The sequence below is a fragment of the Pseudoliparis swirei genome, chromosome 3 (assembly GCF_029220125.1).
Source record: "Pseudoliparis swirei isolate HS2019 ecotype Mariana Trench chromosome 3, NWPU_hadal_v1, whole genome shotgun sequence".
In the NCBI taxonomy this organism is placed as follows: Eukaryota; Metazoa; Chordata; class Actinopteri; order Perciformes; family Liparidae; genus Pseudoliparis; species Pseudoliparis swirei.
Genome location: NC_079390.1, coordinates 15,895,602 through 16,035,460, shown reverse-complemented (window position 1 = coordinate 16,035,460; position 139,859 = coordinate 15,895,602). Strand labels below are relative to the sequence as shown.

General features: G+C 44.3%; 11 protein-coding genes across 29 annotated transcripts in view; 4 read left to right on the top strand and 7 right to left on the bottom strand.

Moving 5' to 3' along the window:
- The window catches only part of LOC130211680 (inactive serine/threonine-protein kinase TEX14-like), a 5,461-nt gene extending 2,530 nt beyond the window's left edge, over window positions 1-2,931 (top strand). For 6 of the 8 annotated variants that reach the window (XM_056442630.1, XM_056442664.1, XM_056442646.1 and 3 more), the window contains 3 exons: window positions 31-164; window positions 923-1,017; window positions 1,272-2,931. In XM_056442630.1, the coding sequence (XP_056298605.1) occupies window positions 31-164; window positions 923-1,017; window positions 1,272-1,757 (715 nt within the window). In that variant the 3' untranslated portion in view covers window positions 1,758-2,931. The remainder of the gene's footprint in view (window positions 1-30; window positions 165-922; window positions 1,018-1,271) is intronic. The other 2 variants (XR_008835144.1, XR_008835143.1) reach the window with 2 other exon arrangements.
- Window positions 2,867-9,515, bottom strand: ska2 (spindle and kinetochore associated complex subunit 2). The gene is made up of 7 exons (XM_056442724.1): window positions 9,473-9,515; window positions 7,741-7,827; window positions 5,218-5,394; window positions 4,918-4,992; window positions 4,128-4,170; window positions 3,588-3,714; window positions 2,867-3,474 (listed from the first exon to the last, which is right to left on the bottom strand). The coding sequence occupies exons 1-6, from the start codon at window positions 9,503-9,505 to the stop codon at window positions 3,605-3,607; spliced, it is 525 nt and encodes a 174-aa protein (XP_056298699.1). The 5' UTR covers window positions 9,506-9,515; the 3' UTR covers window positions 2,867-3,474; window positions 3,588-3,604.
- Window positions 9,516-10,287: 772 nt separating this feature from the next.
- tiprl (TIP41, TOR signaling pathway regulator-like (S. cerevisiae)) lies at window positions 10,288-14,180 on the bottom strand. Its single transcript, XM_056442712.1, has 8 exons — window positions 14,085-14,180; window positions 13,306-13,433; window positions 12,797-12,976; window positions 12,176-12,275; window positions 11,970-12,101; window positions 11,709-11,804; window positions 11,528-11,590; window positions 10,288-10,996 (listed from the first exon to the last, which is right to left on the bottom strand). Exons 2-8 carry the CDS (start codon window positions 13,428-13,430, stop codon window positions 10,865-10,867), a joined length of 828 nt encoding a protein of 275 aa, XP_056298687.1. The 5' UTR covers window positions 13,431-13,433; window positions 14,085-14,180; the 3' UTR covers window positions 10,288-10,864.
- A 12,173-nt stretch (window positions 14,181-26,353) lies between these two features.
- sptbn4a (spectrin, beta, non-erythrocytic 4a) lies at window positions 26,354-54,135 on the top strand. The gene is made up of 19 exons (XM_056442739.1): window positions 26,354-26,641; window positions 35,484-35,747; window positions 36,412-36,660; window positions 36,867-36,956; window positions 37,041-37,319; window positions 37,411-37,541; window positions 37,700-37,904; window positions 41,694-41,939; window positions 42,074-42,208; window positions 42,505-42,746; window positions 44,400-44,538; window positions 44,673-44,757; window positions 45,035-45,246; window positions 45,616-47,039; window positions 47,190-47,250; window positions 47,343-47,611; window positions 48,486-48,656; window positions 48,890-48,932; window positions 50,374-54,135. The coding sequence occupies exons 1-19, from the start codon at window positions 26,519-26,521 to the stop codon at window positions 50,671-50,673; spliced, it is 4,668 nt and encodes a 1,555-aa protein (XP_056298714.1). The 5' UTR covers window positions 26,354-26,518; the 3' UTR covers window positions 50,674-54,135.
- Window positions 54,136-56,346: 2,211 nt separating this feature from the next.
- On the top strand, window positions 56,347-66,689 carry micu2 (mitochondrial calcium uptake 2). The gene is made up of 12 exons (XM_056411880.1): window positions 56,347-56,575; window positions 56,835-56,973; window positions 57,197-57,228; window positions 57,333-57,408; window positions 57,527-57,574; window positions 57,913-57,995; window positions 58,687-58,740; window positions 58,869-58,966; window positions 63,950-64,121; window positions 64,195-64,303; window positions 65,640-65,797; window positions 66,185-66,689. The coding sequence occupies exons 1-12, from the start codon at window positions 56,378-56,380 to the stop codon at window positions 66,287-66,289; spliced, it is 1,272 nt and encodes a 423-aa protein (XP_056267855.1). The 5' UTR covers window positions 56,347-56,377; the 3' UTR covers window positions 66,290-66,689.
- Window positions 66,687-73,475, bottom strand: LOC130192037 (interferon regulatory factor 2-binding protein 1-like). The gene is made up of 2 exons (XM_056411874.1): window positions 70,325-73,475; window positions 66,687-67,517 (listed from the first exon to the last, which is right to left on the bottom strand). The coding sequence occupies exon 1, from the start codon at window positions 72,120-72,122 to the stop codon at window positions 70,350-70,352; it is 1,773 nt and encodes a 590-aa protein (XP_056267849.1). The 5' UTR covers window positions 72,123-73,475; the 3' UTR covers window positions 66,687-67,517; window positions 70,325-70,349.
- A 98-nt stretch (window positions 73,476-73,573) lies between these two features.
- Window positions 73,574-84,022, bottom strand: hnrnpl (heterogeneous nuclear ribonucleoprotein L). Of its 4 annotated transcripts, none has more exons than XM_056411876.1 (14): window positions 83,916-84,022; window positions 83,353-83,471; window positions 82,469-82,706; window positions 82,189-82,274; window positions 81,965-82,061; window positions 81,793-81,865; window positions 75,817-75,852; window positions 75,490-75,558; window positions 75,138-75,388; window positions 74,699-74,820; window positions 74,402-74,603; window positions 74,252-74,309; window positions 73,960-74,055; window positions 73,574-73,833 (listed from the first exon to the last, which is right to left on the bottom strand). In XM_056411876.1, exons 1-14 carry the CDS (start codon window positions 83,997-83,999, stop codon window positions 73,775-73,777), a joined length of 1,590 nt encoding a protein of 529 aa, XP_056267851.1. In that variant the 5' UTR covers window positions 84,000-84,022; the 3' UTR covers window positions 73,574-73,774. The 4 variants fall into 4 exon arrangements, with proteins under 4 accessions (XP_056267851.1, XP_056267850.1, XP_056267853.1 ...); XM_056411875.1 differs by having other exon boundaries at window positions 75,138-75,396; window positions 75,492-75,558; XM_056411878.1 differs by lacking the exon at window positions 75,817-75,852.
- A 1,203-nt stretch (window positions 84,023-85,225) lies between these two features.
- slc8a2a (solute carrier family 8 member 2a) lies at window positions 85,226-96,306 on the bottom strand. 7 transcript variants are annotated; one of them, XM_056411873.1, is made up of 12 exons: window positions 95,959-96,003; window positions 95,587-95,724; window positions 94,937-95,164; window positions 94,577-94,849; window positions 93,445-93,879; window positions 92,157-92,518; window positions 91,020-91,123; window positions 90,515-90,532; window positions 89,037-89,149; window positions 88,044-88,143; window positions 87,275-87,541; window positions 85,226-87,179 (listed from the first exon to the last, which is right to left on the bottom strand). In XM_056411873.1, the coding sequence occupies exons 1-12, from the start codon at window positions 95,986-95,988 to the stop codon at window positions 86,803-86,805; spliced, it is 2,445 nt and encodes an 814-aa protein (XP_056267848.1). In that variant the 5' UTR covers window positions 95,989-96,003; the 3' UTR covers window positions 85,226-86,802. The 7 variants fall into 7 exon arrangements, with proteins under 7 accessions (XP_056267848.1, XP_056267841.1, XP_056267845.1 ...); XM_056411866.1 differs by lacking the exon at window positions 90,515-90,532 and having other exon boundaries at window positions 95,959-96,306; XM_056411870.1 differs by lacking the exon at window positions 90,515-90,532 and having other exon boundaries at window positions 90,978-91,123; window positions 94,565-94,849.
- Window positions 96,307-111,494: 15,188 nt separating this feature from the next.
- nccrp1 (P1, F-box associated domain containing) lies at window positions 111,495-116,286 on the bottom strand. Its single transcript, XM_056408402.1, has 6 exons — window positions 116,053-116,286; window positions 115,045-115,125; window positions 114,837-114,933; window positions 114,564-114,659; window positions 111,832-111,970; window positions 111,495-111,750 (listed from the first exon to the last, which is right to left on the bottom strand). The coding sequence occupies exons 1-6, from the start codon at window positions 116,270-116,272 to the stop codon at window positions 111,604-111,606; spliced, it is 780 nt and encodes a 259-aa protein (XP_056264377.1). The 5' UTR covers window positions 116,273-116,286; the 3' UTR covers window positions 111,495-111,603.
- An 8,189-nt stretch (window positions 116,287-124,475) lies between these two features.
- ckma (creatine kinase, muscle a) lies at window positions 124,476-128,277 on the top strand. The gene is made up of 8 exons (XM_056443813.1): window positions 124,476-124,581; window positions 125,862-126,069; window positions 126,226-126,380; window positions 126,585-126,717; window positions 126,991-127,162; window positions 127,282-127,405; window positions 127,495-127,684; window positions 127,798-128,277. The coding sequence occupies exons 2-8, from the start codon at window positions 125,877-125,879 to the stop codon at window positions 127,974-127,976; spliced, it is 1,146 nt and encodes a 381-aa protein (XP_056299788.1). The 5' UTR covers window positions 124,476-124,581; window positions 125,862-125,876; the 3' UTR covers window positions 127,977-128,277.
- Window positions 128,278-128,455: 178 nt separating this feature from the next.
- The window catches only part of mark4a (MAP/microtubule affinity-regulating kinase 4a), a 36,145-nt gene continuing 24,741 nt past the window's right edge, over window positions 128,456-139,859 (bottom strand). Inside the window, exons 9-18 of one of the 3 annotated variants that reach the window (XM_056443802.1) lie at window positions 139,830-139,859; window positions 139,643-139,742; window positions 138,819-138,928; window positions 138,185-138,371; window positions 137,517-137,728; window positions 136,916-137,019; window positions 136,074-136,358; window positions 133,893-133,975; window positions 132,440-132,484; window positions 132,170-132,316 (exon numbers count right to left, since the gene is read on the bottom strand). The exon at window positions 139,830-139,859 is cut by the window's right edge and continues 90 nt beyond it. In XM_056443802.1, the coding sequence (XP_056299777.1) occupies window positions 132,252-132,316; window positions 132,440-132,484; window positions 133,893-133,975; window positions 136,074-136,358; window positions 136,916-137,019; window positions 137,517-137,728; window positions 138,185-138,371; window positions 138,819-138,928; window positions 139,643-139,742; window positions 139,830-139,859 (1,221 nt within the window). In that variant the 3' untranslated portion in view covers window positions 132,170-132,251. Of the gene's footprint in view, window positions 132,317-132,439; window positions 132,485-133,892; window positions 133,976-136,073; window positions 136,359-136,915; window positions 137,020-137,516; window positions 137,729-138,184; window positions 138,372-138,818; window positions 138,929-139,642 lie in introns of all 3 variants that reach the window. The other 2 variants (XM_056443794.1, XM_056443786.1) reach the window with 2 other exon arrangements.

Sequence of the window (139,859 nt, the reverse complement as noted above, 5' to 3'; positions counted from 1 at the left end):
CTGTGCGTTTGTGTTTGTGTGTGTGTTCAGGGAACAGTTAGACTCGGCTCTGCTGGCAGAGCTCTCCAGCATCACAGACTCTCCAGCTCAGCCTGAGAAGAATCTCCACGGTATCCGTGGTAACGGGAGAGCCCCGTCCTGTTACAGTACCCCACGCAGCCCGGGTAAGGCAGCACACAATGAGAACTTCAATTTAAGATGTTTCACTGTTTCTCACAACATTTCAATTACAGTAAATTCTAAATGTTTCGACCTACCGATAGCAGGCGGTGACGGATCAGATCTCTCGAAGGTTTTAATAAGCATAAGGCGTGCAGGGCCTGGTCCTCACATTGCACTATGCTGTAGGGTAGTTATACACGCTTTTTGTTCACATGACATTTAGCCCACATCACTGGGGACATGGTGAACTTTTTATTTTTGTAAATTTGATTTTACATTTTGGCATGGGTGTGAGTTTGTGATAAACTGTGTAGCCAAAATACAGTCAGTCTATAAATGTCCCCAATCCATCATGTCGGGTCTTCCATCCTGAGCCCTGGCTTCTAAATTGTGTTTTTTAGTATTTTCAGACGACGGGGCAAAAACATGAGATCAACCCGGTTGTGTGACCCTGCTGTGTGTTTGATGCAATGCATCAAAATATGTGTCATTGGTAATTGTTGAAATATCCGGGACTATGAAAAATACAAATATAAAGCACCATTAGCATTTAGAAACAAATTCAATCCTTGAACAAAATTTGGAAAATAAATGAATCCTTGAATAAACTCAACAAAATCAATACATCCTTTTTTATGGAACTTTAAAGAAGAGGACATGTGTGTCTATGCAGAGGGGTGAAGAGGTCGGCTTCCAGGAGAAAGGTTTACACGGATGTACGAAGACAAAGGACATCAGTGTGACTGTGTTGTTTTGACAGGCGTACGCCGGCATGTGATGCCGGCCATGAGAGAGGCCGGTCTCCCAGACTTCCCCGTCTGCATGGCTGAGAGTTTCACCACACCACCAGGAAAGGTGACTCATCTCATTCACTCTTCCTCAGAGGACTCTGGCTTGACAAAGATCACAACTGGCCATACCACGTACACACATAACAAGTTAATACACTAAAATGTTCTTGCTTATATCGTATGAATCTAATTCCCTGATCATATACATTTTGTATTATTATTTTTATTTGAAAGATTGTTTTTTTGTATTTGCTGTAAAACTGCTGATATGTTGAAGAAGATTGATAACTGACCCATACGGGCTGTTCATTCTTCCAGCCCCCCCCTTTCAAGGCAGAATCGGCCAGCAGTCCAGAGGGCTTCATCACGGCCAGCCAGGAGGAAGAGCTGGTAGACCCCATCTTTCCCAGCTTCACGGCCCACAGAGGCTGCAGCACTGAGGAAGAGGAAGGACCCGAGCAGAGTGAAGAGAGGCAGAATGGAGGCAGTCAAAGCCCAGCGAGGGTGTACGACGAGGAGGAGGAGGAGGGTGCTCAAGAGAAGCTCATGGAAATGCAGAGAGAATCACAGCTGCAGGGCAAGACTGGAGGAGAAAACATGGTGATGGAGGAGGAGAAAGGAGGCGAGCATGTTGAGGAAGAGGAGCAGCATGGCTCCGAGTGTAGTGGTGAGAACCAACAGACCATCAAAAACATGAATATCTCTAAGTATATTTATGGATTCCTTATCAACAATATTATGTTGTTGGTTTTCTTTTTTTTTTTAAATAGCCGACATTGTAAGTGGATTATTTTTAATTTCTAAAACATATTCTATACATTTAACAGCAAACAATATAAAACATACTTGAACTAAACTCTCAAATATAAAAATAAAAACAATACACCCCCGCCACCACCCTCAGTTAGGATCGGTAATAAAAAGATACGATAAGACCAGCCGTCCTCGACTCGGCCTCTAGTTTGATCGGGAACAGTATCGCAGTACGAAAGCTCACTATCATTCCAAAATACTTCATTACTTGGATCGGTTTGTCCACTCAGGGGAGCTCGTTGCCGACACAGTGGCGGCAGATCAGAAGGAGGAGCTCGGGGCGTCTCCCGGGTCACAGAAAAGTCCCAGTTTATTGGAGGACACCAACAGGTGGGGAACAGGGGCTGTGTCCGTCTCAATGCTACACACACACATTTACAGTTACAAACATGCCGGCTGCGTCTACCGCCTGCGTGTTCTCTTTTTTCAGAGCTCACTCGACACTAGACGACGTGCTGCTGGGCTTTGGCATGGAGGGCACCGGAAGGAGCACCCCAACGAGTAAAGTGGTCCACGAGCTGTGAGTATCCAGTGCAGCTAAATAATAAGTGACAGCAAAGAGAATCATGCAGTTAATCGGTTTCTCTGGCAGGAAAACATAAGAAACTAAATATAGTGATGGAGTGCCTCCCGTGTCTAGGTGTCAGCTGTTTGAAGGGCAGAGTGGAGGCGATGAAGGACACCCGACGGGAGACTACGCACACGTCGGCAGCTCCAGTGATGACTCGGCCTCCACTGGCAGACGCACGTGCTCTCGAAACACCCCGGCTCTGCACATGTGACGCGGTCACGGCTGTGGTGACGCGCTCAAAGTCAAACACGGGCGTTCATGACCCGAGCGTTTCCACAGCAGGCCCGGCTCCTCGGGAGCCAGAAATGTTCTTTCATATTGTTACGGTTCCTGTTGTGGACTTCACAGGGAGGTTTGGTTCGTAGCGCACCGTTGCTGGTTTGCTGCGGGGTTTAGGGTTTGTTATTCTGGAATGTTTTCAGCTGCTGACGCTCTGAATGAACCGACTATCAGTCAGAGCCGTCATCATTTGTATCGTTTAAAGATTTGTTAAAAAATCCTTTTTGACGCTGGCAGAGAAGAAGTCCCCTTCAAGTTTTAGACATTATTTATTTTACATTTTGTCGTTTTGGGAAATAAAAATCATAAACAAGACACCATCTGGTTTAAAAGCAATCCACTTATAGAACCTCCGACAGCCCAAAGGGCCTCCTCCCTTCTCTGTCCTCTCGTCAAGAAAGAAGATGTTCGATCTTCAAAGTTTTTCTCGACACATGGAAATATATCCTTTGGGTTCCGTCTTCGTCACAGACAGCTGGACTGATTGATATCGTCATGCTGCAGTACAGGAACATCAATATCCCTCATATGCCGACGCTTGAACTAGACGTAACAAGAACTGACACCACTAGACGTCCATGCATTTATCACAACTCAAGTTCTCTGACTTCAATGTGAGTGTTATTTGTGTGAGCTGAGAGACCACGTCACCCAATACAATCCTCTTCGGAGAGCTCCCCCTCCACACTCCCGGTGGGACGGGTGGAGTCACTCCGGTGGTGGATTCCCCGTCACACGGCGAGACGAACGTGGCCCTTCCGGTCCAACTCCACCAACGAGAGGTGATGCAGGACCTTCAGCGTGGCATCGCTCACCTTCATCTTCAACTGCTTCATCTTCTGCACGCTGAGGGAGCCACTGCAGAGGACGAGAAGACACCCGTCGGTCGAGTGACGCAGCGGTCACTTATATGCGATCGGGCGGAAACATCAACATGTCATCGTGCATAGAAATAAAGTATTCAGTCCTACCCGTCGTCGCCGAGGTGCTACTGCAGGTGCTGGTAGAACATATTGAGGTCAGCCAGCTTGACGCTGGAGCGCACGTCCAGAGGAACTTCCTCCAGCATGGCGTCGCTCACCTCCTCGTACCCGCAGTCTGTGGACGGACGGACAGTTGCGTCAGTCTCAAAGACGACCGCCGTCACCTGATGGAGGAGTGTCGAAACTGCAGAGGGACATTCCAACTGGTCTGAACTGACATTAAAAAGGGTTGTTCACCTGGACTCTGGATTTATTTGTCAAACATTTTGAGTCGAAGTGATTTTAAGTCTCTAATGTCCATCAGGGTGCGACTCCTCTGGTTGTATAGAAGTCTATGAGAAAATGACTACTTCTCTCTTGATTTATTCCCTCAGTCAACATGAGCTTATGTTCTCAATCTCTAGTTTGAAATCTTCACTACAGCATGATGTTAATTTAGTAAATGATGGTCCCCATATCGAGTCCAATACAGTCTGGACTACGCTAGTGTTCAGAGCAGGGTACGAGACCTGGAAGTGCCAGACTCACTCGGTGGCTGCTGGTGTCCAGAAGCTGCTCCAAGAGTAGGAACCTGAAAGAAAACCAACAGCAGCAGAAATCATCAAGTGACCTGGACGTGATATTCACTCTTGTCCGGATTGTAGCTCGAGGCGGCCGATTGACCCACATGACACGCATGGTTAGCACATGTGCTGACACCTTATAATACTGACTTCATGAGTCAAATCCAACATGACAAAAGATATGATTTACATTTACAACGGGTATAGAATAAAAGCTGGTATTCAAACCCATGGCGGAGTCATATTAAATATTAATAATAATAATAGTAGTGAGGGGCACGGCTATGTTTGGTGTTCCAGGACAGAGGTTTCAAAATAAAAGTCTACGAGAAAAAAGGGAAAATGAAGGCCTTTGAACAACAGAAGACTTTACAATAGTCTACAAGTTGGCTCATTAAATTGTCACGAAATCATAGAGGGCTTCAAGAAAGACGTATTCGTAATCCTCCAGCCCATAAAGGGGAAACTTCCTGACTACCTGAGAAAAGCAGCAGGATGCTTCTCAAGGCTGCGAGAGTCAGGGGATAAAAAGGAGTTTAAAAACAAGGTAAACAAAGTCCACTGCAATACCTACTTTGTTATACACGTCTCCGCTTAAGATGAACAAATCATCCCGAGTGAAGCATAAAAACAGTTCAGCTTTACTGAATATGAGCATATTGGAAGCCCTACATCGAGGATCTACACGGTGCAGTTTACTGGTGTGCGTTAGTGACACAGGTTAGCAACAAACAGACTTCTGGGAGCTGACTCACCTCTGTTGTGGTCTCACTGACCGCTAAACCCAGGAGCTCTGCTGACTCCCGCTCGGACTCCGTCAGTGACTGAACCTGCAGCGAGTTGACGAGGACACAGTTTATACATAGAGAAGCAACATATTTTACATGTATAATACAATATAAGCATGTTTTTTTCTGCTTTTTTTCCTGCCAAGTCAAACTTATTGTATTTTACGATCGTTATGTAATGTTCTTCTGAGACAGAATTTGGACCGTGGCTTCAAGAGCAGATACTTTCCACAGTCTGTAGAACATGAAGCGTTTCATAGCGGGTACCTGCAGGTCAGTGTTCTGCTGGAAGCGCTGCACGAGCTCCATGGCGCCGCCCAGGTTGTGCCGGATGGAGTCCATGGATTCCTTCTGCGCCGCCGCGATCTCCTTCACCTGCGAGCACAGCGCCACGTGCTTGGCCTTGATGGCCCTCAGGTTCTCCAGCATCACCGCCGGGTTCTCCTGCGGGCACAGTGTCGGTCAGTTCGGACTCAAGTGTGAAGGAATATTCCTCACTCAATGTGGGAGTCTTGCTATTTGACTGAATATTGGAGAGCGACTGTAAAACAGAGCCAGGATCTCCCCAGTTGTGTCTCATTAGGAGCTTCAATAATTGTCCTCCGGACAAAGCTCAAATGAACGACTTTTGGAATCTCTGATCTCAGGAACTTATTATGACCAAGGAGGATTTATGCAGTTTGGTCCGATACCTTTTTAACGGATACAAAAATACACGCATAACCGGAACAAAATATTCCTACCGGTTCTATTATGAAAATGTGCTGTGCCATATACATGTTGTATATCTATTTGAATGTTGTGCTCTTCTCCATTTATTGCTCTACACATATTATTTGACTGATATTAGCTTCTCTCTGCCCTGGTTTGTTTGGTTCCGTTACCCGTTCTCCATTAATTGACTATCATGTTTTTTCTTCTTCTTGTGTTGCATTATGTCTCCTGAAGCATAAAAAACATGTACAATTACATTTGTTATATATATATATATATATCTATACAGTGCATCCGGAAAGTATTCACAGCGCTTCACTTTTTCCACATTTTGTTATGTTACAGCCTTATTCCAAAATGGATTAAATTCATTATTTTCCTCAACATTCTACACACAACAACCCATAATGACAAAGTGAAAACTGTTTTCTGCAAATCTGTTAAAAATAAAGAACGAAAACATAACATGTACATAAGTATTCACAGCCTTTGCCATGACACTCAACATTTAGCTCAGGTGCATCCTGTTTCCACTGATCATCCTTGAGATGTTTGATTGGAGTCCACCTGTGCTAAATTCAGTTGATTGGACATGATTGAGAAAGGCACACACCTGTCTATAGAAGGTATCACAGTTGACAGTGCATATCAGAGCATAAACCAAGCCATGAAGTTCAAGGAATTATCTATAGACCTCCGAGACAGAATTGTATCGAGGCACAGATCTGGTGAAGGGTACAGAAAGATTTCTGCAGCATTGAAAGTCCCAATGAGCACAGTGGCCTCCATCATCCGGAAATGGAAGAAGTTTGGAACCACCAGGACTCTTCCTAGAGTCGCCCAGCCAGACTGAGCGATCGGGGGAGAAGGGCCTTAGTCAGGGAGGTGACCAGGAACCCGATGGTCACTCTGACAGAGCTCCAGCGTTGTTCTATGAAGAGAGGAGAACCTTCCAGAAGGAAAACCATCTCTGCAGCACTCCACAAATCAGGCCTGTTTGGTAGAGTGGCCAGACGGAAGCCACTCCTCAGTAAAAAGCACATGACAGCCCGCCTAGAGTTTGCAAAAAAGCACCTGAAGGACTCTCAGACCATGAGAAACAAAATTCTCTGGTCTGATGAAACAAAGATTGAACTCTTTGGCCTGAATGCCAAGCGTCATGTCTGGAGGAAACCAGGCACTGCTCATCACCTGGCCAATCCCATCCCTACAGTGAAGCATGGTGGTGGCAGCATCATGCTGTGGGGATGTTTTTCAGCGGGAGGAACTGGGAGACTAGTCAGGATTGAGGGAAAGATGAATGCACCAATGTACAGAGACATCCTCGATGAAAACATGCTCCAAAGCGCTCTGGACCTCAGACTGGGTCGACGGTTCATCTTCCAACAGGACAACGACCCGAAGCACACAGCCAAGATAACAAAGGAGTGGCTTCGGGACGACTCTGTGAAGGTCCTGGAGTGGCCCAGCCAGAGCCCTGACTTGAACCCGATTGAACATCTCTGGAGAGATCTGAAAATGGCTGTGCACCGACGCTCCCCATCCAACCTGATGGAACTTGAGAGGTTCTGCAAAGAAGAATGGGATAAACTGCCCAGAAATAGGTGTGCCACGCTTGTGGAATCATACCCAAGAAGACTTGAGGCTGTAATTGCTGCCAAAGGTGCTTCAACAAAGTATTGAGCAAAGGCTGTGAATACTTATGTACATGTTATGTTTTCGTTCTTTATTATTAATAAATGTGCAAAAATTTGCAAAAAACAGTTTTCACTTTGTCATTATGGGTTTTTGTGTGTAGAATGTTGAGGAAAATAATGAATTTAATCCATTTTGGAATAAGGCTGTAACATAACAAAATGTGGAAAAAATGAAGCACTGTGAATACTTTCCGGATGCACTGTATATTATTAGGAGAAAACATGATGGAGAATAACTTGGTGAACTGTGTTTATAGTGGACGTCAAAATACTGCCACCAATAATATATATATATATATATTGCATTTAAAGTATGGCAGCTTTGCCTCAAGTTGTATGAATTTGTAGGTAGAACAACAGCCTTCATCTCAGTCATCACCTCGGCGGGACATCCCGTCTCGCTTTTGATGAAGCCCAGCGTCAGCCGCCTCTCGATGTATTCCAGGTCCGCCTCAGACTTCAGGAACTGCAAAGACAGTCTGCGTTAGTACACAGCTGGACACAAACTGACCCGGCCTCCATCGGCTCATAGGTAGGGCTGGGTTTCTGTTCAGAGTATTCAAAATTAAATAGACAACTTCTAAATGGAACAACAACAACCAGTGTGGATTAAAAAGAGTTTGGAAGCAGGACATGGGATCGGGGTCCAAATACAGCAATCGTGGTCACACGACTGGTGTCATTGGTTTAATTCTTAATGACGGGGTTTTTCATTAGGTGAGATCAGCTGTGAGGGAGGCTTACTACACAAGGCTTATTTTCTGAAAAGATCTATCAATATTGTGACATAAGGCTCAATATTGCCTAATAATTGGTAATATGGCATTCTCCTGGTCTTACAGGCTGCATTACAGTAAAATGATGTCATGTTCTGAATTACCAGACTGGTCTAGCTGTTCATTAAATCCACATTTCCGATCATTATTTCTCAAATATATGTCACTTGATACACTGGAGACATGTGAAGGTGGTCGGTGCAGTTTTCAGATGCTTTGACAATACTATTGCACTGCTAGCTGTCTTGATACAGTAGTGCAATGAAGTCAGAGCACCCGCCAACAGCCTCGGAGGGTGGGAAGCGCTTCCCGCCGCCACATTTCCCCCTGCAGGGCCCAGAGAAGTACAACATAAAAGGGCCCACTGGGCAGACAGTGGACGGCTTGGCCAAAGTCTGGACGGGTGAGTGTGTCCCGTAAAACGTGAGGTGGTATCTCACAGTGTCAAGCGGAACACGTGAGGCACGGGCCTTCGTTGTCGCCAAGGGATGACCCCTGTGTGCCCCCTGACCTCCTGACCGGCATGGATCAAATCCACGGTCTCTGTGCTTTTGAGTGAAACCAACTACTAATACACTTAGTTTTGGAACTTTCCTAAATGAGCTCATACTGAAAAACCTTCTCAGAACCCTTGAGCTGATTTATTTGGTCAAAACATTGCACAGCTGTTTCATAGTGGCTCAAATGTGCCACTTTGAATGCTCAATGTGAGCTGCTCACTGCTTCCCAATATATACATAGAGAAGTAGCCTACGGCCATTATTGTAGACTTGTAAAATAAGAAACGTAAATCTGGAATAAACTAATTGACTTTTGAGGCAAACACAAGACGTAAACATGTTGGGGCTGTCGTGAAACATGCCTATTGTCCCCCGGACGTTCCTCTGATGCTGTGTGCGTCCCTGCCGAGCTGCGGCCCGGCTAACGTGGCGGGGAGCGACCGCCAGCTCGTGAGGACGTTACAGCTCCACGAAGCGGCTCTGCACGGGTCCTTACCGGGGCCATGTTACGACATCGGGAAGGAAGCAGGAAGCGGAACGCAACGTCTGAACAAGCCGTACGTAGTGGTCGCTGTTTTAGGAGGAATAGTTAGCTCGAGGGTTACAGCGGGTCCTGATATGTACGCTAACGTTGGCGCAAAGGAGTTTGAATTGTTTTATCAGCGCAAAGAGGAAACCATGACCCGGGGGCTCTTCCTGTGAGAGGATGAACAACGCGTCCATAATTAATGAGCTGCTAATGTCTGTAGAATCCTTCAATGAAGATCTAAAAAAATTACAAACGCATTCTCAGAGGATAAATATGGCAGATAATATTGTTTTACACTGGGCTTACCATTGCCTCGAGCTTCTCAACTGTTGTCTCCATGTTGAATAGTTTTCAGCCCGACGCGGGCGCTGTGATTGGCCAGCTGTCAATAGAGGACAACACTGATTGGACCGCCGTGAGAGGCTATATACCGTGTGCGTGCGCATGTGCATGCGCATGTGCGCCATGTTGGATTGCTGCGTCTCTTTTTCTGGAATGGCTGCATTTTTGTTCTCTTCAGAAATACTTTACGTGTCTTCCTTCACTACAGCAATTTACAGTCTATGTGTGTAATGTCTTCCATTACATTCTCTAATAGCGTCAACTAACTAACGAAATCATAATTCTGACATGTTTTACGCTCATCTCGAAAACATTTTGTTTGGACTATGATATAGCCCAACTGACATGACTGTTTTAAATCACCATTCTCTACTTTATGTATTATGCTGTGGTTCCAGCCTTCCTCTTCCATGGTCTATCCATTCCTGTGTGCAGTTTGTTACTGCACTCCCTTTCTCATGGATAAACAAAGTAAAGGGGAATACTTTGTTGTGCACACATACTTGGCCAATAAAGCTGATTATTTCTTGTGTGTGAGGGAGAGAGTGAATGATGCAACATGTCATCTAGCAACAGTATGACTGGTATTGTTTATCAATAAGTCCCAATTCCTATTTCAACATCAGATTAACTTGGTCACTGCAGAAGTTGTGAAACTATAGTTAACAACTCAACATTTATCTGGGATGACATTTGATTGCCGTTGACTGTTGGAATCATTTGAAGGATTATTATCAATAATGACAAGTATGCTGTCACAAACAGCAGCACCAGTGTGCTACATTTGCACAAACAGAATTTATTTGGCCATATTGAAGACATAATCACACAGATTCTGGAGGAGTTCTTTTACCTTCCATAAGTCACCGTAGAAAATAAACCAGACATATTTACAGACATGTTTTGATGACGTTTGACTTCAGAAAATACAGTGCTGTTCAGTGTAATTTTTTTTTTTTTTTTTTTTTTTTTTACAAACACATTATCGATACACTAATATTACAAGCATGGACCGAGCTACCCTACGGAGCCTTTCACGTTGAAAAAAATAAGAAAGCCTCATAAAACAAAATCAGTTCAAATATGAACGGAGCCAGAAGCTATTCCGAAGTATTTAACTGGGGCTACGTCTCTCTGATGGTACGCCGCGTCGAACTGCACCGGGAACACATGGACACTGTCGAGGAAGTTTTAAGAACACATCATTTTAGTGGTCACATATAAAAACTAATCCTGTACAGATATTTTGAAGGGGGCAAATCAATGTTTGTTATGTTGTTGTGATTTAATGTGGTTTAATAGTATGGTTCCCTTTTTTTCCCCCCATCATGAAACACGTGGATGTGAGCGCGGCGGTCACTGGTGGATGTCGTTGACAGTCGTCTGAGGCTGCATGGCAGGAAGCTCCAGCCTCTCGCTCTCGGTCAGTTTCAGGGTTAAGTGCTGGGCGATCTCATTAGGATCCGTGTACAGTGCGGCGGGAACATTCTGAGGAGAAATACATTCAATACATCACGGGAGTTTTAATGTACGTTCTATTAACGAAGGCTTCATTATCGTCGTTAAACAAAAATAATACATGGCGATATAAAAATGAGTGTGTGCGATGTAGAGCTTCTATTCTTAGATACATTTTCACTGGATTTGTGTAAATAAATGTTAAAGTTTGGATTGTTTCTTAAAAGTAAAACATTGGGAATGCACAAATGTTTTTAACAAATATTGGTGATGGGGAGTCGACCACTAAAAATGCATTCATTAAAAACTTATTTTTCCAGGAGACAACAAAACAAATTTTATGTGAGAGAAACAGACTAAATCCACCGGGTGTGTCAGAGTGTCCACTTTATTAGGTACACCTGTAAGCTTGAATGTAATAAATACCATCTTTCTAAAGATTGATATGCAGAACCACAGGTAAGAGGGAAAATAAATATCTTTTAATTTGGGGTGTACTGTCCTTTAAAAAAAGATCAAGACTGTATTTGTAGCTGGAAAACATTGTTGTTGGCCGCTCACCTTCAGCTCTGCTACTTTGCTTTCCCTGGTGCTGAACTCTCGCAGCATGAAGTCCTTTCCGGCCTGGAATCACAAACAGCATCGTCAGTCAGCGGAGACAGCTTCTGCCATTTTCACATCATATGACTTGCCCATTGTAAAAACCACACTATTTGGTCCTGCCTGGAGGCAACCAATTTACCTCGTGATACAGTCGTGTGTCGTTTATTCGAATCAGCACTCCGTCCACTCGGAGGAAGAAGCGCAGCAACAAGAAGAAACTGGTGGGCATCACCCTCTGCAGCAGACACACAGCGACATGTTACTTATACCTCGTTGCATGCGCTGCGGGCAGCTGATGCCTCGGCCGATCGGGCTCCGTTTACACAGACTGTCCTCTCAAATGGGAATGAACCTGCTGCTGGATTTGATCGTTAGTATCGGCCCTCTTGGCCGCACTCACAATTTTGGCGCTGATCATCGAGACGCCGTGGTCATGCAGCTCGTCCTCGAACAGCAGCACCTCGTCGAAGAACATGATCTGTTCCCGGGCCTTCAGCTTCTCCATGTCGATCCGTTCCTCCGTCTTGGTCGCCTTCGCATGAACGACAAGTAGAGGGGATAAACAGGAAATGTGGAACAAGGAGGTGTGGATGAAAAAAGACCCACCTTCATCTGCAGGCTTTCTCCTATGAGGGTGCCTCTGTAGTCGGTGGTGTATGTCCAGTCATACGGTCTCACCACCTCTTTGGAGTGTTCGGAATCAGCTCTGGAAGGAGACCACAGAGGTTCTTGTTCAGGTGGCATTCTTTGCATTTTTGGTAATGAGCGCCTTTTTTATATTATATATAATGACTTTTCAACGCAACACAAAAAAAAAAAAGAGTTTTCCTCCTTGAAGCTGTTCTGACAGCATCCCTGCATCTGATATGAGATGTGCTGTTGTCTCAGATTCTTTACCTCCACACATACATGGCTACTTTGCACTCATCCTGTTGTCTTTCATTATTTCCTTTTGAAGCAACGTGGTTTTGAACATCACACATGTAAATCACTGCTACAGGGGGAGAGCCAACCTCTTTTATTAACTAGAAAGGTGCAGTCAGTAGAGTGCAGCTCTCCGACAGGACCTCTGCTGTATTGTGTGTTACAAGCCACAACTGTGAACAGACAGTAATTTATTCTACCTGAGGATAACTTCGGTTTTGAACAAACAACAACATCTTATTTTATTTGTTGTAATGACGCGTTGCACGTTAACCAAACAATCCCCTTGGGGCATTCTCTTGCCTGCTCTCCTGCCACTCCTGCGCACAGGCCACCTTGACAGCATCCTCCATGTTGTTGACTCTCCTCAGGGCATCGATGGCGTTGAACTCGATGCCGTAGCCGTCCGTGTGCTGGATGCGCAGCACGTTGTCCCCAAACAGCATCTCCGGAAGAGAGGGCATGTTAATCTCCTCTGCTAACCTGGAGAGGCAAAGAGCAATTGTTGACACAGCCTATTCATTCAATTAGTTGACATAACTGTAAGTAATGATGCTTAGTGAGTTTGAAGGAGGAGGAAACTACACCAGTACTGAGCTCTGCAGGTACACAGGGAGGCTTATAGTGCCATGTTCTTCTGGCTGCACCACTGTACATCAGTGCATAATTGTATGCACACACACTTCAACAATAATAATACAAAGATGAACTGCTGTGTCGAACCCCCCCCCCCCCCCCCACAGAGATTGTTAGAGCGAAAGCGCAAAAGACGAACCCATCTCTGCTTCCTACTGTGCAGGGAGCAATCTCACCGTTCAATGTCTTTGGATTTCATGATGTGGTTTCTGGCAGCAGTCACCCTCCACGGTCCGAAGTTAAAGTCCTGCTTGCTGCTCTTGAAGCCATGGGACATAATCGTGGACAGTGAGGTCAACATCAACTATGGAAAAAGAAAAAAAGACATTGGCTCTTTGTCAACACTGATGGCTGCTTCCCAACACAACTCAACCGGTGCAGACTCCTTTTGGAACTCAACACGCTGACTGAACGAGTCTGGTGCTGGTGAATGTACAGGTGGTGACTTCAATTCAGTTTATTTTATATAGCCCAATATCACAAATGTGCCTCAAAGGGCTTTACAGTCTGTACACAAATGACATCCCTGTCCCAGGACCTCACATCAAACTTCCTCTCCTCTGATGAATTTGTGTCTTTCTTTACCTACCTACCTCCCTCCCGCCACCCCTACACCCACACCCACACACACACACACACACACACACACACACACACACACTTATTCATTACGTTAGTTCCGTTAAACCAGGCATGCATTACTGAAAACACTAATCAAACTTTTGAAAGATTTGGCTGCTAGTGTTCTGCTCATGGTGCAAATTGTTCAAATAAGATAATAATATTGTCTGACTGGAGCCTCTGCTTCGCTGCTCGGAGAACGTCTCGCTACTTCCGGCAGACACAACTCCCAAAAGCCGGCCGGACATGGACACCAGCCGTCATGAACCAGAAGCACTCCAAGCAGCCTCGACTGTGTGTGAGCACGCGCGTTAACAGAGAAAAATCTGTTTACCTTGGTGTTGTAGTCGACTGTTAGCTGTCATGGAGGCTGCTCGAGTGCGCCGCTATAAACTGTCCGGTTGGTTTTGCTCGGCTTAGACTGAGCGTTCCGTTATTTTTGCGTGGTGTCCGTTTCCGGGTGTTACCGTCCGTCCGTCCGATGATTCTGCATTCTGGGTAGATCCATGGCGGGCTTGATGTTTTTTGTATTGCAACATTATACATTTGTAACATTATACATTCAGTCATTTATAATTTCACCAAGCGGTAACGTATTTGTATTTACTCTTAGCAGAAGAGGTGGCCCTGGTCACGTGTACGCGCATATTAATTGGCGTGGGAAAAATTGTAGAGCATGATCAGATAGATATGAGACATTCGTGTTGTGTTCCTATTCTGATAGGCCTACCCTAGTTTGCCTTAAATGGCTTAAACCCAACATGGGTCTTAGTGTGGAGTCAGTCTCAACTGAGACATAAATAAAGAACTGGAAGCAAGATTGGTGTTTGTCTTTTATTCATTCATCCATCTATTTTCATCTGCTTCATCCGGGGTCGGGTCGCATGGGCAGCAGACCAAGCAGGCTGACCCAGACTTCCCTCTCACCCGCAACACTTTTCAGCTCACTATGGGGGATCCCGAGGCTTTCCCAGGCCAGCTGGGAGATAAAATCCCTCCAGCGTGTCCGGGGTCTCCTCCCAGTTGGATGTGCCTCCCCCTGATGTCCAAGCTCCTTACCCTATCTCTAAGGCTGAGCCCGGCCACCCTACGGAGGAAACTCATTTTGGCCGCTTGTATCCTTAACCTCGTTCTTTCGGTCACGACCCAGAGTTCGTGACCAGAGGTGAGGGTTGGAACGTAGACCGACCAGTAAATTGAGAGCTTTGCCTTCCGGCTCAGCTCCCTCTTCACCAAGACGGTCCGGTACAGCGCCTGTTTTACTGCTGCAGCTGCACCGATCCGCCTGTCGATCTCCCGCTCCATCTTACCCTCACTCGTGAATAAGATCCCGAGATACTTGAACTCCTCCGCTTGGGGCAGGAACTCGGTCCCCACCTGGAGGGAGCAATCCACCGGTTTCCGGCCTAGATATCCTGTCAATGAAAACCACAAAAAGGGCAGCCCTGGCGGAGGCCACCACCCACCGGGAACGTGTCTGACTTAATGCCGAGAATGCTAACACAGCTCTTATTGCAAGCGTACAGAGACCAGATAGCCCGTTGCAACGAGTCCGGAACCCCATACTCCCGCAGCACCCCCCACAAAAACCCCAGAAGGACCCGGTTAAAAGCCTTCTCCAAGTCCACAAACCACATGTCGACTAGTTGGGCAAACTCTCTGGTTGGACCCCTCCAGTAATCTTTCGAGGTTAAAGAGCTGGTGCACAGTTCCACGACCGGGAGGGAATCCGCACTGCTGGTCTTGAGTCTGAGGTTCGACCAACCTCCCGGGGAAGCTGAGTAGTGTGATACCACGATAGTTCGAGCACGCTCTCCGGTCCCCCTTTTGAAAATGGAAACCATTTCTCTCTTATTCAATTGTTATTTTTGTTATAGTTTTCAATTTATGAATTGTATCAAAGTGCATGGGGAATGAATTGAGAGTATGGAAATGAGAATAGCTGAAATAAACTAAAAAGGATATAAAACACCGGCTTGATGGAAGCACTGGGGGGAAGAGCGTGGAGACACCAAAAGCACTTGGTGTCTTTCATTAAGCATGAAAATGCACTTTCTCTGTGTCTTTTGTATCTGAGATGATCCTTTTTACATACAATAACTATTTACCGGACATCATTGATAGTGTTTCTGAAGAGAAAACTAATTTGCCTTGGGTTGTTTGAGAGGCATGAGACAGGAACATAAGCTGGGTGAGATATATTTTCAATAGAAAATGAAAATACAATGCAACTAACTGGTGGCTTATGAGGAAGTAAAACGGGTTGACAGGCCAGTAAGGTGGAACTATCCCTGTGGTGTGTGTGGCCCACATGGTGCTGAGAAAGTGCTTCCTCTCCCCTGTAGGTGGTGTGCGTAAGCTGCATTCACTTTCTTATTCCAAAGATATGAGAGACTATTCTAGGAAATCGTCACCTGCAGGTGAGATAAGAAATGGCCCATGAAGCACTTCAGTCATGTCCACCTGTAATGTTTGCAGCAGCAAATCTGTGGCGGAGGAGCATAGCAACTAGTCCTATCAACAGCCATATCTCTCTCTCTTGCATTTTTATGGATTCATTCTCTGATACTTTATTATTTAATTTAAGAGATTCAGACACATTTTGGTCTCTGCTGAACTCTACGCAGCAGCTCGCCTGAGAGGAAGAAGATGAAGATGAGGCTCCAGTCCAATAATATTAGAGATGCACAGATACAGGTCATGGTATTGGTCCAATACAGACTCAAATAGCTGGATCGGGTATCTGTGGCAATAGGCCAATCTGGTATCAGATGCCATTGTTTTATTAAACAGCAATTCAGTGTATTTACATTCATGTATGTATTTCTTACATTTTGGGGGGGGGGGGGGGGTGGGAATAAGTTAGGAATGCAATGTTTAAATCTTAAATCAAGCTTGATATCACATTACACATAAAAGAATGAAGCCAGTCACTTATTCATCAAACAATGGTATCTGATCGGTACTCTGTATTGACCAATACAGGACTGAACAAGTGGTTTTGATGCATCCCGTGTTAAAATTCAGGAGATTCAAACACATTTCACACCCTAAGCAGCAGCTCCCCAGAGAGGAAGAAGATGAAGAAGAGCATGCTTCAATGGTCCAATTGAATCTCCGTCTAGTGAGGTTCAGACGCATTTCATCCACGCAGAAAGAAGATGAAGATGAGCCTGGATAAGTTGGAGACACACACACAAGTGAGCTAAGCTTTGACTCCTATCCAACGGGTCTCAGTACAACCATGTACCGTCTACAAAGTCTTGGTGACACTTTTAAACTTCTTTCCCCACAGAGAACCCTCAGCAGGCTCCATCCAGCGAGGCCAAGAGTCCAGGTAGGTGTTATGTAACTTCTCTGTTTTGATGACATTGTGCCGTTCCTGTGGGAACAGCATTTGTTCTGTGCAGAAAACCCAAACTGTGAGGAGAGGAAGACCAGAACGAAACATTCTAATGAGGCTTCAGTGACAGTGACCCGAACCGAATCTCAGAAGAAAAGAAAAGTGTCTAATTAGGTAGCTGTTGCATCACTTTGCTTTTGACGATATGTCCCATTGGACTTTAATATTCAAGAGATTTAAGTTTTGATGTGTGCAGAAATCCAGACAGCACCTTCTTCACAGAGCAAGAGGATGAAGAGGAGCCTGGATGAGGGTGGACAAGCATGTACAGGTACAGATAGGCTCATCTATGGCAAGTCATAGGGTCAGCTCGGTTACTTCAAGTGTCTTCAACGTTTGATATGGATCAAAGTAGTAGGGCGGAACAGAGAGTGACATAGAACGGCAGAGGCGACAGTGACTTAGGGCGACTTAGCCAGAGTGACCTCAGATGACCGAATCAGAAGTGACATAAAACAACTCAGCCAGAGTGAGACTAGACGATAGAACTGAGTGACATAGGTGGACAGAGGCCGAGTGACATGGAACAAAATAAATAAATGTTTTAATTTGATGTAATAATGGATGTATTATTATTGTGATACTGATTGTGGCATATTGCAGGACATACGGTTGTTTAAAACTTGTAACAATTCTTCCTCCTAATCAAAAGGGGAAAGTATACGCTATTTTAAGGGAATGGGTGGATCTGATATTGAGTGTTGAGTCCCTGCTTAATATGATTGAAAACCACCAAGAATGGCAAATATGAAACAGTCATAACAGAAACAGTCATAACAGAAACCAAATGTTATTATTAAAGCAAATGCAATGCGACATACGCTGCAACACATAAAACCAACATGCATAACAAACAATGAACTCCTCCCAAAGTATAATTCCTTCCCCGGATCCCGACAGTACCAAAGTCTCTTAATGTCCCCCCAATAAAAGTAAATGACAGAACAACCCCCAAAAGCCGACAAACAGAGTTCAAGACAGGCGGAAACGGGGCGAGGCGCTGCGTTTCCTTCAGGCCACCGATAATCTTTCCGGTACGCAAAGACATATAAACAAACAGGTTTACCCTTTACTGGTGCCATACACAGAGACCGACATATACGATCATTACAAACTCAGTGGCACTTATAACTCCCTAAAGTCTGGCTTTAAGAAACAAATACCGGATTCAATTTACCACTAACTAATATTACCAGGTTCAAAGTTTGGGTACCTGTTTGCCTCTTTGGAGCATTGGTGTTAAATTCAGACCTGAAGAAACCTGCTCTCATTATGACAGAACTAATCACAGGCTCCTCCTTTGCCTGATGACACAGTGTTTATTTGGGTCTTATTTTGAGTTGAAGACGCCATCAAATGATGTCTGGATGGTCGTCAGCGAAGGAGAGAAGCCCGTGTGGCCTTTTTGAAGAAGTTGTCAAAAACGGTTTCTTCTGTGACTCAACAATTTATTCAGCACACTTTAAATCTGCAGTAGTCATTAACTTTAATTGTATTTAATTTAATTTAATCTGTAAATCTCTAATATTATTCGACTGGAGCCTCTTTAGGGTCATGAAGCCGGCTCATCTTCATCTTCTTCCTCTCAGGCGAGCTGCTGCGTGGAGTTCTGCGGAGACCGAATGTGTCTGAATCTCTTAAGTTAAATAATAAAGTATCAGTACAGACAAGCTAAATAACATCTACAAAAGTGGCCCACATCCTTTTCCTCCGAGGCTTTGCTGGATGAAGCTCCAGCCTCGCAGCTTTGTGTTTGAGGCAACTCTGATTATGATTGTTAAATGCTCGCAAAGTTAAGAAAAGCAATGGTTCATGTTCACTGAGAAGAATACTGATATAATTTCCCCTTAGTAGATAATAGATTCTCTCTCGCTTTCCCAGCGTGATCAATTCTTGTTTACTCCTTTATTTCAGATCAGATTTAAATCCATTGAAGTGATTTCAAAATGAACTTGCAGGCTGTTGCACCAGCTGTGTGTAAGTTCAAATGTATTCATGACCTTATTGGTACTAGTATTGTGCTGCTATGATTGAGCCTACCTGCGCCGTGCATCTGGATGAAATCTATCTGTTCACGAGGTCTTCCCTTGCAATTGGGTCGCCATCTCCAGTTTGAGAGGATGCTCTTGGCGACTGTGCCAAGCGGGAGCGACCTTGCCGGAGGTGTTGTGCTGGTTCAGGCTGGCGGTGCTGCTGGAAGCCTGAGGGTTCAACCAAGGCTGCTGGTCCCTTAAGTCGGACTCTGATCTCGACTCACTTCTATCATCTCACAGACTGATATCAAGCTGGAAGAAAATCGATCAATTAAAACGTGGCATTCCTCAATCAGCCAGCACCAGCTGAGATTCTACAACGGATTCTAAGGTGGACTCACTGGACGCTGTTGGTGAGGTCACTCGTGGTGATGAATGGACGGATCCTTATGAAGCTGACTGGGCGTTATCTCAACGTCCAGATGAAGCATTGTCTTAAGCAAATCCACAAAGTGTCCTCATCTGACAGGTGGAAGACTGGTCTCATCAGAGTGAATAGTTAGTGTTTAGCCGAGAAGTTTGTAGTAGTAGATTTCTGGAACATTTTATCACGTTAAAGAACTAGAAATGTGATTTTCCAAATAAGACTTCCGACCTTCTTCAAATCATCAATTGAAATAGCTCCAAGCAATTTGTCCACATTCAATAAGTGTCATTGGCTGGAAAGACACACGTAAAGCAAGGCATTCTGGGTGAAAGCCACTGAGTGTTGGTACTTTTACTCTCCAGGATATTCTCTCTTTGGAAAAACCACTGGGTTTGGATGCTAGTTTTTTAGAAGTTGGTGCGGCATCAAATGTTGTAGCTGTTGGTACAACACAAAGTCACAAATTCAGTTTCACTCGGCACATTACAATATCAAGACTTATTTAAAATATGTTATGCTGTTACTAAACAAATGGTTTGACATTTTGGGAAATGCAGTTATTGGCTTTCTTACCAATAATCATATTTAAAGATGTGTGATGCTGTTGCTTTAGCTCTGGAGTCAGGAGGAGATCATTATAGATTTGCATAAAGAGTGAATGCATGAGTATATAGCAAGCAACATTTCTATTTGAGACACTTGTCAAGCATTAAGTACGCAAAACAAAAAGAGAGAGAGCCAGGCTAGCTGTTTCTCACTGCTTTCCATGTTTATGATAAACTAAGCTAATCGCCAATCTCAGAGATCCCTGTTAACGACTCCGTTCAGATCACCCCAATCGCCGCCATCCTCCGGGAAGGCTCCCCGCAAACGGGTCCGATCGCGCACCAAATCCACACCGCCAACAGCGGAACTGCGTAACATTGCGTAATATTGGCGGATACGGGCGGCGGGAGGCGGATCCCGCCGCCAATATAGATATCTCATAAAATATTGACCCTTCCTAAAAAGCGCTCATTTGGCCCAGATCAATGCAACAACAACAAAAAATAAAAACAAATAATGTTTTTTAGTTTTTATTTGAAAGGATTAACACAACACAAAAAAATATATTTTTTATATGTTCAGTGTGGGGGGGGCGTCTACAGTCGCCTCCTGGCCTCCTCCCGGTCTGCTGCCTGTTGAGTTGAACCACGGCGTGCGGCGAACCTTGAGGTCGTCAGTGGGCGCATGTGTGAGTGATTCTTTTAGTGTATATGCTGCTAAATATAGTCAGTCTTTTATTTTATTGTCAGAGAAGAAGAAACTCTTCTCCAGTCTAAGACCCGAGACGGATAGTGCCGTACTTCCCAGAAGGCAGCGGGTGAACAGGATTTTTCCATGAATCCTTTCCAATTTATGGACTTGCCAACATCATCAGTGAACATGAGGATGTGATGGTTACGTTGTTTTTACATCATGTCCTCCGAGCTTTTTGAGACCCTTAAATTTTGTTTTTGTTAGGTCATTTTGACCAAATCAATACACCCTCCCCCGCCTTAGGATTAATTAATGACCTAAAAGCAACACAGGGTTAAAAACAATTCATTATAGTTGATCTTTTGAGCTGTGCTGCTGAAAAAGGGAAAAAAGGTAACGATTAAGAGATTTTTACATCATGGAAACATCATCATGTATACAACTCCATTAAACAGTGTGTATTGCATGTCGTATCCAATTTACCATCGCTAACATTGTAAAAGTCAATTTATCCCCCATAGCGTTTGTTGTTGTGCACCACAGCAGGCAATGGTGTGAACCACACCACACACCCCCCCCGCCGCAGGGGTTGGTGTACCCTGCATGGCTTGTTCGCTGTCTGAGGAGATGACAATAGTTGGAGGAGGGCAACTGTCCCGCTAGTAGATGGTTCAACGGAACGGTCTCTCCACCACTTCTTACCTAATTTGATGACCCTGCTGCTGCTGTGCGTCCAGCATGGCCATCATTTGAACTTGAGCAGCTAAAAAAAACAACAGTTGCATGTCTCTCGATATCAATTTTACCATCATACATTGTAAAAAGTGAACCTCACCACGCCCCTCGCCAGGTTGGTGTGTACCCTGCATGGCTTGTTCGCTGTCCTGCTGGTGATGAAGTATTGTCAACGGTCAAACGGTCTCACTCCACCTCTTGACCAGACATTGTGTCACGCTGGGCGAACAAAGCTGTCAATTTTGAAGTTAATTGATGGACCTGTTGTGTTAATTGATGGACCTGCTGTGTAAAGCGCCTCCAGCATGGCCATCATTTGTCTCGTATCAATTACCATCGTTAACATTGTAAAAGTGCAGGCAATAGTCTGATCCCACCTCGCCTCCGCCAGGTTGGTGTGTACCCTGCATGGCTTGTTCGCTGTCCGGGCATAGGTGAGGAGGGGCAATAGTTGAGGAGAGGCAACTGTCCTGTTTTTTTGGATTATCAGTCGCTGTCTGCATCCATCCCAGTCCCAAAAATGGCTAGAAAAAATGAGTTAAAAAAATGTATTATTCTTTCTTTTTAGGAATTGCCTCCTCTTCTTCTTCACACTTTCGGACCTGTCCTCACACATCATCCTCGGGTAATAAATCCAAAAACGCAGCCACCACCTGTACCAGCTTGTGGTACGACTGCTACTGTTTGAAAACTCCTCAAAAAGATCTTTATTGCTGCTCCTCGTTAGCTTATTAGCTAGCTCGCCCCTCCTCTTTACTCTCGTTATTGCGCTCCTCGTTATTTTGCCCCAGCTTCTCACGGCCTTTTCGTTTGGGCTTAAGTATGCTAGTATACTAAGTATGTAAGCCAACCACTGAAAATTCAGCGCTAGCATGCCACTTCTCATCCCGTAAACAATGTGGCCATCTGAAAATCATTAATGAATCATTCAAGATCCCCGTAGTCCAGATCAGATCAGGTGATGTTTTCTTTGCTTTGTTTTCAGGGCAAATTACTTATTTACAGAACTAGAAACTCACTAATGTAGTGGAATACAGTCCAGCGCAATAGCAGGGCTCTCAAGTCTCACGCATTGAGCGTGAGACTCACGCATTTCGGTCTTATCTCACGCACTCCCGCCACACATCGAATTCCTCATGCTGAAAAAACCTCTCGGCTATTTAATGCTTGAATGCAGGGGTGCTCAATACGCCGATCGATTGTTCCGCTGCAGAGCTCCGACGCCGGTCTGCGCGCATTGGGATGGAGCAGAAAAATAGTCACTAGCACCCCCCCCCCCCCCCCGTCAGCTGTATCGGGTGCTGATGGAAATCTCACGCTTGCCTGTCTTCAAAACTTGAGAGCCCTGCAATAGTGAGTCTTTAAGTCCACCTAGCAGACTAAATTACGGAAGCATTTTTTGTTGTTGATGCTATTAACTTGAGATATGACTATTTCATTTTGTTGTTATCTCGAGACAATAAACTTTCGTCACGAGAAAACAAAACATTGTTCCCTCTTTCGATCAGGACTCCAATGCCAAGTCTGCACACATGACTGCGGGTAAGCCGTCAAGCAGCTGTGACTGGAGTTGGAGATGGAGCTTGAGTTGAGGACATCTCTCACTCTCACCATACATGCATTTTATATCCTTTGTGAAAACCTGATTTTGAAAACCAGACATAGTCACGTGTGTCTCTTTCAGCTAACTTGGTCAAGTTCTTTGCTAGCCTTCAGCTCCATAGTCAGATATTCACAATCCCTCCTTGGCATCGTGAAGGTTGCTTCAGGGCTTTTTGCCGGTAACAGCTTTGGGTTACACTCGTTTACTTTTTTATTCCTCACAGTTTGTACGCCCTCTTGTTCGTGCTACGCCAATGATGTTGCCGCCAAGTGCATATTTCAGACACATTTCATAGGGTTTAGGGTTTAATTCCAATCAGCTGTAAATATGAAACAAGTTGGCTTGAAACTTATGTAAGCTTGGTTAAGAGCTGGTAGCATACTCGTCGTTCCAGCCAACAATATCAATGTTCACCTGATATCAAAGATATTAAGAATTTAAAGTAATTTTGTCACTGCAAAGGACACAAGACTAGAACAAGTTATTGGAACGTCCACGTTTTTCCTTTTACATAAAAACCTACCTGGTGCAGGGTTGGGCGGATGTCTTTCACAGAGAGGGACGGTTTCCTCTCTACATAAACAAACAGACTGATGTCAAGCATTTTGAACCCAAGACAAGTTTGTCGATACAAGCGGGATTGAATCTGACAAAGTTGAATCCATTTGTGTCGAAGGCTCTGCAGTAGCTGAAGGATCTCCACCGGAAGAACGTCCAGGATGAGAAGAGAGATTCAAGGCGAAGGGTTCATGTACATTTGAAGCGTCGTACAAATGAAGCTTCTTGACCCTTTGGTTCTACCTCGTTCTGTGCCTCTTCATTATCTCCACAGCCACCGACCTTTCCCAAGACGCCTATACGAGACAAAAACAAGTACTCAGAGGAACAACGTCGTAAAATTGGTCTTCATGGCGTTCTGCTACAAACCATGATATTTTAGGCGTGTTGTCTAAAGTTGAGGAGATTTCTTGTAGAAAGGCAAACTTCTCCCATGCAAACAGCCCTGTGCCCCTCCCAATACCACCAGCTGTCAGACATGTTTTGTTGGGTTGATCTGATGTTATGAGCTGTAGGGAACCTCCTGCCATGGCTCAGCTAAGCGTCCATTGAGATCAGTTTGTGTACTCGATTGTCTTCATGCCCGTCGACCACCTGGCATTTGAACGTCTCTCTAAGTTGGGATGCCGAGCAGTGGGATCCTTTGCATTAGAAGATGTGGTTTTCATCGTGCCCTCTACGGCTCTATGTTGTGAAAGGTCACGATACCCTTTCTCGCTCTCTCGCTCACACGTGTGTTGCCGATGAACGGTGTAATCTAATATAGAATGGTTTACCTTTTAAAAAACCTGCATTTACTTTCAAAAGGATTGACAGGCCTTGCATTCACTCGTCATGTGAATAATTCATGTTTTATAATGCTGTAAATGTTAACATCAGTAATGTTTGTAAACATGGAAGGCTTTTATAATTATGACAAGAGAATATTTTATGTGGCAAATAATTAATATTATTATTTGTAATATGTGTAATGTATTGGGCCTGGTGAGGTCTGACCCTGCTATAAACCAAAGATGTGGTTCAATAAAAGAAATACACACTACCAGCCTGAACAAAACTTGGTGGTTCTGGGTAGTGCTCCACTTCACTCTCATGAAACTTGAATCATCTGGATGCCGTGACGATTCAATCTTGATATAAACATGTATTTTTAAAGGACAGTATGAAAATGAAAAATAAAGGTAATTTTTTATTTATTTATGCTGCAGCACGGGCGTGGACTAAAGATGAGAAGTGAACAGAACACGCTTCTGTTGTCTGATAACGTAAAAATCGCCTCTCTTATCTATAATTCAGATCAGGGGGAGCGGCGGTAAAGCGTGTGCACCCTCTGCACCCGAAGGACACGGGATTTGCGGCACGAGGAATGGATGGCATGCGGTGCCCTCGAACAGTGATCCGAATCAGTTGGCTGCAGCGTGGACCATGTGTGCATGCATCCTCCCATCTCTCCAATTCAGCTGTTTTGAAAACGCCCCCCGCCCCCCTCCCCCGCATCCCCCTCCCCCTTCCCAAATCCTGCTCCCGCTCTGAGTGCAGTCATTTCTAGTGCAGAGAAATTTCCCTGGTGACACTGAGGGATGACGCAGGCTCTCTCTTCCTTTCTCTGTTCCACTGCCCCCACCCCCCTTCCCACTAACACCATCTTTTCCCTCTTTTCACTTGCTCTCCCCTTCTTCTTCTTTTTTTGTGTGTGCTCTGGCCCTTTCTCCATTTCCTCTCCCTCCCCCCCGCTCCTCCTGCTGTCTCTCCCCTCCTCCTCCTCCTTCTCCTCTCTCCCTTCCTTCCTTCTCGCTCGCTCGCTCTCTCTCTCTACTCCGGCACTGCAGTGCTGATTGTGATTGCACACACACATACACTTGCGCAAGCACACACGCACACACACACACACATATATACACACACACACACACACACACACACACACACGCGAGCGTAGCTGAGAGGCAAGGACTGCAGCAGCATGCACCAACCGCGGCTGAGCTGTTCGGGGACACGAGGAAGGGGGAACTGAGGAGAGGAAATAGTGTGCTATCTCGCAGCAGCCTACGTGGGCATCTTTGCAGCGGGCCGGGAGCGATGCATTTCAAGAGCGGATAGCTTATGTTATCCGGCCTTCCTCCCTGCACTGCCTCTGCATCCCGTTCACCCTGCTCCTCCCACTCCAAGTCTTCCTCCTCCTCCTCCTGTCTACAGCATCATTACACCGGACTATAGTTTGACCGGGACTGGTCGAGCGGCGGATGGTCAGGTTTGCCCCGGCTGGAAGACACCTCTGTGGCTAAGCTACATCTACACATCCGCTGACGGCTGGATTGTAATCGACATCCGGAGCTGGAAGACGACCCGACAAGCCCAAAGGAGACTCGGATGTGTTGTGTCATTTCTTTTACCAGCGTTGTCGTTTGGTGCATTTGCTCTATTTCGCTGCTTGTTTTTTTGTGCCTTCTCTGAGACTGGCTAGCAGGCACTGCAGCATCAGGACCGCAAAACCCACGAAGCCGTAGGGCATGAGGACCCAGGGGCGACCCAAAGGAAGGGATTGAGTGCTTCCATTGCTACCACTGCTGCTGAGGTCCTTATCTTGAATTTATTTTAAATTTTTTTCCTCCAGAAAAGGGGTGTCTGGTGGGGGTTGGGGTGAGTGGTGACAGCACAGGTACCCAGGCCCCTGCAGAGCAGAGCGGGCGGCTGTTTTGTAGAGGAGGCAGGCAGGACGTCCTGTGGGAAAGAGGGGGGAGAAGAAGGGCCGGCTCGAGTGTTGGGCTCCTGATGGTGGCTATTTTTGTCTCCCCTAGCTGAGTGATTGGGACAGGGGGTGGAAGAGAAGATGCTTATGGCCCGAGACACGGCGCGGGACGAGGCTCAAAAGCTACACAGGAAGTGGCTGAAGCACCAGGCCTTTATGGCGGAACTGGCCCGCAATAAGGAATGGCTTGCCAAGATCGAGCAGGTGAGTGGAGGTGACATGGGCATGATGATGGAAGGATGGAGGGGAGGCGTGGATGGGGGGTGGTCGGACGGGCCGGAGCAGGTGAGAGCATGGCGTGAATGACAGTGGGTGTGGTGGCAGTGAAATGGTGGTAAGGTGAGAGACAGTGTGGGACATGTCATCACTCAGCTTTTCATTTCATCACTTTGCTCGGGGACATCCTGAATTACGTTCTCAAGGTTACGTCGCCATGGTGGCGGTGTTGTTCCGGTTCACAGGTGGTACAATCACCCCCCCTCCACCACACCCCCACACCCACACCGCCTGTGGTTCTCTGGTGTCTCTGCCCAGAGGTGAGACCACCTGGATTTCACGGCTCCGTTATGGAGGTTATAGTGAATCACACAGAGGACACTTAAACCTCCACAGCAGTGGAGGCCAAACACACAGAGGATGCCGGTTCCTTTCCTGCCCATGCATATACAAATGGTGTCTGTTCGGAAGAAATATACATAGTCAGCTGACATCATAAACACCGTTTTTTCTTCTTCTTTTTTTTTGGCCCCACATTCCCATCATGCTTTGCTACCCCGACAGAGCAACCGTCCCATCCACACAGAATGTTCTCCATGCCATCTGCCTCGGTGAAGCTCAGGTGGGCTCTTTATTAGGCGATGAGACCGCCTCCATCTCTGCTGATGTCAGCCAGTCAAACATGTCACTGCTGTCGTTCAAAAGGCTGTGACGATCGGCTCGGTCACACATGAAGCTGCTGCTGATGAGGCGGACATGTGGAGAACACGAGAGCCAAGAGGGCTTAGCTCTTAGTAGAAAGGTTTGCAGAAGCCATACTATCATATCATGTAGAAATGTGCATCCTGCATCATGGTGTAACCCCCTTTGATGCTTTGCAACAATATAAACAGAATCGCTGACGACAGGGATGTCTTATAATTGATTCAGATTGATGAGATCTTTGGGATTTGGTTAAACCAGGAAGTGCTTCAGCCCTCGAGCACCATGCGAAAGATGAGAAGCCAGACAGAAAGCCCCTTGGCAACTGGAATCCTATAATTCACCCATAACTCATTATTTTCTCTTTTTTGCAGGTTAACGAGCACATTATTTATGTCCTTTCATGCATTTCAGTGGATCAAAAAGCTGCACCAGGGCAAAATCAATCTGTGCTCTATGATTTATTGTGTAAAGTGTGTTAGTTTTTTGTAATATTAGATCATCGATTTGCTAATCTAGAAGCAAACAAGCTGCACCAGTGGCACGGTGGGACTGAGAGACATGGCAAGTGGCTCCCGGACACATGTTTAAGAGAAAAATGCTGAATAATGTGATGGCAGTGCTGGTGAGGTTTATCAGACTGTGACCTTGCTAAAAATGTATTTACATCTCTGATAACATCCTGAGAGGCTTTGTTGACATTTCCAACCGTTTTCATTATTAATTATTTATTGAATACATTAAAAAAATCATTAGACTGTATAGATTTTTACACATTCATGTTTTCGTAGTATATACGGTCTTATTAAATATTCATAGGGTAGCGGCGTAACTAATTCTAACCATGACCCCATGAAGACGGAGCCCACCGCGGCATATGACCGAATGAGGAAGCCCTCATTAGCTGTCACTGGGTTCATCACAGTCCAGGTCCTCTCAGTGAGCCGGCAGACACCTCCTCTTCCTTCAGTCACGATGCGCAAGAGAGAAAAGACGACTTGTGCCGATAGCTCAATGTGTGCAGAGGCTTTGTGCTGCGAGGCGGCGAGTCTTTTCTTCATGTTGTCTTGGCTCCAGCCTGTTCCCAGCTCCAGAGTCCCTGCAGCCACATCTAGACGTGTTCTCAACAGTGTTGCGTCCTGTGGCTTCGGAGTTCAGGGTATTCCCGTTGTGACATGACGACATTACAGTTCGTTCTATTCACTGTATTGGTTTGTTTTTTTACAATGTCAAAAGTGGAAAGTGAATCATCAAATGTGGCATTATTGCTCAAATGAAACTCTAAAAGATGTAATGTGGTCAAACAAATCCATGTTTGGAGCCCACCTCGAGTGCAACTATTTTCATGTCATAATAACGTAAATTTGAGCATTCTCTGGAAATAAAGAAATACAGGCTGTGGATGAAACTTGTTACCTGAGCCGAACATGGTTTGCCAGATTTATTTTTACACTTACATTTTTTGTTTTAATTTTTTTAAATAATGTGGAGCTGAAACGATTATTTAATTTAAGGATTAGTCAATTGATAGAAAATGAAGCTGCAACTGTTTTGATCAACAATTGATTGCGTTTTCTGCACAATACTCCGACCATTCTCTGGATCCAGCGGCTTTCCAAATGCAGGGATTTGATGCTTCTCTCCATTGTATAGCATTGTAAAGTGGACAGCTTCGGGTTTGAGGGGGAACAAGTCATTTGAAGATGTAGGATTCGGGCTTTAAGGAATGATGATAGCTTTTTAGTCTTGATTTCTGAAATAGACCTAGCAATTTATCAAAAGTATAATCAAGAGAAATAACCAGCAGATGAATCAATAATGCACTGTGTTCGTTGCAGCCCCGATGGAACAATGACATTTTCATATGTATACATATATAAATATATCGAAAGCCGACCTGGTGGGACCGCTGTCAACATCCTCATCATATGTTCCAGAAGATCTTCATCACTGCTGAAATAGAATGAAACACATGTGACATGTGATTTTATTATCACAGATATCTGAAATATAGACTATATAGTAGATGTGAGTGGGTTTGAAACATTAAAGACAAATAACATGGCCTGTTGAATAGTGCAGTTTATCTGCAGCAGGAAGACTCCTATGGTTGTATAGAAGTCTATAGAAAATGACGCTACTTCTCACTTGATTCATTCCCTCATTAAACATTGTAAACATGTTTCAAGTAGTTTTAATTCTTCTTCGATACAGCATGATGTTAATTTCGTAAATTGTGGTTCATTTAGAGACGAATACACCATAAAGCAGAGGATGCTTTAGGGCGGGGCTACAAGGTGATTGACAGGTTGCTGCCCTACCAGAGCCGCTTAGGCTTACTGGTTGCAAAAAGTCAAGATGGCAGTGACCATAATCCAAGATGGTGACGGCCAAACTTCAGGCTTCAAAAGGGCAGTACACAAACCAATGGGTGACTCCACGACCACTACAGTCTATCGCCATATGCTATGCATCTTAAACCACTAAGACACCTTCGAACCTAAAAACAGTTGCCTTTACTATAAGTGCACAATATGTTTATATTTTTCCATAATAATACAAGGTTAGCACGCGACTCTGATCAGAGAGACACAGAGAGCTCCTCTAACTAGAACTACATCTCAGCTTGAAGTGAGAATAGACTGAACAGGATACTGCTTTACTTGTGAATCATCAGCATGTTTGAATAACCTTTTCTTGCCAAATACCTGATCCAACCAACTAGAAGGATTGACAGAAAGATGGCCGCTCTATAGAGATTGGCTGTGTCTACCACCGGACACTTTACGAAGTACACTGCAATACAGTGCACTGCAATACAGTATCAAATGGAACACTTACGTTAACCACTTGGCGGAAGTGACGGACGCAAATCTGTTCACGGCGCCGGGAGTGATGTACGCATCTGCTTGCGATACCCGCGAAACTTAAACTGACAAAATGAATGCACTTCTTGCCCTCTTTGTGTCCCTTGTTTACCCCTTTCTCCACCCCATGTGGAAACTGCGATACCTCCACAATCGCGGCAGGAGCCTCCGTGGTCTACCGCTTGTGCTACCGTAGCCATCTCGTCCGCCATTGTTTTAGAAATAAAATGAAAAGCTGGCGAAAGGGCTCCTCCTCTTCCGCTACGTAGCCAAGACGGCGCCCGTTTAGGGCCAGTAGTGTCCATCGTTTTACACTGCATTTTTTGCCCGTTTGCAGTGCGCCATCCGGGTACTTTCAGTGCACTGAATTCTGCTGCTTTTGTCAGTGTGGCGCCCTAAGCACTGAAAGTCAGTGCTCAAGTGTCCGGTAGTAGACACAGCCATTGTCTCTCCCATGCTGACCGACACAATTTCCTATGTACGTGGCCACGTACAGACGGTACCATGCACACTCATGTCTCCACGGGCCTGCTAGCATCCCGTAATCCACCCCATGTCTCTCTGTCCGTCGTTACCTGAGAGACGGGGACAAAAGATGATGCCGCGTGCTGCCGCGATTGGAGAACTCTGCATCCTTTTTTTGGAAGGGTTCCCACCTCCGCCCCTCACCTCTGTTCTCTCACTTACTCAGCACATGAAGCCCGCACGCACATCTCCGGGGCTCGTGTGTGTGTGTGTGTGTGATCTGTGGGTGCTTCTCTGTTACAGTGAGAGGACTCATGGCCGACCTTGTGCCGATCCTCAGCGTGGGCTCAGGGGTCAACGCACAGAAAAACCATGGGCCTGTCCGCCTGGAGCCCATGGATCAGTGACTCACTGATAGACACTGCACCTCTTACATATTCACACATGCCGAATATATTAGGGACGTCTTCATATTTAGTTGTGGCCCTTTTGAAAAAATAATTAAAATCTCTTTTTTACTCTTGATCATCACCTTCCTTCATATGTGACTGGACACAAAGGAGGGATGATGGCTTCACCTTAAGATGTGCATTTTTGCATATATTTCATTGTATGATTGAATTATTCTATATTCTTATTTCTATTATCAAATAATGAATCCCAGAAAGCCCAAACTAAGAATGCACCTCTCAGCAGCTCTGTCACTGCAGACATTTGCAACCCAGCCGCCAGAATCAAACGAGGGCTTTGTACGTTTCTGCAAACCAAGGATAGGTTGAAGTTCATATCGACATGTCCACATATGTATTCATCAACAGAGTGTCTTGACCTCTGATAGCTCTTTTCAAGCTGCAGTCTTAAGTACGTTCAGGTTTAGGGAACACGGCTACTTGGTTAGGGTTTGCAAAAGAACATGTTTTAGGTTCAATTAAGTATGTTGCTTTAGTTTTTACACGGGCCCTGAATACCAGTCTTCTGGGGGAGAGGGCCGTGTCTCACCCAGACTTTAATTTAGATTCAAGATTCAAGACACACAGGGTGTGCACACACACAAGGTGTGCAGCAAGTGAAAAGTGGAATGTAGCAGGCAAACAAGCACAACAAGGGCAACAAGTATACACAACAAAAACAAACAACAATATATACAGTGTGTGTGTGTGTGTGTGTGTGTGTGTGTGAGGGAGGGGCAGTAGTGTGGGGGGGGGGGGGGTCCTGAGGTCGGTTCAATTCACAATCCTGAGGAAGAAGAAACTCCGTCTCTCTCTCTCTGTTCTGCTGCACGACTACGAGGCGCCTGCCTGACAGCGCTGAGCACAGTTGTTGTTGGGGTTGTGATGGTCAGGATCCTCACGCCTCTGGTTCTTCTTCTCCCCTGGTGTGTAAGTGTGGGGGCAGGGTGGGAGTGGTTGCGTAGTCTCCAACGCACGCACTACTCTCCTGTCTGAGCCTTCCCCCTGCCAAACCAGTTGTTGCCACCAGGCTGTGCTGCTGTCGTCACGCAGCTCTCAGGCAGCAGCACTGAAGGATCCTCTGGGAAGGATCCTCTGAAATTTTAAATTTCAGCTGCCTGAGGGTGGCGCTCTCACCAGAGTGTCTACCCTGTGTGTTTGTTTTGTTGACCATGTCAGATCCTGTGTGATGGACTCCCAGGTATTTATACCCGCTCACCTCTCCACACAGTAGTCGTTAATCCCCAGTGGTGAGTACGTCCTCTGTTCACTACCCTCCTAAAGTCAATCAGCTGGTTAGTTTGGTGATTGGGCCCAATGGGTGTTGTGCACCAGCCAGATCAGACAGATCTTCCCTCTCCTCCAGCCTTCGTGCCGTGATCAGGCCCACCCCCACCACCACTGTGCAAACTTGATGATGGATGATGTGTTGAGCTGACCTGGCCACAGTCATGTGTGTGTGTACAGTAGGGGGGGCTGAGGACGCAGGGGGGGGGATGTGTTCAGGGGGTGAGGATTGGAGGTGTCTGCCCACCCTGACCATCAGCGTATCCTCAGACAACAGATCCTGTGATATCTGACGAAATGGTACTCATTTTATATGTGTTCTCCTAAGAAAGACAGCAACACGGGGGCTTTTATGCTCGTTACATTCCTTCTCTTCAAAATAAACTTCCGTCTGCACAGGACACAACTCAGTTATAGTTAGGCAACAAACCTACTTTGTTAGATTTAGGTAAAGATTAATATCGAAGTGCCGTTACTTACCTACGCAAGTTACGTGACAATTAAATCCACTCATAGATGGATCTGTACCTGTACAGCGCTTTTCTAGTCTTCCGACCACTCAAAGCTCTTTAACACTACATGACATCATTTACCCATTCACACACTGATGGGAGGAGCTAAGGTGCACCGGCCCATCATTAACATTCATACACATTCACATTTTGGGTTACGTGTCTTGTCCAAGACACATCAACATGGACTTGGGGAGCCGGGGATCAAACCGCCGATCCTCTGATTGAAGACAACCCTGCTCATCTCTGAGTCACAGTCGCACAAACTCTCTTCATTAATTAATCCAACATCCAACTTTCAGACATTTAAACGTAGTACATTTTCTTTATTTGTCATGACTTTAATGCAGTATAGACGTAATCAACCTGCTGTTTTCTGTTGCTCTACAGATGTTGCTGTTCTTCATATCATATAATAAATGTGAATACATTATTTTAGCTTATTGTGCCGCGTTCATTATCTGAATAATTTTTTTCAGATGTTGTATTATTACTCATAACCTGCACATCTGTATTGATGACAGCATGTTCAAACAACTGCTTTATTGGACAACATGTTTCCGTCTTGATGGCAATGGTACTTTCATAAAGAGGATGCCACTGACATTACACGCCACTCATACATTCACCCTCTTTAGCATAGCCATTTTAAAAATAGTGCAATTTACTTAATCGAAGACGCTTCATCAAGTGGAAATAATCCAGGATTGTAAATAGCAGCACATCCACTCAAACTTTGCTGGTTTGATGTCGCTGTAGTAATACATACGTGCACAGTGTTGCATTGTGGGTTGGGCAGAAGGGGAGACATGACATCAAAAGAGGAAGCTGCCGTCTACATGAAGTGATATTTACAGATCTAACTCTTTTCAGTGTTTTGCAGGTAACGCCATACGTTGCCTAGTGTTGCTGTAATGCATCCAGTGGGTGTGAACACATTGTCGTTTTTGCCAGTAGTATAAAACAAGCCCCACAATCCCGCCCACTACTTCACTATGCTGCATCAGCATCACAAGAAAAGCCTGCAGAATTCGGCAAAACAACTCCGCTGCCATAATTGCACGATTCCTACGTGGTAGCCATTCGAATCTCGCACTGTGTCAGCCTCGAACATTGGCTTTTGTAGATGCCCTCTGGAACCGACTGCAGCACACACCCGCAGCCCAATTCCTACCCCACAAACCTTTGATTCCCTCTCCTTTTGCCTCCATTCTTCCTTTTTACTCTGCTTTTCTTCCTTTCTGCACTCCACCCTCCTCTCTGATTTCTTCTCCCTCTGCCTCACTGTGTCTGTCAGTAAAGCCAAGGGAGGGGAGAAAGAGAGAGAGAGAGAGAGAGAGACCTGCTTTCTGCTGGCTCTGCATTATGAGGAGAGCGAGGCTGGGGGAAGATAGAAGCGAGAGGGAGAGAAAGAGGGAGAGAGAGATGGGTGGTGAGCAAATGAGAGCTAGCAGCAGTTAAGTAGAGAGCCGGTGCCAAGAGGAGGAATGCAACACTGCATTATGAATTATGAAAGCCATAGGATATAGGTCCAGCTCCCCCCCCCAAAAAAAGATAAAGGAGGGGAAGCAGAATTTAGAAGATTGAATGCATCATTTGCACGGTTGTTATTACAACACGGGCTGGGTAAATGATGATCGTATGCAACAGAGAAATGTGGAGCAGAAATATGAATCAAATCTGCAGAGATTCTAAGTCACGATGGCGTAAAAATGAAAGAAAACATCCCAAAATCTTGTCGAAGCGCCTCCAACACCTTAAAGGAGATACTCGGTTTCAGAGGAGAGCTTCATGGACACAAAGGGGAATGTGCCACAAGCTTTGATCTCCCCGCATCTCCTCATCCACATCCAAGATTTAGGGGAGGGGAAAAGAGCAGAGGAGCATGGAGGACAGAGATGGTGTTTATTAGACTTACCACACATTATCTTTTAGGTCAGCCCGAGGCCAAACGTTGCCCCACACACCTGCCTCTCTGCCTGCAGGGTGGCTGTGTGGGTCTCCATACTTGGCATGGAGCTGTGTGGTGCCGAGCTATATTTGGGGACAAAACTGAATTTAGCCACTCTCTTTCAGCGCCATGAGATATTACTCTCATAGAGCCCTTCTGCAATAATGTAATCTATTAAAACAAGATCCACAGGTCCATGGCTTAGAATAGCATGTTGTACTGTGTGTAGATTTGTTGAGGGCTGCTGATATAGTCATTTTTCCTTTGAAGGCCAATTCCTGGTTGTAGAGATGATCCATCGAAGGATATCAATTAAAGTCGTTGGTCGTGTGAAAAAAAGATTTAGAATGAACAATTTCCGGAATATATTTTCTTTGAACTTGAAATCTAAAATGGTGGACAGATTTGTGGTAGCACGTGAAGCAACAATCATCCCCGGAAGCGAATGCTGACATTAAAGCAGCGTACGAGTCCCTCGACAGACACGACACAATGTCATCTGTTTTTATTCAGATATGTTTAACACCTGGGAAAACAAATAGTGACTGATGGTTTTGTGCCAGTGTTTAACAATTAGTCATCACTTCCTGTGTCCAGGAGGGTCTGGAGCTGATCCAGGAGAAGCCAGAGCTGCGTCCAGTGGTTCAGCAGAAGCTGGAGGAGATCAGAGAGTGCTGGTCCGACCTGGAGAGCACCACCAAGGCCAAGGCCCGCCAGCTCTTCGAGAACAACAAGCCCGAGCCGGCGGTGAAGAGCTTCTCCGACCTGGACAATCAGCTCTCCCACCTGGAGCAGCAGCCCCCCCAGTTGGAGCAGGCGCACCATCTGCCCACCTTCAACGAGCAGCTCCAGAAATTCCAGGCAAGTGTCAAGAGCTTCCAAATGAAACCCAAATGATTCTTTCACGTGTAAACCGGAGCGGCTCTTCAGCCACGTAGGGTTTATGTTGGCAGTTACCAACATCAGTTGGTCATCCTCAGCTTATGTACTTTCCATAGTTGCACTCAAATGTCGACAAATCTATTTCATGTGTGTGAATGTGACCTTTATATGTGGGATCTTAAAACTCAGTGGAAGCGGTTTGGTACTCAAGTACCTCATCAAACTTAGGTACGGTGGTTGAGTAAAAGTACTTACATTCTACTTCTGGGCTTGACTTTAAATAAAAAAAATTTTTTAAAGGGCTCTGTCTTACATGTCATGTGACTTACCTCCACAGCACCTTTGGTCATGAGAAACTAATCAGCTTGATTTGACGAATACATTTGACAGACTGCGTACTTTAGCTCGTTGTTGTTTATGTAATTTCCCCGTCTGCGACATGTGTCCGCCCATGCCGCTGTTTTGTGTTCTTTAACACATGAACAATTTCACCACAGGCTTCTCCCCCGCCCCCCTCCTTAAAGTGAGGCAGTCCGTTACAGAACCCTGAAATGTTCCAATAGGAAAACAGCTGATGTGCGGTGTTTGTCCGTCCCTCATGTGGCTGTAACATGACCCCCCCCCCCCTTCTCCTCCCATGCAGGCTATGGAGTCTCAGATTGGGGACTTTTACAAGGATGTGGGAGAGCTGGGTAGCTTGCAGGGGGTCTGCCTTCCCCAGCGAGGGGTGATGGCAGGTGACAGGGAAGGCGGTGACAGGGAAGGCGGCGAGCAGTCGGGCGTGGCGGAGACCCGAATCGTCCGCCTCATTGAGCCGCTGAAGGAGAGACGCCGCATCCTGCTGGCTTCCAAAGAGATGCATCAGGTCGCCCAGGACCTGGAGGACGAGATAGTGAGTCTATACGTCTTTACCCTGTTCCCCACACGCATACTTCCTCTTCCGTATACACTGTCTTTAATTCCCTTTGGAACATCCGTCAGTGTGTGGTATTATGGTGCATGTTATGGAATCAGACAGTGATGTGGCAATGCATCAGTGCCGTGGCTTCCATGTTTGATTCTGAGAAATCTAATGACCTGCCTGTGGTGACCTGATAGCTGTGGATTCAGGAGAGGCTTCCCTTGGCCTCCTGTAAGGATTATGGAACTAACCTCCAGAGTGTACAGCAGCATGTGAAAAAGAACCAAGTAAGTGTCAGAGACATCATTGGTGGGCTGAGATGTGACCCAAGCACGCTCAGTTTGGGAACTCACCTCCGATCGGTCCTTCAGACACTCCAGAGGGAGCTGACCGGGCGGCGGGCTCGCGTCGAGGAGGTTCTGGACCGCGCGGGGATCATCGCTTCGCTGAGGACTCCCGAGGTGGAGTTTGTGCGCGAAGGGGCCGGGCACGTGCGCCAGCTGTGGGAGGTTTTGCAGCTGGAGACGGAGCGGCGCTGCGTGATGCTGGACGCCACGCTGCAGGCTCAGCAGTACTACAGCGAGGCGGCTAAAGTGGAGTCCTGGCTGTCCGGTCAGAAGCTCCATCTGGTCAACGAAGAGAGAGGCACGGTACGGGCAGCGCTGTCGCTCGCGCCGGTCTTCTCTTTCTTGCCGCGATTGCGAGAGTGAAACCTGATGACGTTCTGATCATCGTTTTCAGGACGAGGCGAGTACCCTGCAGCTGCTGAAGGCCCACCTGGCTCTGGAGCAAACGGTGGAGACATACGCAGAGACAGTGGGCATGCTATCCCAGCAGTGCCAGCGTCTGATGGAACTCGGACACCCAGAAAGGTGTGGTGCACGTGCACTCACAAAGCAGCACATATAGCCCAAGGCCTTAGTGAATAACCGTTGCATGTTCCATGTGCCGCGTACAATAACACAGGGGCGACGTTGTCGATGCTCGGCTTGCCGGCAGCTGTAACGTTTAGTTTTTTTCTTTCCAACAGCGTGCAGCTCACCAAGCAGCAGTCGCACATAGACCGGCTGTATGTGTCTCTGAAGGACATGGTGGAGCACAGGAAGACCAAGCTGGAGCAGCAGTACTGGCTCTATCAGCTCAACAAGGATGTGGAGGAGTTAGAGAAGTGGATCACTGACAGGGAGACGGTGGCCAGTTCCACTGAGCTGGGCCACGACCTCGAGGACGTGACGGTCAGTTCCTCAGCGCGGTTTGGGTTGCTACTACATGACATCTTTTACATTAAAACAATTAAATGCCATTGTTTTTTTTATATTTAATAAGTGAACCAATTTTAAATAAAGTTTAATATTTATTTTCACAAAACATCATCTTACTTTTACACTCAATTTGAGCCAACGTGTGAAGGCAAACACAGTGAAAATAGTCTTTTCACGTCTGGAGTTCTTATTGAAAGACCGTGATTTAGCACTTGTATTTATTGTGATACAAAAAGGCGAGAGACTGTAATAAAAATCGACAATTTAGCTTAAATCTCCCAATAAATCAGTTTTAAATATACTAGACTATATTTTGTGTTTCCTCTATTTAAAGATAAACTAAAAGATAAGAAAGCAACTTTAAATATTACATTAAGTTTAAAGCCCTGTTATCTTCTTTTTTGAATTCATTTGGAAATCAGAATTTGATTGTAATGAAACCAAACATTATGTTTCCATGAGCCAAGCAAACATGCAATGGGATAAAGTAAATACTTAATAACTTTTGGGCAGCACGGTAGCTCAGTGGTTAGCATTGTCGCCGCACAGCAAGAAAGCCTGGGTTCGAAGCCCGGTCGTCCCGGTCGTCCCGGTCGTTCCAGGTCCTTTCTGTGTGGAGTTTGCATGTTCTCCTCGTGTCTGCGTGGGTTTACTCCGGGTACTCCGGTTTCCCCCACCATCATAAAGACATGCACCGCAGCCTCACCCCGGTTCGTATGGATGTGAATGAATGTTGGTGGTGGTCGGAGGGGCCGTAGGCGCTGATTGGCAGCCACGCTTCCGTCAGTCTGCCCCAGGGCAGCTGTGGCTACAGATGTAGCTTACCACCACCGGTATGACTGTGTGTGTGTATGACTACTGGACTCTGGACTGTAAAGCAACTTCGGGTGTCTTGAGAAGCGCTATATAAAATAAATGATTATTATTATTATTAATATTTCCATTATGACTAACATTTCTCATCTTAAGGTCGTGAATCATTTCATGATCTTCGCATTTATTTTATGGGCCGTTTAATTAATCAGCAACATTGGCTGCCATTGGCCCCTGTACATAACGCATTTGACTTTTGTTTGCTTTATTTTATACTTGGCTTGAGTTAAGCATGACACAAAGACTTTATAGTGTAAAGTAAATAAGATACTTTTTCGAAGGGAAATGAAGCACCTTTTACGTCGATATCTAATCAGGCTGATGGTCTATGTAGTCGACTGTGGAAATAAAGGCCCCAGTGTGCTCCATCGAATGAGAAAGCTTATCTCTTCCGTGGCGGACTTGTGCTGGTTGGCCTCCGTGTACAAGCACGCTAACAACATGTCAATAAAGTAAATATTCTTACAGCGAAACAGAATCATCAAAATACAACCTTACAGCTTCTGAATTCATGTTTCTCTTTCAGACTGAACTAAGAATTTGAATGGCCTCGTTAACTCATTGTCAAACATGCTTCATTCAAACTGGACAGACACAAAATCAAACTAACCAAACAATGTTTCCACAATCAACAACTCTGGTTTGGTTGAACTTAATCCTGAATTCACAGAGTAAGATGTGACAACATGCCGTCTCTCCACCCTGTTTAATCCCATCTTTCTGCCATGGCGGCTGCCTGTGGAGCAGCAGGCTCTCACCCTCCTACCAAAGCTAAAGAAGAAAGAACTGCAACCGTTTAAAAAACATTTTTTCTTGAAAAGGATCACATACTGTATGCTTGTGTTTCATAGAATAAGCCCAACATGAAACACAAGCCTTGTATCGTTCTTCCTGTCAGAGGCAAGCCTTGGACCGGATTATCACAACACTAACGCACATAAACTACAGACACGACCATGACGAGAGAGTTGGATGTACAGCTATCTCCCATTGGGGATTCTCCTAGACTGAGGAAGGAAGTTAACGGCAGATACTCACAACGCTTCTTAACTGTCCTAATGTGGGGAAATGACATAATGATAGTAAGTTATAATAACAGTTTAAAACACCGGATTTGCTACTCCAATTAAACCAGCCATAGATCTGTTGTGTACGTCACAGAATGTGACTGATCGAAATAAAAAATTAAAAAATAAATGTTTTGTAAACTAAAAAAAGAGAACAGACATTAGAAAGCAGCTATAAATACTCAAAATATAATATAACATTTCTTTGTTCGAGGCTGAAGGCGTAGGTTGATATTATAAAACTAAGTGATGACTGCGACTGTATAGCTGTATATCTTTAAACCATGATGAATGTTTCATGAAAACTAAGAAACAAGGAAGAAATCATTGCAAATCCTGAGAGGTCCATGAGCATACAGGCATAAGTGAACAGCAGAAATATTAGGCTGAAGGGTCCAGCAGGATGGGAGATTAGCCGTGGACAGACAGACAGATACACACTAACGCACGCACACAAACAAGCCAATACCTTTTTTCCTGGTGCAGATTACATTACATTACATGTCATTTAGCAGACGCTTTTATCCAAAGCGACTTACAATAAGTGCATTTCAACCTAGAGTACAAACTAAGAACAACAAGAATACAGGAAACATTTTCAACATAGTCGAACTACAAAAGTACCATAAGTAAGTGCTATCTAAGTGCCACTGAAGTGCTAATCTGTGTTTTAATCCAGATATAGTCGGAAAAGGTGTGTTTTCAGTCTCCGACGGAAGATGTAGAGACTTTCTGCTGTCCTGATGTCAGTGGTCCACCACTGAGGAGCCAGGACAGCAAACAGTCTGGATTTCGAGTGATTAGCTCGAGGTGCAGGAGGCACAAGTCGATTGGCTGTTGCCGTGTGACCATATCCCGGATGTAGACGGGCCCGATCCGCCAGGACCAGTGTTTTGAAGCGGATGCGAGCAGCCACCGTAACCAGTGGAGCGGAGGAGCGGAGTGGTGGGTGAACGGGAGGCTGAAGACCAGTCGAGCTGCTGCATTCTGGATGAGCTGCAGGGTCGGATGGCCTTAGCAGGTAGACCAGCCAGGAGGAGTTGCAGGTGAAATGACCAGAGCCTGGATCAGAACCGAGTAAGAAGAGGACGATTCTCCTGATGTTGTGCAGCATGTACCTACAGGAGCTGCCGTCGCAGCGATGTTGGAGAGTTGACTGTCGAGTGTCACCAGGTTCCTGGCAGTCCGGTGGCCAACACAGAGCTGTTGAAGGTGATAGTCAGGTCGTGGGTGGGGAGCCTTTCCCTGGAAGGAATAGTAGCTCAGTCTTGTCAGGGTTGATCTTCAGGTGGTGAGCAGACATCCACTGAGAGATGTCAGTCAGACAGGCAGAGATTCGTGCCGCCACCCGTGTTTGGACGGTGGAAACGAGAAGATCAGTTGGGTGTCATCAGCATAGCTATGGTAGGAGAAGCCATGCGAACGAATGACAGAGCCGAGAGAATTTGTGTACAGAGAGAAGAGGAGGAACCCCAGTAGTGAGAGGACAAGGATCAGACACAGATCCTCTCCAAGTTACGGTGCGGTCTTTAAGGTAGGAAGAGAGATCCCCAGGTCCTGAAGAGAAGAGATCAGGATCTGGTGGTTCACGGTGTCAAATGCTGCAGAAAGGTCGAGAAGGATAAGGACAGAGGAGAGAGAGGCTGCTCTAGCAGTGTGAAGCTGCTCAGAGACAGCAAGGAGGGCCGTCTCTGTCGAGTGGCCGGCCTTGAATCCAGACTGGTGAGGGTCAAGAAGGTCATAATAATAATAATATTATGAGTCTTAGCTCATGTCACTGTGTGCAGTCTCTGCAGTGTCGTGTGCTTCACCTGTGTTCCAGGTGCTTCAGGAGAGGTTCACCAAGTTCGCCTCAGAAACCAACAGCGTTGGCCAGCAGCGTATGGAGCAGGTGAACAAAATGGTGAACGAGATGATCGACTGCGGCCACTCGGACGCCGCCACCATTGCCGAGTGGAAGGACGGGCTGAACGAGTCGTGGGCCGACCTCCTGGAGCTGATGGAGACCCGCAGGCAGATGCTGGTGGCGTCGCACCAGCTGCACAAGTTCTTCACTGACTGCAAAGAGGTACAGCCCAAACAAACATCCGCCTGTGATCTAGGTGTACCGGGCATCTATTTGGAAAGGTAGACAGTCTGGCAGTGACACGCGGCTTCTATTTTTAAAGCTGCTCGTGACAACGACGCTGTCCTGTGTTGTAGGTCTTGGCTCAGATCGCGGGGAAGATGAAGCAGCTGCCAGAGGTGAGGGCGTGCCAAGCCAACATCACCAATCCGGCCACCCTGCAGAGACTCATGCACTCCTTCGAGCATGCCCTTCAATTGCTCGTCGCGCAGGCAAGTGATGTCACGTCTTTCTGAACCCATCAGGCACACAGCGTAGGCCGACTTCCTGCTCACCGGCACAGGGTGAGGTCATATAGATTTCACCAAACTTATTATTGAGACACAACTCCACATCCAAGGACTAACCCCGCCCTTAGACTGGAGAAGCACGTCCAAATATGTGCTTGACAGTCACAAACCCAATATGAACCAGGTCAATGTATTTCCTACGAACACAACCATTCGTCGAGCTGACTGTATTCTACTGGGATGAAGCCGCTAACTGCCTCCATGCTGTCTTGGTGCAGGTGAGGCAGCTGCAGGAGAACGCGGCCCAGTTGAGAACCATCTATGCTGGTGAGAAGGCCGAGGCCATCATGCTCAAAGAGATGGAGGTGATGGAGGCCTGGAAGGAGCTGCTGGGCTCTTGCGAGGCCAGTCGCGTCCACGTCACCTCGGTGACGGACAAGGTGCAGTTCTTCTCAGTGGTGCGTGAAAACCTGATGTGGATGGAAGGCATCATGGGGCAGATCGGATGGGATGAGCCCAGGTAAGACTTCTGCTGTTGTTTATTAACCATTGTACACCAGACTATGGTCCAGGTTTTGCAACAGTGTGCAATCCCTGTAGACACAATTTCATTACAGTGTAGTGTCGCATTAGGCTGCTGTTCCACCTTGACCTAATTCCACATGACATCTGTTATTCAATTTTCCATACCATGAACTGCAGGCTACACATTTTACACCGTGATCACTGCCAGTATTTGTCATTCTACCTAATCAGTGCCGCAGTGGAAGACGCTCAGCACACGTCCGCTTGGCTTTGAAATCGTTCAGCAGCTGACGATGTATCATCATATGTGCACCGTGGGCCTAATGAAGATGGGAAAACATATTTCCATGTTCTCTATAATGCTGAAACTAAGTCGATTCATTGATTAGTTGGTAAACAGTAATAGTTAATATTTTGATAAATTAATTTTCAAGCAAAAACACCATTCTCTTGCTCCAGTTTTTCTCAGTTTATTTATTTTGTCTCGTTATTATAAACTGAATATCTTAGTTGATTTGTATCTTTGTTTGTTCTAAACAAGACAATTAAAGACGTCACCTTGGGCTTCAGGAAAATGTGATACACATTTACTTTAGTTGTGCCATATTCAAAAGGAATCATTGATTCAACAGATTAATAAATAACTTGAGTAATATCATCTAATTCCGTTACTGGTTGGTCTTTGGTTTAGTTTTAAATCCATTGATTTTTCTATCTTATACAATTTAAGAAAAAGCGAAAAATACCCAGCAAGGTGGCGCCTTCCAACTGCTTGTTTTGTCCAATTAACAGTCCAAACCACAAAAAATATCAATTTATAATACTAAATAGAGAAAAGCAAATAGGAAAGGTCTGAGGTATACAAGGTGTTGTATGCTGTGGAGATTGTACAACCCTTGATGCAAAATTCAGATTCTAGGCTATATAAATTAAACTGACATGACTTATTACTTATTGCAAATGTTTATCATTTTTGCTTAGTAAATGGCTCAATGATTAATTGAATATCAAAATGATTGTAGGCCAGCACAGTGCCGCATATACGATGCATACCATATCAGCATAATGTTACTGGTTCTAATCCTGCCTTTATAGCATGACATCTTTAAAAAAGCAGGACAAAAAGAATATAGTCAAATGAGCAGCTCTGTGAGGCTGTTAAGACATGTTGATTGATCCTAAATATAATAATTTGCCATGGGGTCAGCAACACCTTTGGCATACTATCTAGTTGTTTGTCATTTGGAATTGTTATGACCCTGTCCATTATAATTCAAATGTTGTCATACTCTTCATCATCTGTCATTCGATTTGTATTTTCTTAATTATAATAGGACATCCTTAATGACATTGCATTTTTGTTTTTAGGTAATTTGTCCACAAACTAAGCTTAAAGATTATGCATTTATAAGGGGACAGGGAGTAAAAATGAACGAACACAGCAGAGGCCACAATAGAAACAAAGGCCATCGTGCCTAATCAGACAAAATGTAATTGTACAAAATTACAATTATTAATTTACTGATCCTTCACTGGAAGAAGACTCCATGCATATACTGCTGACATATTACACTCTGCAGGTATAAGCATTCCCTAATAGTATTTGTTGCTTCATTAAATCGGAATAATCTGATCTATCCCTCCTCAGGGATTTGACGGCTCTCGGTGTGATGATGAAACAACATCAGGATCTGAAAGCCAAAGTAGACGGCCGCAGCAAGACCATACAGCAGTGTGCCGATCTGGGCAAGATCCTCATTGCTGCCGGCAACCTTGCATCAGAGGAGGTCGGGCTCACTAAACAGTGCAACACATTTGAATGACTGTCACACATGCCACACAAGAATACCCACACAATTACTTGATTAGGATTTAGCAATTTGTTGTTGTGGTCATGACTGCAATGTGTCTGTCACCACAGATACAAGAGAAGCTGGACAGTCTGCTGGCTAAGCAGAGGGACCTTGTTGAGAAATGGGACAAACACCAGGAGAAGTTACAGCGCAGTGAGTAACTCACCAGACGACCACAGCTATTAACACATCGCTATGTTAAACGTCAAAGGGGCTCAAACTACACATGTTTTTTCTCCCCACTTTTTTCCTTTCATCATGAATCATGTATGAATCTTATAGTTCTTCTTGTGTGCGCTAACGTTACACATTCACTGCGATAGAAAGCATAAATATCATCATCATGTAAACAAGAATGTTAACAACATATTTCTATTGGGCGAGAGTTGGTGTGATGGTAACAATGCTGTTGGTCTGCTGTCACCACTAGAGCAGGAAAAGTTCCAGTTTGTCCAGGAGACGGTAAGGGCGGAAGCCTGGCTGAAGGCCAAGGAGCCGCTGATCACCTCCAGAGAGCCAGAGGGAGGAGGGGCCCGGGCCCAAACAGATGAGGTTGAGCAACTCATCCTTCGCCACGAGGCCTTCCGCAAGGCTGCTGTAACCTGGAAAGAACGCTTCAGCTCTCTCCGCCAGCTTTCCGCAGTAAGCTTGACTGTAGATAAATGTTTAATCAGTTTTTGGTGGAGTCACAATTTAATGCTGCTACAGGAAGTAAAGAAAAGTGACCTTGGGATGTGTGTTTGCTTAGCAGGCATGGCACCATGAGTTTGCATCGTTAATAGTCCTGAATCTGTCTCATGATGTTTACTGCATGTGGTGTACCCTCATTCACTGCACCCCATCTGCCTTTCATGCAACATTGCTTCGTAGCCAATAAAACAGACTGTTTTGAAATAAGCATATCACTCCTGATAACTTGTTGTACCCCCATTTTATTGGACCATTCTTTATTTTCTGGTTTTAATTAAGTTTATGTAGTACTATTAGTTATTTAGTTAACTCTCTCTTTAGGCTGAGAAGAACAAAGAGGAGGAGAAAAAGACAACCCCACTCTCCAGCCGAAGGATGTTCCCATTATCATGTCTGACTCCCAGCGTTCCCTCAACCAGTGCTACCTCGTCTTTCTTGAGGCAGACTGTACATGCGCATGTAGAACACAAACTCTTACAGACCAATCTGGATTTTGGTGCAACCCCCGCAAGCCAGAGATTGTCCTCAACCCTAGCCAGTTACAAGCCAGTTATAAATGGATCAGGCTACATTGGAATGGAACAGCAGAGCAGCGGGAAGTTGGTGAGCTCCCCGTACCTTGGAATGAACCAACAGACGGTTGGGGGTGGAAGTGACTCCGGTTTTTCGGCGCTGACCTCCCAGAGTGGTGGAGCAGACACTTCTACTTACCTTGGGAAAAACCATAGAACTGCTGGCAGTGCAGAGAGCTCTGGGTACTTTGGACTGACAACTGGGGGGGTGGGTAGTACGCAAAACCATCAAGGCAGTGGCAGGTTAGGAAGTTCAGGTAATCTAGCTCAGCAGCCAAGCAGTGGAGGTATGGGAAGCCCTGGATTTCTGCCTCAACAGAATATGGGCAGTACTGGGTATTTGGCTCAACATCAAAATATGGGCAGTTCTGGATACTTGGGACACCAGCCTAATTTAGGGAGTACAGGATATTTGGCACAACAGCCTAATATGGGGAGTTCTGGGTATTTGGCACAACAGCCTAAAACGGGGAGTTCGGGATATTTGGCACAACAGCCTAATATTGGGAGTACCGGGTATCTGGCACAGCAGCCTAGTACAGGGAGTTCTGGATATTTGGCACAACAGCCTAACATAGTGAGTTCTGGATACCTAGCACAGAATTATCAGAGCAGTGGGGGATTGGGTAGCTCAGGCTTTCTGGCACAAAATCATTACAGCAGTGGAAGTCTGGGCAGTTCTGGTTACCTGGCGCAGAGTGGTGGCATAATGGACCCTAAAATGGCATATGCATGGCAGCACCTAAAAGCTGACTTCGTACAGCCCAGAATCAACCACATCCACAAGGCCGTAAACCCACTCCTTGAGGCCAGCCGAGTGCAGCGGGAACAGTTTGGGGACATCCCAATGGCAGACATGGTGGGGCCAGAATCAGGGCTGGAGCTCCTCCACGGCCGTCTCCAGAGGGATCCCCGTGGTAGCCGCTCTGATCCTCAGATGGACCATCTGAGGCGAGAGAGGGAGTGCAAGCTGGGTAGACAGACCTCCAGCGAACAGGAGATCCAGGCCAGGCTGAATGAGTTGCCGCTGATTGTGCGTCAGGAGCGCTACCGGCGGCGCCTGGAGAGGCAGTCGTCCAGCGAACAGGAGGGGAGCAGCAAGCAGAGGATTCAGAGACAGGACTCGAGTGACCTTGAGGGCTCGGTTAAGGAGGGCTCTGACAAACGCTCAGGGTAAGTGAATGAGTCATGCTGGTGAAATTCTAATGATCTTTACAAACGTTGTACTACTGTTTTCCTCGTCAGCACTGTCTTAATGATATTTAATGAGTTTATATTGATTGTATTCACTGTTTGGGTGACTCATATCTGTCATAACTGTAGGGACATCAAATCTACCATGGCAGAGATTGTAGAGCAGGTCCAGGAGAGAGAGGCAGCACAGGTGAGTTAGCTGACAGTATATCACAACGGAGCTGTGTATGTTAAATTGTTTTTGTGTCTTGGTGTCACATTCTTGGGTTTCTACTTTCTTAGGCACGAGGAGAACCATATCGCCCAACAAGCAGCCTCTCAGCACCCGTGACTCGTTTTGACGGACGCCCTCGTGCACGAGACCGCCCTAAACCGAGGAGGAGGCCCCGTCCAAAAGAACCTGAGGAGACACGACGTTCTCGCTCAGCTCCAGCTACTGGTGCCCCAACGACACCTCAACCGCCTTCACACACTGCCGAAAATAAAGGCTTCCTCTACCGCAAAAAGGCCACTGCTTCTGACCTTGAAGCTCAGCAGAGAAGCCCAAACAGGTAAACCCACTACTGATAAAAAAACATACAATCTATAATTTGCTCAACCTTAAGACCTACAAGCAATTGTCCAATCATAGCTTAGCAACTACAACAGAAGGCATGTTGTCATCAAATGTAAGGAATGGATAAAACACTGTATTTATTTGCTCTAACATGAGATGACAATGATAGCATGTCCAGCTCAGTAGTTTACAACCTTTACTTCCAAGGCCAAAGGACGCATTATGGATTACCGTACCTAGTCATTTGTGGGGTTTGGTGTTCGAAAAAACCTTTGTGGAAAAAACCTTGGTCACAATAACTGTGTTGTATTTCTCCGCTGTGTGGAAGTTCATCAATCTGTTGGAGTTTTGGGTAACATAAGCAACTTTGTCACAAATATTATTGAATTTTGGAAAGTTTACACTCCAGCATATTCAGCCAAACAAATCGATTAGTCTTCTAAAAAAACTAAAATCATTTTTTCCTAATGATAAACTGTAAAATGTACAAAGGTATACAAACTGAGTCAAAGGCCGACAATGTTTCCAACTCATACAGTTAGTTCATGCTAATTTACCAATGACAGTTTTAGTGTAAGTCCTTGACAGTCATAGCAACAATGACTAAGGGGGGTAGGGTTTGGAAAAATTAATTAAATAAAATTTGTTTTAAAATAGTTTGTAGCCGTACCTTTATCGTGACTGTGTTTATTTCAGGACAGGATATCCTTATTATTATTGTATGTTGTTGCCATCTCTACTTTAAAGACACATTTGTAGAAAAGAAACCTACGTCCCATTGACTTATACTGTGACTTAAGTTATGTAACATGTGTATCATCAATCATAATCTGTTTAAAGCGGCTTAATGTGTCATTTGAATTTTACAGCAAGTCCTGGATGAACATATATTGTGTGCTGAAGGAGGGACAGATGACCTTCTACAAGGATGCTAGGCACCTTACCACAACGTACAATGAGGAGCCCCCTGTTGACCTTATTAACTGCTCGTTTGATCCTTCAATGGGATATAAAAAGAAGAAAAATGTCTTCATTCTTCAGTAAGAGCTTTTCTATTGTGGCAGAAATTGTTATTTGAAATTGTGAAATTACAGATTTTCAAGCGTAGTGTTGCTTTACAATAAAATAAGAAATGATAGCACATTTCATTAGATTTAAGGGAAAAACATAAAATCACAGAATATTAAAGTGCAATATTAGTATTCATTAGAGACGTAAAAGGCATTTCTGTGCATTAGAAACTGACAATCCCTGTTGATTTCCTCTGCAACAGGATGAACGATGGAATCAACTTTGCATTCCATGCAAAGGATGAGGTAAGAACATTTACATTTGAGTCATGTCAACGAAAAACAGACATTAGGACATCATACACTTTACTTACTTTAGACCCTATATGTACCTTGTACCACATAGGAGGTCCATGAAAGGTTCAAATAAGAGATGTCAATTAATAGACTATGTAGTCATCATAGCTAGCTACAATACTGCATTAGGCCAGGATAAACAGACCCATAGCAGGTCCAAACAGTATCAGGGATGACTACAATTTTGTATTAATATTTTTAATAAAGTCTGTCAGACATCATAGTTTTTCTTTGAAAAATGGGTTTGACATAGCTGGAAAGATTAGGCCAAACTCAGTCTCCCAGAGGGAACTGTAGTTATTATCCATGATAATTATTTCTGTTTGCAAAATGGACCCTCTCTTTTCTTCTTCTCTGTACTCTCAAGGCACGAAAATAATAGCTAGTCTTTTTTTTAGGAAAAAAATCAGAAAATGGGAGACATTTTTTATTTGATATTATTTAGTTTTCATGGTTTTAGTTTTGCATTACTCCGTATTCCAACTACAAAGATGGAGACAGCCAAAACAATCTTGCATTAAGCAGTGGATTATTGTAAGCGTTCTAGGAAAGGCAGTAGACACAGACCCTAAAATACAGCCCACATTAGCTTTCTTGCTTAAGTCTCTCACTGAAACACATACAGACGTAGCGTCCTGCACCATAGCCTGTTGAATGAGCCACCACACACCTGGAAAGGTGCACTGCTAACTTCAGTTTACAGCATAGGTAGCTAGCTATGAAACATCACATGGAAAAGGTGCACTGCTAATGTTAGTTTGCAGGTTAGAAATCTAATAAACATCAAATGGAACAGGTGCACTGCTAATGTCACTTTGCAGAGTAGGTAGCTAACAAACATCACATGGAAAAGGTGCACTGCTAACATCAGGTTGCAAGTTAGGTAGCTAATTAGCTTCTCAGTTGCAGCACATTAAACAGCATCTACACGTACAAATGTCACTTGGGACCGGTTAGATGCTGGTGTGGTCTGGCCTCTTCAATGTCACTTAGCCTACAACATTTTTGCTCATGACGTGTAAGCTACAGCTAAAATCAGTTTAATTGTCTCTCCTCTATGGTTGGTGTTTTTTTTGAGATATCGACCAAATAGACTCCTGCAAATTCCTTTCCAATGTAGGCTAATGGAAGCACTTGGCTTTTGGTGCTCAGAGCACAACAAAGCGTTAACGCTCAGCCATGAGCATTAATGTTGACATCTCGTGCTGTCACAAGCATGAGCCTCTCGTCCATGAGCCATGCATTGACATGTTTTCTCTCGGTTGAAGGTTAAAATTTTGATCTAATGAAGAAATGATTCATCCCCAAAACACAATATAAAAAACATGCAAACCGAGTAAGATTAATAAGAGAGACTCCTTACATAAGACGTCTGTCATTTGCTTCATAGGAGGACCTGAAGGCCTGGACTTCAAACATCACCAACTGTATAGCTGAGCACGATTCCATGAGCAAGTGGGACAAGCCGGGCACCTCGTCCATGGACCCCGACAACTCGGAGAGAAAGGAGAAGTCAGAGGGGGACGCAGACGCCAGGTCAGAGAGGTCCGAGCTGGCCGAAGGGGAGGAGCGGTCAGAGAAGGAGAGGTCAGAGAAAGGGGACGGCTCCGAGAAGTTAGACACGTCAGAAATTGCTGACAAAATGGAGGGCGTGGCGGGGGGCTCCAGCACGTCAGGGAAGAGCAAATGAGGAGCCCCTTTGTGTTTTTAACATTACTCACTGACTAAAGGCGTAGGAGACGGTGGGTGGGAGGGACGGATGGAGAGCATGTGCAGCTAGGTTTGCAGATCCTCAGTCACAAAGCCGGAACACACTGAGGCCATGGTCCTCGGACTGACTATTGTTACTGTGACAGACTAATCTCTCAGCCCCTCCCCTTCACCCAGGCAAATACATCAGTGCTTGCATTGGGCCACCTGCTGGTAGATAGGAGGTCGGCCCAGACAGACAGACAGACTCCAACAAGTGGTCCCAGGAATTAGTCACCGTCACGTCCCATCGTTGATCGTTTAATCTCTTGGATTCACAGCATCTTTCTGTATGTATCTTTGACTGATAATGTAACGCTCTGTCTAGCTAGACGAACCCGAGAAGCGGTGAATGAAATGTTTCACGATATGAAAAAAGAGAAAAAAGAAAAGAAAAGAAAAAACGTTTTTTGAAGCAATATACTTTTTTAGTTCTTCTCTTTGTCAAAGAGATACAAGGGGGAAGAGGAAACAAGGAATAATCTCAAATGTGAACTCTATGATTTGTCACATCCACATGAGTTTACCCCAGGCAGTTGTGCACCTTAGACACTTGACACATCTGTATACTAATCATACTGACATTTAATCCAGTCACATGGCTAGCTTTGAATCATGTTAATATAACGGAATGCTGGTGTTACCCACCTGACTTCATTGGTGTCAATGAATACACAGTTCTACAGTCTCTTATCAGTTTAATTTAATTTAATTTTTTTTACAATTTTCATTATTATTATTGTTTGTCTACGGCGATCCATGTAAAAAAAGAAAAAAAGAATTTATCATCTAATTCTAATCCAAGGTGTGTTCAAAGTGGCAATGCTCAAAGTAATACTAAGCCTAATGTGACACGATGCCTTTGTATACATGACAAAAAATCAGAACATTGCATGAAAAAAGTCAACTAGTGCACCTGTTGAACTTGCCTTTATTTTTATGTTCGTGGAATAGGTCGGGCAGTATTGGAATTGCAATAATTGAATGTGAGTGTGGGGGAGGGGGTATGGCAAATTGTATTTTACTATCACGGTCAACTTCTGAAAAACCAGAGGTAAGTTTGACAAAGTCGGGGTGTCTTCTAAACCACAGCGCGCATGAGAAGAAAGGGATGGTTTGTTTTTTTGGACAGGGGTTTACCAGATTAGAGACTACTCCTTGATCTGTGACATGAACTAAGATGCAAAATGGCACCTTTGCTGTTTGTACTGTAATACTGCAATTCATTTCCCACAGAATGTATTGATTTTCAGCTGTGAAATGTTCCGTCGCCGCCGTGTTTTGCGGTGCCCCAAAAATTGTAAAAAAGAAAAGAAAAACAGCCTCTGAAGCGGTTTCACTGAGAGTTGAGCCTCTCCGTACCCTGTGTGTTTCATTTGAAGTTCAGACTGATCGGAATCTCTCCATCAAAAGGCAAGTTAAATGTAAAACTGTCATGATTCGAGTCATGAATTGTATATACCTATCTTTGTATGTATACCAATAAATCCTGTGCTCTAATAAAACAATACTCTGAACTGAAATGGGTAAAATTAAAACATTTGTATTAATCCACAAATAAAGAAAAACATCTGTCACTCAAATATATGAACGGCATTTAAATGAACAATATGCAAATTAGGAGCCACTATTAAATAGCATAGTGTATATAAGTACACTAGTATCTAGTTTTACCAGGGAAGAGCAGCAGGACATACTGGAGGTATGCTTGTTGTATTTTTATATGCCTATATTTATTCTTCTCAGATTCAGCAGTTGCCCCAATAACAACTTGTAATAAAGCCAGACTGAGCGGACAGTGTGTCGGTGAGAGGTGTGTGTGTTACAGTCATACATCACAGACATGACAACTAGCCTGGCAAGTTCAGTACATGCATGCTTACTAAACTGAGGTACGGTACGCCGCGATCACAGAGGTGAGCGGGAATTAGTCTATTGTTTGCCATGCATCAGTTATTTTTGTAACTCCTATTAAAGTTGTCATTTTGACACGTTGTGCTCGAATTAATGACAAAAGAGGGAATAGTGTGCAGTAAAACAGAGGCAGCAGCTGCAACTTTCCAGCCGATCAAACTGCACCTCAAATGTGTAAAGAAATGTTTTAAAAAAAGTCTTCCATTCTATAAGAATACTGGATGCATATCTCAGATGTCCCTGACTCGAGGACCGTAGTGATGGTGTGCATCACTGCCGCCGAACGAGGGGTGGACAAGCTATGCTACGGTGTGAATGTTCTCTTTGTGGTTTTTTATTCATTACATAAGTGCCATGTGTTTGCTGAAGCAGTGGGTCAGAAGAGAAAATATTCGCTTATTCAAACATGACTCATTGCAATACATATTTTGTTTTCATTGACATTGGAGCAGCTGGATTTGAATTTTGTGCGGCTGTAATTGCTCATGGCAGATATTTAGCCTGCGTCACCACGTGCGTTGTGAGTGTTTTTGCTTCCCATCACTTTTAATAAACCACACCACGTTATGATAGAGGCAGTCAAACTGAAATAGGCATCATATAAACCATGACTGAAGAAAACAAAGAAAGAATTATATATTGTGCAAACTTAGTTTCCTTCATTGACGGCATTACAAGCGTACACGTCTTTGTTACTTCACGTTACAACTTGCTGCTAAGACATGAAACACAACTCCAAACTGAGGCAAACCTGACGTGCAGTTGACGTGGACGCCCGCGCCGGTCACAGACAGGCGCCTGGCGGAAACGGTTTGTTCCTCAACATGGGTCTTAAAACCCACGGGCCGAGTGGCTCTCCACTCAGTCGCACCTTGAGACTAACAATGGGCTTTTACTGCAGCTCCCTCAGTGTCCACTGAAGGAAAAGACACAACTTTATTGAGGTAGATTGAGATAGATTAGCGTTGGCTGTACATGATGGGCAGTCTCCATGCTAAAGCCTTGGTGCTCCAACACACAGTGGGTACACACTAATAAAATGAAACACTAACATCAATAAAATGAGGAAAATGTTTTTTTGTTTTTTTAAAGAGGGTGTGTGTGTTCACATAAAACCCCTTGATGTAAAAATGCCTAATCTCATCCGAGCTATGTACGTGCGGTTTGAAATAAAAATGTGGAGCGGGCGCATGAATAATTTATCTGAGTAAGAAAACCATAAAGGTTTGTGCTGTTTTTGTTTTTGCACTAAAGCGAAGCCACCGTGCACGGCGAAAGACAGCGGTGGCGATGCAGGGCTCTGTTCTCTGATAAAAACATACATACACAAACATGGTATTGCACAAACTCTGCACAACTTGATGTGTGTTTCCAGATTGTACATTTTAATCATATGTGTGTGTATATTGAAATTGAGTAACATTTGCCAATATCTGTTTGTGGAAATATGAAATATGGTATTGTCTCATAAAAACTGTTCATCCCTTAATTTTGCCGTTGTCTTTTGTCCCTCTGTAGGTCTGTAGCGTGGCTCGTGACAGACACTTTAGACTGTCACTGTGATTTAGGTGCCTGATTAATCAATATTGCGATATACATTATATTAATCACTGCTAAATAGTTTTTGACAGATAAATGCTGATATATCTTGCCACAGTATTATGGCAGTTTTTGTAATACTGTAAAACGCCATACCCAATGCGGTGCTCCAACTATGACACAATTATGACAATGCAGACCTCCACAGATCGCTCACATCTTTTCTGCTAGTTTAAGAAATGGGATGAAAATGCCTTTCCTTTAAAATAGGATGGAAGTTGAATCTCTCTGTGAAACTTGGGTTTTGGTCTGAGGCCGATAAATGTGTAGAATTTACACACATTCAAAGTAGTTCTTCTTTTCCAAAACCACACTGGAGAAATGTCCAGGATGTGAGGACAACGTCTACACGTCTCAAAAGTCTGTCACGGATTAAAGTTACAATGTTGAAGGTCTCGGTTTTGTTCTCTCTGGCGACACAAACAACTACAGGTGTGTTATTGTAGTTGTCGTGATGTCACCCGTTTGTTTGTGGACTGACGTTTTGAAACCTCGTGATTGATGGTTTGGCTGTCGCCATGTTCTTTTTTTCCACGTAACTAACGATCAGAAGTCACCATGTTTGGAATGTGGATGTGTGATGTAGAGACGCTTTAATGACCTGTCAATCACAGTAGCTACACACCAAAGCATACTCTGCTTTATGGTCTGTTTCACTCTAAATGAACCATCATTTACTAAATGAACATGATGCTGTATTAAAGAAGACTACAAACCGTGCGCCGCTTGTTACCGCTTGCTATCAAGGAGTCAATAAAATAACATCCTATGTCCTTCAAACCACTTTTTCTTGACCTCAATGGAAAACGTCACGAGGTCAAGGACATCTAGTAAAAGAGAATTTAGGCAGACACGGTCACTACATTTAAAAGTAGACTTAAGACTTTCCTCTTTGACAGTGCTTATAGTTAGGGCTGAATCAGGTTCACCTGGTCCAGCCCCTAGAGATGCTGCTTTAGGCTTATAGGCTGCTGGGGACGTTTTAGGATACACTGAGCTCTTCTCTCCTTTGCTCTCTCTCCTTATGAATGGATTGACATCTCTTCATTGAACACTTCAGGTCTCATAGGGTCGATTGGACATGACTGTGTCTGAAGCTGGTCCTGGGTCCTGTCCCCTGCATCCAGCCTCTGGCCTACACCTGGCCTCCTTTCGAATGGCCCTGTCTCCTTCTCTGTGCCTCCTGCCTCAAAGGCCAACCTCATTGGTCTGGCCTCTTTTGTGATACCTACTATTAATTATTCATACATTTCTGTCATATTCATTGAATGTGTTGTAACTCTGTAACGCTGTTCATCTGACACATGACATCTATTGTTTCTGTCCATCCGGGGAGAGGGATCCTCCTCTGTTGCTGAAGAGGTTTCTTCCCTTTTTTCCCTGTGAAAGGGTTTTTTCAATTTTTTGGGAGATTTCCCTGATCCGATGTGAGGTCCTGGGACAGGGATGTCGTATGTGTACAGATTGTAAAGCCCTCTGAGGCAAATTTGTAATTTTGTTGAATTGAATAAGGCCTTCCACCGCGCCGCTGACGCATGACAAGGTGGGTTGGCATTATTATCTCATTTAATTTTGTAAAGGATAATCTAGGGTATCGTATGCTAAAACACATTTTTAAAAAGGAAGCACTGAAGCACCTTTAGGCCTACTTGGCATTTAAAGGAAATGTTCTCAATCACAGAAGAAACTTACCTCTTAGCTCACCTCTGTTGCAGGAGGAGCCGAGTTCAAAAACATCAAGCAATCTGCATTTAAAGCTTATTCCTGCTTTTTGTAAAACATTACAGTAGATAGCACTTTAAACATAGTAATTTAACTTTTTTATGGGAAAAGTATATTGAACACAAATTAATATTCTGAGTAGGCCTATGTGTAAATTAGAACATTTTAGAAGTCCCGCCTTTTAGAATGTGAAAAACGTTGCTTAGTTTTCATTGATTTTTTCCGGATGTATTTTTCTTTTTATTATATATTAGTATGCATTATTATTATTATTATTATTAACTGAATTCCTTTATTCATTCAAAAGTACATATAGCCTATGTCATTTCTGCGGCTCTGCCCACGTACAGTACGCAGCTACGGAAGCCCCACAGTTCACCCAGCTAGCTATCGAGCTAGCTTCCTGTAAAATGGCCAGCTGGGGAAGGGTCGCCGCCGTCTTGAGGAACGTTTGGAGGAGCCCTCGGTCCCTCAAAGGGTTAGCACTGCGCCGAGCCGTGGGACCCGGTCTCCTGGGCTCTGTTATCGGAGCTGGGGCTTTCTGTTATTACCAGTATGGTGCGAACAACACGACTCTACCCTTCGCCGTCTACGCCGAGGTTCCCAAAGTGAGTACAGAAGTTGACAAGCCGTTACAAGTTTCAACGGTCGAACCAGAGCACACAGACACGCGTGACGACTGTTCGCTTCACTTGAATGCGGGTTTAAAGCTTCGAGTAAAATGCTGATGAGTCGATTAATAGCGTCATTCATTAATATTTACAGAAGGCCGTTAGGTACTTCAGTATCAACAACGCCCCCCACCTCACCGCTGTCCGGCCGACACCGCGTCCCCACGTCGTGTCTCGTTTGTGACACTTTGTCCAGTTGCAGGTCGCTGCCGCAGCCCCATATCCGTCCGCCAGGAAGATCCGCTTCGACAAGTTCGCCTCGGTGGTCTACGACCAGGAGCCCTACATGACCCCGAGGGACTTCCTGTTCTCGGTGATGCTCGAGAACGTTGACCGTAAGGCTGCAGGACACTGTCTCCATCTCCTCCAGTGATGGGCTACTCAGTCCTCTCAGGGGGGAAGTACACTGACACCCAACCTTGACCCTTTGTGTGATTCCAGCCAGCTATTGAGTTTCATTCTTGACATTCAGATGTATAAAACCAAGATACATGGGGAAAATAATAGTTGTTGTTGTTGTATTTTATAAACAAATCCCTCCTCCTCCTCCTCCTGTAGGAAAGCTGCAGAAGAGAAACCTAACAGCCAAAGTATGCTTCCACCATCACATTGTGTAAATGAGTTTCAAACGACCCCCGGAGAGCACAGTCGTCACTCTGTGCCTTGACCTGTTGTCTTCTTGGTGTCTTTGCAGGAGGTTAACGACATGCTGGGGGCCGCCTCTAAATCCCTGGCCGGTAACGAGCTGTTCAGATCCATCGGAGACGACGGTGAGTCTTCTATCTGTCCCCGGCCAACACACGGGACAATGGCTTTCAGAAGCCAATCAATATATGTGTGTTGGTGATCGTATTTCATGAGTAAAATTCAGCACTCATTTCTTTGCAGGTTTGATATCCTACACAGAGTATCTGTTCCTGCTGACCATCCTGACCAGTGAGTAGAATCCCAGACCTTGCATGAGCCACTGAGCCTCCCCCACCTCTCAGGGAAGTTGTGCTAAATGGATGCACGTGCATATTCTTCTCTTCTGCAGGAATACTGCTCGGCTTCCCCCCTTCTTCCTGTTGGTTGTCCAAGCTTTTGCACACCTGCACATGTCAGCGGAGCAGCTGTTTGACCTGATTTGTGTTTCAAGTTGTTTCCCAGGCTGTGTCGCAGCAGAAATGCAGCTTTGCCCTACTGACCGTATATATATTATATGTGTGTGTGTGTGATGAATATACAGGTATAGTTCTATAACTGACTATATAACGATAACATTACTGTTGCAGAGCCGGGCACAGGATTTCACATAGCTTTCAAAATGCTCGACGTTGACGGCAACGAGCACGTGGACCAAAAGGAGTTTCTCAAGGTAAGACCCCAGACATATCTCTAGATTTAGTTTGTCTTTTGTTATTGGCGAGGTATGAACAGTGTACTTCAGTAAAACTAAACTCAACACAGATTTGTTTCACATGTAAGTGCTGTAATCTGAGCACATGAAAGGATTGACATTCTGTTGTGTGTGTGTGTGCATTCAAATTTCAAAATATTTTGCCACCTTTTAATGCTGCCTCAAGCACTGATGCCACAGAGAGTGTAAGTATGGACCCTGGCGTCACGTGAAGGTGAGGGAGAGCCGCACTGCAAGCCACCTTTTCCACCCGGTCATGTGTTTGCATTCCTTCAGCCTGAGTCGGCGCCTCAGTTTAGTCCATTTATTTAGAGCCACCCGACATGTTTGTGTCCGTTCCAACCAGACCTGCTCTCTTTCTGCTGAGTCCAGACCGGGACCGGGCCAGTAGGCTGCATGTCGGCACGCTATGCACCGTGAGTCCTATTCTCATGTCGTGAACATGAGAATACGAGTAAAAGAGTAGAGGTGCAACCCCAGTGTCTGTGTCTGTGTGTGTGACATCGGTTTAGATTATGGCTCTGGTTGTATCATTACAATACTTCCATTTGTTCATTTCTTATGGCAGTTCAGTGTCAAGGGATCAAGAAAGTAGTTCTCAATTTCTCTGGTTGAACGTTAACATTTTTATTTTTATTTATTTTTTAAGCTGAAGAAAATCCTTGGGAAAAATAAGAGGCGAGTCCCCAAGGACAGCATGGAGGTGGGTTATTCACGTTCCCTTCAAAGGGAAGCCAAGCTTGATTTGAGTCTTTTTTTGTTGCATCGCTAATTGCCAGTTGCCATAGTAACACATCTGGATGTGGTTGTACATTCCCCGGATGTTTACAGAAACCAGCTGAGGACGGGGAAAGCGCCAACACTACTCTGCAGGCCTACTTCTTTGGCAAGAGAGGAGAAAACAAGTTGCAGTATCAGGAGTTCCACAGGTGAGGAAATGTGACACACACACATACTCACACACACACACACTCACCTGCTGCTGCTGCTGCTGTGGGTGTTCACATGGTGTGTACAAGTGTCAGCTATGTGGCCAGAATCCTGCAACATCCTGATACAGCAGTGAAAATGTTGGTTTCAAATATTGCATGCTTTCCAGCATTACTGTGTTTTAAGTGGTTCAAAAATAATGAAATATCCAAGCTATGGTTTCTTAAAAAAGATAAATACCTTGCGATCACTACGGAACAGAAACGGTAAACCGATGCAGAATAGAAGTCAGCCGACTATGCATTATTATTATTCTGAAGAATGAAACGGACTATGGATGACTTAAAATCACTTAAGTATACATAAATAAATAAATATAGGAATAAATAAATAAATGCTTAAATAAATGTAGAAATAAATAAATACAAGAATAAATGAATAAATGCTTAAATAAATGTAGAAATAAATACAGGAATAAATCAATATAAGTTATACCTAAATAAGACATAATTAAATAAATCTATTTCTACATTTCTGTATTTCTTCATTTATTTATATCTCTATTTATGTGTCCACACATATTTCTTCATTTATTTATGCGTGAGATTTACGTGTCCGTATATGCAAATGAGCTGGGGCGGTCCGAACCTCTGTCTAAAGCATGATTGGTCACAGGAGTGTGATGCAGCTGGTGTGTTATGCTCTACTACTTCTGCCTGGCACATGAAGCTGAAGTTGGCTCGCTCAGCTAACCGTTAGCAGCAGTTAGTCTAGACATCTTTTTGACTTCAGCCGTTTATCAATTCCAACTACACCGAGTACAGACTCGTGTTCTTTTGGAGTCTGGTCTCGAGAGTCCAGACTCTCGAGGACGCAGGACGGTCTTTCTGGTCTTGTGACGTCACCACATCAACTGTTCTTGCTCATGAATTTACTCCAATTATTCACTGTAAAATACTTTACAGTGTAAAATACTTTACTTTACTTGACGTGGTGGGAGGATAGTGTGACGGACTGAGGGACATGTATTCTTAACCTGTTATAAGTGTTATTGTGGTTATAGGAAGAAGTCTATGACCGGGAGCTTACGGAGTAGAATGCGTTGCGGTGTTCACTGTTGTTTGGCGTAGGCTCCGCCCACAGTAGCCTGGTACTTGTTCCCGAATAAACAGTAATAACTATTCAACGTCTCGTAGCTTTCCTGACCCAGGGTCGCTACAATATGAAGTTATGAATCTTAACCCTCAGTTAAATTGACGTAACGTTATCATTTCATAAATAATAAACTCTTTGTGCTCGTTAGATCCTCGTAAATCTAATTATATCTCAAGTTTAGCCGCTACGGAGACGTCAGAGCCAGCGGAGCATTTATAAAAGTCCTGCCGAGATCAGGCTGCTCTCGGCGGCCACACAGCGCGCTGAGCGCCCGGCGCTGCGGAGGTCACTAAGCGAGCAGGACCTCAAATCTCCGGCGCATATATTTATTAGGCTGAATCTCGATAAACCGACCGCAGATTTGATGCTTAAACTACTAACTTCTCGGCTGAAAACATCCTTAAATTACATTCCGTGACTCAACAATAGTAGTATTTAGAATGTACAGACAATAACGCAAAATAAACGCTGTTCGTCTACAGGTCCAAGTGCTCGGGATCGATTGCTTCTGCCTTGCTCCCCGACTTGACCAATCCTGTTTAACAATGAGGTTCGGACCGCCCAGCTCATTTGAATATACGGACACATAAATGTCACACATAAATAAATGAAGAAATACGTGTGGACACATAAATAGAGAAATAAATAAATGAAGAAATACAGAAATAGATTTATTTAATGATGTTCTGTTGAGTTATAACTTAAATTTATTCATTCCTGTATTTATTTATTCATTTATTTAAGCATTTATTTATTTATTCCTGTATTTATTTATACATTTATTTCCGCATTTATTTATTAATTGCTATATTTATTCATGCATTTATTTATTTATATTTAAGTCATTTTAAGTCCTCCATAACGGACGCCTGAGCCACAGCCTCTTCTGTGACTCCTGGTTCCTCCCAGTAAACCAGGGGTATTCAACTAAAATGTTAAGAGGTCCAGTTAGAGAAATTTTCTTGAAGCAAAGGTCCAGAAGATCATAATGTCTAACTATTTAGTGTGATATATATAGCCTGGTAGTTGTATCAACATCTGCATGTAATCAATACCTTTCAAATCAAATGAATTCAGTACGATTAAAACACTTTTTAACAATATTTATTATCATGTAACATAGAACTGGACTGCAGATATGTATAATGTTCTCATGAACTAAATAAAAATAGGGCTGCATTTTAAAATAAAATAAATACAAAATGAAAATTGTGCATGTAATAATAAATAATAATAATCAAATAAAGTGCTTAACTTCAGAAAAATTAAATAAAGGGAGGAAAAGCTTAAATTTCCCATTTGTTTCACAGTCTCAAACAATTTTACAGATAATAAATCTCAACACATCTTAACAATTGAACAGTTTTAGAGCATCACTCTTGCATCCCACTCCCCACTTGTTTGCTCAGTGTGAGAATTGAGCTCTAGCTTGTCCTGCCAGGACTTTAAACCTGGGCTTGAATGGAGTCAGGGCCATCCTCATGCACATGTGGAGGTGCTCATTGGTGAGCTTGAACGATATTTATTTTGATGATATTCATCGTGGAGAAAGCTGCCTCGCAGTTGTAGGTGGAGCCAAACATGGTCAAGATGTATATGGCAACTTTCCTCAGACCTGGAAAAGCTGTCTCAGGGACCGTTTGGAGCCAGAAAGTGGAAGGGTCAGTTCTTAGAAACTGCTCTTTCAGGGACACATCTGCTTGGAGATCAACCAGTTGCATCTGGAGAGGCCCAGGATTTACCCATTTAAAGTGCTGTGTGACTTCCTTTGAGAACCCCCTGACATCAGTGATGATAAATGGGTTCTGAATGAACATGGTGAGCTGCTGTCCAAAGCTGAAGCTGTCAAAACGGTTGCTGAAGTTTACGATCAGCTTATCAATGAAGTCAACAAAAGAAGACGCATCTCTCTGTCCCTGAACCTGTTCCTGCACTGCTGGGAAGTGTGCACAGTCTCCCTGCAGGTCTTCCTTGAACAACTCAAGTTTCTTTTGAAAGGAGCGGACAGCGGTCATCAGTTCACAAATTGAATTGTCCTTGCCTTGTAGCCTCAAATTCAGTTCATTCAGATGTGCAGTGATATCAACCAAAAAGGCCACATTATCCATCTGTTTATCATTTCCTAAAAAGAGAGAAAACTGTGTTGCTTTCTGATGTGTTAGCTCTGCCAAAAAAGATGCTACTTCCCTCCTGATGGACCAAAAGCGCGCTAAGACCCTCCCTTTGCTGAGCCATCTCACATTATTGTGCAGCAAAAGATCATCAGCATTGGCATCAACTTCTCTGAGGAATTCCCTCAGCATGCGATGCTGGGTGGAAGAGGATGCCCTGAGAAAATTGATCATTTTCATCATTGTATTCATCACTTCAGCATGCTCATCTGACAGGGAGGCACAGAGGACAGATTGATGAATGATGCAATGGTAAGCTATGAGCTCTGGATTGTCCTCTTTCAGTCTTGCTACAGCTCCTTTCTCTCTCCCTATCATAGCAGGGGCTCCATCTGTGGCTATTGAAACCACTTGTGTTGGTTCTATTCCTCTCTTCGTTAACATCTCTTTAATGGCCAGGTAGATATCTTCTCCTCTTGTACTGGTCTGAAGGGGAGTGACACCTAACAGGTCTTCACAGAATGCTTTCTGGTCTGTGTTGAAAAACCTGACGTACACTAACAGCTGAGCATTGTCACAGATGTCAGTGGACTCATCCACAGCTAAGCCTACACATGGTGCCTTATGTATGGCTTCATTTAGCTGGGTTAGCACATCCTGAGTTAATATTTCACTTTTCTTTGTGGCAGATGTTGCTGACATGGGTATTTGCTTTATCTTATCACAAAGCTCTTGTTTTGGTTTTCCGTCAAGTAATGTTTCAGCGACGACACTCATGCATTCTTTGACAAGCCCTCCATCAGTAAATGGCTTTTTGTGTTGCCCCAAAATCCAAGCAACTCTGAGGGAACACTCATGAGCACGTTGTTGGGCAGTGAACGTGTGGCTCAGGATCCTGGTGGACTGTTCATATTGGGCTGTGAGACCACTTATTTTCTGTGATCTCACCTCGGATTTGAGTGGGTATGTTTGTTCAAAACCTTTATGTTTTGTCTCATAATGGCGTTTCACATTGCCACTTTTAATAAGTGCCACGGTTTCTGAACATATAAGACACACTGGTTTTGTGCTCCCTGTGGGAAGTATGAACAGAAATGAGTTTGTCCATTCCGGATTAAATGCTCTATTTTCGCTGTCAACTTTTCTTTTTTTGGAGAGCGACATTTGTTCCTTATGTTTCTCTCCCTTTCTCTGTCTCACTCGCCTTTTTCTCAACTTTCTCCGGCGCAGTTGTCCGTTTCTCTCCCTTTCGCTGTCTCACTCGTCTTTTTCTCAACTTTCTCCGGCGCAGTTGTCCGTTTCTCTCCCTTTCGCTGTCTCACTCGCCTTTTTCTAAACTTTCTCCGGCGCAGTCGTCCGTTTCTCTCCCTTTGTTTTCTACATGTATCGCTATCTTTCTGTAGCGCTGTCTGTTGAGACGTAATGTTTACCGCCGAGAATGCATAGATTTGATTGGCTGAGTGGTATCACGTGGGATGGCTTAACTCGCATGCAATTGGTCTGTGCGTTTCCGCATCCGCTAAACCACTACCGTAAAGACTGCAAAAGCTGCGCCGCGCCGCCGGGTAAAAAAATTAAAACACCCCGTCAGGTTTTAAATCATAACCTTCTGTTTTGGCTGGCGGTCCGGGTCCGCATGGGACGGCCTCTGGGTCCGGACCCGGACCGCGGTCCGCCAGTTAGTGACCTGTGCAGTAAACCATCTCTGTTCCTCAGGTTCATGGAGAACCTGCAGGCCGAGGTCCAGGAGATGGAGTTCCTGCAGTTCTCCAGAGGTATGGACACCATGCGGAGAGAGGACTTCGCGGAGTGGCTGCTCCACTACACCAACGTGGAAGACAACGAAGTCTACTGGCAGAACATTAGGAGGAGGATCCCCGCCGGCCAGGTGAGAGGAGCCCCCGCCCCCCAAAAGGTCATACAGTGTAGCACACGGGTTCAGTGGACCTCTTGTCTTTCAGAGTATCACATTTGATGAGTTCAAAGCCTTCTGCCTCTTCGCCAACAACCTGGAGGACTTCGCCTTCTCCGTGAAACTGGTGACCGGAGCCAACCGTCCCATTGGAATGGGTGAGTCCCAGTGGTGTATAGTAAAGTATTTATACTAGTGGTGCTAGCTTGCAAGTTAAATCACTGGTTAGTCACGTTATTGCGCAAACTAGTGCTCTCAAATCCGCATTCTTCTGATCCCCAATGATGCCCAGGATGCTAACTTAGCTAGCGACTACATGAGTAGATGACTGATGTCATGACGGAAGCAGACATGGAAACACCTGCTACTCCCACAACAAACAATGGTGGTGACGAAGACCAGCACCGGATTGGAGTATATCTTTGGCGGGGGTGGGGGGAGACAGGTGTCTGGTCTTTAATGTAGCTATACATGGTGTATGTTAGGCTAACGTTCGCGTCAATCAAATGAGACGGCTAGTGTAGTAGACAGCTGTGTGTGAAGCTGGACACGCCTCTCGCTGCCTCCGCGGCCTGTGAGAAGGACTTTAGCATCGCAGGACTAGTCTTCAGCCCAGAAGGTTCTTTTGAAGATGAACAGGACATTTCTCAGTTTCAAGTCATGGCTGGGTTTAGTTTTGATCATGTCGAGTCATTTTGTGGATGATCAGATCGTTTTCTGATGGTAGAAGTCGCCCAATTGCAGATTCAGCTTGAGCAACAGAGGAAAACTTTAAACGCACTGTTACAACTCCTTCGTAGTGTCATACTGCTTTTCAGAGAAATATGATAAGTTCATAGTAGATGCAAAAGTATACTTATGTGCAATATATTATGTTGAATATTGTCGCTCCTGGATGGATCACAGGCGACCCAATTATCTGTCCTTCTGTACACATTACATCTATTGCATCTGTCCATCCTGGAGAGGGATCCTCCTCTGTTGCTCTCCTGAAGGTTTCTTCCCTTTTTTCCCCCTGAAGGGTTATTTGGGAGTTTTCCCTGGTCCGATGTGAGGTTTTGGGACAGGGATGTCTATGTGTACAGATTGTTAAGCACTCCGAGACAAATGTGTAATTTGTGAAATTGGGCTATAAAAATAAACTGAATTGAATTGAATTTTCAACACAACTCCTTGGTGGCCACAGCACCCTTTGCTTTTTTCTTACCTGCATTCACTTGTACTTTTACTTTCAATACTTAAGTACATTTAATATCAGAAAATTACCCTTGATACTCAAGTACAGTATATATCAGATACTTTAATACTTTTACTCAAGTAGTATTCACATAGGTGACTTTCATTGTCCAGTACGGTATCTTTACTTTTACTCAAGTATTGCTTTCGGGTACTTTAACCCCCACTGGTGAGTCCTCTGTGGAGCATAATGTGGGGTGTGGAGCACACTGAATGAGAAGCAGGTGACGCCATCGTTTTCCTTTCTTCTCGCCGCAGCCCAGTTCAAACGAGCCGTGAGGATCGCCACGGGCCACGATCTGTCCGAGAGCGTGCTGGACACGGTGTTCAAACTGTTTGACATGGACGGAGACAACTGCCTGAGCCACAAGGAGTTCATGGGCGTGATGAAAGACCGTATGCTGCGAGGTCTGAAGGTGAGTCCCGTCTGCTGTTACTCAAAGCCACACATACGGCCTTCTGGGACGTCCAGATACTCCCACTCCCACATCTGGATGCTGAATATGGATGCAGCCGGGAGCTGCTTAGCTTAGCATAAAGGAAAGCCGCTGAACTCCAAAGACAACGGTCCCACCAGCCTCTCTAAGGCTCACTCACTAATTAATCTGCAACTCCATGCAGAAAATGTTTTGCATATTTCCCAGAATTCTTCTTCTTACAAATTATTTAATAAAATTGACAGATAAAATTAGAGGGCAAGAGTGATCCTTTTTAGTATCTCAAAGATTAATTTGGTAATTACGTTGTAGACTGACAGATTTTGAATAAGCGGTGCTGTCGGATAACCGCCGTCTCGCCCTCAGGTGAAGCATCAGAACGGCCTTTCCGGTTACTGGAGGTGCGTGAAGCGCGAGACCCTGAAAGCAGCCAAGGAGGCCCTGGGAGCAGAGACCGGGTGCCCCTTCTGAACCACGTCAAACAAAGGATTTACACCACGATCTTGTGTATAGATGCTAGGTTTACAGATCACCTGTCTGATGTTGGCTAAAGAGCAGGTTCTAGTTGTGTTTACAAGACATTTGTATTATTTGGTGCAGTGCTGTGTGCTTAAATCAAGTCGTGCGTTTTCTATTCAGAATGTGTGATTGCTTTCTCATGACGTTTGCACTCTAGACATTCCCACACGTCTGGAACGTTCACGTCCTTTTAATTCAGTCACCAATCATGGTTTTTCCAATGGCTCCTTTTTTTGGTGTGGGGTTTTCACCTTTATTTTTTAAAATATTTATCAAATAGTTTCTTAAAAATGCCGTTGTCTCAACTTTGTGCTGCACGTGAGGCTGAAAGAATAAAGTGTCTGACTCGTAACTTTTTTGTAATTTATTGTAGAATTGACCTGTTCAGGTCACATGAGTATGTGGGTTAACCATTGAAGATTGGTGCTAATTATCTTACCATACAGACAATAAAAAATAAAAAAAGTAAATAGACAAAGACAAGCTTACTCTGTGATAGATGAACAAATTTGTGTCTGACGACAAGGTCATCAGTGAGTACAGCATACACGGCTACAATACAATAAAATTACATTGAGCATGAAGCCATCTTTGGTCTTCTTATCACTATAAACAAATACATAGAAATTTGTATTGTATCAAAAATAGAAATTACATAGCCATATTGAAAGTAAATTCACATTTTTGACATACAATAAGAGGAGAATACCTAAGAGACATTGTGGGATTACATTTTTCATTTTTTTTTCATTCAATCCTTGGCTTTTAAAGGACCAATTGGTTTTGCCACATTTTGAACATTCATTAGTTTCGTTTTAGAAAGAATTGCCAAGATTCTGTCAAATGTCGCTGTCCCGTGCAGAACAAAAGGACCATAACAGATTGTCATTTCTAAAACAAGCGTGTGCTTTCTAGCCTGGGCTTTGACGAGGCCGCCGCTGCTCTGAAACAAAGAGGGGAAGAGATTTGGTTCAGGACTCCACATTCGGCTGGACGCAAGCAGCTCGGCCTTCGCAGGTGAGCCACCCCCCCTCTTCTTTCGTTAGCGTGGTGTGTGTGTGTGTGTAGCTGTTTTCCTGGGGTTCAGTCATTCTGTTCTCAGAGGCACACATGATGAACTGCAGCCGAAGTGGACCTCTGCTCGAGATAATAGGGAAGTGCTTTCAAAGTGTTTGATCCACTGTGAGGGAAGAGAAGAAGAAAAATGGATCAGGATTTTAGGAATTTATAATAAACAGTAGATTAGAAATGAGGATTTCTTTTCTAACCGAGCAGGGATTGGTTATTTTAGGCGAGTTATACATCGATAAAATAAAAATTTCTGATTAATGCTTTCATAAATGTTATGCCACTCGTCTGAGGTCCAGGTCAGTCACGTATACGACTAGAACATGTTGCTGCACAAGTACAAAATGGGATATGAAAAGGTCAATTCATTCCTAAAAAGTCTTGCCCTTAAAAGTTGGTGAACCCTGCAGAAAGCCCAAGTTCTAATATACACAACTGAGAAAGGACGATGACCCGCTCAACAGATCAGCCACACGGAGTTCGAGGTTTGTAATCCAAGTTCAATAATAATAAACAGGACCATGTTTCTTATTTGCAATAACCTCTTTTGCATCTTTTTTTTTTATTGGGGACTTTGATAATGTTGGTTGAGAGTAGTTTAATCCACTTTTTAAAACTTAAAACAGACTTTCCTAGAAAAAATGTTTCCTAACTTAAAAAAATAGGGGATGGCTGAAAAAGCAAATGTGGGGGGGTGGGTCTTGGGTGCTCCCAAAAAAAAATTAGCGTCTGCTATCGAGCCTTCTATTCATGCAGCCGTCCGCTGCCATGTCCGATCCTGGCCAACGTCCATATTCCGGTCCATCACGCTTGTGTACTGATCAGTCAAGACACGCATATCAACTCAGTGTTCCGTCACCGAAATCTCAGTATCAATCCACGATACGATAATCCCGATCATGGTATCTGCCGATCGCCGATCCGATACAACGAATCATGGATTTGATGTTGATTTCTAATTGTTGTAGCATGTGTAACTATGATATAGAGAATATAATATATAATAAACAACATTAAAGAACAAACATAAATTTAAACATTTTTTTATTTATTTAAATTTTTTAATTTAAAAATGTTGATTTTGATACATTAAAGATGATTATATTTGGAGATGTATATTATTATCATATGTATCAATTTTTCCTGGAACTCTCATTCTATATTTTCTTACTTTTTTTCTATATACAAAACTTTACTTATTTTTTAAAAACTCTTCCTTGGTCCAGTAAAATGTTTAAAATAAGTAATAATTTTTATAAACTATCATAAACTAATCAGTTCATTACATCACATTATTTACTTTTATATTTTGTTAGTGTATGATATTTGTCGATATTTGTTTCACGGATGTTTTGATACCGGATAGTTTTTTTCTTTTTCTTTTACCGGAAAAAACCGGATGTTCCTTCTTAAATCTTCCGCAAACTTATCAAAACCCCTCGCGAATGATCATCGATGGCAGAGCAGACATCTGAGAGTCAGCTGGGAGTGAGAAGATTCAAGAGAGGACGGAGAGATTGGGACGGGAGTGGGAGGATGGATCCCCCTCTCTCTCCTCTGACTCTCCTCTCCTCGTTGTGTCTCTTCTCCGTTGTGCGTTGCCTCTCCTACACAGTAGCCCCCCCACTCACACACACCAGCTTTCTTCTTCTTTTTCGTTTCGCTTCTTCTTCTTTCTTCTTCTATGTCGGTTAGCAAACCAGTCAACCATTCATATTAAACCGCTATATAGTGGCTAGAGTGTAGAACAAGTTTTGTAAGCAACAAAATAAAAATAAAAAAAAAAAAAAATCTGTTAATTTACTGGTCAGCATGCGCGAGTTGATGAAAAATTTACTCGCACTGTGTCTAATTTTAGGCGCAAAATGCGACCATTTGGTCGCAGTCTGGAGCCCTGTAATCTGTTTAGTTTGTCATATTTAAAACACACATACTTTAAAGAAATTGTTCACGAGTAGAAGAATAGAAGAAGAATATACACTTTTATTAATCCCCAAGGGGAAATTAGTTCTCTGCATTTAACCCATCCTTAGTTATTAAGGAGCAGTGGGCTGCAGTGAAGCGCCCGGGAAGCAACTGGGGGTTCAGTGCCTTGCTCAAGGACACTTCAACTTGCAACTAATGGGGAGAGCGGGGATCGAACCCACAACCTTGCGGTTGCAGGACGGCCCTCTTACCCCACTGAGCTAAAGCCGCCCCCGTACCCAGCTCTGTTGGCAATAGAACGCAACACCTCACTGTCACCTGTTTGTCTGCTGTCACCTACCTGTTTGCTGTCACCTGTCTGCTGTCACCTGTCTGTCACCTACCTGTCTGCTGTCACCTGTCACCTGTTTGTCTGCTGTCACCTGTCTGTCACCTACCTGTCTGCTGTCACCTGTCACCTGTTTGTCTGCTGTCACCTGTCTGTCACCTACCTGCCTACCCGTCTGTCTCTTTCCAGTGGACCCTAATCAGACTGATTTATACATTTACATACTTTGTTGTCATTTGTTTTTCGTGTCTAACAACGAAATATCATCTCGTCTCTCGTCCATGTTTCTATTGGTCAGAATTAGGCCTCATGTATTCGCTTTGCACATGTTCTATGAGCCTCTGTGTTGCACGTCTTAGTGTCCTGAATGATGTTTCTACTCATTAATATTCTCTTTTATTGCTTCTGCATGCTTATAAAATGGTACATGATGCGTGACTTTGTAATTTCAATGCCATATTATTTTTTTAGGATGATTTTGTAACAAAACAGCCTCTTGGCCAACTCTCGCCCATTGAGAGAAACGTTTTATTCATATGCACTGTTCCTACCAAATGAAGCAATAAAATAAAAGAATGTTTAGTTAAAGCGAATGTCCATCCCTCCGGACCCTCGTATTGTCTGATCTGAGGCAGACGTGTGTGTGTGTGTTCTCATCGTCTTACCATTCACCACAACAAGATGGAGACGTCAAGGGTCGCTCTCCTTCTTCACCGTCACATCTCCGTCTCCTGCCAGGATGGTCGAGATCTCTCCCTGCATGAAGGCCCAGGGCACGGAGGAGCCGGCCAGGGGACAGCGCTCTCCGCTGGGGCAGTACACCTCCCCGCCTTGACCCTGGCTGCGGATGAACCCCCGGGTGCAGGGGAAGCAGAACTTGTGGTGCGGGACGGAGGGACACTGGACAAAGTGGGTGTCCTCGAGGCGCTCTCTGCAGAGGGTGCAGCACAGCAGGGTGCCCTGGGGATTGCTCGTGGACTCCCCGGCGCTGCTGCTCTGCGCCGCGTTCAAACCCTGCCCCAAGGCGGCCTGGGAGACTGAGGGGGAGGCGGTGGAGGGGCTGCCGCTGGTGGGGCGCCCGGCTGAGGAGGAGTGGGCCGTCGACATGCCGGGGCTATCTCTGGCCATCTGGCCGGAGCTCAGGCTTTCTGCGACTCCCATGAGTGCCGAGATGGGCGAGGGCTGGCTGTGTAAACGGGGCGGGCCTTCTTGTGGGACGGCCATGCCAGGGAGCGGTTCCATGCCGGAGTACGCGCCCCGGGGCCACGGCTCTCTCGCCGGGTGATCGGGCCTCCCTTCGCTCTCTCCATTCTCGGAGCCCGGCGAGGCCTTGCGGCGGCGAGTTGTGCTCTTTGTCGGTACAGAGCGTCCGGCGGTTGCCATGGGCAACCCCGCATCCAGCTGGGGCAGGACCTCTGGAATCGGGGGCTCTTTGAACATGCGCACGCCATCGTTCAGCAGCTCGGACAGCCCACGCCAGTCCCCCGAGCCCTGCCGCTTCTCGTATTCCACATAGCGCAGCCCAGAGTTCACCGCTTTACCTGCGTCTTTGGCCGAGTCGCGGAACATCTGCCTGACCAGGTCCGGGACTCCAGAGAAGATCATCCCGGAGCCGCCGGGATACTCCACAAACACCTTCAGCTCAAACTCCGGCGATGTGCTAGTGTCGAAGGCCAGAACGCGGCCCATCAGGTTGTGGTCCTTCCTGAAGCGCACGTTGAAGGGGACGCAGCTGCTCAGAGCCACGAGCACGTCCCGGACCGCTTTGGGGCGGTTGGGCCAGCCTTCAACCCGGCAACGGGCCACCTCATTCAGTTCCGCCATCACTTCATTGTTCCTCCACAATGCAGGATCTATACCCACCAGAGCAGAGGTGCTAGCACCCACGCCCAGGGCCACTACCTGTCTTCTGCCAGAGTCACCCATTATGGGGCCAGCTGAGACAGCGATTGGCGTGGGCCCTGCCCTGGAGCCTGACATGGGGGCTAGAAGCCCATGGGGGGCCGCTACTAACCCCTGAGCTATCAATGCATGGGATATGGTGCCATGGAGACTAGGAACTGCCCCAACTATAGCCCGGCGTGTGTTTGGGCTGTGTCTGCTGCCCTCTGACAGGGCCACATCTTCAGCTCTATGCAGCCCATTGGGGAGGCGAGAAGACACCCCATACTCCCCCCTCCCCCTATCCATACGCTCTCCATGCTGCCGCCCTGCTTCAAGGGGCCCGGCCGAGCTGGGTTTGCCCTGCTGAGGACCGGGGGACCTACCGTCTAAAACTCCGTGCGTGCTCTTCAGTTGCCTGGCAGTTTCGATGAGGAGCTCTATTCTGTCCGCCCCGTCGTAGTTGACACATCCCCGGCACACGGCCTCGCTGAACTCCCACAGCATGGCCCACGGCATCTTGGGCAGATCGCAGAGGTAGCACCACTGCCGTCTGGAGGAAGGCTGCGAGGCGGAGGACATGTTGTTTACAGGCCCTCGACCAAACTTTCTTCGGGAGGCCTACACGTTACGGTCTGCGTTTGTCAACAGTTCTTCTCTTCTCAGACGCCACCACGCCACGCGCCGCGCATTTTACGATGTAAACGAAACAAGAGAATGAGCTCAACACGCGACCGCGGACGACGGCATTTAAAAGTTGGCGACGTCTTCTTTCTCGATTTGTTCGTGTCGGTCTGTGTGGAAGGAAGTAAAATGTTATAAGACACCGGAAACACCTACACGACTGAGGCGGAGGGCACCATGGGAGTTGTAGTTTATTTGGGCTTCCACCGGTTTCTTTTCTCCGGTATTTTTAACGCTACAACATTGTACGAACTCGAGTAACGGCTCACAGGAGAGTATCATGAACCAAGAGGTACGAGTTGTTTTACATCCAGTTATTAAGAGACAGCACTTCCGGGGTAGCGGGAATCCGCACCTCTGAATGAACTACAACAGTTAACGTCAGCTAACGTGATCTGCATCAAGTTAGAACCCCTTTACTACTCTTGATACCGTTTATGTGACGGTCCTGTCAGTTAGCCAGGGAGCAGTCACGTGGTGTCCTAGTAGAGCATGCTACCTGTGTTGTGAGCCGAGACGCGCTACGTCTTCAGAGACGAACTTGGAGTTGAGATGTATTTGTTAAATATTTTTTTCAAACATGTTTCAAGGTGTAAGAATGGTCCTTCCGTGTTTTAACAATTATTTTATGTATGTACGCAACTTATTTAATCAGTGTGGTCTATAATTAAAAAATACAAGTATATTGCATATACTTTGTGTAATTTGGATATTCTGCTTACTTCATAAAAACATGTTTAGGTGAATAAGTAAAACGGGAAATTATTTTTATTTTTAATTTCTTTTAAACTGCTTTAATTTATCTAGCACTTGTGAATACAAATGGTAATACTGAAAATAATGCAGTGCAGGTTTGAGTGCATTATGCTACACACAACCTGTGTGTAGAGATGGGGCTTCAGCCCCAATCCAAGCTACCTAATGCTGCTACAGGGAAACTGAAACCACTAACTCTTCGAGTTATTCCAGCCAAAGTTATATTCACAGTATTGTTTACTACAAAAGGTGACAACGGCGTCTTGACAGAGGCTTTAGCTGATAACCCTCTACTTCATCTCCGCCCATCTTTAATCTTCCTTGTGATAATCCCCTATAGTCCAGGTAACAATATACAGAAGGCATCTGAACCACTGCAGGAAGAGGTGTCAGAAAACTCCAGCCGCTTCTCTGGAGGAACGTGCCAATATATTTGTACTTCCCTGTGAACATGGAGGCTTCCCTGTCAAGAGTGACGAAATGAACGATACAATACAAATTATCTCTGGAGACCTGAACACTGGTTATATGAGTATTCACATCATGGTTACTGTTCGACATGATTCAACAAAACCAACAAACTGAGGTCAGGGTAGTGCTTTTTCCTCCTCTTTCTTTCTTCAAATATTGTGTTAGATACATACAAAACAAAAGTGATTGAAAACATGATAAAAGTAAATACATCATACAAAACCATAGTTTAAACATGTTCTAAAGCAATGCAGTCCTAGTTGTTGTCAATACTGACAGAACTGTAGAGAACACAGACATTACAAATGGTTTGTGTGGAGTGTTCAGTTGGCATGGTGTGTGGTTGAGAAACACAGCTTCAGGGTGTAGGGGTAAGGCCCACCTGGAAGGGGAAACAAACAAAAACATTCATTTAAAAAAAAAAAGAAGGTAAAAGACAAACTGAAGGCGATATAACATGTACAGTATACGGCAAAACTAATACATTATTGCAAAGATGATAACTTACTGGGATTTTTCATCTGGAAATGGTTAATCAGAGCTAGGGCTTCCATAGCATCGTTGATGGTTTCCCACTCCAGGAGGCCAGATGAACTCCGCTCACCTTTTGTACCAGACACAACAGGACTGACAAGGTTACTACAATAAATAATACTCCACTGTGTGTTAACGTTGTTTAATTATTACACCCATCCAATTAATACTACCCAGTCTTTACTTCACTTTATAAAAAATATATAAGACAGCATCTTCCATAATAATATTATACGCTTGGCCTGGTCGTAGCTCATAGTACTCACTCTTTCCGGTAAAAAGTTTCACACTGGTGGGGCTCTTGATTCCCAGTTCTTCACAGGCCTGGAAGGAAAGACCAGTCTCAGTGGAAGCTTGAGCCGCTGGTGTATGAAAAATGTGCACCTCACAAATGAAACCCTGGCGGCTTTCTTTACCTGGTTGAAGATCTCTGGAGAGATGTCGGGCTGCGCGTTGAAGAAGTGTAAGACGTTGCTGGGGTGCTGAATTCGGTTCTTGGCCGCCTGCTCCGAGGAGGTGAAGCGGTTGTTGCGGGATCCGTGGAAATCTTTGAAGCTGCTGGTGTTGTCCTCCAACTGGTAGCACTGTCCTGGCACAATAGCCTGCTGCTTGGAAACACTGCCAGGGGGAAAGGTCAAAGGTTGTACATCCAGCTCTGCATCTTTGTACAGTCTAGTTTCTTGTTTTGGAATTGTCTGGACAGCTGCTCTTACCAAACATTGAGTTTCTGTCCAAAAAGGAAGTTGTTGTTGAGGTGAGTGATGGCCCTGTCCACAGAGTAACAGTCTCCCATCTCCACCATTGCTGCTCCAGGCTTACTCTTCATGAACTTAATCTGAAGGAAGAAAAACTAGCTGACTCGCAAAAAAAACAACATGAAACATGATCTGCAAATGGCGATTATTTTCTTTACCAGTAAGGTTGTTTTGTTTATTAAGGCCATGACTTCAATTTGCATGTATTCTTTAACACTCTAAAACATGGACTAGTTATTTACAAATATTTTGATAAATCCGTTAAAGATGACAAATACGCCTGTCACGCATCTGTTCTATTCAACTCCAGCAATCGCTAAAAATCAAACAAACACATGACATATTCTGCGATGTATGCCGCTATCAGCTTTTGGTGTCCACGGTGTGTTCCACTCACCCTCTCTATATTGCCGTAGAGGCAGAAGATGTTGAAGACCTTGTCGGCGTTGACCTTAGCGGACTCAAGGCCATAAACCATGAGAACCGGGGAGTCGGCGTGAGGACCGTACTCTGGGGGTGGCGGCCCATAACTTGGGCCGTAGCGCTGGCTACCGCGACCGCGCCCGCCCATACCGGGTCCCATGCGGTGGGGAGGAGGCGGGCCGTAGCTGTCCTCATTGTAGTTATGATAACCTCCTTGTGGGCCACCTTCATCAGAGGGGACAAACAACATTTGAGGTACAGCTACAGTCTTGGGAGTGTGATCCATACCTTCAAATGTCAGACCAATATCTTCATGGGATATTTACCATAGTCAGGTGGGTGGTCTCCCAGAAGAGCTGGCTGCCTCTGGCGTTTGTTAGGATTGGCATTGGGGTCTAAAATGGTTCAAATAAAAGTTGCCTATAAAACAGCTTCCTTGTCAAATAGCCAACATGTACCGTAGCCTACTAAAGGACGTGTTTGTGATTGACATGCAACAAAGGGGGCTAATACTGTAGATGTTTAAAAAAGGATGCAGGCTCTATTTTGCTAATCCAATACGTGACATAATGGAGATTTTTTTTTTTTAGCAGAGATTTTTGAAAAATAGCTTTCATCCTATATCAGCCATCCCAGTACAAACACACACACACCTTGTGAATTGTTCCAATTGCCTTCACCATCAGCATCTGTGCAGGTACACATATAAAAACGTCAAATCCAAATAAACATTAGAGTATAAATTTGGCAACACTATATCATCATCCTATTACATGCTCGACAATTACATGGAGTAGAAAGACCCAGAAGACCATCAGAGGGTAAAATCTGCATCAGTGCTGTGAACTCTAAGCATGTGTTATTGAAAACTATGAGAACTATACAGGTTCAAACAAACCAGGATACGACAGACGTAGAATATCAGAAGTGAATTGATAAAATTGTTTTGACTAGATTACATTACTCAAGAACCGAAGAAATTACACCAGATTTGTAGACTGCGCTTAAAGTAATCAACAAAAAAGTGAGTACTGATTTTTTCCCTATCATATTTGATGTAAGAAATGATCTGTTCAACCAAACCCAAAGTGAATTATCTGCACAGACAAAAAGTTCATCAAGGCAACTTCCTGTAGTTTAGCAGATTGACAATCTAGTCATGGCGATTCAATATGAAAACAACATGTAATGTTCTCATTTCAAATTGAAATGTTAGAAATGATATTATTAACATTCAGTTAGTTTGCTTATGACATCCAATCCGTACACACTGCGATACGAACACTAGGAGATTGTGTATGAAACGCCAGAGAGTGCACTGAATTGATTTGAAAATGAATTTATCTTTGTCTGGTGGATTGCAAAATCCATATACACTACCGTTCAAAAGTTTGGGATCACTTAGAAATGTCCTTATTTTTCAAAGAAAAGCAGTTTTTTTCAATGAAGATAACATTAAATCAATCAGAAATACACTCTATACATTGTTAATGTGGTAAATGACTATTCTAGGTGGAAACGTCTGGTTTCTAATGAAATATCTCCATAGGTGTATAGAGGCCCATTTCCAGCAACTATCACTCCAGTGTTCTAATGGTACATTGTGTTTGCTAATCGCCTTAGAAGACTAATGGATGATTAGAAAACCCTTGAAAACCCTTGTGCAGTCTATTCTTGTTCTTAGAAATGAAGGCTATTCCATGCGAGAAATTGCAAAGAAACTGAAAATTTCCTACAGCGGTGTGTACTACTCCCTTCAGAGAACAGCACAAACGGGCTCTAACCAGAGCAGAAAGAGAAGTGGGAGGCCCCGGTGCACAACTCAGCAAGAAGACAAGTACATTAGAGTCTCTAGTTTGAGAAATAGACGCCTCACAGGTCCTCAACTGGCAGCTTCTTTAAATGGTACCCGCAAAACGCCAGTGTCAACGTCGACAGTGAAGAGGCGACTCCGGGATGCTGGCCTTCTAGGCAGAGTGGCAAAGAAAAAGCCATATCTGAGACTGGCCAATAAAAAGAAAAGATTGGGATGGGCAAAAGAACACAGGCATTGGACAGAGGAAGATTGGAAAAAGGTGTTATGGACAGATGAATCCAAGTTTGAGGTGTTTGGATCACACAGAAGAACATTTGTGAGACGCAGAACAAGTGAAAAGATGCTGGAAGAGTGCCTGACACCATCTGTCAAGCATGGTGGAGGTAATGTGATGGTCTGGGGCTGCTTTGGTGCTGGTAAAGTGAGAGATTTGTACTAGGTAAAAGGGATTTTAAATAAGGAAGGCTATCACTCCATTTTGCAACGCCATTCCATACCCTGTGGGCAGCGCTTGATTGGAGCCAATTTCCTCCTCCAACAGGACAATGACCCAAAGCACACCTCCACATTGTGCAAGAACTATTTAGGGAAGAAGCAGGCAGCTGGCATGCTGTCTGTAATGGAGTGGCCAGCACAGTCACCAGATCTCAACCCCATTGAGCTGTTGTGGGAGCAGCTTGACCGCAAGAAGAGTCTATCAAGCCAATCCAACTTGTGGCAGGTGCTTCAGGAAGCGTGGGGTGACATTTCAACAGATTACCTCAACAAATTAACAGCTAGAATGCCAAAGGTCTGCAATGCTGTAATTGCTGCAAAATGAGCATTCTTTGACGAAAGCAAAGTTTGAAGAAAAAAATTAATACTTCAAATACAAATCATTATTTCTAACCTTGTCAATGTCTTGACTATATTTTCTATACATTTTGCAACTCATTTGATAAATAAAAGTGTGAGTTTTCATGGAAAACACGAAATTGTCTGGGTGATCCCAAACTTTTGAACGGTAGTGTAGATACTAAACAGATTAATAACGTTGTTGTTTCGGCTGGTGGGCGGAGAAAATCTAGTAGGCACTTGCACATTTCATGAGCATTTGGCCGTTGACTGGTGATAATCTACAACCCTGACTGAAGCGGATGTTGAGTTGACACTAAATCGGTGGCTGCTTATAATGCAGCTTGCTTATTGAATGTGCAACTCAAGTACACGTCAATAAGCAATATGAGAAGAGATCACTGGGAGTAGTCACCAAATATTGTGACTTTAAATCGGAACAAACACGACCCCCACAACCCATTCTGCATAGAATGTTGCATTATACATACAATCTGAATATAAAACATTTAGATTTTTTTCCTACCTATTTTATTCCCATTATACCTTAACTTGAAAGGACACTATCAACTGTTGTTATGTCATACTAACATGTCACCAACAGATGTGACAGCAACCAGTGAATAGTGCTAAACAAAATAAAAACAATCTGCACTAGAAACAAAATCCAGATCTGCAAAACAAAATCCTGATTATATATCTGACCATGCAGCAGTCTACTGTGTAATATACCATCTTACAAGACAGTAACATCTCAATCTAACACGACCTTAATGAAAGAAAGTGTTTTTCTTGGATACCATGATTGTTCAAGTACTGACTGACCCCACTCATTCCCTTGTACGGTAAGGCACGTGGTAACCCGACATGAGGTAGTATAACCAGACAAAAAAAGAAAAGAAAAAAAGACTATAAAATGTAGCAAGACAATTCAGAGCCAGTTTGTCAATTCCATGACTGACATCTGTTGTTTGCTAATGTTGCTGTGGGCCTTTACCATATTGTAGTGTTAACATGATGGCTAAACAATTCAACAATAGTCACGTTGTTTTCACTTCACAATCATTTTCTACTTTTAACCATCCAGTCAGATTATGAATGCATCATTCTGTCAAGTACTTACAGCACCACACATGGAGCATGGGACACAGTGGGCAGGTAGGGGGCAGTCTTCAGCAAGGATGCTACCTCCCAACCTCTTGACTCCAGCCTCAACTCATTCTCCCTCTTCAGTCTTTTCTTCCTTCTTCCCTTCCTTGTATTCCAACCACCAGAAAGAAAAATACATCCACGCTGGGTTTTGACTTGCTGCTTGTTTGTTTGGACCGTTCCAATTCAAAGGGCTCATTTCCAGCTTACCGTGCTCTGACCACAAAGCTGGACATTTGCACCGTTTGAGAATGGTCTGTCTGTCCAGACACACTGAGCCAAACCTGCATCACACGGGAGGCGTTAAAGGCATCAACTATGGGCCAGTGCAACAAAAAAAAAGGAAAATGAAACAACACAAGAACACAGAGAGGAGGGGAATGGGGGAGAAGGTACAGGGGAAAAAAACAAAACACCAGAGCCCATAAATGTAGGAAGCTTTAGGAAAAGATTTTTGAATCTGTTTGCCTCTGTGCTTGTATGCTTGATAGGTGTTTGATGCTTGTGTCTTCGTCGGCCCCCCTGTGGATATTTCTTCTCGTGTAAAAAATGGCTGCTCACGTGATGCCTGCTTATTTGGTTTATTAGCCGTCAGCCACTGGCAAAGCAGAAAAGGCGTGACGATGTGCCGTCATGGCGGTTCAGCTGTGTGTCGCCGTGGATATTCGGCTCGTTGTTTTGTGTTCGCCCAAGGATGGTAGACGAGCGGTGTTAGCATCTGAGAAAGGGAATGGCCTCTTTTTTGTTTGTTTACTGCCCCAGTGTGCGCTTGCGTCTGTTCCCTGGTCAGGCTGAGTGTGTCTGAAACACTCCGCTGTTGCTCGCTGTGGTTGTGTTATGGCTGGCACATCCCAACGACCAAGACACTTGCCTCTCGGCCCTCATCATCAATATGTTGTGACTCCTCGGTGGGCTCTGCGGATGAGATGTGCTGTACAGGCAGAGAGGTGGGGGTAGATGCTTATCAATCTGTCAACGTCAGTCTGTGGTGGATATGCGAGGTGTCTGTTCACGTGGCCTTGGGAGTATTTATGTCCCTCAAAACTGAAATGGTGGCTACTGACCACCGCCAAAAGATAAAATGGACTCCCATGTCAGGTGGTGGAGGTAGCGGTGATGATGGACTTGGAATAAGGAAGTACTGAGTTGAGGTTGTGTTCCGGAATCTGTTGCCCCACTGTGTCCGATGTATGCCACAGAGCAGATGTACATTAGCTGTGGCTGTGGGTGCTGTTATGCTGTAGCTGGAGAGGTTGAAGTAAGCCTGTATGAGTTTGCACAGTGAGGACACAAGGAGTACCTCTGGCTCGCTAGGCAGCACAAACCATAAGAAAGATGTCAAACACCTGTATAAGACTCGCAATGTACATGTTGTGGTCCTCGTACAAGAAAATACAACTACATCATTTAACAGCGATTGGCCCAAAAAAACAACAACACTAATACACTTAAGTAAAGTATTTGTCTGTAATCGGGTTTAAAACAACAGTATTGCTGACCACATAGTATGTAAGGCAAATGTGAATTGCAGTATCAGCTTCTCCATCCCATTGCCAATAATCTAACTACTTAACAGTTTGCCTATTTGCTTGGAGCAGTATCTTGTATTTTAACCTGCATTTTGTCATTGTAGTGGCAGAGAATAATCTGTCATCATAAAGTGAGTAGCTGATACATATTCTTTCATGGAGGTTTCAGGCAAGCAAGGAGCTGTATTTTAAGTTCTTAATTTTTAAACAAATTGTTTTAGCATTACATCAACACAACACATATCCAATTAACAAATGATGTAAACTATACCTTTTTTTAAAAAATGTTCAAATGATCTGGTCTTTGACAAAAATATTGATTTGAAAGCTGAACAATGTTGATGCAGTTTGTTTCTAACATACGTTGCACAATAAACGTTCCCATGAAATAGAATAGTAATGTTCTCGTGTACCAGATCTGTTCAAAGATTAGATGCAAAACATAGCAACTAACTTAACCCAGCATGACTGTTAGATGTCATTTTAATTTTTTTAAATATAAAGTATTTACTTGAAACATATGCAAAATCATCCATCCAATACAATTGTAAACACAGCAGCTACTGTCTCTGCTGATCGTAATGCTAACACTCAACAACACAGTTAGGCGTTTGATCCTCAACATCATGGTGTCACTTGCAGTGATCATTGTGTTTATGCTCCACCTTACCCTAAAACCCCAGCCCACCCAATATTAAGTCCCACCCTCATGCAGAAGTACCTGTTCAGTAAATCAAAGCCTGAGAAATGTTCAGGATCTTAGGAGTGGTTTCATGGGACCTTTAACCAGAGGTGTTTCAAATGGTCCCACAAGTCCACTCAGCTAGCTAGTGCATTGTTGAATATAAACTATGATAAAATCTCCACTATGTTTGAAGGAATAACAACAGGTGTGACAGTCTCTGTAGTGTCGAGCAGGGCTGTGAGGGTGTGTAGCTGTGACATGCTCTGTAGGGAATGTGGACCTTCGTAAGGAATGGTGCGCCTACGTATGCTACTGTGACGAGTGCATAGGGCTTCTCTCATGCATTAACCTGTCATTAAGGTTGGCTGCCCTTGAGGTTGCTCCTCATGCCCTTACTTTGAGCCTGCGGTGTGGCGACAAAAATGCATGAAGACTGTGAAAGGCATCGGGAGAATACTGCCTCTGACCACTGAGCCGAGTAGCGTGGTGAACGGTGGATGAAACCATTCACCTGTGATCAAAGGCAATAACCCCGGAGGCAGAGAGCCCTAATCATCCCATACAGTGGATGAGAGGAAGAATATAGGGTGAAGAAAGGGTCGGGACTCCATGTTACCTTGGCCACTGAGGGTGGGGTTTGTATAGTCCCACGTGTCCTGGTCGTTCTTGAAGACATTAAGTCGGGCTGGCTGTGGATTGCATTACAAAAATAAAACAGTTTCCTCTCATTAACATCTGACGTTAATTCAACAGGTACCACAGTTGAGGAGGCATGGTCATACGCTTACCTTGGCATACTCAATCTTTAGAGTGCAGCAGCCAGAATAGATGTCTGCCCCATTCAGAGAAGCTTTGGCCCTCTGAGCACTTTGGACCGAGTCAAACGTGGCAGCAACGAGTTAAGGTACGGTCTGATTCAAATCAAGATTTCCGATCGGCCCGGGTTAATTAAACATCAACACAGTGCACAATTATGTGTCCAAATGTAAAATGCAATCACTGAAAAGGATATTCCACCATGGCCTGAACGCCATTCTTTCTGAAGATGACGATCCTCTGCACAGGTCCACAGTTGTTACAAATGGTGTAGAGCACGTCCTGCAGAGGCACACAGATAAGTTCATATAGTACTCCTAGTCAGGAGTCAGTACTCCCAACATCGACATGTAGATTGATCTAATAAATTATTCGGTCTGAAATTGTAACGATATAGTAACGTATCCAATTCAACAGACTACCACATAAATGAGGATGTGACACAGTCAGAATGTTATTTTGTATAATAAAGTTACCGCGGTGATGGGATAGATGGGGTTTATGACCGTGAGCAGCAGGACGTTGTTGACACTCCGGGTGTCTTCGGAGTCCCCTGGCCGGGAGATCTTTTGGCTGGTGGAATAATTAATGAAGGCAGGGTGACCGGCAATGTAAACCTGGTTCTCTGCTGCATATGTGACAGCGTTGCAGGAGCCATTCGTGTCCTCATACTCCACTAGGGCCTGCCGCTTCTTGGGCATCATAACGACAAAACTGTGAATGAAGATTTAAAGAAGAAAATTAGTGAACCATGTTTCATTAACAAAAGCACAAGTCACATAGATGTTTGTCACTTGGTTCAACTTGCATTCACGATGACTAAGGTATGTCAATTTATTTCCAATCTCTTTTACATCTCTCTTCTCAACCCACTTTCCCTCTATTAGCAAAACGTTGCAAAATGAAGGAAGACACTGCACCAGTCCCCAGAGCCAATGGTCTTTTATTGATAGTCTTCTGAGGGGTGCCTATTTTCTTTATTCATCTTTCATTTATGTTTTTTTGCAGTAGCCTTTTTGGAAGAAACCCCTGTCTTTGCAAATGTATTTTGATCACAGTCTGTTTTAATAAAAGAAGTGTTTGTAAAATCTCACATGTGGCTTTGACTTACAACTCAACATGTACCCCACTGAAAAACACAAAAATATAAAATTATATATATGCTTAAGAATTCACATTTCAAATCTTCTACTCTACAAGGCTGTAGCAGCTTGATAGGATGACAGCAGGTTAGGACTGGGTTGTCAGCGAGTACCATGTTTAGAGGTTATTCTGATTGCTGATACCTGACACATGAATACCAGTGAAGAACACAGAGATCACATTAAACATGCACAGACTGCAGGGGCTCCATTTTTACCCGATGGCCCCAAACTCCTGCAGGGCCTCCACCAGGTCAGCCTCCAGGATACCGTCCACCAAGCCCCTGATGTGCACCACCGAGGAGGGGAGCGGTTTGTGAGGGTCATCGTAGCTCTCCTGCAAACGAGCACACACAACATGACGCTTGTGGGTTCATGAAATATGTCCACAGCTGGTGGGAAAGCGATGGCGCAGCAGACCGGCAGAGATGACTAACGTTCACGTTAGTTGGGCCTGAATAGCGCCCAAGACCGTATACAATAACGCTTATTGGAGATTAACATTAATAGAGAACGCTTATGGTTTACTATATTATTTGTATTAATAGTAAAGAAAATGGTAACTGCGTGTCGTTTAGTAGCTAACGTGATACAATATTTATTCGACAAACTTCCGTTTTTAGCGTTTTTCTATCTAAACCCGATATAACGACTGCTAACGTGGCTAGCTTGCTATACGTCAGCAAGCTGCTAATACGCTCTACTTTATCAGACTGAAAGCATCCCCAAGAAAATCTAAACCGAGCACGTCTGAGTATAATAACTAGATGGAAAGCCTCACCGTGGTCATTCCTCCTTCATCCGTTTTCTGTCTTTTCGTTGCTCTGCCGCCTTCTCCGGAGTATCGGCCTGCAGCGGCAGCCATGTTGTCCTGTCCCGTGCCGGGTTATTGCTGCGTTCAAGTGATGTGGTAAAAAGGGAATACCTTTTTGGACATCTGAAAACAAAATTCGTACAATCTCTGGGACAGCAACAACTCGATTGTCCTAGCTGATTTTCCTAGCAGTTTCTATGATCTGTATTGTGTTGATAAAGGCTCAAATAATTATAAATCGTTTACTCGAGAATGCGTCTCCTCCAATAGTAATCAAAGTTTGGGATCACTGCATGACTTTTTTTATTATTAATTTTTTTAATGAACAACAGTTTTTCCTCTTACAATTGGGAACTGACAACCATTGTGACATTTCGACTCGGGTACTCATGTTGAATGCAGCAGGCCATCACAGCCACATATCTCGATCGATGTATCCTGTCAATCATTGACCTTCAGAACAGGAGGTGGGATTGATCCATATGTGGGGTTACAGTCACAGCTCATTCATTTATAAAAAAAACAATGGTAACACACTAACCTAGCACTACTTTCTATTGACTTCCTACTCGATCCTCATCTTAGAATGTACATATGCTGGTATGCTAAGATATTTCCCACCACTTCAAAGCCCCCCCCCCCCCCCCTTATCAGTGCATTGCATTACATTTCAGAATTGTTTAGCTCTGCAAAACCAGGAAGTTAATATGTCATGCATACAAAAGTGACCCACAATTCAATGTCACTTTATTTGCCATCATTAACATCGTTTCAACCTTGTTTTAGATCTTATCACAAATCTGGATCCTTGTGTTATTCCTTAGCACAATGCTAGGTCCTTGTTTTAGGCCTTATCACAATGCTGGGTCCTTGTTTTAGACCTTAGCACAATGCTGGGTCCTTATTTTAGATCTTACCTAAGCAGTGGGTCCAGGCACCATCCAATCTAGCATGCTGTAATCGTTAGACTGGCATCTCAGGTAGTGATTTTATCATCTTATGTCTCTCACCTGCATGTATAGTGTTGTTGTGTTGCTCCGGTCATCCTTCACAAAAATGACTTGACTTGTACCTGAGGTCTGTTTTTGGTTTTCCAGTCATGCTTTTTCCATGTCAACATACGTTGACATTTTCTTAAAGATTTCTAACCCTCCAAAGAGCCCTGAAGCTGCTATCTAGCCATAGACACGTGCAATAACATCTTGTATTGAGAAAGTATTCATTCATCTGATGGAGACACACTAAGCTTAAATGTCAAAATGCCAATGTGATTATGACAGCTTGCAAGAAATTACAATGTATTTTTGTTCATATCAGCTCAAATACATTCAATTACAATGACACCATCGATAAATACACAGTTACAATTTCAGGGGTGAATGAATCATCACTTTCAAATAATCACACTCAATGGCAGATACCAGGTACATTATTTGTTTCATTCCACGGCTTATTAGAAATTCATTGCCTGTGTAATTCTTTATAAATTATATGTTCCAATATAGGGTTATTGCATTTCTGATCGCTGACTATTATCAATACGTGAGATTCGACTCAGTAGGTGCATTAAATTAGACTAAACAATCCCTCGCGTCACATAACTCAACAGAGAAAAACAATTTATCAGTGTGAGATAATTACACAACAGCAGCTTATCTCCACAAACTGTAGATTGTAAGCGGAATGTGCTCACGTACCGTGCCCAAAGAAAACTCTTATGATTGGCTAATTGGTCCATTCAAAGTTATACACCAAGAAAACACAAACGCTTCCAGCCAACAGTTTTGTATGGGGTCAGATCAGTATCAATAATTGCAAATGCACACAGAGAGACTCACAAATGCAAACATACAGATTCACAAATGCGCACAGGAAACCAATTCACAAATATATTCATTTAAAAAAATGCACGCAGAACAATTCACAAATACATTCCACGATGTTATATGATATTATTCTTGTGTGGATTGAGCCACAGCAGGGGAGTCTCAAAAACCCATGCACAAATGTGTAGCGATCCACAAACAAACAAATTATAATTTATTTATGTGTGCATTGGAATGTATTTGTAAATCATTCTGCGTGCATTTGTAAATCGAATATATTTGTGAATTGTTCTGTGCGCATTTGTGAATCTGTATGTTTGCATTTGTGAGTCTCTCTGTGTGCATTTGCCATTATTGAGACTGATCTGACCCCATAGTTTTATTACCTTTGCTCTAAATCTGTGCGCACAAACTGAAGGTAACCATAGCAACGGCACTTTTAGCTTTGAGCGAATAGACCTTATTGTGGTTTAATGCTTACTGACAAACACACTTGGACAAGTGGCCATGGTATAAGCGTGGCGACACACTTACATTGCACATCTGTGTAACAGCAGCTGTCATTTTTTTCTTCATCTAATACCGGGTCAGGCCGTCTACTCTGATCCGGCCTCTATGAGCGTGAGGAGAAGGGAAGACCAAACCAGGTTATGAACCTTCAGCCATCATGCTAGAATCAAGCAAAATCCAGTGACTCCACAGAGTACGTACGCGCTGACTTGCTCCACTCTCCTTCATTAAAAACAGTCACTGCATGTTATTTAGTCCAAAGATTCTGCTGACTGGAACTGTCCTGTGGTGGGGGAGACGTACAGACTTTTGCATGTGCGAGTCGCTGGTGTGTTTTTCTCTATATATATATATATATATATATATATATTAATTGTTTTCAGAGCCATGGCAGCAGTTTGTCAAGTGAGTCTTCTCAGTGGTAAGTCACTGGAACCGAACTGCACAGGTGAAGGTCCCAGTGGTGTGTGTTTTTAGTTTTTTATTGTTCAGTCATAACTCTCCCCAGCTGTGCGCTCTCAGAAGCCCTTTATATGGCAGTAGGCCTCCAAGCTGGAGAAGAGGACGTAGAGGAACCAGAGTCCGAAGAGGAACAGCGAAGTGAGGACTTTGTAGATCCGTGGGCCGCCCAGTTCGCCACCTATGGACGGCCTCCGGCGTAGCATCAGCACCCCCATGGCGAAGAAGGCAAAGATGGTGAAGAGTGTGATGGAGAAGGCCAGTGAGCCAGGGTCAACGCGGAATACCTTACCTTTAACTTGCCAATATATAGCAGCGATGGACCAGGCCAACCCAATGCCCAAAAACACATTGACCGCGTTGCTTCCTGTCACATTCCCCACACATGCATCCGCATACTGGTCCTGAGTGGCAGCCACTTTACTGGCAAAGGTATCTGGGGAAAAAAAGAAGTTAACAAATAGTTCAAGAGTTTAATCCAACACAGAATCCCTTCAGGGATTATAACCGTGGCTAGGTTGTTACGCTTACCAGGAACTGAAGTCCCCAGAGCTACAAAGAGCACCGCAGTGACGGTGTCCCTCAGGCCGACGGTGCAGCCAAAATGAGACGCTAGGTCTCCAATAATGGCTGTTAAAAAACCAATGACAGAGATTGACACTATGAAGCACGCCCAGCCGTTCCAGTACTCTGTGGGAGGGACGAAGGCGAACAGAATCTTCCAGAAAATGCACAATATGTGCATGAAATAGTCGAAGCAGTTGGGCAATCGCTGCTCCTGTCCCTCGTCCTCGTCTCCTGTTGGAAGGAGACACAGTGAAGATCGATCAAAGCTCACCTTCTTTGAAAAGGAATAGTTTGTTATTGTGGACGCCGCCTGTGAGGCCACAACTTCCTCATTTTACAGGCGTGACATGTTAGTGAGCATTAGATATGAACCGTTATGAGTGTTTATGCTAAGCTAAGCAGCTCCTGGCTGTGGTTTCATATTCAACGGACAGACGACCGGCAGAGAGGTGACAGTTGCAACATTTTTATTGTAAACATTTATTGAAACCCTTTAAAAAAACAACTTTAATTTCTAATTTTATACTAAATAAAGGTTAACCAGAATTGACCGTTTCCATAATGTTCATGTTGTACAAGCCGTCAACATGAGTTATCAGTAATGCTCATTTACATCCGTAGTCGTCCCTCGGCGGGGAACAAACACAGACATACTCCAGGTGACCACACATCCACATGAACATGGTTTGAAGAGACAACTATCGATAAGAAGAGGCAAACCATCACCACTGACCTGCGCTGACTGTGACCGCTCCAATGAACTGCTCTCTCCACGAATGAGTGCCGAGCACCATTGCCAGGTTCGTGTCCGTCAGGAGTTTGTCCACTGTTTCCTATTACAACGCAAGAAGTAGGAGGCAGTCATAGCTTGTATCGACACACACAGAGCACATGGATCCACAGGAATTTACTATATAAATTTATATCACTATAAATATACCTATCTTTACACGAGAAGATATTAACAGCATATTTAATATGAATATTTGACGAAAGAGGAGGGAGGTAAGCTTGTTTCATCTAGTTGATGCCGACTAGCCTCAGTGTGAGATCCAAAGCAAATATGGCAAACATGAACACGTATTAAACACCCACAAAACCACTGGCCTCACTGCTCTGCTGCAGATATTGAATCCAATTAGGAATGAACCCACCCATAATTTCACACACAGCACACATGAATGAACACACGCATCTTAAATCAAGATGCGTGTAACACGTGAGAGAAGTCCAAAAGAGGGAAAGGGCAGATATGAATACAGGATGTTCTTGTAGAGGAAATGAGACGAGAGAACCTCTAATGAGCCCATATCACACACAGAATGCAAGCAGACACTGTAGGCCTACCTGGTCTAGTACTCCATTGGGAGTCTGGTGAGTAAGAGGGTGTGAGTTGGTTAATGAGCTTAAACACATACTGTATACCTAAATATGAACAACCCCCGACACTCGAGGTGCTTATATATGTGTAAAAGCTTAAAGGAGCTGCCACTGAAATAAAGGATGTAAGCTAGCTTGAATGCTATGCTAAATGCAGATAGCAGCGTATTTCAGAGAAACGTTACACATGCAGACGTAATAGTACGTTGAAACGTGCCTCGAGGCTGCACATATGCATGAGCTTAACATTTCCTGAAATAATACATGTCTTGTATTCATTGCTATATTTGTTATTTGTTTGTATAGTTTCTCGGTGTGATGCTATCTACCAGCCACTCACACACACCTTAAACTCACAGGACGCCTCTATGACGACCTCCAGCCTGCTGTGCTCCCCTAGAATGGGTTTGCCCATCTCCGAGATCCTCCGGGCCTCCGCCTCCTCCAGGGTGGGGTTGCCTGTCAGCAAACACAGACATTTAATCACAGTGTCCTGCTGTAGGCCTAATATATATTTACGGTGTTATTTTCAAAAACCACACAAACATCCCAAACTTCAGCCGAGGAAACAACCTGATGCATAAAGATGAAGAAAAAACAAACATTCAGCACTCTGCACACACGTTTAAAGGTGCTCTGTGTAGCATTCAGAGAGAATCTGGCTTTCATCTTTGGATGTATTTCCTGTTGAAACAGGATGTTGAGAAGGGCAGAGGACATCTTTGGCCTTGAGTTGAGTAGCTTTCCTTTCATTTATTTTTGTCGTGCTCCAAACCCTGACCATACCCATCTATAACTCAGAGCTTGTTGGGAGTAGTACGCCCAGCATTGCCAAGATGTATTTGACAGCTGCAGCAGAGTTAGGTAAGGACATATTCATATTTGGATGCTTTTTAAATAATGAGCTACGCCCCGATAACCAGCAGGAGCCAGCCCCGGTAGAAGGGCCTTCGCAATCAGTGGTCTTGACGCTAACACCCGAAGGCACAGTGGAAGTGAAGGGTGACAGGGTGCCACCCGTCTCCAGGGACCCACCTGCAGTAGACCTGGCACTACCATCATTGCAGACAAATAAGTCTATCCTAAGCATTTCGGATGGCACCACCTCCAACGGTGGCACGCCCTAGCCCCCATTGTTCCGTGCTGGCTCGGTTTGACTGGAGGCGTTCGCCCAGCACGCCGGGGTTTTGCATCTCCTTTTCAACAATGTGAGCGTATCCTCGGCTGGGACTACGGGGGATAAACACGTTTAATTTCCTTGCTAATTTTGTTGGTATACTTCTTTTTATTGAAGCTTATCTACAAACGTAGAGTCCTCCGTTATTTTGTTATTTTAAACATTTTTATGATGAAGCAGCAAAATCAGGAAATGTTTTCATCTGCAGCGACTGAACACGACTCCTATCCAGCTCCAAGTGAATTAAAGCAGATGTCCGAAACAAAGACTCAACCAGAAGATGCCAAAGTACCGGTAGCTGAGCACAGCATGAAACAAGAAATAGAATAAATGGAGCCAAAATGTCAGAGTTTCTGACAGTGAAAAGTGGATGTGATGAAAGATTGGAATAGATGTACACACACAATGCCAGCGAGTGTATGAGGAAAGTAACAAAATAATTTCCCCAGACGGGAGCGATGGCTAGGGGATCTGCTCATCTCAAGGACGCGTTTACAATCCAATTCATTTAGAAGAACACACCTGATGTGTGACTACGGCGTCCACGGGCCTCACTCATGGCCTCTAGGCCGATTTACAGTTCCGCAATAGTGTGTTTGTGTCTATAAATGCTGCCCATGGCACCTTTAACACCCAGACTATCTTACCCTGGTTGAGCAGCAGTGCTGTGAAGAAAGACAGACAGGGATTCAACACAATACAACAACACTATTTTCAGAGCCTTATACATCACCGAGGCTTGATCTAAAACAGGAACAATATAAACAACTCTCCATTACTCTTTGTTCAGCTGGTCAGCACAGTGTACCCTCACAGTGCCCCATATGGTATAAATGACCGTGCATCTGATCTGATGCCATTGGTTCTTTTGACATCCAGTAACCACATATCCAGTTCCTTTTTTGACACATTGGTAGCAGGCAACTAAAGGGACAATAAATTCATAATTGGCTGCGGCGCCCGTTCTACAGTGAAACAGAGACAGCGGTGAATGGCAGCGTGTAATCTTCAGTTACTGGCTATGACGCAGGTGGCCGGCGCTCAGCCGCCCGTGTTGCGTTTGTTTTTTCTAAGCCAGATCATCGCCATCTACAATTCGTCTTTTTTGACTATCATCGCACATTATTATTGTAGTCTTGACAACACACTCACCGGAGAGCCTTCGCTTCAGCCATTTGGGGTCCTCGAGCACAATGAAGAAGTTTTCCTGCTTCTCGTACTCCTCCACATTTATAATGCGCACCTGTAGAATCTGACTGCACACACACACACACACACACACACATATATATATATGTATAAAATACCTCAAAATCGTAAACATTTTCTCCATCTAAATCTCACTTGCAAATTGCAGTGACCTGAATAATGAATGGCAGCGGGCTTTTAAATAATTCAGGCTTGAACATCGTGCACTCTTGCTCCTCAGAGTGCCGAAGCAACAGCAATAAATGACTTGAAGCACGGCAATAACCTGGTTAATAATCAAAGCCTGCATAATTCATATTTTGATGAATTCTTGAGAACTTGGAAGTTGAGTTTACATATAAACACGGCATGCTTGACCGGGCTGAGAAAAGACATGAAATAATAAAACACCACACTCCAACGCCTCTCCATTAACTATGAGCTACAAACTGCCACCCTCTTTACTGATGAGTCTTCAAGTCTTTTACTGAATGTACAATTAGTCCACGTGCAAACACAGCTTATATAATGTTATTGGGAAAAGGATCTGTCAGTTTACATGGGGTGACTAGAGGTTCCCACACCTGATGGTCGTCATGTAATTCTGTCTCATAGGACCTTCTCCACCTGGTTATCTTTCAGTGAGGGTCAGATGCCCCTCTCCTACAAGCAGCACTAATGGGCTACAGTAGTATGGAAATAAAAGCATTGAGGGTGCTGTGTATCACTACCGCTGGTTTGAAAAAGAAGTCTTGCTCATAGTTTATTATTTTAACTCTTAAGGATCAGGCCAAGTGAGACATTCAGGAAACAAGCCTGTTAGGAACATGGGCTTTGCCCCCCTCTATCGTATCATAGAAGATGTATGGAGAGATGGACTGGTTTTCTATTGTGTGTTTTTTATGACAATATTAATTTTAAGGGGTTCTTGATCATGTAAAATCCTTGTTTTAATGTATGGTACGTTGAAGATGCAACCTCAAGAATCTAAATATCTGGGACCAACAATTGATTAATGTTCTAAGGAACTACATCCATTCCACCCTGTGGCTCCTGGGTATTATTTCACAGTCGCAGCATCTGACGCTGCTTGTGCCTCACCTGGTCTGTTCGTTGATGAACTTCAGCTCCCCTACGACGTGCTCGTAGTCCACCCCGGCCTTGGCGCTGCCGTCCTCCGTTCGGTAAGGCATGGCGACGGTGCCCCTGGAGCCCGAGTTCCTCACCACCGTCACCGCCAGCATGCCTGTGCTCTCGCTCACGCGCAGCAGGCGCTGGCCAAAGGTGAAGATGCCGGCGTGGTCGTCGTCCAAGATGGTGACGGTGGCGACCAGCGGCTCCGCGAGTCGACCTTTCGGTGGGGTCCCCGTCCCCTCCGCCGCCCCTTCCTCCAGCCTCAAGTTCCGGAGACGCACGAAGAAATGCTCGTCCTCCTCGAAGATGTCGTCATCCAAGATGCCCACCTGGAGAGCAGACGGAGAGTAGGGAGGCAAAAGGCCATGACACACACACACACACACACACACACACTACAACATACCTCCAACAGTCCCATGAAGGCTGCCCCCCAACTCATAGTGAATAAGCCCACTAATCATTCATTTTAGATTTCTTTCAGTTGTTTTTTATGCTTTCCAAGAAACTTATGTGCACATCACTGTTAAACAAAAGATTTAAAGTGGAGCTTTTGTGTGATTATTTGTGAAGAAACATATTTTGTTCGTCAACGAAGGATTTATTTGGTTAGGGACAGCCATAGTCCCACTGATACGAAACACTGAAATATTAGTGGAGTGATCGCTGCTCGACGTATACATACATACATACATAAGTATATATACACTACCGTTCAAAAGTTTGGGATCACCCAGACAATTTTGTGTATTCCATGAAAAATCACACTTTTATTTATCAAATGAATATAAAATATAGTCAAGACATTGACAAGGTTAGAAATAATGATTAATATTTGAAATATTAATTTTGTTCTACAAACTTCAAGCTCAAAGGAAGGCCAGTTGTATAGCTTATATCACCAGCATAACTGTTTTCAGCTGTGCTAACATAATTGCACGGGTTTTCTAATCAGACATTATTCTTCTAAGGCGATTAGCAAACACAATGTACCATTAAAACACTGGAGTGATAGTTGCTGTAAAAGGGCCTCTATACACCTATGGAGATATTTCATTAGAAACCAGACGTTTCCACCTAGAATAGTCATTTACCACATTAACAATGTATAGAGTGTATTTCTGATTAATTTAATGTTATCTTTATTGAAAAAACAGTGCTTTTCTTTGAAAAATAAAGTCATTTCTAAGTGATCCCAAACTTTTGAACGGTAGTGTATATATATATATATATATATATATATGAAAATGCTCACCTTAATATCTTTGTGGCTCTCCCCTGGCTTGAACACCAGGGTTCCCTCACTGACTTCATAGTCGGCCCCGGCATTGGCGGACCCATTCTCTGTATAGTAGTCCACATAGAAAGTGTTCTGGCCTGTGCCACCCTCGAGGATCACTCCGAGGCTCAGGGAGCCGCAGTTCTCCGTGCACTGGAACTGCGCACTTTCGAAACAAATGTGCGAGCACGTGGCCTTGTCGGCCTCCTGGCCCGCTGAACGGCGTGCGTGCTCAGCGGCGTGTTTCCTCAGTATGTTGCCGGCGCCGATCATCAAGCGCGTCGCCTGGACCCGGTGGAAGGCGCGGCTCTTCTTCTGGTGGACCAGGGCGGAGTAGTTGGCCATCTCAATCAGCTGGTCCAGGTCTTTGTCCGGGTGTTTCTTCTTCAGGTCTTTCAGGATGCGGACCACCTATCCGAAAATAGGAAACCAATTTAGTAGAAATAATAAGAGGGCTTGGTGGGATTCAACAAGAAAGTGTTGATGTTTCTTGGGATAAATCTTCTATGAAATGCATCTTGCAGACGGCGTTGAGGGCTCTTTTTGAAGTAACATTTTGTTGACTCCTACTGCTCCGCCTCCTACTGATCAACATCCTGTTGTTAAGATTCCCCTGTCTGCACTTATGCTAGTAGCTTTATCTTCCTGCCTTTTAAAGACAATCTAAAGATAGTTGAGATGGTTTTGGATTTCCGAAAGAATGCAGCCCCACCCGCACCCATCACCCTGTGTGACTCCCCTGTCGACGCTGTGGAGTCCTTCTCCTCCAGAAATCAAGACCTCAAATAGAAGCTGAACATTAGCCCCATCAAAAAGAAGGCTCAGAAGGGGATGTTCTTCCTGAGGCAGCTGAAGAAGTCCAACCTGATGGTGCACTTCAGGACGCTGAAGCTTGTAAGATGGTAGCTCAGCGCTCTCATCCACAAACACAAACAACTGTTGGAGTTGCTCCCCTCTGGCAGGAGGCTGCGTGACCAAGACCTCACGCAAGAAAAACGGTTTCTTCCCGTCTACAGTTGGTCTCATCAACGGAGCCGGACCCCCAATGACTCAGGACAATTTCTTACTGTTACACCCCCCCCCCCCCCCCCCAAGCCACCGGTCTCACCTCATCTTTGTTTGGGTCTAGTTCAGTGCCCGTCTGCACAGAGACGCTGGACGAGTTTACGGGACACGCGCCGCCGTCCGACAGCTTGCTATCCATGATTACATCGATGCCTTTGGGCTCGAGGTCACCTTCCATTTCCACCACGATGCCGTGCCTCTTGTCGGCACGGTAACGCTTGTGCATGTACTTGTAGAATAGCAGGCGGCGGTCAGCGATCCAAGCCAAGATCACGCACACGGGAAAGTACAGCAGCGTCACCACGGCCTCCCACACCTGGCAATGCAGCCAATGTGAGCGTGAGATGATTGACACACTTTATTAATGTATTCATTAGCATATTCATAAGCATCAGAAACACACCTCTACAATGCCAGGAGAGATGACGGCTAGTATGAGGTAGAGCCAGATGTAGGCGAAAATACTCCAGAAAGCCGTGATGAAGAACACTCGCAGGTGTTTGATCTTACGAGACTCATCGTTGGGGATCACCCACACGCACAGGCCGATGATCACAAACATGTTGAAGGCGGCGCTGCCCACGATGGTGCTCGGGCCGAGCTCCCCTGCGAGAAAGTTATGCCCAACCACCTTCAGGGACAAACACAATTTTTTAAAAGAATTTAGGAGCCATGAAACAAACTAAATAACAGAAATCGACTTGAATAAACCTTCATTTTAGTGGAAATACTCAAATAGTAAATACGCATGGAATAAAGCCAGAATAGATATATAGGTTGAAATATATCCATGTATGAATATGAAACACATTTTGTACCCATTGGTGGTTGCGAGAGGTTTCCCCCCATTTGTGACATTAATTAATTAATTAATCTATTCATAATTAGGATTTATGTGTCAATTTATGAATTTAACAAGTCGTAGATTTCTCTGTCGCTCTGAGCAGCATAAAATAAAGTAGAGTTTCAGAAGATTCAGAGCGGTCACAGTGGAACAGCAGCAGCCCTTTGTATGAAAGCTCAGGTCAAAAGGATCTGCGAGTTGAGGGGCACCTCAATGACGGACAGCAGGATCTCCGGCGCCGAGGAGCCCAGGGCCATGAGCGTGAGGTTGGAGACTGTCTCGTTCCAGACCCTCACCGTGGATACTGTCCTTTCCCCTTTGGAATTGGTGATGATCACCTCTTTCTCCTGCAAGCGGTTGTCAAAAATGCCAAAGATGCTGTTACAAACTCATGTTTGCAAGTTCCATCTAACTATATAAAATATTTGTTTAAAAATGACAGTTTATTAAAGAAAGCATGCTCTCCAGTGTTCACTTTGGTGAATTTCTCAAGATTCTTTGGGGTCAGGAGTAGAATTGGTCCAAATCGTTGCTCGCTAAATTCGACCAAGTAAGAATCATAAGTCTCCGCAGCTCAGTACCTGAGAGGTGATGACTTCTATGGCCGCCATGAAGCGGTCTGCGATGATGGACACGCCCAGGAAGATGTAGATGAGACAGAGGAAGTAGATTATGGCCCTGCCTGCCAGCTCTCCGAGCGGGGGCTTGAGCGGAAGCCAAACCGGCAGCAGGATACCGGGTCTGCACACCACAGTGTCCGAACAGGTCTTCTTGCCGGACCCCGTGTCGTTAGCGAGGGACTGCGGCTGCTCGGAGGCGGACGCTCGCTCCAGGACCTGCGGCGTGATGGAGGCGCAGGGGTGGGCCAGGAGGAGGAAGGAGAGGAAGAGGAAGAGGACCGGGGAGAGGTGGACCGAGAGGTCGCCCATGATATCCCTGAGTCAGGAGGGGTCACGCTGGATCAGAGGACTCTCCTGGAGGAACAGAGAAAAGATACAATTGGCTGTAAATAGTGTGTAAACACCACATTTAGTGGTTTTGTCCGTTGTGAGGAGAGTGGTCCACTATCAAGACCATTAAGGATGAGGCTCGTATACACGTGTTGGAATGCAATTATAGGGATACAATACAACATATATACTTTATATATCTATTATACATATTTTTATCAGCATTGTGAGCATTTTCTTGCTAACGACTGCTGCTCCTAGATTCTTATGACAATGAATTATCGTTTTTGACTCCCTGTGTGGATGTGTCACCTTCTGGCCGAGGTCAAGAAGAGTTTGTACCTATCTGAGCTTCTTATGTCAGTATGTTGCAAAGCATGTGGGTGAGCATGTGTATGTGCTGTTCTCTCTGGTCAGGGCCTTACTGCCATAGAAGGACTCAAGGTATGGTGTTTCGGGGCCTTAATGCAAAGTAAGGGACATGGGGTACTATGTATGTATTTTTGTATTCTTAACAGCCACCAACACAAGGGTGGTTTAAATAGCAATTAAATGTACACAGAGTAAACTTAACAGTGCATCAAAATGACCCCTGACAAACTAAAGCATGGTAGTTAAGCTGTGCAGCTCCCTGGTTCTCATTCTCCGGCTCTAGTCACTGAACCCTGGTGGTGAGAATGACTCAGCACTCATTCCAAACTGTGATACAGGAATTTGACTTTGGAAAAGTACTTAATTACGAACCATGTCCGGTGACACATGTCTGTACCACCTGAACACAGCAACTGTTGATGCGCACATTTATTTTGAGCATTTGTAAAACCCAATCAGGATTACATACAGGCTTAGTAATACTACTACTACTATTGCTACTATTACTATTACGACTACTACTACTACTATTACTTCTAATACTGCTACTACTACTACTACTACTACTACTACTATTAATAATAAAAGTAATAGTAACAATGCATAGACATCGGGTGCCATGTGCTACCGTGCAGCGGGAGCCCCAAAGCGTCGTGAGGAAGTACGGGTGTGAGCAGGGTGGCAGAAAGCCTTCAGTCCACCTCCCTCCCACCCTCCACTCCCCCGGCCCAGGTGACATGGCACTATTGTGCAGCAGGAGTTGAAAACAGATACCGGGGTGCTGCATCTTTGATGCAGCCTGAGCTCTGCCAGCTCATTATGGAGTTGTGATTCAGAAACACAGGCCAGAGGGCCCGCCGCATCGCATTTCACTTTCCAAGGCCTGCTATGGTTACCGCGACCTCAGACGGAGGGCCACCTTACACCTGTAGGGTACTGATAGGGAGTGGGAGGGGGAGTACCAGGGGCGTCTCAAGGATTTGGATACATCTGGGGCTTAGCCAATGCAGCTTAGATTGGAAAGTGACCCACGGCGAGCGTTGTCGACGGGGGGGGGGGGGGGGGGGGGTGCTAGTGAGTTTTTCTAACATTCGGGGCTAATTAAAAAACATCCGGGGCTTTAGCCCCGGGTTTTTTAGCCTAGGGACGCCACTGGGGAGTACGCTCACCAAAAATAACTTCCTCAACATTCATATTTGGAGAACAATAGCACACGAGCAACAGAGGCAGGGAGACTATTAATTCTGTCAAATCATATACAAAATGTGTGAAGCAAACGTGTCTATGCAACCTACAGGAAATGCACCACGACTGACATCCTGTGTGGTTTGCAAGTGTCTTTAGACCTCCAGGGCCTTTTTCTTCACCCTGCAGAATGCAGCTGAGCCTCGCAGAGCCATATGCATGTATGAGTGTGCGATAATCAAGGGAGGCCAGTGCTGGAAGGGCTAGATGCATTATTGATTGGTGCATTCACCTAAATATAGCAGGATATCGCTTCCTTTCATGTCACCTGCGAGCAGCTCTGTAAACATCATCAGACACAGGAGCCTGGAGGATAAAGGGGGAAGGTCTTGAGGGAGTGAGTAAATGAGGAGCTAAATGGATAGATCGTTGTCGCTCAGAGCTTTCCTCTGCCGCAACACTAATTCAAGGGCATTGTTTTGATTTAGCTCCAGGAACAATGTCATACGTGGTAAAAGTTGCCGATAGCGAACAACATCAAGCTCTTCTTTCAAGCCCATCCCGGGCCTGGGAGACGGGGGTCCTGGGGTGTCGACAGGTCCGCGGGCTCTTCATCCCCTTGAGCGCACAGGAAGTGAGCCGGGCGACAGCTCCTCTCGCCTTACTGCCTCTGACACGTCTAGTATCCGTCACCAGCGGCGATAAGTGATTGCCTGGGGTAATCTTACACGGCGAGGGGAGTTAGCACCTTGTGGACAGCTTAATATTTCCTGCACAGTGGGGTACTGTCTGGTGAGGGATGCTACTCGTGACAGGTGGAGTGGCAGAAACGATTCATTCAAGAATCAATGAAAATAAATGTACTCTTATTCGTGGCCTAAACTGTCAGACAGATGTACTTTTCAATCAAGCTAGTTTCCCATAGCCAGAGCATAGACATTAAGAAGTGGACGGAGTCATTGTGAAGTTTTGAAGCCTTGAGCTCGGCCTTTCGGGCTGTGACATCTTGTTTTATTGCAACCACAAGTGACACGAGAAGTGCAACCAGAAGTGCAACCGAAAGTAATTTGTAGGGGACCAAAATATAACTTTCATGAACTAAAAAATGAAAGGAAAAAAAGAAAAATCTCCCAGAACCAGACAATGCAGTGATAGGGACCTGCCAATCACCTTGTAGCCCTGCCGTAAAGCATACCCTGCTTTATAATTAGTTTGAGTCTAACTGGAGAATAATTTACTAAATAAATATCATATAATTCTCTACAACCAGAGGAGTCTCCCCCTAGCGTTCAGGAGAGAGAATGCAGGTTTAAAGCTCTTCTGCCAGAGGTTGCCGCCTGAGCCAGACCTCACTCCACAGTGAAGGGTCTAGCTCCGCACGTTATTGATCTGCTAAAGAGGGGATATGTTTGTATGTCTTCAAACCAATCACAATCGTCTCAGGCAGGGCTAAGTCCAGGATGCAGCGGTGGTGCCCTTGCAAAATAGAAGGGGAGGAGAATACCACGACCACAGTCATTACCATAGAAACAGTCTTCACTTTAACCCACCTGGTTTCCGCTTTAGTTAAATATGCCGAAATATGCACAAAAAAGCATTGTTTTGGGTAACAAGAAAATAAATTGAATCAGTTGGTGACTTTGGTTTAATTTGACATGCGTGTGCATTCAGAAACAAGAAACAAGGCCTGGAAGCCTGTGGAAGTCTCCGTTAGCACGGCTGTTCTCCATCACCAATACATCACAGACAGGAAGATAAACTGCAGCTTGAATATTGACAAAGATCCCCTATCCAGGAAGTTCTCTCGATGCACAAGTAAACCAATAACGTACCGTGTATCCGTTTCACAGACGGCCGGTCAACGCCTCATCCTTAACACTCACCGGGTAAAGGCAAACAGCAACATTTACTTTCCTCTAAGCCGTGAACTCCTGAGGGACTCTTTAGATGCTAAAGGCTCCACTATGTTTCCAGTGGCTCATTGGGAGCTTGTTAACTGTGTTAGCAGGTTGACTAAAACAACGGGGGAAAAGTCACTGATAACACCATGCGGGGTTCATCATTTTATCCAGTGTTCAAAAATATCCACTTTAAATTATTCTGCTCGTGGAAGGATGGAGGTAATTCAACTAGTTTTATTGTACTGGTGCAATCAGTACTTTCTTCCAAAAGTTCCTTTTGGTGCAACCAGGTAGAATAAAGATCCGTGAAGGAGGTTTTATTACAAATTGGAAGTTTGTGTTCTCCATCTACTCCTGAGTAAGGACATGTAGGTTAATTAGGGGAGGGTTATGTGGTCGTTTATTTTGTATAATTTGCTGCTGCATATTTGTTAGGTGCTCCTCTCGTTTATATTTGAAGAAATATTTGTATTTTAGATTGCAGCTCTGAGCAATTTTCTCTTTGATTTAGAGTAATACGGTATAAAACGTCTCCACTGCTGCACAATAACGTCTCTTCAAGTTACACACAAACACAAATCAAGGAAGTTAGATGGTCTCTCTGCTCGCAGTTAAATTAAAGAAAGGAAAGAGATCCACCCCGTTAATAAGTAACACAGGCTTTGGCCCGATGCGATGGGCCTATCAATGAACCCCCGACAGATCCGAGTGTAAGGCGATCCGCCGGGACACAGACGCACAGATAGACAGACAGACAGACAGACAGATAGAGAGATAGACAGATAGACAGATAGAGAGATAGAGAGATAGACCGGGCCAAACCCGGAGTGAGGCATTAAATGTATCCAGCAGCATTGTAAACATTTACATTCAACATTTCTCCCGTTTCACCCGCCGACCACGCTGGATCGGCACCTTGTGCCACACAGATGCAGTTAAAATGGGTCTGACAGAAGCTGACGGGCCATGAATATCAGCCTTTAAAAAATAATAAATGTCAAAAAGTTCCATGCATACGTGGCCGTCATTGCTGCATGGTCCTGAGAATGGAAGCAGGATTCGTTAAAGAGTTATCTAGTTAACCGTCAAGTCAGGCTTTGTTGTTTCCACAGAGCACCGTTCTCTGCAAATGTTTGAACAAGTTACATTAGTCACTGGACTTAATTATAAATGCACTTTGCAACAGGATGGAGTGCACATCAGATTACACATTTAACAGCTGGATCCACACAGGAACGTCTGAAGGAATCTTAAGTTGGTTTCTCGTCGCCAACATTTTCCCATTGTAATTTCGGGCACCGTGATAGTACTTTTCAGACGTGGGATATGCAGCAAAGGCCGGGGGTTAAGAATCCCAGGACCCCCTGCCAAGGACTCGCTCTATAGACAGAACACGTTCATGTAAAAGTTCCTGCGGCTGTCGCTTGGTCGGTGGAGGATGACCCTCTTCTCCAGGAGACGCGGAAGGTCCTCCGGGCCCTGGTCGCTGCGTTTCAGTCGAGGTTTGGTCCAGTTCCCGGTGTTCCGTCGCCGGTTCCAGTCCCTGGTGTTCCGTCGCCGGTTCCAGTCCCTGGTGTTCCGTCGCCGGTTCCAGTCCCCGATGTTCCAGTCCCCGGTGTTCCGTCTCTGTCCCGCCCGGTCCCAGTTCCCCCTGTACCGTCTTCGTCCCGGCCGGCTCTAGTTCCCAGAGCCCCTTTGCTGTCCCAGCCGGTTCCATCTCCCATTCTTTCGCCCCCGGCTCCCACTGTCCTACTTCCGGCTGTTCTGTCGCCGGCTTCCCGTGACCCGTCCCGTCCAGTCCCGGTTCCCCGTGACCCGTCCCATCCGGCTCCGGTTCCCTGTGAACCGTCCTGTCCGGCTCCGGTTCCCTGTGACCAGTCCAGTCCCGGTTCCCCGTGTCCCGTCCCGCCCAGTCCCGGTTCCCCGTGTGCCGTCCCGTCCAGTCCCGGTTCCCCGTGTCCAGTCCCGTCCAGCCCCGGTCTCATCGCCTCATCGGATTTGAGTGTTTCCTGTTGAAGTCCCTGTCTCGTTTCCTGTTTCCCTGCTCTTCCCTCCCTGTGCTTGTCTGTTTCTTTCCTGATTGTTTCCAGCCACGCCCTGATTGTTTCCACCTGTGTCTCGTTTCCCTGTGTATTTAATCTGTGTCCTTCTGTTTGTCTGGTGTCGGATCGTCTTTTTTTGTTCCTGTGTGGTGTTCGTCCGTGTTCCTGTCCTGGAAATAAATCTCTGTTTTCCAAGAAACTCCTGCTGCGTTTGGGTCCTCCACACCGCACCATAACAGTTAACAGGCGTATCTTTGTGGAAACCTTACTATTTAAAACCATCATGAACACTTATACAGGCACGCCGAAGAGACACAGATTACGCTGCACAGGCTGTTTGAGGGTCTGTTTGGATTTGTATACATATTCATCAAGACTGATCGGGGAGCTCTTTGCTTCTCCGTTCACCGTGGAGGCCTGAGAGAACCACCAAGTGTCCTTCAAGGATTCAGTGTAACTCGAGGGGAGTAATTGATACACTAATGATCCTTTTGTGGTAGAATTTTACCTTTATTGTCATGATCAACCTCTCAGTTTTTACACCAGCTTTGTTTCTCCGACTGGTTTACGGTACATTTTCAATGTCTACTACAGTACATCGATCTGAAATGTATTTCTCTTTGAATCAGAATCAGGTTTAGCAGGAATAAATTGCAGAGAGATTTTAAAAGAGGCCCCATGAGATATCGGAGGTGTTGAGGGAGTCCAACGTCTCTCTCCTTCTCTACTCACTTTGACTCCGTGCTAACTTATCCATTTGACATCTCCAAGCCGTTCTCGGCACTCGTTTGTCCCCCTCAAGTAATTCCGCCTCTGCTTTAAAAACAACAACTTCCTTTTTCCTGTGGTTTCCCCACGTGCGCCCCTCTGCCACTTACTGTGAAGGAGGCGGCGGCGAGGCGGGGGGAGAAAGAAAGGGGCCGTGTGGGGACGAGAGAATAGACAAACAGCTGACAGACAGCAGACAGCAGCTCCTGGGGTTTCCATTACCTGAGACGCCCTGCCCCCGGCCTCTGACAGCCCTGTCACCTTAGAAGGAATGGCGTTTTTCAACTTGGGTTTGAACCCAGACTGGGACACCGGGCGATGCAATATTCAGGATGGAGTCAGAAACACCAGAAAAACAGACACACTGGTTTCACTTGGTGGCAACGGCACTGTTGCCACAACTTGTCCCCCGGGAGCAATCACTAATCTTTGAAGGAAAGTTACCCCCCCCCCCCGCCCCATCCTCCCATGTGATTTATTCAGGAAACAATCTCAACTTATTACCCAGTCTAAGGTAACATATTGGTCATAACACTCATTGCCTGCATGGTGGAGCGACCTGAGCCAGCTTGAAACATCTTTTCTGGAGCTTTATTATTCACTGCTTTGAATTCAGGGCAACAATCGAGTTTAGGCCGACAAAATATGCTGAGGTAGCCACCGGGCATGAACTACACAATAGACTAGGGCAACACAGCACAACCATCAATGTACCACACTCCACACTGACACACACATGTTCCTCTGATCACACAGATTTGTTGTAAATGACAATGGACTCAGCAGAAATGGACTACTCAGGACTCTGAAATGGACAACAGCAATCATCAACAAGTCACACTGTCATGTACACACACACACAACAACACAAACAAAACACACACACACAACAGGTCCACAAACAAAATAGAATAATTTACAATAGCGTTACAATTTACTTTTATATTTTTTTGGGACTTATATGTAATTAGCCTCTTCTCTCGATTCCTTGCCTCTGTTGAATTCCGTTGTTTCCTGCTTTGTCAAATCCAATCAGAAGTGGTGTCCGAAAATCGAATCAACAAATGAGAAATCGAACGAAAAAACGCTGGGTAATGCCAGGGCCCACCAATACAGACTGGCCAGAAAAGCCGCCGGTGATAAGAGGGTTCGTTCTCCCTGCTGCTCTGCACGCCGTGTCACCGTAATTGAGGCGGCTGGGTCACCGGCGCTGGCAGCGTCTGCGAAGCGTAGACATCCAGCATCCAGCCAGCTGCCCATAATGCGGCGTTCCATGCGTAAGTGCAGTGTTTGATTTTCGGACACTTTCATCGACATTCGGATCGACATTTTCCGCGTTTCTTTCCGCGTTTGGCCACCCGTGCCCTATTGGGAAACTTTGCGTTTTTTTTTTTTTTCTCACGCGTTTGACGAAAAATACCGTATTGAACTCAAGCGCTCAAGCACAGCGAAAAAACAAACAAACTTTTGAACGAACGAGCCGCATGATGACACCAGGCAGCAAGAGCCAGGGGGGCTCGCGAGCAGTGTTGGCCACCCCTGGACTAGGGGGTCGGTGAAAACAAAATAGACCCCGACGAGCACCAACTCTCCTCTCCCACTCTCACACACGCACTCACAGGGCAACCCTGTATCACAAAAATTACGTTCCCCCAGACCTAAAATGCAATTTGCAGTTACGTTTGACTGAAACGTATTTCTCTCCAAATTACGTTTGACTGAAACGTATTTCTCTCCAGATTACGTTTGTATTTGACGTATTATAATAACAAATACGTCTCTGATCAAACCACACCTGTCGGCGTAATTGTTTATTCACCGTGCAACATTCAGATGATGCTGTAAAAACACCTCCACCTGCCCGACGGTTTACATACCGGCCGCCTTTTCTGCCACCCATCTATCGCTTGAAGGAATATAACTTAAAACTGGATTTCGACTTTTCGTGTGTGTGTGTGTGCGTGTGTGTGCGCGCGTGTGTGTGTTTGTGTGTGTGTGTGTGTGTGTGTGTCCTCCCTGGTGGCCGGCTGCGCCCACCAGAGAGATTGCTGCCCACGGGCGTGTTAGGAGATGAGGATGTGTGAGACAGGGCAGTGTTGACACACACATTGCTAATCCATTATATTTGAGTACCACTTTTCAGAGAAACATCTAAAAACGCTCTGTGATCACTATTTAGATTTTTGCCTTTGAAAACCAAAGCATTTTTCAAATATGTGTTGTGAACAAATCATAAATATTTATTCATACATGTGGCGTTTAACAATGGAACAAGATGCCCTTTCAGAACAACACAACTGGTAAATAACAACACACTCAAAACAGAAAACCCCCAAAATATAGATAATACACATGTGTATTGATTGATTGAATGATCTGCAATCAATCAGCAGCTAATTAAAAAATATATAATTTATTTTCACGTTTGAAGCATGAAAATAGGAAACACTCTGTCACCATATTTCCCCCCTCTTTTACAAAGTAATCTTATTGTAAATTGTGGGTCTTTTGGGGTCTTGGCGGTGAAAAATTGCGATGGGACTTTTTTCACAATTCTTCAGCATATTTATAGACAAAACCCATTAATCAAGAAACTGATCTGCAGATGTATCCATAATGTGTCAGGGTTTCAGACGCCAAATCCAAGCAGTCTGCCACTAAAGCCTGGCTGTCACTTATCCTGAAACGCGACCCCCCCCTGCGTATGTGACAGCTCAAGTAAAACAATGCTGCATCATTGTGCACAGGCACCGATACACCATTGCAGGTGCCAAATGACAAAAGGGCCGCGCCACACCTCGCCTTTCTGTCGGACCCGACTCTCCCGCTGAAAGCCTTTTTCATCCACGTGATTTCGGGAAGCCAAGACCTATGGATGGGTCTCTCTTACCCCGAGCGAATTAAATTACTGCACCTCACTTTGTTATTGATGTATGCCTACGACAATGACCTACGGAGGCCCAAAGCTCCCCACCACATCCACGAGGACCGGAGAAATTATTTATTTCACAGCCGTCGGTCCCAGATTTGTTTCTTTTGGGGGCTTTACAACCTGGTTCGACAATCGTAAAGCTGGAGGTGACGGCAGTGTGAAGTGATAGTGGCATCGGCCTCCCTGTGCAACCCTGTATCACAAAAATTACGTTCCCCCAGACCTAAAATGCAATTTGCAGTTACGTTTGACTGAAACGTATTTCTCTCCAAATTACGTTTGACTGAAACGTATTTCTCTCCAGATTACGTTTGTATTTGACGTATTATAATTAACAAATACGTCTCTGATCAACGTATCTTTGCCGTTTGTTATCTCTCTTTTCTACAATGCTGTTATGAATTGTAAAAAGCGTCCTCTAGTCTTATTTATTATTATGTTATATATGTTGTTTCGCCTGCGTATTCTGACAGCAATAAGCGTTGTCGGATCATATGAATTGGCGTGAAGACTTACTGCTGGTGACTCTCCTTTATTTTCTTTTTTTAGGTGACAATACATTAATTAAAACTCGTAAACTATCACCACCTCATCACCACCTTAACAGAGTCAGTCCCATACGGGTCAAATCAACTATTAAACTTGTTATAAAATGCGCATCTGTCCGTAATCTATACCATAAAGTTCGCATTTTAACCTAAAAAAAAGTGCGCTTCCTTGTTACCTTTCAAAATAAAAGTCCGATTTGTCTGTTAAGCGGAAGTAGTATAAAACGTCTATATTTATTCAAACAATACAATATAAAAGGCATACATCAAAATCAATAAGGAAAATGCTGAACAGTCAAACAACTCAAAACAATAAACCCTTCATGGGGTTATTTACAGGGCGTGTTTACTTCTCATCAAACAAAAAGAGCAGGTATCTGGAAAAATCTGGGAAATAATTTGGGAATTGTTAATAAAACATGATTTACCCTTCAACTTCCACTGATATGCATGCAAACTAATACATCGCTTCACACACACACACACACACACACACACACACACACACACACTGACAGAAACACATAGACACTCACATACGTACACACACACACACACACACAGGCAGAGACACACACATACTCACACACACAGACAGACACACACTCACACACAGAATGACAGACACACACAGACACACACTCTCACACACAGACACACACTCAGACACTCACATACATACAAACACAGGCAGAATCACACACACGCACACACACACCCACACACACACAAATACACATGCACACACACGCATACTCTGCAGACTGACCTTTGACCTCCCAATTGTCTCTCAGATATAACCCTACTGCTATATATTAAATATATTATATTTACCTAACTGTAAGACTTTGAGGTCGTGAGGGGAATCCCCTCCAAAAGATTCACAAGAGAAAATTGTCACCGTGCCAATAACCCTTGTACGATCCTTAAAACCAGTCTTTTAGTTAATTTTGCACACTTTCAATCAACTTAAAGATCTGGATTCTTTTCAGATTCAAAGAGGGGCCTCTGAATATGAATACCCTACAGTTTTGGACCGATAGCTCTGAGCTAAGGGCCCCAAAACAGGTCCAAAGGGTCAAATTGGGTAAACATGTCAGAGCTTAGCTTTCTTTTCCAGGTTGTAGCCACTCCCAAATGGGGTAGAATACAATTGAAATTGTTCATATAGTACAAACATTTGAGGAGTTGTTAACCTTTGAAGGAAGGAATTTTGTTTTTTCCGGGTTTTTAAACCCTTCCCAAGCAGGGATGCTAAGTGCTATATGTGGCCAGCCTACATGGTTGGGACCCATTTGGGAGGGGCTACAACCTGCAAAAGAAAGCTAAGCTCTGACATGTTTAGAAGAAAAAAAGCTAAAATCAGCCCAAACTCACAACAGGGTCTCAGATTTGTTAAACCACACACCCTCTTCAAGTCCTGGATTTCAGACAGCCAATTAACTCTTGTGGGTGTTTCGGAGGAAATTTCACCCCATCACCTCATTGTAGGCTCTGTCCTGAGTGTCTGTGTTCAATTTGGGATTTCCAGGACTAATATTTAGGAGATTATGGCCATTTTTGCACTTGTCAAAAAATATGCAAATTTAAGAGAATAAGGCCCAATTTGACCCTTTAGACCTGTTTTTGGGGCCCTTAGCTCAGTGCTATCGGTCCAAAACTGTAGGGTATATCATATTCAGATGCCCTTCTTTGAATCTGAAAAGAATCCAGATCTTTAAGTTGATTGAAAGTGTGCAAAATTAACTAAAAGACTGGTTTTAAGGATCGTACAAGGGTTATTGGCACGGTGACAATTTTCTCTTGTGAATCTTTTGGAGGGGATTCCCCTCACGACCTCAAAGTCTTATATTTAGGTAAATATAATATATTTAATATATAGCAGAAGGGTTATATCTGAGAGACAATTGGGAGGTCAAAGGTCAGTCTGCAGAGTATGCGTGTGTGTGTGTGTATTTGTGTGTGTGTGGGTGTGTGTGTGATTCTGCCTGTGTTTGTATGTATGTGAGTGTCTGTATGTGTGTCTGTGTGTGTCTGTGTGTGAGAGTGTGTGTCTGTGTGTGTCTGTCATTCTGTGTGTGTGTGTGTCTGTGTGTGTCTGTCATTCTGTGTGTGTGAGTGTGTGTCTGTCTGTGTGTGTGTGTGTAAGAGTGTGTGCGTATGAGAGTGTGTGTCTGTGTGTGTGAGTATGTGTGTCTCTGCCTGTGTGTGTGTGTGTACGTATGTGAGTGTCTATGTGTTTCTGTCAGTGTGTGTGTGTGTGTGTGTGTGTGTGAAGCGATGTATTAGTTTGCATGCATATCAGTGGAAGTTGAAGGGTAAATCATGTTTTATTAACAATTCCCAAATTATTTCCCAGATTTTTCCAGATACCTGCTCTTTTTGTTTGATGAGAAGTAAACACGCCTGTAAATAACCCCATGAAGGGTTTATTGTTTTGAGTTGTTTGACTGTTCAGCATTTTCCTTATTGATTTTGATGTATGCCTTTTATATTGTATTGTTTGAATAAATATAGACGTTTTATACTACTTCCGCTTAACAGACAAATCGGACTTTTATTTTGAAAGGTAACAAGGAAGCGCACTTTTTTTTAGGTTAAAATGCGAACTTTATGGTATAGATTATGGACAGATGCGCATTTTATAACAAGTTTAATAGTTGATTTGACCCGTATGGGACTGACTCTGTTAAGGTGGTGATGAGGTGGTGATAGTTTACGAGTTTTAATTAATGTATTGTCACCTAAAAAAAGAAAATAAAGGAGAGTCACCAGCAGTAAGTCTTCACGCCAATTCATATGATCCGACAACGCTTATTGCTGTCAGAATACGCAGGCGAAACAACATATATAACATAATAATAAATAAGACTAGAGGACGCTTTTTACAATTCATAACAGCATTGTAGAAAAGAGAGATAACAAACGGCAAAGATACGTACATAGAGTTTCACTCATTCTTAAAGATTTGACGTCATCAACATGTTGTTATTCTCCCTTGTTTTACTTCCATAATACCTCTTACAATATGGATTTATTTGCTGAATCATAACTTTACAATGTACATGTTTCATTGAGAAAATAGAAGTTAGTATTTTGAGTTGATGGGAGGCAGTGTCACCCTGTCCCCATGAACACTTTAAATGCTCTTTTTAATAGTTTAATAATTATATATTATGTCCAAATTATATAAAAGGTTTCATATCAGTGGGCTACGTTATCAATCAAAACTACGGATGGGTCACGAGGGCGTAGCCGTTTGGGGACTCCCAAAAAGCCAATTTATCCGCCGCACCTGCTCCCCTATCCTCCCTTCCCGTCCCCTCTTTGCTCCCTTACCTTCCGGCTTTATGGCACAGCTCCACTGCAGCCCGGCATCGCTTCTGGAAGTCTGGAAACACGCGCTCCGGTCAAACTATCCCCGTGCCGGTACGCCGCTGAACTCAGACGAGAATGAACTTTTCCCGTTCACTCGCATCGCCGTTCGTTAATTTAACAGCAGAGATGCTGGGAGCCCACGCCTGCGAGGATGACGTGTTGCGTTCAAGGTCTCCTCCGAAGTTCCTGCTTCTGTGGACACGGCGGAGTTAAAAAGAAAAGAAAAAAAAGATGACGGAATTTAAAAAAAACATATATTTTGGTGGCAATGTGCGTCTTTCAGGCATTCATGCTGTTTATTTTATGTCTGCATGCTTTGCTGCTCGTTTTGCTATGTATTATGCTAATATTTATTATCATTACCTTCGCATTGAAAATGCGGAAGGTTATGTTTTGATCGCTGTGTATTTATTTATTTATTTGTATGCGTGTTCCTCGCATAACAAAAAAAGTTTGAAACGGAATCGCATGAAATTTGGTGGGATGATTGGGACCATTTGATTCGATTTTGGGATCGATCAGGTCAAAGGTCAAGGTCAAGGTCATGAAAAGGTCAACATCTTCTTGAATCGCATGCAATTTGGTGGGATGATTGGTTATTATCCGGGGACCATTTGATTCGATTTTGGGATCAATCGGGTCAAAGGTCAAGGTCATGGAAAGGTCAAAATCTTCTTTTTACCATAGCACGGTCAATTTTGATCCAATTGGCATGCAACTAATGCCAACATGTTCATAATTCAATGCCCCATCTTGTGATATGCGAAGGTATGCGCTCTACCGAGTGCCCATTCTAATTAAGATATGTTTTGAGATTAAACCTTCATTTCACAGTACCTGCAGGCTACTTGTAGTTTGGAATTATTCATGTGTTTGTATGTATTGTATGCTGCTTTTTTATGTGTATGTCTGTGAAACACTGTCCTGCTTGATAAATGGCCTTATTATCAACCACAAAGTATATGTATGTGTATATATATATATATATATTGTGGTTGATAATAATAATAATATATATACTTTGTGGTTGTATATATATATATATTATTATCAACCACAAAGTATATATATTATTCTTATTATCAACCACAATATATATATATATTTTTTCTTTTCCATATATATATATATATATACATACATATACTTTGTGGTTGATAATAAGGCTGTTTATCAAGCAATAAAGGGTTTCACAGACATACAGAAAAATGGGATGTTCTCCAAAACTTGGTGTTTGTCAAATCTAAGAGCTAATCAGCTCTCTGATCTGGTGACAGGCAGGCGTTTCCCAGCATGCCCTGGGTCATCTGAGGCACGTGGCTCTATGAACTGCGTTTTTCTATTTATATTGTTAATGCTTTTCTGTCCCCCTTTCTCATCCTCTGCAGTTGGGGTTGGATAGTGTTGGAAGGCCTCGTGCACAAGGCTTACTGATTACTCCATGGAACATTTATACTTGTCAAAAGTCTTGATCACTTATGTGTAATGTGATATTCAATTTCCATTTTGCCTTTCTTTGGTATTTATGGTGGTACAACTAATACCACTATACACTGGTGTGACATCCCTGTAGCATACCTATTCTGATAAATGCCTGAAAAAAAGATGTAAATATAAGGATTGTGCTCTTCAGCATTGAGGTCATACATGTATTATTAAAAGGAGAGGAGGGGAAATGGCTTCAAACCAACATGGAGTCAGTCTTCTTGCCTGAGATCTAAATCAAGGTACTGAAGTTGGAATGCTATCTGTACCCGTTTCCTTTTTCTATTTCTTTTCTGGAGAGTATAGAATTGAGAATAACTTTACTACAAATCATTTTTGAAATGTGTAAAGAAACCTTAAAAAGAGTGAACTATATCTCGTGATTTATGAGTTTTAGGTCATTAAGGACAGGATCATTCCCGCAGTAACATGAACTGTGAATCTTTCATGTATCCACACAGTCAAGAACTCCCTAGTAGCGAGGGTGTTTACAGCATCCATTTCTGTTAGATGCAGATTAGTCACATGTTGCGCTGCTGCAAATAAAACAAACATATACATGAACAATGTCTTTTATTATGCCACAAAACAGTGTTTCTCAAAAAACTATGATCTGGTTGGTTACATCGAGTGTGAAAGCAACTCTGTCGACATCGGGATTGGGCCTAGGCGCTGGTTCTAGTGGGTCTGACCACCACCGAGCTGCCGCTGGACAGCGTGCCGTAGAACCCGTTTAGGAACTGGTTCTTCAGCCGGTGCTGGAAGTGGACATATCTCACCCCTGGTCCATAGCCGGAGAACACGTGGGACACCTGCAGGTCAAAAGGAAGACATGCAGTCAAAGGCCCGAGTCATCCTGATCACGAACAGCTGTGAACCGCTCGGGAACTCACCTCCTTCCAGGTGTGCGAGTAAGCGCCGCAGTCCTCCGTGGGCTTGGAGGTGTGCTCTGAGATCACGGAGCTTCTGTCTGCACCCAGTAACTTCACGTGCAGCTGGTAGATGGAGTTATGCAGCTGACTCTCCTCGTACCTGGTGGAAGGACTGATACTTTACAAGATACTTATTGAACAGCTATCATTTATTTCCTATCAACTTCCAAGAAGCTTCCTGAAAATAACTTTGTCTGTTCGTATTAATTTAATGGGAAATGGAGGCGGTTTTATTTGGTTCCACTTCAAACTGATTTATTCAACGGGATTATTATTAGTGCAAACTGGAGATTCTTTACAATCACACACAGAGAAGTTGTTTGGCCAAGCACACAATTCAACTCAACATGAGGAATTAAGAGTCCAATAATAACATACCTGCAAACTCATGAGGGGTGAAAAAGGTGACAAGGGGGGGGGGGGGGTGCATGTGACTTTCTTTTTCTTTGTCACCACACCACATCCACGTTGTTTGAAGCCTCAAAGCTTATAGAACCACAACTACAGTCATTTTATTGTTCTGACCACAAATCTAAATAATGATAATAAACAGTTTAAGAACAAAAGTTCCTCCGCTCTGACTCAGCCCTATAATGATAGTAATAACAAATATACATTGTCATTATATATAATATGGTTAAAGTCATTCATGAACCAACTTCCTTTTCTTTTTGCCTGAACAGTCCTCATGGACTTTTCCCTGAATCTGTTCTGTCTCTACCTGTTTGTCACGATACTCATATTATAACTTCTATACATATTACATACCTGCCATAAATATCATGATACCCGATACCAGAATTCAATACAATACCATAAAAACAATATGGTACCATAAATACGAGACTGGTATATTTATCGATAATAGTAATAAATAAAACATCTGTATGGTTCACTTTTTACCAACTTTTTCACCACTTAACAAATGACAGTAATATTAGTATTAATACAGCCAGATATGAATGAAACTACATGGTTCCATCAGAGCATTGATGATCACTATGAGGCCGTTAGTCTCTGACCAGATGATACACAGTTCATCAGGATGAGCAGCTGGAGAGTTACACAACTTTACAGACTGAAACATTTCACTTCTGGCATCTTTGTATTTGTTAAGCCGAAGTCGGTCTCTAAAGCTCCGCCTCTTCTCTCGCTGTGAGCGCTGCGCAGCGCAGTGTGCGCAGACAGCTCGACACGGAGCAGCGTGTGAGCTCTGATCGCTCTCTTAATGAAGTATCGATACTAAAAAGATGCTAAATCACATCGTGTTTAACGTACGGGTACTTTGTTAGCATCGCTGCACCGTGCAGCGTGACAGCAGTAGATGTAGCGGGTTGACATTCAAGCTAACCTGAACCCCCAAACGATGTCGACATCTGAACGCTGATTGGCCGAGACGCGACACGTCCCATCAAAGATGTTCTATTGTGAAGAGCACAACTTCACACCTTTCTCCGCGTCTCACTGCAATCTCAACGGCAGCGGGCCAGGTGACCCCCCCCCCCCAAAAAAACCAACTCTTCGGATCTCCACGATTCACGTGGATGACCTATTTTCAGTTCAAAACGGTGAATTTCACCGAAAGGTGACAAGTTTGCAGGTATGAATAAGTGGATTTATCCATTCCATTATGTCACCGCATGTCCTTTACAGAATCGTGGGGGTCCGGGAGCCGAGCCCAGCAGACACCGGGGTAATACCCTGGACAGGTCAATCGTTTCACATCACCACCTATGCACAACCTGGACTCAGCAATGAAGCCTAACGTGCATGTGCGGGGAGAGGATATGTTCATTTATTTAAACCTAGAGGGATATACCTTAGAATTAAGGAAGAGAGAAATTGTGTGATATAAACTTAAATGCTGGAAATAGAATTCTACATGTGCAAGCCTTTGTTAAGTATGATATTTAATTGCTTTCTATCATCTTGGATACACATATTTAGTATTAGTATTTAGTTATGTTAAGTGATCTGATAACAGTTATGACCACTAGTCGGTGCTGTTTGGGTGTCTGTAGTTGAGAGGGTGAAGAAAGGGAGGAGAGAAGAAGAGGGGAGACTTGACTGCGGTTGGAACTTGAATAAATGTATGAGGTAAACCCAGAACGTGCTGGACTCATGTCCCACGTCGCTTACATTAGGGCCAAAAGACCTACAGTCATTTGGACATTGGTATCAACTGTAAAACACAGCCTGGATGAAAATGGATAATGAATGAATAAAGTTAGGCGTTGATGATTTTCTGTAACCTCTAGCAGGGGCAACATAACAATGGGTTTGAGTATTCAAACAAACCAGTAAAAAGTCAATATTTCTACTGGTTTGCACCGAAGAAGAACGCTGTAATTAAAATCCTATTAGATTGTACTTCGTAAGTGATGAACATTAAAATGATTGTTTTAAATGTAATTCCAACTAGCATTTGCATTTTGATGCTATGATAATCGAGCCAAAAGGCAGCTTGTTTATCACAAACACTATTTCTTGCTTATCGTCCGCATAAACCCAGGAGCTGGGAGCCAGACGGCCATTCAAACACTTTGAGAAGGCACAACCAGACGACATGCCCGCGCACATGCACAGACTGTAAAAGCACTTAGTGTACACGTGTCCCCTCTGAACCAAGCTGATAAGAACCCTAGTAGTCACACACGGCGGGAGGGGGGGGGGGGGGGTGGTCATTAACCCACCAGTCCTGGATGACTATCTCCGGCTGAAAGTCGTCCAGCAGCTCTTCCCACAGTCCCTCGGCCTTCAGGTCCACAACCTGCTCCATGGTGAACCAGCTGAGGGCGAGAAAGAGAGGAGAAAGGAGAGAGAGGAGAGAGAGTACAGTCACATTTACAACACGCACGTTATGTCCTGTCCTGGCCCCGTTTTGTGGGTGGAGTCATAAGCATACAGGTAATCCCTGTTGTGAACAACTGCATTGCTGAACTATTGACCCCTCCGGTGACACCCACCTGTAGAGAGGCAACTCGCAGATCATGGCCCCCGCTGGGATGCCACTGGAGTCATAGGGCAGGGTTTCGATGCTCGTGGTCCAGCCGCTGAACTCGCCTATGAATTGAGAGAAACCTGATTTTGAGACTTTGACAGAAATTATTAATTGTCCCGCGTTTTTTAGGGGTTACGCAGCTCAAACAGAAACAGACCACTACTGAGCCTCACCGTGAGGTTGGGACCGTGGAGGTCCACGATCTGGCTCTTCAGGCAGGTCGGGTTCAGGCGGAGAGGTGTCCTTGCTGACGCCTGAGAGAAGACACAGGGACAATTGTAAATGGCACCACGCCCACAGTAATTCCACCATAAACATCCCAAAGCCAAAGGATAAGTTTGAAAGCTCCACTGGGCGTAACTCTGTGTGACTAAACACACTCTGTAGGTATCAGTCAGCAGCTCATTCTGTGGACGAGTAAACGTCCAGTGTATATGTGTTGGATGTCGCTGAAGAATCCGACTTTGCAACATTCCTAAAGTCTACTCCGGGGTCTCTTTAAGTTATGTAGGTAAATGGGCACACGCCTCTTAAAGCTTTACCTCACACACACTTCCTGGGTCTCTATCTTCCCATTTCCCCTCTCAGGATGACAGTTTCTATATCTCTGAAAGATTTTCCAGGGAGCTTTGAAAACATTGGCGTTAAGTCATACTTTTCTGCACTTGTATGACATATGCACTTTGCATATCCCAGTTTCATAGATGTGTGCTACTTATATTCATAACATTGTAGACAGATAGTTGGAGGAGGTTCCCGTTTTACAGTGTGTTTAAGCAGAGGCGGCTGCCTTAGAGGAAACCACGTGAGTACAGAGACAATGCGGGTACGCGCACCATAGAGAGCTCACAGGAGACACAGAGCAGCATCACATCTCCAAACCAGCAGGCCACCACAGCTGGGGTCTGACGGACAGATGTGTGAAGCATCTCGAAAGTCCTCTGAAACCACTTCAGGAACAATTAAGGAATCAAACCACAACTTTCAAACACTTTAAAGTTACTTTGGAAAGACCTGCAACAAGTTGCACGCGCTCTAACATCTGGAGACGGATATGCAACTCTGGATCAGGCGTTTACATCAGAACTCCCCTGATCAGTCAGTAGGCAAGCAGAGCAGCACAAGAGCGCGCTCGAGCCGTGTATCTAACGTTGTTGTTGTTGTTGTTGTTGTTGTTTTACCGTTAGGCGACGGGTTCTTTAGCATATTTCTCCCCAGCGGTTTGGCGTCATAGACGGACTTCCAGTCCAGGCTGTCGGGCATCGGCGCGCCCTGCAGGCTCCACTCAGCCTCACATCTCTTCTTCCAATCCGGCATGGTGCGATGTGGTCTCACGCTTCCTTCCACTAGAGTGTTTCCAGGAAGTCCGGGAGGGTTTTTATTCGAGGCCGTCGTCGGCATGCCACACCCCGGTGGAGCAATGGAGGTGATGAAGGCTGCGCACAACCTCTTAAAGTCACAGCGGTTCAATAGCGTGATGAGAGAGAACAGACCACCAGACCGAGGCGCCCATGGAGCCCACAGAGCCAGGTGAAGGTAATGAATACATAATGGCGGTTGTTAAACAATAATGCATGAATAAATAACAAAGCACTATTAAAAAGAGCCTTTTCTTAATTTCCCTGTAGCACAAACCCGTTAATAACATGTACATAACTTTATTTTCTAAGCCACCAATAACTATTTTCTGCATACCAGCCTGATTCATGGCCTCAATGTAACTTTATTGTTTAAACATTTTGACTCATTCATGGGCCAGAAATAAAGTCAACTTATTCCATATATATATATATAAACTATGACAATAAATGTATTAGTTGGAACATTGCTCTTTTATAAATATATGTAGTCATTTGCATAGTATAATTTCAATTTCGGTGTAATTGATCAATTCATTACTTATAAGTATGTTTCCATGTGCTTCCATTGCAGACTCCACAGAATACTGTGAACTATGAATCACTTGCATTCTCCAGTGAGCAGCTATATTAGTCATATGTCTGTTAGTACTTATAGTTTTTTTACCAAGCACTTAGGCCCTATATATGGTGTCTCCATGGTGACAGGACGGATACAGCCGGACCTTTGCACCACGTTTACTAACCAGAGAAGTGTTACAGTTATATGGAGTACAATGCAAGGTTTGTGTATTTGCATGTACAATGTGAACATATCCTTACACTGACTTATGGACATGTAGCTGTGTGAAACCAGGCCCTGTATTCAGTGAGTCACATTTGTTTGTGTACAGGGCATACGGTCCCGTCCTAGAGAGCTACACAAGTGTGTGATCTGCAGTTCATTTAATTGCAGAGTTAGAGAAGAGGTGTATACATCATCCCATCTGAAGCCTTGTAGAGCTGCAGAGATGACAGCGGATCAACTTACACTGCAGATGCATCATGAATGTCTCCACCTTGTGGATTCTAGCAGGATGCTCATCAGCCCACTCAGCTGCTTTATTGCCTCTCAGGGTTTTAGAAGCACAATAGAGGAATTGCATTTTCTGGAAGTAGTGCTACTTATTTGTCTGTCTTATCAGCATAATAGTTTTTGTTGCAGCATCCACATAAATAATATACTTTTTATAAATGCTACATATAAAGTAGCCCGTCCAGTATGCGTTGCTAAACCTGCCAGTCGGCTCTCTGCTACAAGAAGAGCGCTAATCCTGGCTCCACAACGCTGGAATGAGGACAGCAGCGACTCTACATATATAAAATTCACCTGTTAGACTTAAAAAGATGATTAAAAAAGAAGAAAATTAACTCTCTACCTCTTATTGCCTCTAAATGCAGCATTTGAAGCAGTTTAGCATATGTGATGAAGTTGGTGTATACGTGCATGATTCATGCACTTTCTGTATTCACATGGTTGAATGTAACGTAGCGCAAAGTGCATCATGTCTGTTTATAAGTTATATATAGTTTAATTTTAAGTATTTCAACAACAATGAAACATGTCAACTGCTGCCGAGCAAGGAATGTTTCTGTAACTTTTCTGAGCATTTTAAATAAATCCATCGGTGACAGGTTAACAAGTGACTGAAACACTCCTGGGCTGACCTTCCACCTTTTAACAATTCTTTAAATTGTTGTATAAATAAAATTCAATTGTGTGTGTGTGTGTGTGTGTGTGTGTGTGTGTGAACCTAATGCAGATCCAATGCAAACCACAAGCAGTTTCACTTTATGAGTTAAGGGATATTTCTCTTTAGAAAAAAATTGTATTTCTGTGTTGCTAATAAAACTAATTCTCAGGGAGGCCTGAGGCACATTTGAGGGCTCAGAAGAAAGTAGTGGATTCTTAATTGTGCTTTGACCACGATGAAGGTTCACGGTTCACCTTTATGGACTTGATACAACACACAATTGCCCCATGAAATGCAGTTGTAGCCCCCTCCACGCAGATATTCTTATTTTATTTTAAATTTGAATATAATTTAACAATAAAAAGGAACAAATGAAAAGGTAGGACAAAGGAAAGGTATCGGACAAAATCACAAGGGAGACTATAGCAGATGGATAGCACATACTGCTCGTGTTTTTTCATATCAAGGAGGTTCATTCATAGTTCAGCTTACGTTATGAACCCAGAGCCAGCTGTGCTTATGGCTGGCAGAGGGCCATAGCAAGGCAACAGGGGGCAGCAGACGCTACGTCTGAAGGGGGCACTGCTGCAGGGCAACACACTGTATCCCAAGTCACACATGTCGACACTGTGGGGGTTACATTCGTAAAGTTCACAGTGAGAACGGCGCCACCAGGCGAGCACAGATATGCATGACGTACGCAAGTAAGCAGACAGCATATCATGGATACATGTGTGAAAGCGTGCAGAGAATAAAGGCCCGGGACCAGACAGTTTTGTCGTTGAAGTGTTTAATCCTTTGAGGCCGTAGGCTGTGCTGAACAAACATGACAGCCATACGGGAGATTATGGAACAGACATTCAGTAATACAATGAGCTGCCGATTGTCAACATCTGTTTCGAGCCTATGGACAGGTGTTTAATGGAAAATCCTATCTTTTCCAATCTTGGTTGTTTTACAATTGAGTGAAAACATTGGAATTGTGCTTTGAGTTTAGCAGTCTGGGGTCCTGGGCTATGTTCCAAAAAAATGACATCAGATAAGAAAAGATAATGCTTTATTCGTCCCGCAGTGGGGACATTCACAGGATTACAGCAGTAAAGGGGTAAAGTGTACATAGTAAGATCACTACATGCTATACTATTTTTTATAATTGTGTGCATGTTGTCATTTTCTGCACGTATGTACTTGAGGTAGACCTCCAATTCGTAATACTGCAAATACTTAAATATTGCAATATTTTCCTAAGCAGGCCAAATACTCGGTAAACATTTGTTTCCTCCTTTATCAAAATAGTGACTTAAAAGACATTTATTCAGATGCAATCCCTTTATTCTTTAAACAGACTAATGTCTGTATAGAGTCAACATGTGTCCCCTGCGCATTGTGGGTTTATTGACTATGTGAGCTGAACTCTGACCGGCTGATAAGTAGCAACATTAGCTCTGCTTTTATCACCTCTCATAATATTACTGCTCTAACCCTGGTTACAGGAGCAGGCTGCCAATTTTCAATTCAATTCAGTTTATTTTATATTGCTCAATATCACAAATTACAACATTTTCCTCAGAGGGCTTTACAATCTGTACACATACATACTTCCTGTCCCAGGACCTCACATCACACAACACATTCAATAAATATGAAGAAATGTATGAAAAACTAGTAGTTAGTAGGCATGGACCATGAACCAGACTTTTACACATACAGGTCAGTTTACACAGCATGAAGAGCATTACACAGCATGTGAAAACAGTTGTATTATGTTATAATATGCTGCTTGGATTTGAACCCCTTTTTAACCAAAAAATAAAATACCAATCTGCCTCTCACAGGTCCCCTAACTTTATGGAGCTGCACAACTAAAACCAATCGCTAGAATACCTTTTTAAATGGGAGGAAATATTAAAAGAGCCAATAGACAACCTGAGTATCCCTTAATTGAACCATCCATCCAATGCAGAATTATTAAAATAAACACATGTGAACAGAACCTTGTGGAACACTAAACAAGGTCATACCTATGAAGGTCAAACTTACACACTATATATCTATATATATATTTTTCCCCGGGGTTGTGGCACTGAGCCAGGTGTGTATGCATGTTACATTGCACAGTGCAGCATGTGCAGTGATTCACGGTCACATACTGCTCTTCAGGCCTCTGGAAGGCCGGCGCTTTATTCATTCAGACGCACCGATACATGTTTGATCCGCTTCAATAAACATTCTCCAACTGAAGCATGCTGTGTTCATGTGTTCGGGTACAGTTAATCCTATAGAAAGGGCCGTGCCCTATTTACTGAGCAGCAGCGCCAGCATGACTCACATGACTCACTCAATCCCTAATCTCCCTTTACCTGCTGTTTTCTTTGTGGAAGGGAGTTTACAAGCCTTTTTAGTCTGAGGATAAACAGTGTGAAAATAAGGCAACTGTTTAACCTCCGTGTACAAAAACAGCACAAACGTTTGTTCTCCTGCTATTTTGTCTCACTCCCAACATCGGTGCAGCTTCATTTCATTCTCTTTTTTGCAAAGTTTAGTAAAACCACTTTTGTGGAGCTTGTAGAGGTCTGGTCTGACTCGATGAAATTGAATCTGGGTTCTGGGTGGGCGGGGGGTCCTGTTTGACAGGGTGCAGATGGACCTGCGAGCCTGGTACAATTATAGCCTCTTCCTGGCCACACTATACACGTGACCCTGGCGGCTTGAATTTCAATCCAACCACTAACACTCAAACGGGTCTGCAACAAGTAAAACACTGCAGGTGTGCAAAATAAAGTTCCACTCGCATAATACTCAATTCAGCCTATTTGTAATCTGCATAATCATTATTTACACCTGCAGAGGTTTTTTTCTACAGCTGTCAGCTGAAAAGAAGGCTTCAGACATCTAAAGATGACGTGTGTTCTTTAAGTTGCATACTTATCTTGCAAATGAAACAAAAATATCCCCTTAAATGTTGAAACGCTAAATGTTGCGTACGTTTTGTGCATCTTCCGGCTCAATCTCCAGACAGGTGTTGAATTTGATGTGGGAGAGAAGATGTAAATATAGTCGGTCATAAAGGTGTTATTTATAGGGGCTCGTTATGTCATTGTATGTGTTTGCCAAGCCCGTAATTCTTCTAGGAAGGTTTCATTGAAATGGGTTCACAATGAAAGAACTGAGGACAACTCTCACTAATCGGGCCAAAGAAATGAAATTGTACATTTCCCCCATTTGGGACCAGTGTGCCATAGCACGCTCTCACTTCACAGTCAAGAGAGGGCGACTGGACGCAGCTGCCGCCTGACACTGGGCTATTCTGACACAGGTCAGTGCAGTTGGTGTAGATTCCTCTCCGGGGGTCGAGCTGCAGCCTCAGAGCGTCCTGCATAGCTACGAACTAATGCTCACTTCCTCTGACAGACGCTGTGGGAGGAGAAGACAGAAATTGTCGAAATGCAACACTCCGAGGTTTCAGGAAATAAAGTGGGCCTCATTCAGCAACAATATTCTCATATATTTTCACGTCATTTTCTGTTGAGAAAAAAAACAAGAGCGGTCAAAACCAGATGCACTAAACGTAATTCCCCCTACTGTGAAAGGTCAGGTGTTGTGCCATGTGCCAACACTGATAGACACTCTAGGATTGAAGAGATGCTACCAAAAACATCTGTAAAAAGAAAGACTTCTGCAGGAGAGAAATCAAGGTTCAGAGCATCAGTCCTGACGTTACAGGAAAATGAAAAAGTATCGTAGATCAGTCGGTAAGCCATAAACCCATAAGCACCCAATATCACCCGGATTTATATTGTCTTAATTGGGTTTGCTGCACGAATAGTATTTCATTCATCATCCAATCATAATAATGATTTAAAAACATAAATATCATCAAATGAAACACATGTGCTATTCTTAGAATAGTATTTTAAAATGATTTATCTTGGTATAGATGAATAGATATATAGAGATATATAGGCAGATAGGCAGATAGATGGATGGATACTTTCTTCATTCTCATGGGGACATTTTTTTAGGAAATCTTTTACCTAAAAAACAAAAATAAGAAAACATTGATGAATCCCAGAAATCAAATGGCTATGACAAAATAAGAAAAAACTGTGGATCCAAACAAATATCTGTAATATTGGTTCCTGCATGAGGCCTAAGAGAGATTTCAGCATCATGTGGAGCTTGAGAAACTTCCTGGCCCACATGAGCAGACCGCATCATGCTACTGCCCTGTTGCGTAATGGTTCTGGACTGACATTATTCATTGCTCTGGATGAAATGTCAGCCAGCAGTGAGCCGCTCTCCCTGGTGTCACATTTGCAGGTGATACCACTTCCTTCTAGGGATTAAAAGTGAGCCGAACCCATTGCGAGTATTACTGACGTATATACCAAACATGTCACATGCAAAAAAAACACAGGCATCTCCACTGTGTTCAATTGTATGCACAATACAAAACCAGTGTTGTGTGCCATGGAGGACAACATATGTGACGGCAGTAGGGCTGAAGAATGTGGCAGGGTTGGGTTTTTGGGAGGGAGGGGGTGTTGTACAGACAGGGGGAGGCGAGGGGTGGAAATGATACTGAAGACTGGAAGAAGCAGGTGTCAGCCAGTCAGCTGCCAGGCAGAGATGGCTGGGACATCCCACAGACACGCTTGCTTGCTGGGATGGCCCCCACACCCACCCCTTCTTAGCACAGAGCCTGCGATAATGCTCCTGTGGATCCCCTTTTGAAATGGTACCACACCTTTCGTTTTTCCACCAGTGGCGTCTCCACCAACTTTCTCTCCAGTGTAGATGGATTTGGATTCGATGAGTAACTTTTTACTTTGGGTACAGGCCAACGAGCGTGGTTTTCCTGAAAAAAGTTGTGGGTGGCGTAGCTTGAATTAGAATTTGGCTGGTACGGATCCCCGTGGACCAGAACTGGATCAAAGAGCAGACATGTTAGAAAGCAGGGGCGTTTTTGTTTACATATTAATCACGAGTTGCAGCGGTAACGCTCAGCTTGACTGGTGGCCTTTAAACCAGATACAAACAAAAGCCCTGACAATACTGCAAGTCAAATTAAAAAAATTATCTTTCAATTCTTCTGGACAAAAGTGTAAGAAAGCAATGTGTAAGCCGATGCGGAGCAGACGCATTGGTGAAATAGTGTGCGACATTTGAGCGAACACAGTATCAGAGATCAGAGCTAATGAAGCTAATGTCAAACATGGTATCATCTTTCATCCGCACCATTCTGACTTTCCGTCAGAGATTCGATGCCTGATAATTGCCATATCAATGGGTAATGGTTGTTTTGAAGTAGTTTCCTCTGCAGGTCTGTGGGGGTCCACACAGCAACAACATATGTTCAATCTAATGCTATCCAATAAAATAGTATTTCTTTAAATTTGTGTTCAGTCTGTTAAAAATATATATATTTACATTGCAGTTCTGATGTTATATTTCTAAATCAAAGTTGAAGGTCATTACATGTTGCGATCAAGGAAAGATGTAAAGGAGAAATCACAAGGTAAAGGATGGTCGAGTGTACGCGATTCTAAAGGAGATAAGGAAGCATTGAAGCACTTTTCCTAAACATTTAAAGGATTCGACAAGCTCTCATCATGGCTGCCACTGAGACTCTTCTGGGCCGTTTCACTCAGTTAGGAACCTTCCTGAGAAATAAAGACCATCTAAGCGTAGTCTGCTGTCCAGAGAGAGACCAAGCCGAATGGAGGCCGCCAGGAAGGTCTTCTGGTCTGTGAGCTCCTTTAAGATGGCCTGGTCTCTTTGTCTCATGTTTTTTTTTAAATCCACGTCATTCTTCACTCATCCATGCACCCTTGTTATCACATAAGCTTGAATTAATTTATCTCAATAGTTCACTTAAACAACAGCCTCCTTTTGTTCTGAGCCTCGAGCCAGTTCATGACACGATTCACCCCGACAAGCTGTTGCTGTTGTTTTTCGTGTGTCCGTACTTTCCATCGTGTAAAACTGACCATTCTGCCCTCAGTGGGTCATTACTCATCAAGGAGGTATCCATCAACCGTTAATCATTTAGGATTAACATACTCAGCATTTCACCTACCCAAATATCAGTCAGAGACAACTCTGATAAAATGTGTTTTTGAGCAGCATTTCTACGTGGCAGCCATTTGATGAGTGATTACCAACTCTTTTCTAACCTTCACGCCTCCCACCAGGACCCCTGATATCCACGACATGGTTGGCAAAAGCTTCAACACCCCCCCCCCCCGCTCCCCTCAACATCCCTCCTCCTCTCCTGGTTCTATGTATGGGCCAAGGGTGGGCGAGGGGGGTGTTGAAGCTAGAAGTTAGAGGTTGGGGGAGGAAGGTGAGAGGGGTGAGAGTACAGCTGCAGTAGGCCAACCGTCTTGGATGACCGAGATGTAAATGCATACCTTTCACAAACTGTTCTGAGTATGAGTACAGAGCATCTGGCCAATGGGGGCGAAGCAGGCACTAAAATGAACAAGCCAATGGCTGACTGTCACCGGGTATATATACAGGGAGCAAACACCTCCAGAGTCGGGTGACCCTTATTTTGGCTGTGTTGAACAGGATCTGATCCCAAGGATTGTTACCTCTGTTCTTGTCTTCTGTGAAGGTAAATAAATATCACCGACATTATTAGTTTCGTGGCGTTGAAGGAGAGGGTGAGATGTTGGGAGTCGTGTGCGGATTCGGAAAACCATTCAACGGAAAAAACACAACTCTTTGGTTGTTTTTTGTTGTTGCCTCTGATGAAGGATTTAAAACTTCAAGTCTGTGATGAAATCAAAATAGAAATGTACAACAATTCCAGGATGTTTAAATCAATATGATGCATTCTGGGTATAAAAAAACCCAGAGACCTACTGGGTATCAGAGGTCATTGAATTTTATTCGACGAGTTTCATTGTTTCTCATCATAAAAAAAGGCAGCTGCATTAACTTGTATCACAAAAAATATATATACGCCCTCATTTGAGTTATGTGGATTGGTGCTTCACCGTTTGACCGTATGACTCGGCCTGAAGGCCCTGGATATCCAGTAATTGATTTTAAGAGTCAACTTTTTTAAGATGGCCTTTTGGCCTTTAACTTAACAAGACAATTACTCTTCGGCAAAGTGATAACCGCATTTAAAATATCATATTTCTAAACCAATTTGGCTCATTGCCAAAACTTGGATTGCATTTCATGTGATGTCACAAGTGTGTCATTGCATGCGTCAGTCTTTTATTACACATGTGATCCGTCTATCGATGCGAGATGAAACAAATTACTGGACAAAAATGTAACTTGTGTCGACAACTAGGAGTGAACAGATCTGCCTGGAGCAGATGGATGAAGGGAGGCATCAGCAGCCGGTCAGCCTTGTGCGAGTAGTTTGGCATAGCGACCGCTTCAAGTGATGCACTAAGTGTTTGAACCTGCAGGGTTTAGCGGTGATACAAGCGTGATACAAAAAAGGTGCAGTGGTTTCAAAGGGTGTAGGTGTGTAAAGCACGACCAGCAAAGACTTCTTCATTTCTATATATGTGTCAAAGTGTGAATTGGAGAACTGGGATGCCAAAATAATTAAAATACTACTTATATATACTGGGGACATTTTAAAGAAACGTATACGGTCAGATGTGCTGATGCTAAAAATACCCATGCAACATGTGCTCCTGCCCCAACTCTATTTTAACTGGACATTCGAGCCACTCAGATTTGAGTGACACTTGTTACCAGGATTCCTCTGTCAACACCAGTAAAACTCTGTAGCTGTCTCCCAGAAATTCCAACATTTCCAAAAGATGTTTTTTTGGGTCGAGTAGTATCCAAATGGGAAAAATTGTTTCTTGATTATCCACAGCATCTGTTCAAGTTTGCTAATCCTGTGCCGCCCTCTCTTTGCAGTGTTAGAAAGCAATCATGCCTTTCGGAAACACCCACAACAACTTCAAACTCAACTACAAAGTTGAGGATGAGTTCCCTGACCTGTCCAAGCACAACAACCATATGGCCAAGATCCTCACCAAGGAGATCTATGGCAAGATTAGAGACAGGCAGACACCCAGTGGCTACACCCTGGATGATGTCATTCAGACTGGTGTCGACAACCCTGGTGAGAACCCGAGAGACACTTCAATGTCGACCGAATCATATCTCTACTAACTGAACAAAACTTCACATTGTATTTCTTGGTTGAACCGGTACATCAGCTCTCATCTTTCCTCCCATCTTCTAACGGCTGCTTTCCCCATTCGCTCCGTGCCTTCAGGTCACCCCTTCATCATGACTGTTGGCTGCGTCGCTGGTGATGAGGAGACCTACGAGGTCTTCAAGGAGCTCCTGGACCCCATCATCTCAGACCGTCATGGTGGATACAAGCCCAGTGACAAGCACAAGACCGACCTGAACTTCGAGAACCTGAAGGTGCAGTGCGCTAGTTCGTCAAAGAACAGAGAGCCCTTTAGTTAATTGAGTCAAGACTCTTTGAAACAGAAACCAGAAACACTACACTGGATAGGTTCATTGATCTCCAGCTAACAACATAGGAACTAACCACACAATGATGCTCAGTGCCCTTCATTTGTATGCTTCTGTTTCACTTTGTAATTGAGCATTTTGTGTCATTAGGGTGGTGACGACCTGGACCCCAACTACGTTCTGTCCAGCCGCGTTCGTACCGGCCGCAGCATCAAGGGATTCACCCTGCCCCCCCACAACAGCCGTGGGGAGCGCAGAGCCATTGAGAAGTTGTCCGTTGAGGGTAAGTTATTAATAGTTTGAGACCATGAGGTATGCAAAGGAATGGGCCTTCCTCAAACAATAGGCTGTGCCCAAGAGGATGTCCCTTTAGGATTACGGTTCAATATACAGTAAACTGACAAGGAAACTCGGAAACAAGGACATTTTACATTGAATGTAAAATCAGCTAAATGTTAATTGGCAGGAGACACGCTACAAAGCTTTACATGTTGAGATCTATTGCAGTGTCAAAGTAGTCTCAATTAGACTCCTAATAGTGCATGTGTCCCTATAGCTCTGACCAGCCTGGATGGCGAGTTCAAGGGAAAGTACTACCCCCTGAAGTCCATGACTGACGCCGAGCAGGAGCAGCTGATCGCTGATCACTTCTTGTTTGACAAGCCCGTCTCTCCCCTGCTGACCTGCGCCGGCATGGCCCGTGACTGGCCCGACGGCAGAGGTATCATGTGAGTACGACAGATCACTTTCACTGTCAGTGGAAACAGCGTTCACAACGCTCATCATGTGATGGCGTCACCTGTTTGTTTTTGCCGCATGCTGATCCTTTGCATCCATCTCTATCCAGGCACAACGACAACAAGACCTTCCTGGTCTGGGTGAATGAGGAGGACCACCTGCGCGTCATCTCAATGCAGCAGGGCGGCAACATGAGGGAAGTCTTCAAACGTTTCTGCGTTGGCCTGCTGAAGGTACACATAATTAAACAAGATCAAAGATTAAAGCGAAGCGTAGATTGCTGTTGGAATGCAACTCTGACTCTTCCCTTTTCTTCTCCCAGATTGAAGAGATCTTCAAGAAGCACAACCACGGCTTCATGTGGAACGAGCATCTCGGCTACATCCTGACCTGCCCCTCCAACCTGGGTACCGGCCTGCGTGGCGGCGTCCACGTCAAGCTGCACAAGCTGAGCACACACGCCAAGTTTGACGAGATCCTCGGCAGGCTGCGTCTGCAGAAGCGTGGAACAGGTACTAATTGATCCCTTCTTTAGCTTGTACGCCTGGTAGGACCATTAATATCTAGACCCAAAGGTGTGATGCATAATCCGAACATCATCCCTTGACCTTTCTTCCTTTTTCAGGTGGTGTGGACACAGCCTCCGTGGGCGGTGTGTTTGACATCTCCAACGCTGACCGTCTGGGCTCCTCTGAGGTGGCTCAGGTCCAGCTGGTGGTTGATGGTGTCAAGCTCATGGTGGAGATGGAGAAGAAACTGGAGAAGGGAGAGGACATCGACAGCATGATCCCCGCACAGAAGTAAAGGGGGACAATCTTGTTTTTATCTCGTGACCATTCATGTGCAATCGAGCCAGCCGACGGGCGTGCAGAGGAAACAGCCGCTCACCAAGAGACTCTTGACTCTGCTCACCTCTTTTTTCCTCCTTCCAGCTTTTTTTCATTTCTTTTTCACGTTCTCCTGTGTTGGTTGGTAACATCCTGGGATCAGCCTCCACTGAGCCGGGTTCGCCCAGCAGATGTGGCATCACCTACTTTTTCTTCTAAAAAGTAATGATTATTGAAGGCGTTCATACTGCTCAATAAAAAAATAGTACCACATAAAACATGAATCATTCTGATCTGTTGTGTTGCAGCATGAGAAATAACAAAAATTCACAAAGTATAATCTTGACGAATCAAAACTCACCGTGTCAGAGGATCCGAAGCATTGACAAATATACAGACTGCGTGTCGCAACTATCGTAACAAGATAGACACCAAAAATTAAAGAAAAGAAAATGCCAACATCAGTGAATTTTATTAATCTTCAGCTCCGTGTTCTCCTTATAAACCACAACCACTGAATCTCAATTTACAGTTTGTTTCTGAGGGGAGGAATCAAACAGTAGAGCAGTGTAAAATTACTCATACAGGTCAAACTGTGTGTGTTCTTCAATCTCTTTTGCATATAACATCCAGCTGTTTCCAAACATCTGTTTGGAAATGACAGTGTATGTTAAATACTGAGCCGCCGGGCGTTCTAATACTGTAACATCTGAAAGCAGACCAGTCTCTGAGTAGGTACACACGATTACTCAACAAGCATGTCAACCAAATCTTTTCAAGATTTTTTCACAGTAGATTTCACCTCAAGAAAATGTTCATCCACCTTATACTAAGAGTGAGTTGTTTTACACTAAGTTATTTGCTTTTTTCGCCCGTTTCACCTCAATGATTGCCTCCGAAAGGCTTCGCAAATAATCTGATCTGTGTTTGCCATCAGGAGACAGTGATGTGACATTTCTATGGCTTGAATGCAACCCAGGGCTTTTGACACGTTCGGGGCTTATTGTAAATTCAAGTTAAAGTAGAACCAAGCCGCCCAGTTGATTCCCAATGTAAGTGTCCTTTCTGGACTACAACTAAACATTTCTCTTACACACTGTGTACATTGTGGCACATTTCATGGCATGTCTGAAACTATCCTTTAGCAAACAAGTTGGAGTGAAGTCACTGTTTCACGCCCTGTTTTTTTTTTTGTAAACGGGGGGAAGGACCGGACGCTACATTTAGCACCGCTTCTTTGTATTAATTCATGTCTAAAAACAATCGTGTCTGCATTTCACAAAGCTTCCAATCCTAGGTGTGCATCATGTTTAATTTTTTCCCCTAAAACCCAAACTCTGAAGTCATGCAGGATTGCAGGTTGGTTTTGTTCCCCATTGTCACTGACAGAATCTGCTTTAAACTAGAAGTACTTCCCTTGCTCTAGCTATAAATAAACCTTGAGCTCTAATATATATACTATATTCATATATTTTATATACAGCCATCAACTGACTGATATAAATCCTGTTTTTTAAAATGATATTACTCAAAAAAATAAATAAAGTACCTGTGCAAATATCCACAAATTGAAGTGTTTCACATTTAAGACATTGGCGCCCTCCAGTGGCTAGTTCTGGATATTACCTGTACAAGTACACTGGAAGGAGCTGATTCAAGTCAAAGCAAAGTGCATTGAGGTCTATATTACCGAATGCTAATATACACCACAATGAGAAACGTCCAAGGAGAGGACACGGACAGACTCCTTGTGCCCACTTTGGTGTCTGCTTCTCACCCCGAGGAGGTCTCCCCCCCCGACGGGCTCCGTGAAACAGTACACGCCAAACAGGACTGAGAAGATGTCAGAGAGTGTGGACGGTGGCTGAGTGTCGCCCCACGCGAGAGAGCAGGGCCTCAAACGAAGAGCTGAGGAAAGCCAAACGCTCGTCGTGACATTAGAAAAGAGGCGGTCGTATGTGCGCAGGTGGTGGACAGGGATCGTTTTGCATCCCTGTTAAATGTAGGGAGTTCGGGGTGAATGGGGGGGATTATGATGGGTGGGCAAGGAAATGGGGGTGGGTCACCATGAGCAAAGCCACAACTGAGAGATATTATTAACAGTAAACCAGCAGCCAAACAACATGATCTCTGTAGCCTACGTAAATATCACAGTACGTTATTCACTAAAAACAGGGAGGGAGAATAGAAAGCTTTCTCGTTTTTTTTCTGTCTCTCTCTTTTTTCTTTTTTTCTATTGTTCTTTTTTTTACATTAAATATGCACTGTATGAAGGCGCCGGGGGTTGTTTTTCGCTTTAAAGGCAACTGGACTAACAAGAAGAAAACACTGTGCACACTGCCTTCGTCGTGCCCCCGGGGCCCCATGATCCCCGCAGCCCACAAAGTCACCGACATCGGACGGCCAGTCCATAGACTGAGCCCCCAAACACGTGTAGAAGTGCATGTGAAGGATTGCGTGTCACTGAGAGGTTTTCGGTGCTCGGCCTGATGGGCCTTTTGGTGCTTCCCATCGACATACTGAGATGACGACACATGGCACAGAAGAGAACCCAAAGAATTGCACTGCACCGGAAAAGAAACCAGAGCATCGCTGGTATTTTTGCGGTGGGACGACTGCGAGAATTCACGGGGCAAAGTTTGCACGACAAACCACGTTGGTCGCTCTGGCGCCACCACCTTGAATCACCTCACCTAACTGTTGAGGGCTTCTAGTTTGAAAGGTATTCTCAAGTGTGTGTCTCTGCTTCAGTGGGATGCTTTTTGAAGAAAAGGTAAAGGGATGAAACGGGGTGGGAGGTTGGGAAAATCCAAGACTTTGAACAAGTTGTACTGACAATGACCAGCGCTGACAAACGATGAATCCAGCCAACCAGAGAGCAGCATGTGTGGTCTTTGCAGGCCTCTCTATTCATTCTTTTACAGAGGCAGTTGTCATGACAACAATGGTACGAAAAAGAGATAAATCGATCATATTTGACCAAATCGGCTGTGTTGATTTAATTCCGCGGCGTTACTGCACCAAGTTTTTTCTTGTACGTATAACAATTGTGCTAACGGGAGATCGTTCCTCAATAATCATGTAAGATCTACATGTTTCCATTTTCCCCTGCAGAGAAAACTAATGTGATTGAGAGGCGGCAACTCAGTTCGAGAAGCGGAAGATGTCACCGGCCTTTTATATTCCAGGGTCGGCCTCTGATTGGCTGTTTCACAGGCCTGTCAGCCCCGCCCCCACTGACCTTAATCCAGTGCGGTCGTCACTGCCTTACGTACACGAATCAGAGCAACGCAACCCTCTGAGGCCTGATCATTGAGTGGGACCATAATCCCGTTTGTGCGTGTCATTGTCCCCAGGTGGTGGAAAGTCAGCAGATAATCATCGGCAAGGGGCTGAGGGGTGTGTGTTGGAAATATGGTGTACGTAAAAGGTGACATATAAAAAGAATATTACAAAATAATACAAAAAAGACTGGCTGATTAATGACATGTTGTACACAAGAGATGATGTTTTTCTGTCGTGGTGAAAGTGATCAGAGCAATAAATAACAAAATAAAGTCAGTATGGCTAGAGTAGCGAAAACAAATATTCAACTAGATTCCATCTGATCCAGGTCCAGTGGGTGCAGTCGCTCAGTGAAGAAGTTGGCTGAGCGGGGTGGGGTGATTGGAAAGTTATATAACTCGATTTGGTCAAATATTATCAAGTTATATAACTAATACATTAGTTTGTGTGACTTTACGGGTCAGGTGTGCGTGAATCTGTGTCTGTGTGTGTGTGTGTGTGTGTGTGTGTGTGTTTGTAGGGGGGGTATTCATGAAAGAGACAGAAGGAGGAGTCTTTTCTCTCGGGTCCAGCCCCTTGTCCCTTCTCTGCTATTTTTTTCTTCAATTATTTCAACCCCCACCTCCCTTTGCGCGCACACATCCAACACTCACTCACACAACAACAAGCACTCGTACACAAACACGCCCCTCAGTTCAGAGTTCAAGGTCCTTGGAGATTTGGGTTGCAACATCCCGAAAAGCAAGCGGCGTCCCCCAGAGACGCGTGTAGCGCACCCCGTTAGAAGTCTCGGAGGTGCCCGTGGAAAGGTGGCACACCTCGGCCTCGAAAGCCACGCGGCCCCCTGCCGCGCCATGGGTGCAGGAGAGTAGAAAGGGGCCGGCATGGCGGACCTGGCAGCCACATCCGAGTGCCGCCTCCCGCAGGGCCAGAACCACCTCCGCAGGGTCCCGCCGCACACCGCCTCTCAGATCCCAGCCACGTCCGATGGCCCGGGGCTCGGACGCTTTTTGATACCAAGGTAGATGGCAACTAGGGAGGTCAAAAGGTTAAAAACACATTTTTTAGACAGAGGGCTTTCTACTACTCTCATGAAAAAGAAAACATATCTCTTCTTCTAGGTGCCGTCCTGCAAGCAGCGACAAGAGCACTAACCTTGTGACCGCAAATCTCCTGATTCCCTCAGATTCATTTGTGACCCTGTGGGGGAAACAGGAAGAGTGAGAGGGAATCCCCCACCTGAGCCCCGAGAGCCTTCCGAGTCACAGCTCTCACATGAGATGGCAGTCAGAAGTGGGTATTAGGGCTGCACCATTAAGGCCCAAATGATAGTCACGATTATTCTTGAGCAATATTAAAATAATATATAATATAGGTCACGATTAATCATCATGATTATTCATAATTTTTTTAATTGCAATTTGACATGTAAATAAACAGAGCACTGCTTTCCATTCCATGTTGCGCATCATTCCTGCTATTATGCAAAGATGTTCCGCAATTCAGTGTCTTTATGTTTTGTCCGTCTGCTCTCTAAAACTAGAAATATACAGTTTATTACTCTACTGCTCTTTCAGTTCTGCGTCCTGACTCTATTACCTCCAATAGGAGAAGTGAATGTGAACACAGACGATGACCGATTCTTTTGCTTTATAGTCACCAAAGTAAATATTTGTCACATATCTTATGAACATTCAGAGAGAGAAATGTCATTTTTCAGAATTAAGGGGAAAATGTACTTTTGTTGTTGCAGATCTGTAACTGTCTCCGCAGCACACATAAACGCAATTTTGTAATGCTAAATATGGCTGTTAGCTTTATAAAGAACTAGTGTTAGCAACATAAAAACATATAATACATTATGCATATATAACCCAATCTGCTTTTATCCATCCGCACGATGTTCACAAACTCTTCCAAACGAGATGGAGGGGAAAGGACAGGTGTCATCTTTGCCATAAAGCACCATTTGGGCATTCGGCCAAAACATCTGGATCGACCCGCTGGTGGCTGGCTAACTGTTCTTTGCAGAAAAAGCCATGCTGATTTAATTACAGAATGACGAAATCCTGATAATCGCAATTGATATTGGATTAATTGTGCAGCCCTGCTGTGTATCCAAGCAAGCATCAACAACAACAAGCATGTGTGTGTCCTCACCTGACTGGTATGCACGTTTCCATTTCCTCACCAGCTTCAAAGCATGCAGATTTAAATGCAGTCCTTTAACTCTCAGTCACCCCTGTTCATGGCACTACGCATTCCCATCCATTCTCGCAAACAACACATGGAGTAACATGTAATGACTGTCAACAACAAAGACTAAATGAAAGCATAAAGCACCATTTCTAAAGGTACGATTACACCCAGGATCACAGACGACTTGTTAAAGCCAGCCGGTGCTGACAAAGACACTGAAAACAACTGAAAGTTAAGAGACAAGAATCAAATGAATCTTCCTTGACTGCAACCATGCTTGGGACCAAGTGCGTGGGACCATGAAATTATGAAGATGATTACCAAAGGCATGCAGATAAGCAAGAATTCACAGATAGAGGTATGAAGAAGTCAGGCAGACAAGAGAGTAGCCAGAGACATGGGAACTTACTAACTGTTTTTGATCCTTGTGGCAGAGTACAACCCGAGACTGATTTGTTTGAGCCCTGGCGCTTGGACGGGTCAAGGTTGACCCTGATGCCATGACAGTGGGGGGAAAGCACAACAAGATAAAGATGGAGAAAAAGAGTGAAGAGCAGGGGGTCGGGGAATAAGAGAGAATATAATTGAATCACAGGAGAGCAAGTGGTGGAAAAGGAGCGCAGCGTGCGAGCCGATTATTGGAGATAAAGCTGAGGTTTGATAAGATTAGACATGTGTGATTATGACGACTGGGAGAGAGAGGGGAGTGGAGGATAATCCAGGGCCACCGAAGGACTCACCAAAAGGACGGGGTGAATACAATGTTTTGATAACCGTGGATCCATATCCAGGGCTGTGCTCAAGCTTAAAGGCAAATGCAACGTGATTTCATATTGTAGGTTTGATATTCTTGGTTTGTGATATAGGGGCTTCTGAAGATATATTTTACATTTGATACCTGATGACATCTTTATCTATATATTTTCTTTGATTAAAAAAATAATCTTGGCATTATAAGAGTTAATGCTGCATTATAAACCACTTGTGAGGTCATGGGACAGAGGATGTTGTATGTGTACAGATTGTAAAGCCCTCTGAGGCAAATTTGTAATTTGTGATTCTGGGATATACAAAATAAACTGAATTGAATTGGAGCATGTGTTTGCAAAGAGGTCAGAATTCTCTCTATTATCTGTTTTATATTTCTTTGAATCTCCTTATATCTTGTAGTTTTTCACAAAACGCTACATTTTACAGGATTACATTTGAACACATCATGATGGCATTCGTCTAACTATTTTACTTCATCAATAGGGCTTGAAGGCACACACTTAAAACTCAATGTAACCTCCGCATGTTAGCTGTTATCTCTATTAAGGAGCCAAGCAGGGCTGTGCTGCCCACCGGCTGCTAGCAGCTAACGTTGACTAGCTCTCTATAACACAGATGTGATGTTCACAATGTAGCATTATGAGGAATAAAAAGGGTAAACAAGCGTGTTTAACCGCCGGTGTGAAGAACTAGTCTGCACACGTGCAGTAGCCTACTGAACTGTCAAGATGTACGCATTGAGTAGAGAGTGACAGTTGTTGTTGTCAGGGCTCTCAAGTTTTGAAGACAGGCAAGAATGCAGAATGAAATTTTCGGATATCAGTCAGTCGCGCGCAATTCCAGGATGCTTTATTTTCATTGGTTGCTGGATTAAATCTTACCCAGATACAGCAGATACGTTTGTTTTTCTGATTGGCTATTGTGTAGCCCATTTCATTTTTTGATTGGTTGATAAGTGGCTAGAGCGCTTGATTCCTCCACGGTGAGGGCAGCGCGGCTCATGTTTGCGCGCTGCGGCACATTAAAACATTAAATAGCCGAGAGTTTTTTTCAGCGTGAGAAATATGATGTGTGGCGGGAGTGCGTGACTTAAGACCGAAATGCGTGAGTCTCACGCTCAATGCGTGACACTTGAGAGCCCTGTGTTGTTGTTGTTGTTGTTGTTTGTGTGTAGCGTTAATGAGCTAATAAATGATACAATAGCGTGACATCAGATCGGTGCACAGACTCACTCCAATACCTGATTGATTGATTTCAAATACTGGCATCTAAAACAATTCTGATTAATTATACCCTTTTTCATATGACCACAAAACAACATTCGGTAACCACTAACAAGATAAAAGTTATGTGGAGTGGAGAGAGGTAGGAAGAGTTGTAGCAACTGATCACAACATCAACATATAGCTTCCCACTCTAGGTTCAAGGCTTAACAAGATGTATCGCCTGAAATAGGGAATAGGGAAATTAGTAGCTTGAGTATGAAACAAAACCCTTTTCATTAAAACCAAAACATTAATTAAAGTTAAACTTATGCAATTTACAGATCTGAATAGTTAGTATAAATAACTCAGTGGTTAGTAGACATTTTGAAAAATATAGTTCTTTGCAGAGTTACATGAGAATATCGATACCACCAATGTCTGTACTGTAAATACAAAGCTAGAACCAACAGACTGTTAGCTTAGTTCGGCACAAAGACTGGAGACAGAGGGGAAAAGCAAAACCTGGTCTTTCTGCTAAGCTATGCTAACAGTCTCCTGGCTGTAGCTTCATTTCTAATGCACACACTCTAAGCATGGCATCCATCTTGTTATACCTGCGAGTGAGTTTGGAGGTCAGCTTGGAGAAGAGGTTGGAGGTTGCCCTGGTGCGGGCGTGGGGCAGGGGGCTGGCATCATGGTGGGACAAGGTGGGGGAAGTAGGCGGGGCTGAGTAGACCGGGGGGCCGCGGTCCCTCAGCTGCCCCCCGTGAAAGGTGCTGCGGATGGTGGAGCCTCGGGTCAGGCGGCACCGGTCCGAGGACGAGGAAGAGGCGCCCGCTCCGGCGCCAGAGATGCTGAGCGTGGAGGGAGATGCTTGCGGCACGCGGTGGCCCAGGGAGCTGTAGAGTAGAAAAGGGAATAGTTGTGTCTTAAGCTAGCCCAGGCATTGTTTTCTAACATTATTTGCTTTCCTATAATGTATATACTTTGTTTAGATAAACGCCCCATTTCCATACTTCTTACTTATGTTATACAATTCACAATTAAATCAGATTAAAACTCTTTAAATAAAAAGCTGAACAGGTGTTCATGTATTTCTTTTGGACTCTCTCAGGCACTGGCATCAAAGGCCACATTTGGTACACCTCTGTACAACATTGGCTTTAGACTATAAGGGATTCTAGTCTATTCTTAGCTTCAAAAGCTTTATGATGGAATAAATATGCCTAGTTTGGTCAGAACCGTAACGTTGGCAAGTTTCCAAGACGTAACACGTTCTGGGAAGTTCTATTTCAGACTTTCATACAGCCTCCTCACAACAAAACCACTGAAAGTGCTCCTTGTTTAGGTCAATGATTAATTTGAGGCTATCTTCTTGCTTAACGGATCCATGTGCTGATGTGTTTCCATCAAATAGTTACTACTTTAATCTGCCTGTTAAAGACCTGCACTGCACCTGTTGTCTTTGCCGTTCTGCAGGAGAGAGTGTCTGTCAGCGCCCGTGCGGTCAGTGCAGACGTATGTATTCCTGCGTGTCATGGCGCTTCCAGGGATGTTATTCTACAGAGAGGAAAACAAGGTAAGGGGAAGGTTATTCACCACTTATTCAGTGGAAGCCATCCCACTACACACTGTTACAGCATCACATGCAGTACACAAAAAAGGGACACAAGCAGCAACCGGTCATTTTCTTTGTTAAAGTGTTTTCTACTTCCAGGTTTAAACCTCATGTCTACTTATGATTTAAGCTGCTCCCAAAAACTACAACAAAAAAAACAATGCAAATAAAATGTACAGTAAATAGAGCTGCATGCATTAACAATGGCATCATGTCATTTCATGATTGTGTCATAACATCCCAGTGATTCATGTTGTGTTATTTCAAAATGGAGGATGACCCAGGTGGAGATAAAAAATAAAGCTCTCTTGGTCAATTGCAATGACTTTTGAGACACCTCCTAACTTCAGCTCTGCAGTTTAAAAACGTGCACAAGCGAAAAGTCTTGATGTTATGATTAATGGGCCAAGATTGGAAATTAGAGGCGTCTGTCACTCACCGTGGTGGCGGTCATGTCTTTGCGGCGGTCTGGGATCTCAGACTTGTTGGGGTTGTTGGCACTGCTGACCATTGGGCTGGAGGGGGGGAGGCTGTGGCTCCCCATCACGCTGCAACTGGTCTTACGTGAAGGCATTCGTCCCTCCCGCAGCTCGCGCTCACCCGTGCTAGTGGGGCTCCGTTTGGGGTGCATGACGGGTATGGAGGGCCCGCCTTTGTTGTGGAGGACAGCAGAGCACAGACACACAGAGACTCGTAAAAGGAATATTCTGCATATACACTTGAGTGGGTTGTTCAGGATGGAAATCCCCTCCGTACAGCCAGTCACAGCCCTGTACTCTTAGAAACAGGGTTCCAAACGGGTTCTCGGTAGCATCTCCTGGGTGGATTAGCGATATAACTAGTGGTAAATAAAAGGGTTCTCTAAGGTGTCCTCTTGGTAGGCTCTAGTTGAAACCCTTGGAATATAAAAGGGTTCTCTGTAGCACCCCCTATGTGCGTTCTAGATGTAACCCTTGGAATATAAAAGGGTTTTCGTTACGGATAGAGCTTCCAGAGAGGGTTCTGGATGGACCCATTACACCATAGAAGGGTTCCCTGAAAAATATCTCAAAGGGGTCAAGGTGGAATCTTTAAAAAAAGGTGAGAGAAGTTAGAGAAGAGACTCACAGAAGTCGCTGTGTCGTCGCTGCCTGTGGTAGGTGGAGGCACTGCGCTGGGTCTTGCTATGTGAGGAGGCGGTGGAGGATGAAGAGGAGCCAGTGGCTGAGGAGTGCTTGTTGGTCCCGTTGGTGATGGGGCTTGGCCGTACCCTCGCCAGGGATAGGCTACTAGCTGTCCGAGCCTCACTGGCCTCCTATAACGGCACAGTGATATTCGTGAAACCAGATAATTCCTTGTTCCCCTTCAAAGCTTTATTTCCAACATTCTTTTAAGAAGCTAACGCAATAGAACAAAGCTGACGACAAAGAAAGTAAGAGTGCAGATACATTCCGGATATTCTGATTTCAGACTAATTTGGCAAATTAGTATGTATTTTATTATGACACTTAACTCATGATTTAAAAAAGTTAATATAATATGTCAATATTTTAAGTAGTAAAGAATGAAAAAAGTACTATATTTGTAACTGTTTTCTAAACATATTGATATCTAGCCCTAATGTATATATGTATGATATGTGTCTATGTATAATAGTTTGGCATTTACAACATGTCAAGGAAAATGTCAACCTGGTATCCCAGTAAGTCAGCCAAATACTTTATATGCATAAACACATTTTGGGTGGATCCATATAACTCACATCGCCTTTCCGGCCCAGTAGTAAGTAGGTGGCGGTGACTTCATTGTATTTCTGATTGAGCAAAGAGTCCTTGATTTCCTCTGAAGTGTAGCCCATCCCCACCATCACCTCTGAGGAACACACAGCACCACACATGTAAAGGTGCGTTCACACCAAAAGCGAAACTATTTTTTCGCGCGACTGAATCCCATGAAAAGTCAACGTACAGACGCTTGTAGCTGCGATAGACGCGATATTTTCCCGGGCGGCGCGTTTGGGGCGACGCGATGTGGCCGACGCGTTCACAGCGGCGCGTTTCCAGCGGCACCATTTTCGCCCCGAGTTGAAATATTTCAACTTTGAGGCGGTCATCTCGCAACTCGGGCCAATCGGCTCTTGAGTTCCGCTCTCGTAGCGCTGGAAGCGGAAGTATTTCAGACGAAACAGTAACTTCATCGGTGAAAGTGACCGAGCTGAGTGAGCCTACGGGTGATGTCATGAACCCAAACACGAGGGCGTTAGTGTGTGGGATGTCAACAACAAATATAAAGCAGAACTAGTGGTTAGTTATTCTGGTGGATGAAGGAAATGATAACGGTCTTTACGGAGACGAGACACGGAGATAAGCCCCGCCCCTCGCGAGCGTCTCGACGCTCATGGCTTGAACACGGTGAATGGTCGAGCGAGTAAACTCACGCGTTTTGGGCGACGCGAAAAATAGTTTTGCTTTTGGTGTGAACGCACCTTAAGGCCAGAGACGAGTGATAGAACACATCTTGCATCTCAACTACATCGACAAGGTTTGTGATGGTCTGTGAGCGGTAACAGCGGCCCAGCTGACTCACCTATGCGAATCGGATCACTGAAGTCTTCAACAGGTTCTATGTGGGGCTTCAGGTCATCCGCATCGTACCCTGAATTTATCCACTTGTCCTTCATGACTTGCTGTAGAAACAGAAAAACAGAAAAAGCTTCAGTTGCGTTTGAATTTTCCGCAACACTAAGTTGCCTCCTGTGCTTGTGTGTACTCACGTCTAGGGTGCAGCGTTTGGTGGGGTTGAG

What these genes read in the sequence shown, in the direction of transcription:
- micu2 (XM_056411880.1), top strand. Translation starts at nt 56,378, where the DNA reads ATGGCCAGCTGGGGAAGGGTCGCCGCCGTCTTGAGGAACGTTTGGAGG. An exon ending in AGAGAAACCTAACAGCCAAA is followed by an intron (nt 57,229 to 57,332) that starts GTATGCTTCCAC and finishes GTGTCTTTGCAG; the next exon opens with GAGGTTAACGACATGCTGGG. An exon ending in GGAGGATCCCCGCCGGCCAG is followed by an intron (nt 64,122 to 64,194) that starts GTGAGAGGAGCC and finishes CTTGTCTTTCAG; the next exon opens with AGTATCACATTTGATGAGTT.
- sptbn4a (XM_056442739.1), top strand. Translation starts at nt 26,519, where the DNA reads ATGCTTATGGCCCGAGACACGGCGCGGGACGAGGCTCAAAAGCTACAC. An exon ending in GGCTTGCCAAGATCGAGCAG is followed by an intron (nt 26,642 to 35,483) that starts GTGAGTGGAGGT and finishes TCCTGTGTCCAG; the next exon opens with GAGGGTCTGGAGCTGATCCA. An exon ending in GCAACCTTGCATCAGAGGAG is followed by an intron (nt 44,539 to 44,672) that starts GTCGGGCTCACT and finishes CTGTCACCACAG; the next exon opens with ATACAAGAGAAGCTGGACAG.
- ckma (XM_056443813.1), top strand. Translation starts at nt 125,877, where the DNA reads ATGCCTTTCGGAAACACCCACAACAACTTCAAACTCAACTACAAAGTT. An exon ending in CCCGACGGCAGAGGTATCAT is followed by an intron (nt 127,163 to 127,281) that starts GTGAGTACGACA and finishes ATCTCTATCCAG; the next exon opens with GCACAACGACAACAAGACCT. An exon ending in TCTGCAGAAGCGTGGAACAG is followed by an intron (nt 127,685 to 127,797) that starts GTACTAATTGAT and finishes TTCCTTTTTCAG; the next exon opens with GTGGTGTGGACACAGCCTCC.
- slc8a2a (XM_056411866.1), bottom strand. Translation starts at nt 96,306, where the DNA reads ATGGGCGACCTCTCGGTCCACCTCTCCCCGGTCCTCTTCCTCTTCCTC. An exon ending in TAGAAGTCATCACCTCTCAG is followed by an intron (nt 95,725 to 95,958) that starts GTACTGAGCTGC and finishes AACCGCTTGCAG; the next exon opens with GAGAAAGAGGTGATCATCAC. An exon ending in AGGCGTCCTGTGAGTTTAAG is followed by an intron (nt 88,144 to 89,036) that starts GTGTGTGTGAGT and finishes GCGTTGTAATAG; the next exon opens with GAAACAGTGGACAAACTCCT.
- hnrnpl (XM_056411875.1), bottom strand. Translation starts at nt 83,999, where the DNA reads ATGGCTGCCGCTGCAGGCCGATACTCCGGAGAAGGCGGCAGAGCAACG. An exon ending in ATGAAGGAGGAATGACCACG is followed by an intron (nt 83,472 to 83,915) that starts GTGAGGCTTTCC and finishes GCTCGTTTGCAG; the next exon opens with GAGAGCTACGATGACCCTCA. An exon ending in CAATTGGAACAATTCACAAG is followed by an intron (nt 75,559 to 75,816) that starts GTGTGTGTGTGT and finishes GAACCATTTTAG; the next exon opens with ACCCCAATGCCAATCCTAAC.
- nccrp1 (XM_056408402.1), bottom strand. Translation starts at nt 116,272, where the DNA reads ATGCCGACGACGGCCTCGAATAAAAACCCTCCCGGACTTCCTGGAAAC. An exon ending in TCCACGGTCCCAACCTCACG is followed by an intron (nt 114,934 to 115,044) that starts GTGAGGCTCAGT and finishes CTCAATTCATAG; the next exon opens with GCGAGTTCAGCGGCTGGACC. An exon ending in GAGATAGTCATCCAGGACTG is followed by an intron (nt 111,971 to 114,563) that starts GTGGGTTAATGA and finishes TCCTTCCACCAG; the next exon opens with GTACGAGGAGAGTCAGCTGC.
- LOC130192037 (XM_056411874.1), bottom strand. Translation starts at nt 72,122, where the DNA reads ATGTCCTCCGCCTCGCAGCCTTCCTCCAGACGGCAGTGGTGCTACCTC.
- ska2 (XM_056442724.1), bottom strand. Translation starts at nt 9,505, where the DNA reads ATGGAGACAACAGTTGAGAAGCTCGAGGCAATG. An exon ending in AGACGGGATGTCCCGCCGAG is followed by an intron (nt 5,395 to 7,740) that starts GTGATGACTGAG and finishes CTGTGCCCGCAG; the next exon opens with GAGAACCCGGCGGTGATGCT. An exon ending in TCAGTGAGACCACAACAGAG is followed by an intron (nt 4,171 to 4,917) that starts GTGAGTCAGCTC and finishes GTTTTCTTTCAG; the next exon opens with GTTCCTACTCTTGGAGCAGC.
- tiprl (XM_056442712.1), bottom strand. Translation starts at nt 13,430, where the DNA reads ATGTTGACCTCACTGTCCACGATTATGTCCCATGGCTTCAAGAGCAGC. An exon ending in GAGAAAGCCTGCAGATGAAG is followed by an intron (nt 12,102 to 12,175) that starts GTGGGTCTTTTT and finishes GTTCATGCGAAG; the next exon opens with GCGACCAAGACGGAGGAACG. An exon ending in CGATGATCAGCGCCAAAATT is followed by an intron (nt 11,805 to 11,969) that starts GTGAGTGCGGCC and finishes TGTCTGCTGCAG; the next exon opens with AGGGTGATGCCCACCAGTTT.